Raw genomic sequence first — 123,079 nt, 5'->3', positions numbered from 1 at the left:
TTGTGGAGAATAAATACACAAACTACTTATACCATTTCTTTACATTCCTTCAATTCAGTTATTTGAGTACTTTTACAAAGATTTATAGTTCCCCCTTCAAACAAAAACATGACAGTGCCCTTTATTCCCTTATTATACTTTCACAGAAATCACCAAAATATCCAATGGTCCTTAATGAATGTTACGATTACTAGGTCAGTACATTAAATCCGAGGTCAAAATCATTAAGTAAGAAACTGAAATAGAATATTTTTTTTTCTGAAGAATCCCACTTAGAAAATAGGTCACGTGACATAATGAGCTCACCAATCGGTTACAAGTTGTAAGTACAATTAAAGTACTTCAATGAATGATGCATTTACTTTAGCAATTATCGATGCACACCTTTTTTGCTCACATCATTGAATTTTAAGATGAGTTAAGGAAACTGTTTGCAAGTTTTGTATGAAAAGTTTCCCTGCTTGATGATGGTGGTGGAGAAAACAAAAGCAAGTGTTTTATCTTTGTATGTGTGTGTGTGTGTGTGTGTGTGTGTGAGTGCGTGCGCGTGTGTCTTGATAAACTGTGATAACAAGAAATACATCAGATAAATCAGTGGTTTCTAACTTGTGTTACATGTACCTCCCAGGGGTATGCGGAAAACTTTCTGGGCATGCGCGAGAGCCTTTGGACAGCAATAAAAAAGAAAATAAACTCTGTATTCCACTAGCCAGCACTTACCGTGTGTGTGTTGTTGACTCAACCCCGAATTATTTCCTTTTATTTAACTTTTTGTTAATTCAAACCACTATTTAGTTGTTTTTTTAATATATATATATATATTCCTCAGAGGTACCTAGCTAACTGAAAGGACTGATTGGGAGAGGTGGGAAAAGGGTATAAAACATAAAAAGTTTGGAACCACTACATCAAAGTATTAGTAAAAAACTGGAAGTAAAATATTATGTAGCACTTTTATTGTTTTAACACCGACACGTTTCTGAAAAATTTAAGTAATTTCCCTTAAAAGTCAAAAACCAAGCGCAGACAAAATATTTGTTTTCACTGTAGTCGTGCAGATCGCATTGACTTGTCAGACATTCGGCGCCTTTAAATTTTTTGCTCTGTTAGGCGTTCAGAAAGTCCAAGGTGAATTTAATGTTTGTTTCTGCCTTACTTGTTATTTTTTAGAGTGTTCCAGCGAGACGTAATGCTCTGCTAGAACCCAGCTGTATCAAAATTTCCACGTGGTTGACAACTCTTTTCTTTTAGTTACAGTTCCGTCAGAAGATCTGTTTTGTACTTATAGATGCAAACACACGCTGTCTAAAGCGAGCCCTTGCAGTTGTACTTATTTATTTATTACATGCTGCGTTAAGAAGAACAACAAAAAATACCGGTTTCGAGAGTAGACTGACTCTTCAATGTAATGAAAGAAAAGAGCGTGACACTGACTCGACTCTCAACGTGTCACCAAATGCTGAACATTGGGAAGTTCAAACGTTGTCTGCTTAAAATCTAGATCCAGTACATGGTGTGAACAGGAATAACTTGTGTAGAGTTAAGCAAATATAACACAGTTTGGATATCTTATGTGTAAAATATATGTACTGGTCTGCCACTTAAGCATAAGATGTGGCCCATCTATTATCATGCTAAATGAAACTAGACAATATGTATGTGGATTAGTAATGTTGAAGTGTATGCGAGACAGGCGGATGTGATCGAGTATTCGCGTACGTGAGTATGAAATAAATTAAATGGTGCGAGGAAGGTACAAAATCTACACGATAAATATTCCCGACACCTAGTTACGCATTACTTTCTGTGCATAAGTCTATAGAATAATATCAAAAACTTGATAATACAATGGCTAAGAAGCGTTAAAATCAGAAAAACAAATAGCGTGATTGTATCAGTTTAGAAGAACTGTAGTATAGGCTGCATTGGTCGTGACACTTCTTTATCTAGTATCAACGCCTTTCAATGAACAAATTCCAGGGTGTCGGGCTTCCAGACTTTGACCTTAAAAGACGCATTTGCAGCCACTTTGAAGAGTGCGTGGAACTTTAGACAGCGAGTTTCCAAACGCTGTTAATTGGTCAAAATTTTGAAGTAACAATGCAAGACGAGTTGGACCAAAACAAGGCAGTTTCCGGTTGATGACATTGTGCACGTTCGTTTATGTACATCACCATTGCAAATAATAATATTGTATGTCTGTTCGTTTTTGGATTTTGCGCAAAGCTACACGGAGGCTATCTGCGCTAGCCGTCCCTAATTCAACAGTTTAGGATTACAGGGAAAGCAGATAGTCATCACCACCCACCGCTGACTCTTAAGCTACTCTTTTGTCAACGAATAGTGGGACTGACCACACATTATAACGAACCCATGGCTGAAAGGGCGAGCATGTTTAGTGCGACAGGAATTCGAACCCGCGACCCTCAGATTACCAGTTGAGCACCATAAGAACTTGGCTACGCCGGGCCAACGAATAAACCTTCTCCATATATATATATATATGTGTGTGTGTTTGTGAGTGTGTATGCGCACGTATGTTATTTATGTGCATGTGTGCGTGTATGCGATTTATATGCGTATGTGGGAGTTATAAATATATGTACATGTGCGTGCGTGTAAATTTATGTGGTTTGTATGTGGGTATGTGCGCGTACGTACGCGGGCATGTATTTGCGTTTATATGCCCAGGTATTTGTGTGTGGAAGTAGTGGTTGGATTGCGTGATAACATGTTCTGTGTAGGTTTAGGGACATGACTTATAACAGAGCTACTCTGAAGTGAAGTTACATTTGCCACCAGGTGCCACTGAGCTCCTTTGATCACTTATAAAGGGAACTTAAGTCCTTGAACCATTACAGTTTGAAGACATTTAGGTACTTTGATTTCGGTTTTAACGATAGCTTCACATGTTTCAGCAGGTCATAATCAAGTTATTAAAACAGCACGCATGACCGCTATCAATAGGATGAAGTTCTTCTGACTTAACTAAACCTATAACCTCTTATTTGTTACTTTTTATGAGTTTTTCTTTTACCTCTATATTTTTAAGAAGAGAGAGAAGACCTAAACAGATCAACTACTAATTAAAATTGTGATAATGAAGTATGCTGTAGATATTTTTTTATTTTTTTTTACAAAACACTCTGGGTTTATGTAGCCCCTGTTTCCTCGTTCCTGTTAATGGGACGTGGGAATTACCACACTCACCATATTACAAATATTAGCATTATTAACTGCTTCTGGTTACTATATAGATCACAACTAAAACGTAATTAATAAATTAACGGAGCCGATTGTGTGAAATAACGAACTGACTAGAAACACATAATGCTGCAAATCAATAACACACGTAACAGAAAATATACAAAAGCTATATAAATCAGTAATATGAGTACCCTCTCTGTTTATGATATTTTCATCCCCAGCCCAAATTTCTGAAGCTTGACCAGCTTAGAGTTTATTGGGCGTCGATCCATATACTAAGCTAACAATGCAAAATAATTTACATAACTGTAAACTCTAATATTATAATAATAATAACAGTAATATTCAAAATAACATTATTGAAATTGAGTTCAAAACTTCATGACAAAACAAGTAAAAATCAGCTGTATATTTTAAGATCCAAACACGTTAGAAATACGCGAAATCTGAATAACTTACAAATGTCCAATTAGTCCAATAATAATAACCGTATTTACAATGTACAAGTAGTCCAAAAACTGTAACTGTATTTGTAACATTCAAATAGTTCAACAACAATAACTGTATTTACAATGTTCAAGTATTCAAGCAACAATAACTGTATTTACAATGTTCAAGTATTCAAGTAACAATAGCTGTATTTACAATGTTAAGGTAGTCCAACGATAATAACTGTATTTATAATATTCTAGTCAACAAGAACCGTATTTACAATATTCAAGTAGTCAATCAATAATACCCGTATTTATAATATTCAATTAGTACAAAAATATTAGTTGAATTAACATTGATCAAATAATCAAACAACAATGACTGTATTTACATTGTTCGAGTAATCACACAACAATAACTGACCAATATGTTTTAAAAGGTTCTAACGTAGAGTGAAAATAAATGCAACATTAGTTGCAAAGCAAATAACATGTAATTATTATTGTAACATTTTAAGTCAAATAATGAATAAAAAAAGTTATTGAAAAGCGTATCAGTTAGATTTAAAATATTTCCAGTAATCTCTTGGATACTACAAATTAAATCATCACTTTTTGTTTTTAACAGTTAATTTTACATCCATAAAGTTTTATATAATACGTCACTCGTTTACGACCATGTACATAGATAAATAGATATGAACTGCTTGTTCTCGTACACAAATTGAACTGAATGAAACTAAATCTACTCGAGCAACACCTGTACCGGTTTGGTTTGAATTTCGCGCAAAGTTACAGGAGAGCTATCTGCGCTAGCCGTCCCTAATTTAGAAGTATAAGACTAGAGGGAAGGCAGCTAGTCATTACCACCCACCGCCAACTCTTGGACTACTCTTTTACCAAAGAATAGTGGGATTGTCCGTCACATTATAACGCCCCCACGGCTGAAAGGGCAAGCATATTTGGTGTGACGGGGATTCGAACCCGCGACCCTCAGATTACGAGTCGAGTGCCTTAACCACCCGGCCATGCCGGGCCGCCTATATGGGAACTTGTTTAAATAACTAATTTATTACAATTCTAAGCCGTGCCATAAAATAGTTTTTTATGTGTTTGTTTTTATAATTAATTTTGCATCAAAAAAAACCAGTTAAAAGCATATATAAAAGCTCAAAATGATTTTCTTGTCTTTTTACATATGTGAGGAATTTGAGAATATGCTAATTTGAATGGAAAGCCTGTAACTAAAACAAGATTGGGCATGTACATATACGTTAAGTTCGAATCCCCATCACACCAAATATGCTCGCCCTTTCAGCCGTGGGGCCTTTTATAATATGACAATCAATCCAACTATTCGTTGGCAAAAGAATATCTCAAGAGTTGACGGTGGGTGGTGATGAGTAACTGCCTTCCCTCTATCTTACACTGCTAAATTAGGGGCGTCTAGCGCAGATAGCCTTCGAGTAGTTTTGCGCAAAATTCAAAAACAAACAAACACATATATGTTAAATGCTCGGCTGAGCAGGCAAAGATTTATGGAATTTTTTACACGTAGTGCATTAGGTCACACCTGACAAGTAATATTGTGAATAGTGAATTCAATAGATGAACCAGTGTCCAGTAAAATTTATTTTTTAAATAAAAATCCTTTTTACTGATACCGTTGCAATAGTTTAAACTAAGACTTTGGTAGATAAAAAGGTTTCAGAACGACAAATAATATTCCCGCCGATGGCTTAGCGTAAAGTCTGAAGACTTATAGCTCTAAAGACGATACCCTCAGAGGGCAGAGCTTGGATAATCCATAGGGTAACAGCTCAGGCTTTTAAACCCTCATACTGAATTAAACTTAACACCAAATAATATCAAAGTATAAGAAAATATTATATAAACAAGCAAAAATCCATTCATCTGGATGTAACAAAGTTTAGGACGACCTATATCATTTCAATTTTGTTATTATAATTTCCGCTACATAGTTACGCTTTCGTTCAATCCCATGAAGTACGAAAAGGCCATCTTATTAGATTTATGCAGTTTGTAAAAGTTTATGCGTGTTTGAAGTGGTATATTCTTTTGGAGAAAGTAGCGTTCAATATGTCTTGATATTTTGTGTGTGTGTATTGTATTTCACAGTCCACGTTCAAATAAAAATGGTAAAATGCTCGACAACGCGTCTTCACGCAATATTCCCATTACATAAGAAAATCCAAAGTTCTTATACCCGAAATTACTGTTAAACAAAATAAAAGCTATTCCAGTTGTTTACTAGGTAGCTTTTGAGCTGATGTAACCAGCCAACTTCATTATATGTACGTATATAATCTTGGGAATGTTTATTTGCTTGTTCATAATCATTGTAATTCTGGGCGTTGAATATTGCTTTTCTTTACCAGTTACACTTCTGAATCTCTTTCTTAATAATGTGCCTCTCAGTCGTCTAAAGGTTTTCTTTTGAACTTGCCACAAAATAATTACGAACTGATTGTTCACAATGGTTAATCTTAAATGTAGATTATTATTTAAGAGCGTGACTGGCCTGTCAGAGCTTATGTAAATAATAACTTCAGTTAAGTTAATTACGACTCAGTTGACAGCTGGAACAGTACGTCTCTATATATATTTAACTTTAAAAAATATATACGCTCCATAAAAAAAAACTGAAGATTGAATCTTAATACTTGGAACAAAGAGAAGATGATAATGTACACAAAGTTGAAGAATACTGGAATTTTTTGAATAAGTTAAGATCAAATTGAGTTTAGTCATCTCAAGGCGTTATTCTTAAAAGCAAGAAACAAAGACAGCTCATGTTGCGACATCCAGAATGATTGTAATATGAGCATACGCAAGCTCAAGGTAACTACATCAGCTGAACCATAAATTTTTTATTATCTAGTCATTGGAACCCAAGGTCGTGATGAGAGGATGAATAGAAGTGGGCTATCATCTCATGGGTCTAGGTACCATATCGGCAATTCTAAGGTTGATGACCTTTACACTTAATTCTACTATGTGCTAAAACGTAAGATGAATCATATGTACACTGCTTTCTAAAACATCTCTTAAACAAATTCCAAGCTGCAGAACTCTAACCGTTTTTAGATCTTTTTTGCCACAATATGCAATATAATGACGAAAAACAACCAGAGCCAATATTTCTCAAAACATTAAGAAAACGTCACCAGTCGGAATAGAACATAAACAGTTTCTTGTTGTTTTTCTTTCACGCCCAAATTTTAAGGTTGAAAGACTTAAGAAACTGCATTGACTTGGTTACAAATTAATCTTCTTTTGACCTCTTTTAAAGTTTCTAGTTGATCTTCTCAAAACTAATCATTTCATTACCATAAGGGATGGACATGGCATAGTGAATAACGTGTATGGCTACGGATCTTTAGGTCCAAGGTTCGAGCTCGCTATCTACTGCTCAGCATGCTACGTACTTTCAGCTGTGTAAATGTTACAAAAGTAACAGTCATTCCTGCTATTCGGTTAAACCGTGTAGGAGGTTGGTGTTTCTAACTAGTTGTTTTTAATCAGCAGTTCTAAGTTATAAACTCTTGTGTCTGAATCTTGAAATGTCTGACCTAGCCATATGTCACACAAAATGTCATTAAGTTTGGTGAAGCGTTGATAAAATTTTGAAACCATATAAGTTTTCCCCTTTTCCTTTCGCTGAAAGTACTATATATTTGTAGCTATGCACCACATTTTAAAGCGTTCGTACTTAAATATTACAATATTTGTCCTTTTGTCGACGATAAGCACTCTCTAGTATACCAGAAATAAAACCAAATGATATTTTTCACGATTTAAACACACACAGAAAGAATATACTCTCAACGTTTCGGTTAAAATCCTCTTAGTCCAAAAGTGAGAAACTCTTTAACACATTATTAATATTTATCATTGCGACGATTTTATGTATAAAAAATATCCGAAATAATGGAGATCACAGACGACAAAATAAACTGATAAGTAGGTGAAGAGCTCAAGAGCCGACACTAGACAGTGATATGTCGCCCATCTGTCTAGACAACAGAGCGGACACACAGACTCAAACCTTTCCTCACTGAGATACCGACTAACGATAATACATTTCTTGTGTTGTTTCTTTCAAGAAATTGATGAGATCAAATACAATGAGTAAAACTGAAATACCGCGTCCCCAATTAATTGTTGCCTGAAGAAAATGATTGGTGGAGAAATCGGCTTTTGTCAAGCTCGTGAACAGTTATGATGATACACAAAAAAAGAGAGGAAATAAAACGAAGTCGAAACGAAACTTTGGTCTAAAAGATTAAAAACAATCTGCATATATATATGTGTAAAGGTTCCAGCTGGTGCAGCTCCTGTTACGAAAGAAATGACATCGGAATTCTAGTTTGCGCACATCTTGTCTATTCATGTAGGAAGAACATCTAAGGCATTGACATTGAAAAAATACATACATAAAACTTTTATTTCTGGTTTAGATTTTTTTTCTTATACTTTACACCCAACAGGAAAGGAGTGACAAAAAATAACAAAAACGTGAGACTGACAACTAAAAATTAAATACCATCTCTCAGGATGTTTGAATTGACAGTGGAGAAAAAAAAAAAAGCCCTTCAGTGGCACAGATGTATGTCTGCGAACTCAGACCGCTAAAAACTGGGTTTCGATACCCGTGGTGGGCAGAGCACAGATAGCCCATTGTGTAGCTTTGTGCTTAATTCTAAACAAACAAACAAACAGAAAAAATATGCACGAAATAAATTAGAACAGAAGAAACAATTAGTGGCATTTACAGCTCAAAATATACAATTAATTGAAACATATGTGCCGTATTAACTTTTTTACAACACAATAAGTAATCAAGTGAATGAAGGTGGAAAATTCTAGGAACTTCAAACTTCATAGGTTTGTGCGACGACACTAAAACAGGCATGTTTACATAAAAAAAACAACCAATTCTATTGTACAGTCGATTTCATATAGAATTAACTACGTGTCAATATATCATCAAAAATCAAGAAACTGTGAAAAAATATGTTAGGTTTAGGCTAAGCTAACTTTTTCAATCCATGACAGACTTTTTATGCACTCGAGAACATTATTTTATATTTTATAGTTCTTCAGTCTCACTGCTTATTTTTTATTCTTACTTGTTTAGACTACGCTTGTTTATTGATCAAAAACGATTTTAAAGATTTACAGCTTGTATGATTGCGTGTAATTAATCATTTCAAGAAAGGCCTGGCATGCCTTTAATATTGGACCTATTATTCTTTTTAATAGTATAATAGAAAGCAAGTGTTCAAAGAAACGGTGAATGAGAATTTCATAAAATTCCTAATATGGGAAATATACTTGGTTGTAATAGCAATATCCCTGATAAGGACGTTCCTTGTCAAAAGTGAGTGTGTGAAAAGATTTCTTAATGAGCTAGATGACACTGACACTAACCTTGTGCCATTACTTCATATTACGGTCAACGTCCAACATCAAGCGCATGAAATGTTGAACAAGTGAGATCAACAGCATTCATTTTTTAGTATGATTTTCTTGAGTCAGGTCGAAGGTGGATGAACATTGCTAAGTGACTCTAGATGTTACCGGCTTGACTTGTAATAACTGTTTGATTTGAAAAAAAACAGTTTAGCAGACAACTTTAAGTAGCTTAACCTTCCTTCGAGACAAAGTGGTTTGGCGTATGTTCAAATGGTGATATGAAAATGTGGCAATATCCAAACCGGATTAACTCCCTCTGGGAACTTTGGCATTTCGCGAAAACATTTTTTCAGGGATTCTCCGAAAGTGGATTCCAAATCTTCCATTGATTTAATTCAGAGCACGTGAATAAGTGGGCCACCTAATCACGTCCGTAACTGGGTGTAAAGAAATTATATTTGCATTATAGCGCCAATAAACATTAAACTAAAAAAGTACAAAATACTAGTTCATCCATTAAATTTGCATTATAGTGGTCCTGTAAATGTAGGCCATAGGCCTACAGGTTCGCTAGTACTGTAGTAAAATCAATTAATGACTAATGCTAACGTATAACATTCGATATCATTATTACAAACAATGTATATCGATGTTATTAAACATACCTTGGTTATTTAAACTTGAAATCAACCGTTTAGTTGGGTTTTTTGTCTGTTCGTTTTTACCTAATCACCAGATTTTGGATAAAATATACACATATATTTATTAGCCGAGGAAATGCAACCATGAAGAATTTGATAATCAGTCCTAAGCTCACGTGTGAAAAAAAAAAACCAAAAGAAACAAATGCAAAACAATAAAGAAGATGAAAACGGTCATTTCCTAGTCATGGTTACATGAATAAATAGTAAGAAGTACGACCGAGTTATTCATCAGTAAGAAAAGTTTCTTTTGATGTGTCTTGGCAGGAGATCAGATAAGAGTAATAATTACTAATTTTCAAAGGTCGTGACCAAGAAGGTCTCTCTAAAGGCCGACATAAAGCAAGCCTTTCTTTTCGAGATAAAGAAACAGAATGAAAGACCACGACTTTACACCTGAAGCCGTGTCAGTGACCGAGATTTTCTTTATAATTTAGTTTGAAGTTTCGACAATATCGTAAGTGTATTGCGACAAGTCTGAGAAATGAAGGTTTGCATCAGGCTATGAACAACTTTGGAATTTACTTTAAGAACATCATTATAAACGTAGTTCGTACTCATGATTTACAATAAATCCGGGTGAAAAACCTTAATTTAGCATTTAGCAAAAAAGTAGTTAAATCCGTTTGTGTTTCGGATATCTATAAGAAGGTCAAAAAGGGTAAGGAGCAAGAGTTTTGACACTGTTCGAACCTAGTCAAGGGATTTATTTATTTTAGCGCAAAGCTACACAGAATATACTATCTGCGCTCTGTCTACCAAGGGGCAACGAATCCCGGAATTTAGAGTCGTAAGTCCGTAAACTTGCCGCTAATTTACTGGGAATCATAATGGAATTCGTGGAGCACAGCCTAGCAGAAGTTAATTATGTTACGTCACAGTCAAATTGCATTCAGTATATATTGTTATCATTTATCTGTTTTATAATTTCAAAGTTTTAAAACCTTCTCTTCAGAAATAAAATTTGAACTACAGTCTTATCTTTCAGAGGAACAGCGATAAGTTTACGGAGTTACAATGCTAAAATCCAAGGTTCGATACCCCGCAGTCGACACAGCAGATATCCCAATGTGACTTTGCTCTAAAACAGAAACCCGAGATTACAAATACACTAATATAAGCCTAAATACATGAACAATACGAAATAAGGGAATTTTATACTTACCTCCGAATGTGTTAAGAATAAATCGCTTAAACTAAGAACAAATTTATTCAATTTTAATATTTACTACCTGGTGATTTAAATACACTAAACTGACTAATAATTACGAACCTGCTTAAAATAACTAAAATACAGTAATTAATATTCAAAACAAGGTTTTCTTCCCCTCTTTTCTTTTTTAATAGCATTTAAACGATTAAGAATTATCATTTGTTCTGTTATTATACCACTTATTTAGCCATAAACCGGTTTAGAAGAGTACGTTGAACAAAGGTTTGCACTTAAAGCTTTTACTCGCTCTATAAAACCATATCCAAGGGCATTGCGTATTGAATGCCAGAAAACCGCTTTTATTAAACAAATGTTTAGTTTTGAGGCAGAAATACACACAATGGGAGAAACTCGCTTTTATTAGAGACAATAAAAACCATAAGTAAAAGTTATGGATAAGTTTATGTTAACCTGAAGATGACCTAGGAAGATCGAAACGTTGTTCTCTGCTTATCAATAAAAGTGTTAATACCCATACTAGCCTTTCTGAGATACATTTTTTATTTCAAGCGGGTTTCTCGTCATCAAGAAACCATGTTTCATTTAATAACGCATTTCCAAGTATCTTTGTCTTGATTTTGTTCAAGCTACTCAATGGGCTGTTTACCCTCTGCCTATTGCAGGTAACGAATCCCGAATTTTAGGATTAAAGTATTTAATCTTACCTAAAGAATAAGATTATAAAACTGCTGTTTTTTTATATCAGAATAAAGAAACAAAATGACTATATTAAGAATTATCTTGCTCAACAACATTTTTCATCATTAGCATGAGTGTCAAATGATATATGGTGAAGAATTTTATTTAAATGGAGAATATTTAATGTTTTGTTAATAGCTAAGCATTAAGTATCCACAGAACTTCAGCAAATCAACAAATTAAAAGACTAACTAAATTACATCTCAAAATATATTTCTATCTAATCCCATACGTAAGGCTTGGCCAGGTGGTTAAGCACTCGACAAGTATTCCGAGGATCGCGGGTTCGAATCCCCGTCACACCAAATATGCTCGTCCTTTTAGCAGTGGGTATGTTGTAATGTGACGGTCAATCCCACTATTCGTTTGTAAAAGAGTTGCTCGAGAATTGGCGGTGGGTGATGATGACTGGGTGCCTTCCTTCCGGTCTTACACTGCCAAATTAAGGATAACTAGTGCAGATGGCCCTGCACGAAATTTAAAAACAAACAATCTAATCGTATAGATCTTTAACTTTTTTGAAAAAAAAGAAAATAAATTATACATGTTGACAATATGATCTGTAGTCCTTTAGATTATATACTAAAAATGTGTCAACTTTTTTGTCTGTTATTTTGTAATATCCATGCTTGAAACGTTTCTTCCATCAACTTGGGTTTCCGATTATTTTGTTCCAATGGTTCTCATTCTCGAGATTTTGTCTTGTCTTCCATGAAGTGTGTGGAGACGTTCTAAGAATGAAAGTGGCTTTATGAAGTGGCATGTGTTCCAATGATCTATGTGAATCATTACAGTTGGTGCTCTGAATACTGTTTTTATTGTAACCTTTCGCTGGTACTATCTAATGTAATTTTATATTGATGGATTATAATGTTCCTTCCCACCTTGCCTGTTTCGTCAATGCCTACCTTAAGCAAGACATTATGCCCAACATTTTATGTAGAGACGCCCTGTGACTAGCATCGTAGCTTAACCGACACAAATCATCTGAGAAATTACTTGGTGAGGAAATGGAAAAAAACATTTCCCAAAAACTCTACCTAAAAGACGTTCTATGACTGTGTTAGCTTCTTAGGGTGAGTATAACTGGTATCAAGACGGGCATGAACGTTCTCAAAATCTCTATATTGATATATCTGAACCTAAATCGCAATGTTGCTACAAGTGCTCCTAAAACAGGAGATTGATATGTTAGGGTGGGACTGTTGCAGCTTCAACCACAACATGCCGTTGCAATCACCCCAAATTAAGAGGTTATACATCAGGGGAATTTTACGACTAAAGACAAATTTTGCTACGGTTGCCCGCAAAATAAAAGTTTGGCATGCATGTCAGGGGCTGTTGTGGAGTATTTACACAGTTTAATATTTACTGCTTTGTATGTTATGAACCTTAGATTATGTTGTTCATTGTATATAACAATGCATGTATATCTACGTATTGACCTTACGAAATTGGATTTTTAATTTAAAAAAATAGGTCCAGACTGTAGTCTACTAGTACATGGTTTAAAAATTAGTATCTGGTAATCAGTTTTATATATATACAGTTTTATATAGAATTATTCTGACTACTTAGCAATCCGTTAAAAAAAAACAATAATTAATACTTTGAATGTACGTTTGTAGATTAAATACAGAATGAGTAGGTTTGGTTACTTTCTTTGTATCTGAGTACAAGCTATACCAGTGATGGCGAACCTATTGTTCGCGTACTCAAGGTGGCACGCAGCATGCAGTGCCGCCTCTTGATTCTTTAAACCCTAATGTTAATCCATAATAATTAAACATATATATATATATAATGATTATCATTTTTACCAAATGCAGCAGCGAATGATTTTTTTAACCCGAGAGCAGTGAGAAATATTCACAGAAGACGTCTCACGCCCTCTTAGCACCAGTTTCGCAGTTGCGGGAACATGTGACATCGAATGACACGTGTTGAATTCCTCACAGACCCAGTGCGCACATCAGTATTTGAGTAAGTAAACTGTTGGTATTGTCTCCGCTCTGCTTATATTTTTCTGCTTATTGATGGGTAGTATATTAAAGAATCATGGCTAGAATGTGCTCCTTTCCTTTATGATGGATTTTCAAAAATATATATATTCAGCGTATTAAGAAATTGCCAGTGAGTTGAAATACAGTAAAATATAAAGTATTAATGGAAACAAACATAGCAGAACAGCTAACAAAAGATATTGGTTCATGTAATTTTTTTTCCATTTGTCTTGATGAGAGCACTGGTGTTACATCATCAGCTAGGATAACCATTATTGCTCGATTTTGTAGTGGTGATGAAATCTGCGAAGAACTGATTAACTTGGTAACGTTACCTGAAATACGTAAGGCAGTAGTAAATGAATTATCCAATCGACAAGTTGACCTTTCAGAAATAGTTTCCGAGACAACTGATGGTGCACTATTCGTTCGTGAAAGAGTAGCCCAACAGTTGGCGGTGGGTGGTGATGACTAGCTGCCTTCCCTCTAGTCTTACACTGCTAAATTAGGGACGACTAGCACAGATAGCCCTGGACTAGCTTTGCGCGAAATTCAAAACAAACAAACAAACTTACTGTTAATAGTAAAACAATTAATATACGTAAATAACCAAAAGGACTCCTTTTTCGTTAAAAAAACGTCTATTGTTATTATTGCTAATTCATTAGTTTTATTTCTTGGGAATTACTATAGTTGTTATATGTAACTCCTAAAGCTGTTCCATTTAAAATAATTCAGAATAATAATAAATGATAATCTGATGCTAAAAATTACGCTAGGCACGCGAGAAAATTTTTAGATTACCCCCAATTTGGGCATACAGTCTCAAAAAGGATCGCTATCCCTGACCTATACACTGGATTATCTGCGCTATGTTTGCTTTGGGATCAATTCCCGATTTAGCATTATAAGCAGCCCCGTGAGTCACAGTTGTAATAGCTAGCATCCAACATTTGAAAATCTTAAATAATTCGTTATTTCAACTTTAAATTGTTTATTTTCTTGTAAAATATAAATACCTAAATGCCAATAAATTGTGGTGGGCGCAACAGAGATAGTACACTGCACAACTTTGTGCTTAAGAACAAACAAAGGAGTCACAGTCATGAAATATTAAATAAATTATACTTGTTGCGACTGATAAAATGTAATTTATTTTAAACACATCTAATTTAAAGTATAATAAACGTTAGACATTGGGTGTAATATGTTTAATTTAAAAAAATAGGCTCGGCATAGCCAGGTAGTTAAGGCGCTTGACTTGTAATCTAAGGGCCGCGGGTTAGAATCACCGTCACACAAAACATGCTCACCCTTTGAGCCGTGAAGGCGTTATAGTGTGAAGCTCAATCCCACTATTCGTTGGTAAAAGAGAAGCCCAAGAGATGACTGTGGGTTGTGATGACTAGCTGCCTTCCCTCTAGTCTTACACTACTAAATTAGGGACGGCTAATGTAGACAGCCCTCGAGTAGCTTTGCGCGAAATTAAAAAAAACAAACAATTAGAAAAGAATAATATATATGGACGCTGCCCTAAAAGATGGATTCACTAAATGTTTGTAAACTCTTTTACTGCGTAAAATTAAGAAGCTTTTCATGTTTATATTGTGGTTTAGGGCATATAATTTAAGACACAATTAATTTATCTTTTCTAATTTCATACGAGTGTGTTAAATTTTAAGGCTTTCTGGGTCAACTTTGTCTTTTGTTGTTGTTAAATGTTAATAGATACTATTGTTAAGATGATATAAATATGGCATTTTTTATATTCTATACAATTATCTTTTAATTGATTTGAACACGTGCTACATGTAAGTTAAAAAAGTCGTGAGATAAATAAAAGAAAATTCATGAGACAGATTTAAAAACAAACTCCATTAAAACAAGGGAAACTATGCCTTGAGTGCTCGATTTAATATCCTTTTCATATCCCGATATTTTAATACCCGTGGAACATGTATGGTTCATATTTAGTTTTAAGATAGAAACTGTGGCTACAGTAGGAGGTCTACTCACGTTTTTCGTGTAAAAATAACCGATGTTGAATTCAAAGCACTCTATTCAACAATAACTTATCCTTACTCGATCTCATGCATCAGTGGACATAAAAACGACCTCCAATAATTCTTGAATAAATCTAAGCAGCCCGCAAGCTACCGTGTGATCTAAACAGCTTTATTTAGGATGGATAGACACCAATACCTGAAATAAATATTGGAGATATTAATAGTTATCTGTTCCAGACTCAGAACAAATAACAGATCGTAAAAATTGAAAGAATTCAATAACAGAGGCGGTTTAAAATGGATTTTAGTGACGGTTGAAATACTTTACTCACTATATAGCTTGCAACACGGCAGTGGGGTTCTAAGATTAACAAAGGACGAAACAATGATTGATTGGAATTAAGCACAAAAGCTGAACAATGGGGTATCCGTGCTCTGCTCCCCACGGGTACCGAAACCTGGTTTCTAGCGATTGAGTCCATAGGCATCCCGCTGTGCCACTGGGGAGAAATGACGAAAGACAATGGTTGTTTTGCACAACAGTTTTGTGGAGCTTAGAAAAAAAATATCAATTAGAAAACATGTTTTCATTATATTTATTGGATAAATATGAAAATAGGCTATCTACACATGTATTTCCTTAGTGAGTTAATTATCAAATTTTAAAATAGGAAAGATAATTTGGGGCCACCCTGTATGATACCTTAAAAGCTATATTTTAAAGGCCGAAAACAGTCATATGATTTTTATTACAAATTTTAGGCTTATTGGTCTCTAATACTTCAACAGCTTTCAGCGTTTAAACCATAATTTTTACATAGGCATCTACACAAACACAGCAGCTGAGAATTGCTCTCAAATCCTTCGTAAGAATATTTCTTTCACGCTACTCATACATTTATCTGTGCCTATTAATAATGTGGGCACATTATCAACTATTATTTGTTCCTGTCCCTCTTAAAATGTTCTTATTACATATCAACTTAGTTATGACATTGAAACACATATAGATTGATAGTCTTACAAATCATTAGTGGCGAGATGTCTGTGAATTTTCTTCCCCCGAATTCTATACAATGTTTATAAGAAGTCGTAATATATTTAGGCTTACACATAAACAGGGTGGCCACACTGGCTGTGTCTTCTTGTTTTTCAACGCATGCGTTTCTCCAAGTAAAAGTAGCCAAGGCATGCAAAATGTGATTAAATACAACGCATCGACTTACACCTGGTTGTTTTCACACCACAAGTCAAGTCATCATACTAACAGTCAAACATAACATTTAAAAATAGAGCTAATAGTGTTTGTTATTCGTTTCTCGTGTATTTAAACACAGAGTGCTTCATACACTACACCAATATTATTTATCCAACTATCTTCAGCTTAAGAAGAGCTAACCTGTGTAAAAGCCAGAATATGTCAAGTCACGTCACGCTTGATTTCTCGAAATAGGAGGACTCATAGAAACCAAAATGCATTTATGCAGATAGAATTCGATTACTTCCTGGCCATTACGATTTTAGTGAAATGTGTGGAAAGGAGCCGTGAGAGGGGTGCCTTAATACCTTGTAAGTGTAGTGAGTGTCGGTATAATAAGACTAAAATAAAGACGTAGTGTGCTAACCTAGAGCCAAGTGCGTGAAATTTATCATGGAAGTGAAAACATCGATTCAATATTCAACTTAAATCGTTTTTGAATTAAACTATTTCGGGTTATATCATTGACATTTTAAATAATAAACAAATCTCTTTAATCAAAGGAGACTTTAAATTAAGAAATAAACAAATGTTTTTCTAGTATTGTTGTCTATACATTTCAGTTTAATTTTTCAGCACATAGACTAATAACAATATCAGATTGTACTTTTGTTGCTAAGCAACATGACATAAACGCCATTGTTGGAACGTGTTACCAAAACAAACTAGCTTTTCTAGCAATTAGTTGTTCATCAGATTCTTTTACCAGCTACGTCGCTGATTCATTATATGGGTGATCACAAATTTTACTGGGTCACAAAAGAGTGTGTGTTTTCTTACACCAAAGCCACATCGGGCTATCTGTTGAGTCCACCAAGGGGAATCAAACCCCTGATTTTAGCGTCGTAAATCCGCTGTACTAGCGAGGATTCTCACAAAGGAATTTACTGACGTTTGACCGTCTAAGCTGCACTTTTCTGCCTCTGTATTAGTCAAGCTTAATTTCGCAAAATTTATTTATTTCAGTTAGTCATGATTTGTCAGGTTAGGGTATACTATGCGGTTGGGCTGGCAGTAATTTCCTCGTAATTTTTGAAGGGCTGTATGTTAGTACTTACATATAGGTACACATTTGAAGAAAATATTTCTACCTGTCATTTGCAAACGTCTTAGATGCATTACTAAAAAGACATGACTCAGCAGACAACAGAATTTCAATCACATTAAGATTTTCAATATTAACTTTTATAATGATTTAAAAGGATCGTAACAAAAGATTTAAACGAGGGCGTGAATATAGATCGGCAACGAGGAAAGAAAAGGCGATTTGTAACTACGAAAAGAAGAGCGTGTGTGTGTGTTTTCTTATAGCAAAGCCACACCGGGCTATCTACTGAGCCCATTGAGTGGAATCGAACTCTTGCTTTCAGCCTTGTAAATCCGTAGACTTACAGCTGTGCTAGCGTAGGTCTACGAAAAGAAACCGTTGAGGAAAAACAAAACTTAATTCTACCTCACAAGTAGTTTAAAAAATAATTTGCCACTTTAGAGCACACTACTAGATACATATATTAATTTAAGATATGTCTGAAGTCACGCATGGTTTTTTTGCTGCACTCGTGTTAGATATTTAAGGTTAGCAAAAGAATAAATATTATGGACTATTTTATGTAGCGCTTCACTTTACACATATACATGCATGTATTTGGTCCTTTCACTGAGTATATGACGGTTTTAGACATTGTACTAACTTAATTGAGTCGTTTTTGTTTTCTTTAGGGGGAGTTTGTTTAGAGATTTATTATGTATTGTTACAGAAAATGAATGAAAGACGCATTTGTGTGTTTAAAAAAAAAGTCATTTCTCTTTGTAAAAATGAGTGCTCTCCTTAGATTATAGTTTAATTTATGACGCATGTGTGACCGCTGTTAAACTGTCGAAGTGAAAAGGGGCAAGATCACGTTTGGATTTTAGAACATCACTGCATTTCATACTGTTTTCACAAGGATTTCTGTTCGCTGATTTATTATAACACTTACAGCATATATTAGTTTTGATTTTCTTGTATATTTTTGCAACTGAATCAAGCGGTATTTTTTACGACGTTAAAGTAAATAGATAAGTAATTCCACGAATAAATATTTTGATATATTTAACGTACCATCCACTTTTGAAATAGAAAAATCAATAAATATAAATAAAGGTTTGTTTCTTTCTTTCTTTTTAATTTCACGCAAAGCTATTCAAGGGCTATCTGCGATAGCCGTCCCTAATTTAGCAGTGTAAGACTAGAGGGAAGATAGCCAGACATCACCACCCACCGCCAACTCTTAGACAACTGTTTTACTAACGAATAGTGGGATTGATCGTAACATTATAACGCCCCCACGGTTGGAAGAGCGATCATGTTTGGTGCAACAGGGATTCTAACCCGCGACCCTCAGATTACAAGTCAAACGTCTTAACCCACCTGGCTATGCCGGGCCTACGAAGAAAGGAGAAAGGATTGGTTTGTTTGTTTTGAATTTTGTGCAAAGCTACTCGAAGGTACCTGCGTTAGCCGTCCCTTATTTAGTAGATAGAGATAGACTATAGGGAAGGCAGCTAGTCAACATCACCCGTTGCCAACTGTTGGACTATTCTTATGCCAACGAATAGTGGGATTGATCGTTACATTACAACGTTCTCACTGCTGAAAGTGCGAGTACGTTCCGTGACTGACTCGAACCTGCAGATTGCGAGTCGATCTTTATTTATTTTTTTTTTACACAAAGCAAGAAATTAGGCTGTTTTCATTCTATACTCCGCAGGGAATAGAACTCCGGGTTTTAGCGTTGTAAATCCGTAAATATGCCGTTGACCCATGAAGAAATTATCAAGTTGTTAAAAAAAATAAAAGCTTTAAACTGCTACCAATAAGGTAGTTTGTACAATTCAGTAACTTCGAACAGCTACTTATATACTTCTTTGATTATTCTACTTATTCGCATTTTCGCGCATTATTTGTCACGCTAGCAAACATTGCCAACATGTGAAAAGTCCAATTACTTTAAAATTGTTGAATGGTCATCTTTATTTTTTGCACTCTTTTATGACAGTTGGAAATAGACAATTATATCAGAGCATCCACGAGGTAACAGGCAGATAACCAGTTTACTGAGAGGAAAATACATTCATAAAGAAATACGCTGATAGCAGTTTGTATTCAAACTATTTTTATTGCTTAAATATAATAAATACAACACAGAAGATAATGACATTAAATGTGATTTCTATTATATTATTATACTAGAAAGAATATTACGCGCTTTTTCATCAAAACAGCTAGAAATGGAGAACACTATTATATCTATATAGATGCGTAGTAGTTACACGGACATACAACAGACAAAACAATTATATTCATATAGATAAGTAGTTACATGGACATACAAGACACTGCTATTATACTTATATATACACCAGTATCAGTTACTTTATCACTTCTAGTAGTATTATGAAAACCAATGAGCCCAAAGTTTCTATGTATAGTAGTTAAGAGATGATTTAGGATCCTAATGATTGCCATTTTGGTATCAAGTATAAAACTGCCTTTAACCTATAACTGCGACTATTCTACGAAGGAAGTTGTTTTCCATATTATGACGTTGTGAGAGGAAATTTGTTTTTGTTTCTCTTGTTGTTATTTTAGAAAGTAGAGTCACTTGAAGACCGTTGAAGGACTATGGTTTCTCCTTTCTATTTATTACCCCAGGTGATCCTGGGCGTGTCCTACACGCGGAAGATCTGGGCTTTGGCTGAACCATTCTAAGACATTGATATTGTGGCTATGAAACGAGAAATTGATCGTGTTATTTGTGGGTCTGCCATAGCCCCTGAAATATGTTCATTTAAGACATATTGATATCCATGTACTACAAAACGTGCAAACAATTGTTAGGCATAATGAAATCAGTATAATAACAACGCTATCCTAACCATTCACAACAAAATGAAATCTGCCTGCAAATGCAGGAGTGGAACTACTTTCTTTAGTTCACATATTCCAAAGGTGTGAACCTTCACACTAAACGAAACGGTACCAAGTAATCTTGTAATTGGTGTACAATTTATGAAACCCAGCCTTTACAGAAAGAAAAGTAACTTAATAGCTAAGTACTTCATGCGCAGGTCTGCGAGTTATATATCGTATTTACTTACCCAGAGCTTTATTGGACACAATAAGATCTCATAAATTTGTTACAAAGGTTATATCTTTCTGTTTTAACATTACTTTCTGACTTACAAGGTTATCCACTCAATATATTGCATTTCAGCAAAAATAGTGAAATTCGTTTGCAGTCAATCGTTACAATTATTTCACGTATTGAATTTCCACTTACTTCTTGGTGTCTTAGCAGTTTACACAAAACTTAGCACTGATTATCTATGTGAGTGTGTGTGTGTGTGTGTTTTTAAACCAACTAGTTCAGGGCTGAATGTCGTAATGTCCAAGGGTCGAGATGCAAAATGTACCTATGTGAGTGTTTTAAAGCAACTGGTTTAGAGCTGCATATAATGAGGCCCTAGGTTCGAGATGCAATATGTCACTGAAGACTTTCCGCACTTTCATCTACGTGGTGTGACAGTCATAAGAATATTCGGTTAAAAGTAGCAGCGTAGGCAGAGAAAGTAGCTGAATTTTTGTCCTCTCTCTGATCAAAAGTTCAAAATTAAGCATGACTATGTCTGAACATTTAGGCTCTCTGAATCTGGTGGCAACTCATGTGTCGACTAAGGTGCCGTTCGGGTCTAAAATACCAGTAATGGTTTCTACTTTTGCAGAGCATCTTGATTCGCCATGTTATATATTTTAGACATAAGTCTCGACACTTTTGACAAAGTAATGTATATTTTCAAAGATCAAAACAGTAATTATGAGACACAGTTATAACTTATACAGATAATTTTCATAACGAAGCCTTTTGATTTGTCCCCCAGTGGCACAGTTGTATGTCTGCGAGCTTACAACATTAAAAACCGGATTTCGATACCCGTGGTGGCAGAGCACGGATAGCCTACTGTGTAACTTTGTGCTTAATTATATAACAATCAAACAGACTTCTATAAATAAGATGCGCATTTGAACCCGGCATGGTCAGGTGTTTATAGTGCGATTGACTCGCAATCTGAGCGTCGCTGGTTTGAATCCCAGTCCCACCAAACATGTTTGCGCTTTCAGCCGTGAGGCGGTTATAAGTGACAGTCAATCCCACTATTCGTTGGTAAAAGAGTTGGCGGTGAATGGTCTTCCCTCTACTATTTCACTGAAAAATTAGGTACAGTTAGCGCAGAAAGTCTTCATGTAGGTTTGCGCGAAATTCAAAACCCAAAGATTTAGATTTTAGCATTACGTACTTCGCAAAATAAACGTTGCCACGCTGCACGGGTGATATAAATGAACTCTATATGTGTACACATAAATAAAATTAATATGTTTCGTCATTACTGACGCTTCTCAAAAATCATATTTGTTTTTTACTCAAAGCTATATTACGGGTTATTTGCGCTCTGTCTACCGTGAAAATTTGAACCACGGATTTTAACGTCGTGAGTCCTAAAACTTACCACTGACACATCATCGTACATCACAAAATGCATAGATAAAAAGTTATTAAGTTAACTTCCAATAACTCGAAATGTTTGTTTATTTGCTTTTTGAATTTCGCGCAAAGCTACTTGAAGGCTATCTGCGCTAGCCGTCCCAAATTTAGCAGTTTAAGACTAGAGGGAAAGCAGCTAGTCATCACCACCCACCGCCAACTCGTGGGTTACTCTTTTACCCACGAATAGTGGGATTGACGGTCACCTAATAACGCCCAACGGCTAAAAGGACGAGCATATTGGTTTGACGGGAATTCAAACCCCCGACCCTCAGATTACGAGTCGAGTACCTTAACCACCTAGCCATGCCGGGCCCAACTCGAGGGTAAGGAGATATAAAGGGCATTATACCTTTAAACCATAAATAAAGAAGACCAGATTCGAATGTGTACAATACCGCAAAATATTACCCGAACTTTAAGCTGTGGGTACGTTATAAGATAAAGGTACGGATGGTGGAATGTCGTTGACCAAATTCAAAACCAAGGATAGTCTTAGTAATTATACCATTGGTGTAAGATACAAATACAACTGAAAACCTGTTGAAAAAATGAAAAAGATCAGTTCAGTTTACTGTCTATGTAATTCAGTAGAAACTTCAATATTGTTACTTTTCTTAACACAAAGCATTTTCCACCTCTATAAAATACACTTTTATCCAACCAATAAAACATGTAATAAAACTGCAAATAACTTTTCTCAAGTCACCATATTAATTAATTAATTAATTATATTTAAAAAATTACGGCAAAACAAGAATCTGGCCTCGTATCACTATATAATAACAGCTCCTTACAAGAATAGGGAAGTTAATTAGCCATTTTATCGTAATAATTGGAGGGTTTTTCTTTGTTCGACAAACCTTCTGAAGATAACTCCCTGTAAATAAGCATATCCTGTCCTGAGCACTTAGAGTCATATAAAATCAGATCACTAACGATAATTAAAGTCTTTGATATTTTGAAGGTTCATATGCTATGCATGTGCACACACATATTTATTAAACACAAGTGGTGGGGAACAAAGACAGTAAGATTAGACAGACAACTGTGTCTTTAATACTGACAATTTAATTTGTATATTGGCAGCATCTTTAACAAACTTTATTTTCAGACGATTTTTCCCTTTCTTTTTTATTCGTAGTTTTATTTCTCTAGGTATTTTTATTGTTTTTTGAATGATAAAAAATGCGAACTCAGTTTTTTTAAAGTAACAAAATAAAAAAGCAATACAACATAAGTTACATTTAACTTTATCCACACGACCCGACATGGCCAAGCGTGCGACTCGTAATCTGAAGGTCGCGGGTTCGCATCCCCGTCGCCCCAAACATGCTCGCCCTCCCAACCGTGGGGGTGTTATAATGTGACGGTCAATTCCACTATTCGTTGGTAAAAGAGTAGCCCAAGAGTTGGCAGTGGGTGGTGGTGACTAGCTGCATTTCCTATAGTCTTACACTAGTAAATTAGGGACGGCTAGCACAGATAGCCCTCGAGTAGCTTTGTGCGAAATTCAAAAACAAAACAAACAAACAAACAAACTTTATCCACAAAACCAACCATCCCTGATCCATAATAAACATGTGGAAGATTTAATCGATTAATTACTCTACATGTTTTGTGTCAGTTATGTTACTCAGGTGAGGTCAACCATACATACATTAAATTTATTTTTGATTGTATGAGTGAAAAAAGTTAACTGTCTTATAAAGTCTTTAGTTATAAAGTTCAAGTTCACCTGTGTCTTAAGTATCAACTTGTGAAGAAAAACGTTAGTATCTAAGATTTTATGCTTAAAATTTTACAAAGAGCTATTATCTGTGCACAGTCGTCATTAGTTGTTAACCAACAGACTACAGGAAATGAAACTAGCCAACAGCATGCGCTGTAAACCATTGACTGGCCTAATATTTATGGACTGTAAATACAAAAGTTCATTACTAACATCCTTTACGTTGGGGTCGTGGGTGCATTATAAGAGTGTCGGTCAAAATCTCTGTTGTTCGATTAAAGTAGCCCAGGAATTGATGGTGAAGTCGTTGCTGTTGTTGCCTTCCATATAGTTTGTCAAAGTTACTAGCGCAAATATATTATAACAAAAACAAAAAAAATGAAGGAAGACCTTGGAAGCGATTTGATTTCACAACATCCTCCTTAACGGAAATTGTGAGAAAAGTTTCGAATCAACTCAAGTTAGTTTCATGAAAAACTACGAGAAACATTTTAAATTGATCCAGTCACGCTTTTCTTGTCAATGAATCTTTATGTGAGTACTTTACGTTGAAACCCTCTTTCAGATTCATTAATAGAATAACAGTGACAACATTCTGTTTGTTTTCATTTTGTTTTTAACAGTATATATACATCAAGAATGATATATTGCAGCTGTGGAAGGAAGTTTCAGTAAGGTTTGTGGTATTATATTGGTAGACAATATCATCTTAGGAACCCAACTTACGTCGTAAGATAGAAATGTTGGTGTTTGACTTCAACTGGTATTATTGCTGTAAGTTGCATTTTGTAATATTCCAAGTTAAATATTTGTTGCTAGAGGGAATATGTCATGATATCTCCTAGATATTTCACGATTGTTAGGAACCTAGAAATTTCGTGTAGTAAGAGGAAAACGAATAGTGGCATAAATGGCAATTAGAGAGTTAACTAATTGGTGAGTCAATGAATAAATCGGTTCAATGCCAGTCAATTACTTACTCAGTTAGTAATTTAGAGTGTTTATTATCTATTGATTAACGATTAAGTTTGACCTACAGTGAAGATAGCCATTGGCAATAGTTAAAGAAGAAATAAACAAATTCATCATCGTTTACCCAAACCAGAATTGAAATTATTTTTTTAATAAATAAGCCAAAAAAATCAACTGAAAATAGAATACATTAATGTTAATACGTTATGAACCCTTGAATTATACCCTATGTCATCGGCTGATTGCACAAATCTACATTACGTTCAAGATTTCTTCCCGCTAGTTTCGTATTTGTAACTCTCATTTGCGTACTTCAGGTTAATAGTGAATATTAGTGTATTTCGTATTAATAATACGTTTTACCCAAGGAGCTAGTTAATTAACACAATTTAAAATGTTACAATGCTAAAATGTTAAAATCAATTTTGTGCAAAAAATAATTAGAAAGAGAAAATAAAATAAATTCGTTATTTTACAATGCAGGCAGACTATTGACATGGCATCTACTTATTAATTTTACGAGACAGCCTTTTTTATTTCAAGCGGGAACGTATCTTCGCACAAAACAAAAGCCATTCTAGTTGAAGAACCTCCTGGTAACAGCCCTCCAATGGTGTAACAACTTAAAAGTCACGCACAGCGAATTTTAAACACTTTAATATGGATTAAGCGACATTAATCTGTTACAATGTGCTTAATGTTTCAAACCAGAAAGGTGCCGGATCCCAGATAACGAGTGTGGGAGAGAGTTTTAGAAGATATTTAAACGTTATCTGTCGTGGAGTTGGAAGGAAGTAACGTAGTAGACTACTTCAAACAAATATCAATTTTCAATGGGACAGAGACAGCTTTAAACGTACTTACAGTATTTCCGCCTTTAGATAAACATAATATCCAAAACAGGTTTAGAATCTCTGGTTTCTAAAGATTCAGCAGAAATTTAACCTTGCTGTTGTGAGTAACGCTGTCTGTCGCAAATTTGCTGTTTGTAAATTAGAATTGATTTATAGGTATCACAAGTTGATCTATTTGTAGCTTACCATTTTACGCCTTTTGCACAGTGTTATCAAATGTATCAAAAGCGAGTCCATTAAAAATGTACCGAAACAAAACATGAAAAATTAAAATTAAGAAAATTATAACTTCTTTAGGTGTACCCCGATGTTCAATGGCAAGTCTATAGACTTATCACTGAAATAAACGTCAGATTTCAATACCCGAGGTAGGCAGAGTATATATGGTCCATTGTGTACCTTTGTACTTAACAGTAAATAAAAACAACCAATTTTCTAAAAAACAAATATTTACATTCGTACACATAATAAAGGTTTTCTCATTTTAAAGATCATGCTTTGACGTTCCAAGTAGCAAGCTTTGGATACATTCTCCTCATATAAATATTCAGTGTTTAAGCCAAATAACGGTCGATTTACGCAAAGTTTCATAAAAATAAACTTTTAAATCCACTGTAGGGAAATAATGGCAAATTTACGAAAGGTTTCATACAAAATAAACTTTTAAAAGTACTGTAGCCAAATAATGGTCGATTTACGTAATATTTTATACAATATAAACTTTTAAAAGTGATAAGCAAGCATTTTTATAGTAGAAAGTAATACTGACTTTAAAAACTGCAAAACTAAAAAGCACAGATGCACTTAACAATCGCATAAAACATTTAAATTGCTTTTTGATTACATTTAATGTGTCATCATAAATATTCTTAAATACGCTTAGTTTAGATTAAATACTTCTATACTGCTAATATTGCTTATAATACCGTACAGAAAATACATATCCTTCTAACTTTTATTCTGTGGTATTCCTAAACACACTTTTTAGGTAGATCTTACAGACTAGAGATCGTTCAGGAAGTAAATCTGAATTATAGCTTTAATGTAGTCTTAACAAGAAAGAAACCAAACACTGTGTAATAAAGTGAAAAACCAGTCTTTATTTTTTGTATCACAATCAAAGTTTGAATACATAGACAAAGAACGGTGCTTCACAAGAAAGTTGGATATCAGTCTAGTGGTTGATACATAAGTCCAAAATCTTTCTGTTCCATACTAAAAAAATATGGCATTATTTAGAAGGTTCTATAATGTCATCTCAGCATGCCACTAATGTCTATTCCAATAGAAAAATAAGGAAGATTATATATTTTCAGGTATCACTTGACCTTTCACTGGGAAAGATTGCTATCAGCCTCTGCATAATGTATTCTACTTTCCAGTAATCGTTCCCTTGAGAAGGTGTATACAATAGATTTAAAACTGGCACCTTTTCTTGCCAACTTACTTTTGTGTTTTCTTGATAAATAGTAGTTAAAGAATTGTCCTCATATATACCATATGTGGTATGCAAGACAAGTTCTGAAAATTCTAGATAGACTTAAAAGTTTTCACATTTGTAAATAAGAAAGGTACAAGACAAGATATATGTCTACATATCACACACCTACCATCTTGAACAATTTGTGTTAGGTTTGCTGTATTTTCCAAAAAACAAAGTTTGTGTTGATCATAAATAAAAGGCGACCCGACATGGCCAGGTGGTTAAGGCACTCGACATGTAATCCGCAGGTCGCGGGTTCGAATCCCCCATCACACCAAACATGTTCACCCTTTCAGCTGTAGGGACGTTATAATGTGACGGTCAATCCCACTATTCGTTGGTAAAAGAGTAGCCCAAGAGTTGGCGGTGGGTGATGATGACTAGCTGCCTTCCTTTTTGTTTTACACTGCTAAATTAAAGGTGCCTAGTGCAGATTTCCCTTGTGTAGCTGTGAGCGAAATTTAAAAAAAAAAACCATAAATGTAAGGCAATCGAGCATAAATACGCACACATAGAAACAATAGCAGATGGAACTGCTACATAGTACAATAAATTAATTTGACAAAAATTGGAGAAAAAAATGAACTAGTAAGCGAACTTGACAGGTACTGTATACATGAAGAGGTTAGACCAAAACGCCTTTCTCCAATGAATATATATTTTCTAAATTAATAAATAATAAAAAAGGCCACCTATAAACTAGACTCTACATTAGTTTAGGGATTAATTACTAAAGATTGAAAGGTTTTTTATGTAAATGCTTTGTAGTTAATACCTAACTAATGATAGTACAAATAATTATAGAACTATAAAGTGAAATGATTTATTTGCATGTGTATGTGTGGATAGTGCATGGATATTGCCCTGAAAGGGGCCTGAGTATTTTTGTTTGTTTTGAAATTTCGCACAAAGCTACTCGAGGGCTATCTGTGCTAGCCGTCCCTAATTTAGCAGTGTAAGACTAGAGGGAAGGCAGCTAGTCATCACCACCCACCGCCAACTCTTGGGCTACTCTTGTACCAACGAATAGTGGGATTGACCGTCACATTATAACGCCCCCACGGCTGGGAGGGCGAGCATGTTTAGCGCGACGCGGGCGCGAACCCGCGACCCTCGGATTACGAGTCGCACGCTTTACGCGCTCGGCCATGCCGGGCCTAGGGCCTGAGTAAGTGTGGGTTACTCTGGCCCTCGTGTACAATATTGCAAAACCAAAATTTAAAGGAAGGAGGAAGAGGTCGACGAAACCTGACCCTCCTGGGTATATAAACATCAATACCCAAATACCTAGAAGAGAGAGAGAGGGGGCAATCGAGCATGAAACTTTTTTAAAGTTATTAACAATTAAAAGAATATGTTGGTCAAAATAACAACCATTCAACTTCAAAAATGCCTTGTAATAACTGAACGTTAATACAAAAGAAAATTTTATTATTTCACGAAATATGTTCTTGATACAAAACATAAAGTGAAGTATTTTATGCTAACAACAAGATATTTTGTCTAATTTTAGTTTCGTCAAACAAAGAAACCCATTTTACAATTTGAAGGTGCATTAAAACAACTCTTACATATTTAATATTGTCAACATGTTTAAAAACACCGTTCAATGATGAATAACTTATTTTATTTAAATTTCAAGTTCAGCATCTATAATTTGAATGACAGAGTTAATTACAGTATTCTATGCTCTTGATAGAGGCGTAAAACAAAACCATTGAGAAAATAAAACAACTTGTAAGATTTTTTGGCGTTCATGTCGCTTTAATTATTTGTAATAACGCAGCTGTTTGTCTGAATGCTACGTTTTCAAATATAAAGTTTAGAATTAAAAAGAAAAGTGTAACTTAACTCATGAAAATTACCATTTTGAAATAATGCAGAGGTTGACAAGGTTAAAAAGACAGTTCATATCCGTTTTTTTTGTTTGGTTTTTACGAGAGAAGGAAGAGGCGTGTACTAACCGATAAATGGGACCATTAATTAACCGATTACCAAATATTGCTCTGCTTTAATGATTAGTTGTGTCCCGATTAGTATTTACGTCGCAACCTGGGAGGGTCAGGTGCAATTTATACCTGTTCCTCCTCTAATGAATAGACTAATAGTGTTACAATAGATATAAAACTTGCACCTTTTCTTGCCAACTTATTTTTGTGTTTTCTTGATAAATAGTAGTTAAAGAATTGTTCTCATATTTTCTCTCAAACAGATAAATTTATTAGAAAAACAACATTCCTGACAGACAAGCCTAGGCAAATAGACTGGGGTGAAACAAGCTATCAGACACCCATATAACAAGTTCTCAATTTTGTCTACTATTTGCTGTTTGATGAAACACCATTTGTTTGTTTTCTGATATAAAAAAATGTTCCTAAAAACAAAAAAGAAAAAACATCAAAGGTTACATCAGTAGCATTATCATATTTTACATATATCAAACGTTTTTCACCAAACTAAAGAACAAAAAATCTACTTTCATTAGTTGACTGGTGATAAATGAAACAAAGAAAATGAATATAAGTTATGACAACACTTTAAACACAAACAAAGGTGTAAGAATTTAGTTGGGATAACTCAGGCCTTCCCAAGATATGAATGTTGCATGTAACTTCCATCCACCATAAATATTAAACACTGAACTCTAAAACGGAGTCAAATTTTCATTCATTTTACTAGACTATCATGTCTGTTGTGTGTCAATGAATTGATCTTAAAGCAAAATATTAAGTTGTTACTCCAAAAACATACTCAGAATTTAAATGCTACTAAACAATACTTAAGTTTCATAACATTTTTTTTCCCTCTGTAAGTGCCCATTGAGTCTTTTTCTTCAGATCCTGAATCAAACCCTGCAAATGTTCCATTATTATTACTTCTTTTAAACAAATTACACAACTGAACATCATCATTTATTACCTTTTAACACTGAAGTTCAAGTAACTTTCCTTAAACAATTCGTTGGCAATATATAAAAAAACTTAAAATCAAGTCATTCCTTTATTTTATTCAAAACATTAGCCAGAGATACATCAGTAATTTATTCTACAAAGTACAATACGTTAACTTGACAAAGCGCCATGCATTCATACTATTAACATAGGCATACTTCTCTAAAACTTCTTATTTACAAAAAAATAATTAACAGCATAGGTGTTAATTTACATGAAAAATTAATTAATTTGTTACATGTCATAGTCTTACTCTGTTAAAAAAAAAAAAACATGACCTTGTCACCTGACAAACCTTGGTGGCAAACTCAGCTGCCTTGACCTTGTTCATGATTCAGACAAAAGCATTCTTTCCTAAAACAATGGATACACTGATTACTTCAGTTCTGGGAATAGATCACCAAGGCTATCCTAATAAGCTTCTTGCTACTAGTTTACAAAACAATAAAGTAATTTTTCTTAGATTTTTAAGTTTTCTTGGTATGTGATCATTTATGTTGTTGTTCAGAAAAACTACAGTGCTCTAAGAACTTTATTAAGAAGCCACTTATTTCAAAGGAAAATAAAAACCAGTTAAGAATTACAAGAAAGTACTTTATTAAAAGTTAGTTTAGTTTTAAGAATTATTTTTAATTCACTTGAAACCTTCTGTCTTAAGAAAAAGGTTAATAAAAAGAAATTTGTTTTTTACCTAATCCTTAGCATGCTAAAGCTATTGGTGATTTATAGAAGAAAAAAAACTATGCAGTCAGCTCTCTCTCCAGCAAAGCCCCAGTTGTTAAACTAATGAAACTTAAGTTTCAAGTAGTTACTATAAACCTTTTAATACAAAGTTAATGATATTTACATACATAATCTTCTCTAACTGTTCACTTTAATAGAAGCTAAACACCAAAAAGGAATTTACCAGTAAATAATATCACGAGGATACGAACCCGACAAGTAACACATTAATCCGAGCAAGAACATTAACATTCATTACTGACCATTGAAACAAGTCTCTTATACCATAAAGTGCTCCCCAGTGGCACAGCAGTATGTCTGCAGACTTACACTGCTAAAGACCAGGTTTCAATCCCCATGGCGGGCAGAACACAGGTAGTCCATTGTGTAACTTTCTGCTTAATTTTAAACAAACAAAGAAATACCATCAAGTAACGAGATCTTCTTGGATGCTGTTTTGTTTAGCAATAAAATTGTTTTTTTGTTGTTGGATCTCATTTTGTTTAGCATAGAGATGGAAGAAGGTATCAAATGTTGTGGCATTAGATATTATGTCACATTAGCAGATGATGTGAAGAAAGATTGCTTCATCTTTAGAATCTTAACTATATATGTAATTATCTGAGTATATGTTTAAGATTAGTTTTCAAAACTAAATATTGTTACTCATGATAAACTCATGGCTGCAATACAAAAACAAGGAACAACTGAAGTCATACAGTGAAGTATTATAACAAACTAAACAACATTAATTTTGTATTCTATGAAAGACTATTTTTAAAAGATATTGGTTAAATGAAATTATGTTGTTCATCTTTAACGTTATCTTTAATACTTCTTTTCATATAATATGCTATAAAACTCTCTATATTAAGTCTTGAAATATATGTATGTTTTACTGACAAAATCCATATGTAACTGTAAATTATATTCCCTTGTTTCTTCTCCATTTGAAATTTAATATGAATCAGTGTGTTATGACAAACTTACATGTTTATATTTCCTGATACTTTAGTTTTTATTCTTTGCAAATTATAAAAATAATTCTTTTACTTCATTAAACAAGTTTATTTACAATACTGTGCAAAAGTTTTTGGATAAAGTCAAAAATTAGATTTCGAGCCACTTTCAAAGAACAATGGAAGGTAAATCATGGGTAAATTTCGAGCCACTTTCAAAGAACAATGGAAGGTAAAACATGAACATTTTAACTGTTAGCTGAACTCAAGCACTTCCACTGCATTTCTGTTTTCCTAAATATTAAGGTTAATAAAATAGAGAACAATGTTTCAACTTTGTTTTAATAAGTTTTAATTCCCATACCAGCTGTCTTGAGATGCACTAATATTTTGTGTGTCCAATCCAACTTTTGCTTTAATAACTGCACAAAGTCTTTCTTACATTTCTGTAACATATTTAATCAAAGTGTCTTTTGTGGTGTTACTCCAAATGTCTCTAATACACTCCCATAAAGTTTCTTTGGAAATAACTCTTGATTAGTCAAGTTTTTGATCTATCAAATCCCAAATCTGCTCAATTGGTTTAAGATTAGGGTTCTGTAGGGACCTTTACATCATTTAAATGACTCCAGCAGCTTCTTTTGTAGCTAAGTAATTTTTGTATAGGTTGGATGAGTGTTTGGATCATTATTTTCTCAGTAGTAGAACCCTTTACCAACAATACACAAACCACTAGGTATACCATGATGGATCAGTATCTGATGGTACTTGTGCTGGTCCATTATTCCATCTATTTTGCAAATATCTCCTGTCATCTCAGCAGAAAAGCACCCCCCTAACCATCTTTCATCTTTTTTCTACCAGATGTATAACCTACACTCTGAACCAAATTTTTCAAAGTAAGACTCATCCCTCCATAACACCCTTTTCCAATCACCAACAGCCCAGTTTTTGTACTTTTTAGTAAATTTCAGTATCTAGACAATACTTAAAGATTTAACTAAACGTTTTTTAACTGTTATACAATCAAATATTCCATTCTTGTTAAGTCTCCTTCCTACTATAGATGTGGAAACCTTTCTGTCATTTGGTGCATGATCATTTATATCATGTTCTGAAGGCTGCATAAACAAATATACTTAATATCAGTATCATTGAGTTTAGATGTTCTGCCTCTTCCATTTCTATTTTCAAATTTACCTGTCTTGGTCTCACTATCTAGGATGTAATTGACAGCTTTTGAGCAACATTTCAAGTCTACAGCAATTTATCAAACAGTCCGACCAACATCACATCAAGCTTTTATGCAAACTTTCTGCTCTATTGACAATTCTCTAGGTTTTTTGGGCTGTGGCATGACAACAAAACTTAATATATAGTGTTAAACACTGTTTTAATAAAGGTTTATTTGCAAAGTGCTATTAAACTGATTTCTTGTAGCATATACCAGTAACATATGACAGCTCCTTGCTAGCTTCTTTCTATATAGTTAAGACACTGCATGAGGTACCATGACAGTTGTTTCAGACCCTAAATTTGATCAGTATGTCCATTCATACAGAACTCTTATGACATGTCCTTGGTAAAAGTATATGGGAATTCTAAAGAATAATAAGTATTCTCACCCTGGTTCATTCAGTTGTCAACAGGGATTAACAGAGCATTACCATAGTGTTAAAACTTACATTCTGTAATGACATGAAAGAATTAGCTCCATAAAATGGAAAGAATGATAAAATATTCTCTTGTCATAACACTTTTGCCCAACATTGTATAATGATAATTTTTCTTTCAACTATGCATTCTGTCACTTCACTACACCCATAAATACTGCCATAATTTGGAACACATTATACTTACTCATCTAAACTACTGATAAGCAATATTAAACTATACTTAGTACTTGTACAACATATATACTGTAAAATCACCTATTAATCCTTTTTCTACAATAGATCATTAGAAAAAGCCACACACAACATTTGAACACAAACTGAGTTTGATGATATTTACTAGATCTTACAGGGTCATGGTTCTCATCATTCCCACATTACTATATTTTCTCTGTAGAGCTTGTGACTAGAGAAGTAAAATGTGGAAATCCAGTGTCAAACCCTAAGCAACAAGTTAATATGCCATGTGAGATATTTAATGCAATTAATTCTGTCCCAGTATATATCAAATGTGTAAATGTAACTTGTTAAAACTGGACGATCACAATATTGTCACTAATGCTTTAAAAATACAATATAACACCTATTTAATTATAAACACAAAACTATTAAATTCAAATTTAAAAGTATAAAACTTCACAGAAGCACATTATTTATACTGCAGAAAACTTGAGATTATTTTCATTACCTAACATTAGAATATTCCTATACTATGCATATATTATGCTTGTAGGCAATTTAGTCAGTAAATCAACTGATAGGATTACAGTTAAATTTTAACATTTGGAAACACACAAGGGAAATATTAAATATAATTTTGACGAGAAGCACAATGAAACAATAAATGAGTTTTAAAAACAACTTTAGAAGACAGAACATGTTCTTTCTCCTAAAGTAACTATTGTATTTTCATTTAATATCCTTAATTAACATTGCTGTTTGTAAACCTGGTTTCCTGTTCACTGAAAAAATAATCTACATAACCAGTATTTATTTATTAAAGTTAGATGGAAAAGGTAATTTCAATTACAATTTGAGAAAAAATCATAGGAACTTATGGATGTCCAGGGTTAGAAAACATTAATAATTTCAAGGTATGTTTTGCTGTATACATTATCTATCCAAAATATTAAGGTTTATGAGCATTATATGTAATTTCCCAGTGGGATAATGGTAAGTTTAAAAAATTACAATGCTAAAATGTGGGATCTGATTCCACATTGTGGACAGAGTGCACATAGCCCACTGTGCATTTTTGTATAATCATAATATATATATTTAACATATTCATTATGCACTGATCAGGAAGCTAACTTGTTAAATTAATGACATACAGTTGTGCAACTTTCTAGAATGGTATATTAGCTTTATATCTCAAAATAATACTTACATGTCATTTCATACTAAGTGAAATTTTATACATTTGTTGGCTATATCTTACAGCAGTACACAAGTTATTTTTTGCTTTTTTCTGATTAAGAGGTACATGGGTTTTGTTTGCTTCATAATGTTTGTCCAAAGATAAATAAATGGCTGTAGACAGATACCTGTCATCGATTTTTAACTGGTAGACTATAGTGAATGCTGTTAGCCAAAAGCACCCATTGTAAACTCTTAGGTCACTTTTATATAACCAAATACTAGGATCTCATGGCCACTGGTACAGCACATATCTCAACCCTAAAGAGAAAACCGAGATTTTGTTTGTTTTTTAATTTCACACAAAACTATACGAGAGCTATCAGCATTAACCATCTCTAATTTAGCAGTGTAAGACTAGAGGGAGGGCAGAGTCATCACCACCAACTCTTGGGTTACATTTTTACTAACAAATAGTGAGATTGAATGTACATTATGACACCTTCACGGGTAAATTGATGATTATGCTTGATAGGACGGAGATTCAAACCCTTGCCCCTCAGACTGGAAGCTGAGTTCCTTAAATACCTGGCCATACCGGCCCAGCGAGATTTTGCAGCAACAACCTATCAGACCTTAAACCAGAAACTATTTACTATTTTGGCCTCTAATAGCTATGCTCTGCCTGGCCAAATATATGTGAATCCGTAATTTTAATAACGTATGAGAAGAAAAAAAAAAAAAGATTACAATTCATCAGTCACAATAATAGCCCTATGAACTAATTTCAACTACAGTTTTATTTTATTTTCATATTACTGAAAAGTTAAAGTTCTCAGATAAAGGTGCACTGCATGTTAACAACTGACTGAATTGTTTATTTAATATGTTGCTGTATTTTATCAACCAGTTTTATTTGCTGATTCATAAAAACATCTAACACGAAAGAAGCACCATAGTTTCTTGTTTCAAACTTCCTTCAGTGTAATCACTAATAATGGTTAAAATATTATTAGGCAAAAATACAGTTTTATTTCACACCTGATAAATTCGTGTAGGTATTTTAACAAATTCCATTCATCGGTCACCCTCGGTTTACATCTAATCTCATTAGTTTGTAATTAGTCGCATATGATATATGCATACAAAGCCACCTGTCAGTATCGTCTGACAATAGGGTACTTATGATTGGGGTAATGACGTAACTCATGATATTTAACTATTATCTGTCATCTACTTCTAGAACTCGGTAGTTCTTCGTGGCTGTTTCAAGGGTTATTAGGACAATAGAATTGTTTTTGAGTTTCGACAGCAGCTGACCCCAACGTTTCTTCACCAAACAAAATTCACTTATTCGATTTTCACCTTTACACCATCCTTCGAGTTTCTCTATCATCAGTCGTAACCTGTAACATTAGTCTATCAGTGAAGTCACGACCATTAAAAACACCTACCAACGTCAATGTTTGTTATCCTCGTAAAACAGAATTAAAAGAAACAAAAAGGCAATCACGAAAAGCCAACTTTTTGTTTGCTTTTATCTTTTTTTTAATTCAAATAAAATATACAGAACAAACGCAACTACCAGGTAACAGTTATGACGTTAAATATTCACGCGAATCACTACTGCGACACACCGGCGTTAATCACAAACTTGAAAATAATTTTAAAATTTTATCTGCATTACAAAATTTATAATAATTTTAATTTGGCACATGATATTTTTCTTGTTAATTTATATTTTGTAGAGAATTTCTCGACTAAAAACCCAAGATATTTACAAGCTTATATTCGTTAATTCAAATTTTGTGAGATAACATTAAATTGCTTAGAATTTTTTAAAATGGGAACACATGCTGAAAAAAAAATTCGGAAGAAAGACCTTCCTTTAATAGGAACGAATGCATAACGGATAAGAAGTATAAATGTTCGGTTTAGTAAAATATGTTAGACTTCAGTGACATCATGGTACCTATATAACTACATTTAAAATGATTGGTTTTGTTTGTTTTGAATTTAGTGCAAAGCTATTCTAGGGCTATCTGCGCTAGCCGTCCCTAATTTAGTAGTGTAAGACTAGAGGGAAGGCAGCTAGACATCAACACCTACCGCCAATTCTTGGGCTACTCTTTTACCAACGAATAGGGGGATTGACTATCAATTTTATAATGACCACACGGCTGAAAGTGCAAGCATGTTTGGTGCAACGGAGATCATTTAAAATGACTGAAAACAGCTTAAAAGTTTCAATTACTTTAATAGCCGTATCTTTCTTTATGTCTTCCCATCGATATTTACAAATGTATGGATAGTACATGAAGTGCTAAATCATTATTATTTTTTATATGAGCACATTATAAAACATTTTATAATTATCAAGGCCCAGCATGGTCAGGTGGGTTAAGGCGTGCGACTCCTAATCTGAGAATCGCTGGTCCGCATTCCCGTCGCGCCAAACATGCTCGCATTTTCAGCAGTGGTAGCGTTATAATGTAACGATCTGTCCCACTATTCGTTGGTAAAAGAGTATCCCAAAAGTTGGCGGTGGGTTGTGATGATTAGTTGCCTTCCCTCTAGTCTTACACTGCTAAATTAGGGACGGCTAGCGCAGATAGCCCTCGAGTAGCTTTGCGCGAAATTCAAAAACAAACAAAATAATTCTCAAATTAGTTTGTGTTTTCTTATAGAACAGTCACATCGTGTTATCTACTGTGTCTACCGAGTGGGATCGAACCCCTGATTTTAATGTAAATCCGATAATTTATTTCTGTCCCAGCGGTGGACATTCTCAAATGGTTCAGCTATCTGTAATACAGAGCTCCTAAACTTACTTTTAAATGCTGCTGCAAGTTCTAACCAAGATTCACTGTCAAAAATAACTGACAAACTTTAACAAATGTCATGCATAGATAGCTTATGCCAGTTTGTAATATCTAAGCTGTTTGGATTTATAGAAGCATTTCGCACAACAAAACAGTTAAAGAAACAAATACTGCAGTATTTTAACTTTGTATCTGTTAAATTGTGATAACTTTCTTAATTTCTAAACATTAATACCATGTTTTAAAGACCTTGAATACATGTGTATATTTCATGTACATTGCTGACCAAAATCTTAAGGCCAATGAACATAAAGAAAAAATATGCATTTTGCGTTGTTAGATTCAACTACTTATTTGAGTTGAGCTTTGAAAGATAAAAATAAGAAAATGGAAAATAAAATAAAAAACTTTTTAGCATTTAATAGGAAAAATGTGAACACTATGAAATTAGCCTAAATATAAGCTGGTCAAAAGTTTAAGACCGTACCAAAAAGAAGTCCTAAACAGGGTAGAAAATGGCCAACAAGAGGTCTCAGTAGTAAGTTACACGGCCGTCATTGCGAATAACTTCAAACATTCACGATATAAGCGTTTACAGAAGGCTGGCTGGAATGTTACTCCAAGTGGTGAAGATGGCTTCACGAAGATCATGCACTGTTTGGAATTGACATCCATTTCTTCTATAGACTTCCCTTGCCATTCACTCCTAAACATTTTCAGTGGGGTTCAGTTCGAGTGAACACGCTGGATGGTCAAAAAGAATCACGTTATTCGCCATGAAAAAATCCTTTGTCCTGCGAGCATTGTGGATTGCAGCGTTGTCATGTTGAAAGTCCCAGTCATTTCCATACAAGCGAGGGCCTTCAGTCAATAAGGATGCTCTCTCCAACATGCCACTGTAGCCAACTGCTGTTTGACGCCCCTGTATAACCTAAAGCTCCATTGTTCTATGGAAGGAGAAGGCACCCCAGATCATGATGGAACCTCCTCCAATGTGTCGTGTAGAAAATGGCTCCGGTGGGATATCCTTATCGAGCCAGTAACGTTGGAAGCCATCTGGACCATCCAGGTTAAATTTTTTCTCATCAGAGAACAAAACCTTCTTCCACTTTTCTACATTCCATGTTTGGTGCTTCTCAGCAAAGTTTAACCGAGTTGTTTTGTGGTGTGGAAGGAGGCGTGGCCTTTGAAGACGTTTACGGTTTTTAAAGCCTTTCTCTCGTACATGCCGTCTTATTGATTTTGAGCTGCATTCTGCGTCCGTAAGGGCCTTAATCTGGTTTGACGATTGGCTGGTGTCTCGCCGGAAAACCCGTCGAATCCTCCTGCTCAACGCCGGCGAAATTTTCTTGGGCCGACCACTTGAAACTCTCGTTCCGTATCCTTCAAGGTCTTTTAAGAAATTTGTAACAGCAGCTTTACTACGCCCAATCTCACCAGCGATGGCACGTTGAGAGAGACCTTGCTTTTGCAGCTTGACAATTCTGCCACATTAAACTCTGTCAATTGTTTAGCCTTTGCCATGTTTTTACCCAATGTAACACAGGAGATGTTGACAACGCTAATGCTTGAACACAAATGACTAAATTTCGTTACATGTTTACTGATTAATGCTTCGTTTCAGTATGGTCTTAAACTTTTGGCTAGCTAGTATTTAGGCTAATTTCATAGTGTTCGCATTTTCCGTATTAAATGCTAAAACAGTTTTTTATTTTTGTTTTTCCTTTTTTTATTTTCATCTTTCGAAGCTCCAATCAAATAAGTGGTTGAGTTTAACAACGCAAAATGCATATTTTTTCTTTATGTTCATTGGTCTTAAAATTTTGGCCAGCAGTGTACTTTTTATATATTGTTACATATCATGCATCATATTGTTATTGCAATAACTAAGATCCCAGTCTGCGGACATACACACTAAAAACTGGGTTTCGATACGCGTCGTGGGCAGAGCACAGATAGCCCATTATGTAGCTTTGTGCTTAATTCTAAACAAAGAAGCTAAGCCTCTCACAGGTTGCAGAGTAAAGTGAATGTTAGTAGTTACCTGACTCTAGCCTCGGTATGGTCAAGCGTGTGACTCGTAATCTGAGGGTCGCGGGTTCGCATCCCCATCGCGCCAAACATGCTCGCCCACCCAGCCGTGGGAACGTTATAATGTGACGGTCAATCCCACTATTCTTTGGTAAAAGAGTAGCCCAAGAGTTGGCGGTGGGTGGTGATGACTAGCTGCCTTCCCTCTAGTCTTACACTATTAAATTAGGGACGGCTAGCATAGATAGCCCTCGAGTAGCTTTGTGCGAAAAACAAACAAACAATAACTACTTAAAAATATATTTGTTGTATTATTCAACACTGTATTTGAGTATTAAAAGGTCCCCCGCTAGTACAGCGGTATGTCTCCGGATTTACAACGCTAAAATCAGGGGTTCGATTCCCCTCGGTGGACACAGCAGATAGCCAGATGTAGCTACGCTATAAGAAATCACGCACACACACACACACATTTAGCTAACATTGAACCTATGAAATCTACGCATTTTGAAACAAAAGTAACTTTTTATTGATACATCCTGAATCTTTCCTAGTTGATTAAACCAAATTGACAGGCCTAAATGTAAAAGCTTAGGAGAAGTTAGAGGACAAGCAGATTTCTTTCAAATTATACTATGATTTCTCGAGTATTAAGTAATTGCAAGTTGGATCTTAATCGATTCGTTAGATATAACACGGTCATAAAACATATCGAAACTTAACATTTCTAATGAGTTACTCGATAACAACTCGTTGAAAAAAATGAGATTACTACCTCCATCAAGAAATAGAAATATCTCGCAATGTGTTGTCGCTACAATGATAGGACGAAAGCAATGAAAATAATGTTATTTATGGTGGAAACCTTTTTCTTTATCTGAATATGACAAACTATTGTACAGGATGTCTAGATCGAATAGTTTATCAGTAGGTAGTAAAGTTTAAAAACAACTTGAATAGTGGTGAAGAAAATTCTATTACAGGTTTAACACAATACCATGTACAGTGTTTCGGAAAGGTTTTGTCGCCATCAGACACAAGTAGTTTACTGAGAAATGGTAATATACACACACACACACACACACACACACACACACACACACACACAAATGGTATAAGACAAAAATTACATAACTGGAGATTGCTCAATGCCAAACGACTTGGTAAAAATACCGCATGGTGGTGGTTTTTCAGTTGAGATGGCGTTTTTTATTTTTAATCTTGTTGGTGCGCGGTTCTTTGTTTAAAATTACAAATTTTAATAGGTATACTAATGGTTTTTGAATTACAATAGTTGTAAATATGGGAGAAGGACTTTTATTACTTTTATTACGTTCAGTGGACCTAATTTCCAATTTTATTCAAGTTTTATCGATGCAGAATTCTAAGCAGTGACCATACACCATTTTATAAACGACGTTTGCATAGTCTGATTCTATATCAGATTTACTTTAGGAAGATTTAAAGCGAGATTTTTAAGTAAATATTATATTTAACTGCAGGTTTTATCCAAGCTGGGATTATTTTGGATTCGAGTTCAGAGATAAACAATAAACACAGCTGCAATGTCATATTGTTGGTTGACTTGTTATTATCAATTTTGTTCATAAGCTGAGCTTTGAGGTTTTAGTTGTGATGGTTGAATAAGATTTGTTCAATAAATATCATTTATTTGGAGTGAATTATTGGTGTGAATGAATTCTTTAAAAGTTTGATTTCCTCATCATCATTTTTCATTAAAGCTGTGATTACGATGTATTTTTAAGGTATTGATTTTTCTATTTGTTCGCTTACAAAATTCTATCATCTAGACCAGTATGTGAATGTCCTTACAATAAACTTTAGTTGTGTGTGTGTGTTTTCTTATAGCAAAGCCACATTGTGCTATCTGCTGAGTCCACTGAAGGGAATCGAACCATTGTAAATCAGTAGACTTACCGCTGTACCAGCAGGGGACTGGTCCTAGCTAAAACGAGAAACTTGACAGATATGTAGTATCATAATATTTCGTCAAAGTCAATATGTTTAACATCCGTACAAACCTATTTCATAGTGAATCACCGCTTGATACCTTTTTATAAGAGAGATTTATAGGGCAGACAACAAACAATACTGCTATCTCTTACCTCTCAGTTATTCTTAACAAGATAGTGCTATTCATGACTGGTTTCTTTATTAGCGTCAAGAAGATAATTTTTCTTTCATTTAATGTTACTAATCAAAAGTGATATTCTTTTAAACAGTCTTAACTCACAGCTGTAGGTTAGAAACAAACAAACAACTAAACTAGTAATAGTGATATAGTATTTCAATATATTTTCATTCTTTACGATATCCTGTCAAAATACCACTATTCATTTGATTAATATATTGTGAAGGACTTAAAATTTACATTACTTCACATTATAAATGAAGATAACCTAAACAGAAAGGTTACATAAATACAATTACAATGTAATATAGCCAAACATTAATGGAATTAAACACGAATTGGTAAAATGTGACTTCAAGATGTTAGCTAATGGTGATTTGAAGTAGCACACTATACATGTGATTAACCATATTTCTAGAAATAATATGTGAGGGTTTTGGAATGATAACTTTACATGAACTCTTTTATGGTTGTAACTTATAAAACAGTAGATTTATATTGTTATTGTTACATGCAAATACACACACACACACACACACACACACCAATAAGGAAAACTTGTTGATCTTAAACATTCTTGTTGTTGTTGCAAGTTTCTGGTATGATTGTTACCTTGAAGGCATTTAACACCCTGTTCAGTTGTTATTGATACAATTTATTATTAAAAGAACACAATTGTGTTGGACCATTAATTATTGTAACTTCTTAGAATTTGCCTTTTTTTAAACAACAATGAATGAAACTTTGCACTCAACAAGATTAAATTCTTCAAATTTATCATCAATGCACTGGTAATCAGTGGGAAAAAAGATGGAAAATCTCAAGGAAAAGACCTGATACTTTAATAATTTAACACATATTAAAGTGGCATATTAAGCTCAGTATGTTTGGCTCAATACAATACAATAATGTTCATGTTTTTCAAGATTTATTTAAACCCATATGACTTTAAACTACATAAAAACTTTGTTTGAAGTGAAATGCTGTACTCATAAACTTGCAAGTGGCTTTAAGAAAATGTTCTTTTTCTGTGTATTACATTTAACAACAGAAGAAAAAAAAAACGAGTAATGTCTTTAATTCACCATGTACACTATATAAAATATCACACAAACAACACTTCTTAATAGTATCTTGGTTCTCCTTTGATAACAAAACTAATTTTCTAATATTTATAACAATTTATTTATTGATTACTCATGTTTTAACAACAGGGTAAAACTTTCTAAAGACTATAAATAAGTGGTGCACAAAGTCCGGCCCGCGACAAGTCACCGAGTGGCCCGCGATGTCTAACGGGAAAGTCAAACATAGAGAGTTCGCACCTGTGCGAAGATTAAGTGCTATAGAAGAATATGCATTAGATTAGATACTGGATGGTTACATACTTGTGTCGAGCAATAAAGAAAATTTAATAAACAAATCTCGTTAATGCATAGGCATTTAATCATTGGCGCAATGACGTAATATTTCCGTAATTACGAAATCTCACGCGTTCCAATTGTTCTTCGAGATTTACTTACGAGCCCTATTTTGATATTATTTCGTAACAAAAATGGCAGCTAATCGTAAAAGAAAAGTTGACGAAGAAAACCGGCAGTTTCATGATGATTGGACTGTGTAATACTGTTTTGTTTAACAACAGAAGAACGTGATTTGTTTGCTGTGTCTTACGACAGTAGCAGTGGCAAAGGTATCCAATATAAAGCGTCATTATGAGTCGAAGCATAAAGATTTCCACAACGTTGTCGGCGATGAACGAACAGATCGAATTGAATCTCTGAAGCGGTCGCTGAATCACCAGCAGAACGTTTTCTCAAAGCAGATTTAGGTGCAGCATGTGAGATCAGTTACGATATTTCGTTGATGATAGCGAAATCTGGACGACCGTTCACTGATGATGATTTCGTCAAGCATTGTATAATTACTTCATTAGAAAAGTTGTGTCCAGAAGCAGTTCACGAACTAAAGACGGTGGCTTTGAATCGTGTGACAGTTCAACGAAGAATTTCACACCTCTCAGCAGACGTGACAGCCTAAAGCAGCTAACTTTGTCTACTTCTCTTTGGCAGCAGACGAGTCGACTGACATCAGTTCAACAGCGCAGCTACAAGTTTTTGTTCATGGTGTGTCGTCATCGTTTGATATCACAAAGGAACTAATCGGCATGGGTTCCATGAAGGGTCAGACAACTGGGTCTGCTCTATTCGAGGAAACAGTACGACTGTGTAATAGTGTTTCATTGGATTTCACGAAACTGGTAAGTGTGACAACTGATGGAGCACCAGCCATGACCGAAGAAAGTAGCGGGCTGGTAGCACTGTTGATGAAGCATTGAGGTAAGCAGAACAGACAGTTGGTGAAATTGCACTGTATTATTCACCAACAGAACCTGTGCAGTAAAGAACTTGGTTTTCAGGCACTAATGGCATTAGTGACGAAAACCATTAATTTCATCAAATCACGAGGGCTCAATCACCGTCAGTTTCGAAGTCTTCTTAAAGAAATTGATTCAGATTATAGTGACCTTGTGTATCAATGTGAAGTACTCTAGTTGAGTCGAGGGAAGATGCTCAGAAGATTCTGGGAGTTGATTAATGAGGTGATAGAATTTCTCAGAAGCAAGAACAAAGACACAGAAGTGATTTCCCATGACTGATCCAGCATGGCAAGCTGATTTGACCTTTCTGGTCGACATGGCAGAACACCTGAATGATATGAATTTGAAGTTGCAAGGCAAAAATCAACTTGTCTGTCAGCTTGAAAATCACGTCTCAGCTTTCAGGACAAAGTTGCAGTTGTTCCGGCAGCAAGCAGCATCAGGCAACTTCGTACACTTTCCCACTTTTCAGTCACAACTACAGAAGAATCAGGACATTGATACACAAGCTTATGTTGGGAAGATAGATATCTTGATTCAATCCTTCAACTCACGGTTTCATGACTTTGACCAATGCAGGTTGTTGATGAAACTTTTTGCTGATCCGTTCAGTGTGTCAGTGGATGACTTGTCAGAGGAATATCAGCTCGAACTTACTGATCTCCAGGCATCTGATGAACTGCGTGCTATTTACCGAGAAAACAGTTTGCTTGACTTCTACAAAATGTTTGATACATTTGCTAATCTGAAATTGAACGCACTTGTCCACACCAGCATGTTTGGCAACACGTACTGCTGCGAACAGGCTTTCTCGCATATAAAACTGAACAAAAACAACACTCGCAATTAGCTGACTGATGATAATCTGGAAGCAATCTTGCGTCTTTCAACGTCAAACATCAAGCCGGATATTTCTAAGCTCGTAGATGACATGTAGCACCATCCATTGCACTGACTTTGTGATAGTTGACGTATCATAACATTTCTTAGAATAATGTGCAAACTCTTTGATGTAATCGTTATTTGTGTGTTTTTAAATGTGATGTCCATCTTGTGTGAAACAATTGTGGAACGATTTTAATATTCACTTTTTTGTGGCCCCCAACGGTTACGAGAAGTCTGTTTGTGGCTCCTGACTCAAAAAGTTTGTGCACCACTGCTATAAATGTTCATACACCTTGTAGCTATTAACGGATACTGAAAATACATACTAATTTCCATACACATAATTTATTAAGTAATTAAAGAAACACTGTACAGCTGTTACTATATTTTGCAATCATAATATTTAATTAATTTTAGTTAACTTCTTCAACAAAATATTACACTGTTATACAGGAGAAAAAAATGAATTTCAATAAATTTTTAGACAATGTGAAATTCACATAAACTCAACAGAGATACACCTCAAATACTGTGTTCAACACTGCAAATAAAGTAGATGTACAGCAGGCAACTTGAAATCAAGTCAATTCCAAGACTTAGACATGTCTGATTTATGCAAGAAATTGTTAGTCCTTGAAATATTCCATGAATACAGCATTTTAATAATAAAACCAGGGCTGCAAAGCTAAATGTCTCCATACAATGAGTAATGACCTTTGCCAACCATGTATAAATTACCCAGCATTTTCAGATTCTTTTTTTTTCATTTAGTTATTTAATCTCAACTTCATGTTTTATCCAACTACATTTATTCTAGACACTAAGCAGCTTTCACATTTTCTTATTCCAGAAAATAAGAGCAGGATCATGTCATGTACAAAATATGTTTAACCATTATAGCCATGGGTTGGATTTCTGAATGTAATTAATGTCTTGAATGTCGTTAGCTTACATTTCTAGGTGGATCCCTTCATGTCCTTGTAAGTGACAACTTGTTCTCTCATAAACCTGCTGCACTGACTACAGATTAATGTTGTTTAAATATTTTGTCAGTTATGCTGTGGAGTTCATGATTATTGTGCTTCTAGGGTCTAAATATTTTTTTTCACATATGAATAAGTACATTACACACAAAAATATACAAGGAATTCTATTTCGGAAACCATCAAATAGTTGATACTCACCATTTTCCAGGAGTTTTCTATAATAAAATAAAGTAAAAATAACTGAAGTCTCCTTTTTTGCACGCAGAAATGTAAAAATCTGTTAAATAGCAAACATTTATATCTTTTTTCTCTCATAATTCTGTGCAAAAACAAGTATACAAGGAGCAAGTGTAACCTTCCTTCAGTGTTACCATTGTAGATTTAGATGTAGATGTTTCTTTTTCTTACATAAAACTGAAAGAGTTCTATATTTAGCCGCTTAACTGTGTATGTACGGCTTTTTTTTAATCCTAAAATGTGATTGCACAACTAAAAATGGCTGAATTAAAGTATCAGTATAGAGATATGAAACACAACTATTATAACCCTCTCAATAGTGGTTCTTTTAAAGTTTTCACAATTAAGACCTTAGTATAAAAATTCATTGGTCAATGGCAAAAAAATAAAATAAAATAAGAATAATATAAAAAACAAAGAAGCTGCATTAAGGTGATACATGTGTCACTAAAAATAACTGCAGTTCTATTTCAATTTCAAAAGCTGTACAATAATATTTTATGTTAAAAATAACGATGTAGCATGGTGTCGTCGAGCCATAGGGGCTTATACCCACCACTTGTTGGGCCTTTTTCAAAACCTTGAATGAGTTTTAGAATATTGTCGATATTCTATCATAGGTTTTGTAGTATATGAGCTTTCATAAGTAAAGTTTTAATCCCGCATATAAACTGACTTCAGTAAAGTGCTGTTACAAACTTAGTTCTAAACCATGCTTTAACTGTAAAAAACTTTTAAGTTGACTTCACAATATATTTACTGAATGAAAGCATTCAAACTCACATATGAGCTCTTCATCAGTGAGACAATCTGAATAATTAATGTTATGGTAAACACAACATTGTAGATATCTTCACAATAATCAATCATGTGTACAGATATAATTATCTGGTTTATATAACCCACAATATGTTGTATATTTTTATGTCATTTGCTGAGCTTTCCGTTTTATTTTACATTGTGTTGTAACATCCATGTTTACACTTTTTCTCTCTCTCACCTGAAAGAACACTTGTGTAGTTTGTCCTAAAGTGATAAAAATTATTAATTTAATTACCATCACAACATTATAGATAACTAGTGTGAGTCTTTGTTCTTTCACACCCATAAGAAACATTCATTATAACTTGCAAAACAGTTAATCCAACAACTGGATTTTTCAACTACTCGAATATAGTTTTTTTATCTGGCTATTCAATTATATTTTTCATTACCAATACATTTCTGATTTTTCTCACTATGTTTAATTTTATTTTGTAATATTCTATATCGTTCTCCATTTTTTATTAAGTATACAAAAAATGTACATTCAATAATAACAACTAGAAAAGCTAACATTCACAAGCAAGTGTAGTGTCTTCCCTAATCCACCATATCCGATAAAGTCCTCAGAACACTGTTGATTTGAACAGAGAACAATATTCAAACCAGGAGAAGGAAGCATACAATATAACCTATGTATTTTATGGAGACAGCTGCTTAACACAGAATTAACTTAACTTCTTTTAGAAGAAAAAGTGTATTTAAACATACTAAGTTATGATTTTTAAATACATAAAACAGCTTATTTTTACATGAGTAAATTTATTCAAACTAAAAAAAACTTTACGGGTACGTTTTAGGCAAATAAGACCTAATATTTATCACAGTGTATGTAATTTCATGTACTGTGCGAACCAAAACAAATCAATGACAACCCCATGTAACATTTAAATATGCAAACATTGTCTCTGGATTCGTTACTTTTTTTTCTTTCTTTTTGTCGAAAGAAAGGAACAAGTGTCAAACATGTTTGTCGGTACTTTCGTACAAATTTTTGTGCACAGTTCCATCTACATTTTGGATAAACAAAAATGGCAGGCAAAAATCCCTAACTATGAGAAATATTTTCACCTTTGACCCTATCAAGAGTAGCATGAATCCCAAATCTTCTTGTTTCAGTCTGTGGGGACTGTCATAAGATATCTTTCTGCAAAGTCTCATTTACACTGATTTAAAAAAACAGCAAACCAAATGCCCTAATTTTACAAAACAGTTTTACCTTTAACTCCGGTAAAATTCCAAAATGGCACAGTTTGAAATAGCTTAAAGAACCTCTAGACAATGCAACCATGCTGTGTTGAAAAAGCTATACTTGATATCAAAACATAATGACAGGAATGGTCTTCCAGAAATTTTGTTTTGCTTGCTTAGACTGTAACATAACAAATTAAATCACAAAATCTATAATAACAGGTAGTCTATTTTTCAAGGCTCAGCATTACACTATTTGGGCTGTTTATAAGAACTTGTATGTATGCCCACAGAGCATGTAGGCTCATGGAGTCATTTGACACTCCACTTTGGAGAAAAACCATACGCTGTAGAAGGAAGATTGAAGAAGAAAATGAGAAGAAAAAAGAAAAATGGGAGAGGGAAAGAAAAGGAAAGAAAATACGAGAGGAAAAAGAAAAGAAAATTTTGGAAAATTTTGTGTGGAACTTCACCTTTGTCAACTTATCTTCAATCAGAAAAAATGGCTGTCTTTCTGGCGAGAAAATCTACTGATTCGACAATAAAAACCTTAAATCATTAGAAACAAAAGAAAAAATTTCGAAGCTATGGGACGAAGCTACAAATTTGATGAAAGACATAAGAAATAATTAAGGAAGAACAAGATATCAGTTTCAAAGGACTGACTATTCCTCACTGCCTAATACCGATAGAACATGCTTTAGAAACTGGATTTCCATCTACTACTGCATATTTTGATACTCCAACCTCTTATGACCCCATCTTCTTTCCCACTGTTCTAGCTTTTAAAAAGCGTATTCAATTTCGTTTAGATGAAAATGATCAAAACATTATTTTCAGTTTCTCTTCTGTCGTCGGGGCCGTTGAGAGGCAGGCCCCTTTTTGAAGTCTTCATATATTCATGGTGCATTCATGGGCATATGAAGAATTTTTCTGGTGGGCGGAAGCCAAATGTATTGAGAATTTACGTGTTTTTTTTTATAAAAAGGCATTTTTTAGGCAAAGTGATTTCCCACAGTATTGTGATTTTCCTTAAGTATATTATTAAAATAAGATTGCATTATTTTTTATCCCATGTTTCCAAGGGCCCATGAACTGTAGCCTCTCCTGACACCTCCCTTCGTCAGGCCTGTCTGTCATAATGCAACCAGAAAAAAAAGATGCCACAGATGATGTCTCATTACTTTGTGACTTTTATGGACTGAATGAGAATCAATTATCTTTAGAGACAAAGATTGTGGTTGGTCTTCTCGATCAAAAAAAAACAACATCCGCATTTGTCTTCGGGATATAATTTTTCAAAAGGGGATACATAAGAATGGCATCTCTCAACTCCTTCCAACTTATTTTCAGTTGGCACAAATATTCAGCACTGTTCCAGTCACATCCTGTTCTGCTGAAAGATCATTCTCTGTTTTATGTCGAATTAAAACTTAATTACATTCCACCATTGGAAAAGAAAGACTGTGTCATGTCGCCATTTTGAATATTGAACGGAAAGTAACAAATTTTGTGATAGAAAATAAAATGGAAGAGATAATCAATGCTTGTGCTCATCAAAAGAATCGTGAAAAATTATTGCTTATTGGAATTTTATTTGGCCTTATGTTATATGCGTTAGAAAAGTAAAAACACTAGCTGCAATGAAAAATTTATGTTAACGGTTTTTGATTCTTAATAACAAAGACATAGTGTTACATTTGCGGGGGGAGTCAGGGTACTGACTCCTCATTTGTAAAATCTGCTCTGCTGGTCTGCTTCTAACCCTGAGGTTTTATACTAAATGATTTTATCATCAGGAGTGTAATTAAGTCACACTATTAAATACATAAATAGTTGGCACTCTGTCCATTATCTTTTTCTTCTTTTACTGTCTTAATCACAATTTTGAGGCAGATAAACTTGGACAAATTCAAACGTTTTACCACTCCTTAAAAAAAAATTATTCATTTTCTTTCTTTCAGTAGTCCCCTAATAAAACTCTCTTCTTTTTACTTTTTTTACTTCATCCATCCAAAGCATTAAAATTATAACAAATTAAAATATGTATATTTTAGTATACATAATCATCACATATAAAAATATTAATGAAACACCTAGCAGTGAAAATGATGGAAGATCACAATTACAGTTTACAATAATAATATTAAAATTGAAGTCCACATCAAATCTAGAATTAATCAAATATAATTCCTTTTTACATATTTGTTCATTAATACAGTTACTAATGGCATGTCTTCTTTTAAATATGTACACGATCTTGTGTATTTAGACTTTAATTTCTTTTTGGTGCAAAATTAATTTCTTTCTAATTACAATGCGGTCCAAAAAAAAATACAGAGTAGTAGTGCAGGTAGTGGACAAAAAACGGAAATACTTAGATAAGTGAGGGACAACAAGCATATGCAATGCAGAGGCTACTACATAGGTATGGTTTATCCATTAATTAAGCAAATAATATCCCAGCATGCTTAAGATCGTGTATAAAAATTTTGGATTGGTCTGGTTGCCTATAATCATGACTAGCATGGCTGCAAGAGAAGACCTTAGTGACTTTGAAAGAGAAGTGATTTTGGGGACACATTTGACAGGGGCTTCAGTCACCAAGATAGCTCAACTTGCAAATGTTTCACGAGCAATTGTGTCTAAAGTGATATCAGTATCAAACTCCGGGGAAAAGACATCATCAACAAAGGGCAATAGTAGACAGAAGCACATATTCCAGGATCATGACGTCCGTGCATTAATTCGAATTGCAAGGCAAAAAATGTGAGCAACCAACTATTAGTTGATTACAAATTTCAACCAGGGAAGAGAGCAGCCAGTTTCATTAAAAATGGTCAGCCAAAAACTCCAAAAAATGGGATACCACAGTTGGAGTGCAGAGTCACAAACTATTTATCACATCTGGCCATGCACGGTTGCACATCCAGCGGTTCAAAGGGATATAGGCTATGGACTACTGAGCAGCAGAGAAATGTGATGGGGAAGATGAATCATCCTTCACCATGTTTTTGACAGATGCATGAGTGCAAATGTGGCGCCAACTTAAAGAACTCTATAGCTTGGCCCCAACAGCTTCACAGAACGAGATACCATAGGTGGATTGCAGCACATAAACCATTTATCACACTCAGCAATGCATAATTTCCTTCAACTCGATTGGTTAAATTATGAATAATAATTAATACAATTTTAAAGACAAACTAATTTTTCAATTACCTTATTCCTTGTTCTACTTTCTTTTACTGAAATAAGTATAAAAACAAGCAGGAAACCAATTGCATTAGCGCCGTCTAGAGAAAACGTAAAAACAAAGGGTCTTATTTTTATTAATATTTTGAAAAACAACTATTTTATTTAAGATACAAAATAGCATATACATACGATACTCTAATTATAATACTTTTGTTTTCATAACCATGAAATTTATTGCAAAGGCATCAATAAGCAAATAGGTATCTGTTTTATGAATTTCGTGAAAAATTACTCGAATAATCCTCAATTTAAAAGTGATAGACTAAGTAGAGAGAAGGCAGTTAGTCATAACCGTCAACTCTTGGGATGCTTCTTTGCCAAAGAAAATTGGGATTGACCATCACATTATAACAACTCACGGCTAAAATGGCGAGAATGTTAGGTGAGGGGATTCGAATTTGCATCTGCAGATTGCCAGTCGAGTGCCATAACCACCAGCCATGCCACAAATTTGTAAGTATTATTATAGGATACTGAAGTAAGCTTTCCTGTCGCTTGATTGTAATCCTTATCATTATTATTATCCGTAGTAATAGTAATAGAATTATTAATGATTAAAAATTGAGGATTTTACATTAAAACACACATATCGTTGTTACGTTGTTCTTTTGTTGTGATAAGTCTGAAGGCTTATAACGCTAAAAGCTGGCTTTTCATATCTGTAGTGGCCACAGCATAACTAGCCCATAATATACTTTCTTTGACAAATTATTGATGTTAGGTGTAGAACTTCCTAGGACTGCTTATATAAACTGGCATTACCTTACTTTCAGGCCTAGTATAGCCAAGTGGGTAGGGATTCGAATTCCCGTTAGATCGAACACACTTGTCCTTTCAGCCATGGGGGTGTTATATTGTACAATCTCTCACACTATTCGTTGGTAAAAGAGTATCCCAAGAATTGGCGGTGAATGGTGATGACTAGCTGCCTTCCCTCTAGTCTTACACTACTAAGTTAGGGGAGGCTAACGCAAATAGCTCTGGTGTAGATTTGTGCAAAATTCCAAACAAACAAACCTTACCTTCACGTTTCGCTTGTTTATAATTTTGCGCAAATCTACACAACGTCTTTTTGCACTAGCCATCCATAATTTAGCAGTGATAGACTAGAGGGAATACACTGTCCACCTCCAACCGTTGGGTTACCCTTTTATCAATGGATAGTGGGATTGACCATCACTTTATAATAGTCCCACGGTTGAAAAGGCGAGCATTATGATGTGACGGCTTTCGAATCCTCAAATTGCGAATCGAGCACTGTAACCACCAGACCATGCCAACCATAATGTCATGTACTGTCGACTTAACATCTAAATTAAATTACTGAAAATATAGCTCACACAACTATTACGGCTATCTACCACAATCTCTAATTTTGAAATAGTGACCAATAGACATATCCAGTCATCAATGACCTACCACTCACCACCTATGCTGAGGGAATGTCAATAACTCTTTAAATACACCTACAGCTTGATTGTTGGAAACAATTTGTCGCGTCTAATCGATCACAGCTCAGTAGCCCCGATTTTCAGAGTTCTACTGTGGTATTTACAAGTTAAATTATTTATTCAAATAACATTAGGAGGATCAGCAGAATATATTAAAATGTGATGTTAATTTTTTAAAATAACTGAGTTTTAAGTTAAGAAATAAAAAGACTACATACAGTGTGTAACACAAAACTAGAATTATTTCTATTAGGTCAAAGACACAAAACACGGTGTGCTTAGTTGCATTGGACTAGAAGGCAGTTTTTTACTGGACTAACGAAGTGGACAACATATTTTCTTTTGTCATTATATCTTCTCATCAACCAACTCACTTGAGATTCCGAGTAGAGTGTATAAATTGATTTTTCTTGATTGAAAATGTTGAATTTACAGTTAGTGATTCTACCCACTTGATATAGAGTAGGTCATTTCAGCCGTGGGGCGTTATAATGTGACGGTCAATCCCACTATTCATTGGTAAAAGAGTAGCCCAAGAGTTGGCAGTGGGTGGTGATGACTAGCTACCTTCCCTCTAGTCTTACACTGCTAAATTAGGGACGGCTAGCGCAGATAGCTCTCGAGTAGCTTTGCGCGAAATTCAAAAACAAAACAAACAAAGGCAGCAAAAAAGAAGTGGACAAGTCCGGAGCCCGCCGGCAGAAAAGAAGCAAGCCGCAGACCAACTCCGCGAAAATCAGTGAAACGTTCCGTGAACAGGGCCACGGAGTGGCTGAGATCTATGAATCCAAGTGCCTCAAAATTTGTTGTAGGGGGAAACGACAGTGCCCCGAGAAAACTCACTTTCACAGGACAGGCACCGTAAATTCTACCTGTTTTGTGACCGGAGCTGGGAAAAAAAAACAAAAAAAAAACATAAACATATATACACCTTATTTATAATTGTGTGTTTTATTGAATGACTTGTGACTGTTGAAATATGTTATATGGTGAGGTGTATTTTGTAGGAGCGCTGGCTAATTTGTATAGTGACGCAATTAGTTCATTTCTGTGTTCTGCTTTAAAGTAATATTTGTATTCTACTTCAGTTAGCCTATTCCTAAGGGTGGGTAGATTATTGACTTTGTGTACATAGTTGACAAGTATGTATGTTGGTAGTCAGTTTGCTGCTCTTAGTATTTTATTTTGGTGTATTTGGATCTTCTGTAGTGTGTTGTTAGAAATGTTGTATGTGACTTGACACCCATATTCTATTAACGGACAAATGTAAGCCTTGTATATTTAAATGATGGTTTCAGGTGAGCAGTTTGAGTGCTTGCTAGTTATGGTCAACAAATGTTAAATGCCTTTTTGGATTGATAAATGTGTGTTGTTGACATATTTTTCCATGTTAATCTGGTATCTAATGTGATGCCAAAGAATCCTGTACAGTTATATAGTCTTCTCATGTCGTCCTCTCCCTAATGGCACAGTGGTATGTATGTCTGCGGACTTATTCTGCCAGAAACCGGGTTTCCGTACCCGTGTAGCTTTGCGTTTAATACCAAACAACAACAATCAAGCAAACAACTCAATGTCTTGCACTCATCAGTATCCTTAACCCTTACTTTCTGATCCAACAAATGCACTAGAGATTCATCAATAACATTTCTTATATAGTTTGGTTTGTTAACGAGTTCAACATACATGTCACTTAACTTATACACATTGTATTTTGATGCATTGAGCTATTAAAGAAAAAAGATAGCGACCAGTCCATCAAAAATCAAGTAGGTTACTGCAGGTAGGTGTCAAAACTACATATAACAAGAGCCAAATGCTGTAGAATCTTTGGTAGTGGTAAAGTATCCGTTCTGATGCAAAACTATTACTGTTGATAAGGTTTTGTTCTAACTGCTTATACAAAAAATGTTATTTTTGTATTGTCTCCAGGATCCGTGCAGTCAATAAATGGAGAAGTAATCACTAGCTGGTAAAACAATCTGTAAATAATAAAATAACTTGTGTAATACTACTGAATATTGCTCAATAATAGTTTATCTAAGGCTTGAAAATTTTTCTATCATCCTGAACCGGTGATGATATTTCTTCAATGCCACTATCACCGGTTTCAGTATTCAGTGTAAAAGGGAAGTCTTGCCTGTGATTTGTTTATTTGTTTTTTGAATTTTGCACAAAGCTACACGAGGGCTATCTGCGCTAGCCGTCCCTAATTTAGCAGACTAGAGGGAAGGCAGTTAGTCATCACCATCCACCGCCAACCCTTTGGCTACAATTTTACCAACAAATAGTCGGATTGATCATTACATTATAATGCACCCACGGCTGAAAGACAAGCACGCTTGTCTGTAATAACCCACTACCGCACCTTTAACTAACCTTTCGTTTTAATGACTTAAATCATGGTTACAATCTTCATTCTCTCTCTATGAAATGCATAATAGACTTATTTCATAATAATGGTACTAGTTTAGAAAAATAGTCCCAAACATTTTTTACAATTCTCTAAAAAGTCTTAGCTATGGGCCAGTTTCTAATTGAAATATTTTTAGAGTATAACTAAGAAAATAGACTCGAATAAGCATAATTGCACATTTTCAGATTTAATTTTTAAGCTGGTTTTCTTGCGAAACACTGATTTCTGGTTCTCGATATCAATATACGCACCTGTGTGCGCCTTACCGATATGTGCACATGCACGCGCATATACCCTTATACGTACTTGCGTGATCATATAAACAATGGTAAACAAGCTGCTTAAATTTGCTGATGATATTATTATACTAATATCTCGGGTGCTGCTGCTTAAAAAAATATTTCGATCATTTAGTGAATTAGGCAAATAAATGGAAGATGGATTTTATTATAATAAATGAAAGATAATCATGAGGGTTATCATAATTTGAATTATAAGTATAATTTGGCACAAAATAACCTTTACTGTGTCATAAAAAAAAAGAGATCTTGATGTAATGATTGATTATGCAGTTTTTCAAGCCATTCAATCAGTGTGCTGTTGCGAGTTGTAGGGCAAATATGATTTTAAGCTGTATCTACAGAAATATCGAATACAAGTCTAAAGGAGTTATAATTTCATTATATAAGGCATCGGTTAGACCACATTGGGATTATCGTGTTCAGTCTTGGGTTTCTTGCCTTAGGAAGGACGTTGAATTGTTGGAAAGAGTTCACAGCAAGAATCATAAAATGGTGCCTGGGATGAAGGGGTTGTCATTAGTGGGGAGATTAAAATCTTTGTAATTATTTTTTTCTTGAAAAGAGAAGAGCTAGAAGGGATCTGATTGAGGTATTTAAGATTCTAAGGGTAACTGATAGTGTTGTTTCATCATCTTTTTTTTCATACTTAATGTCGATAATAGTAAAACTAGAGAACACAAATATACACTTAGGCAAGGTGAGAGTCATTTTCAACTAAAACAGGGCGGTTGACTACTAGAACTGGTTGCTTTCGGATGTTGTGGAGACAGTAAATTTAAGTGACTTTAAAAGAAAACTTGATAACTATATGAATGATAAGGGCTAAAGTTATGATTTTTATAATTTTATTTACTTAATAGTTTTAATTTAATTTAAAGTGTGTGTGTTTTCCTCGTAGCAAAACCACATCAGGCTATCTACTGAGTTCACCGAAAGGAATTGAACCCCCTGATTTTAGCGTTGTAAATCCATAGACTTGCCGCTGTACCAACGGGGAACTTAAAGAGTGGGACACCAGCGATGAACCATTACGTCAGTTTTTGTCCCTGCACATTATGCTGTATCATATTAGTGGAGCAGGTTTAGTGGCATATCACAGTTTGAACTTTATACCGTCTAATACGTAGCCATTTTAACCAAGTGATATGAAAATCTTAAAAGCAATAACCAAAATTCGGTCTTGTTATTATATTTTAATTTAAAAACAAACAATCATGATAATTTATATAATTAAACGATTATGTTATAGGTGCCGCTACCATATTTTATCGGTGTCTTTTCTAAAAATGGCAGCAACAAGGAGATTACAAAAGGTTAGTATATGATGCATGGTTTTCTTGGTATTTTTCTAATAACAAAATATAATTTGTATTATAAAGTGTTGTTATATAACACTTATAATGAAATTAAAGTTAGGTAGATTAAGTCATTGTGTATCACATGTGAGTAACGGTGAATCGTATTTACGCTAGGGATTGATGAGCAATGTAGTATGTAGGCCTAAATTAAAATCTTAGTGTATAGATATAATAAGCCATCTGTTAGCTTGAACAACATTTAAGAGAAAAGGCTATAGTATTTTTAAACTTAATGGTAGGTTGTGAGGAACTACGTTATCACTATTTTTTCATTCTAATTATGAAATATGGGGTTTGTTAATACATTTCTTGTTATTACGTATTTAATGATTTATTAAGTTACAAGTTACATTTAGTGACTTACGCACCTTCTAAGTTCTTCTAATAGTAACTCACAAGTTTCATATTTAAATTTTGTTAATTAGCTTGTTTAAACCTAAGCTACAAATACAATGGTTAATTTATTATTAACATCTCTAGAATTTATATATAAATACATATAACTCTTAGTAATTAATTCCGATCTGGTACTTGACTCCTCTCATGATATTAGCCATTTATGTGAGTGGAGTACCTATCAGAAATACATTTTCAGTGTAGGAAAATTATAATGTCTGGTGAAGGGCATGTGTCTAAAACAAAGCAAATAAATCTGTTATCATGATAGATATTTAAAGCTTTCCAGTATTTAAATGCATTACTAAGTTTTTGAATCTTTTCCTGCAGTGTACCATTCAAAAGGCTATAAGTATGACAGATAGGTATCTAGTTGTTTTCCTCATGTTCACAAGTATTCACCTTTCATACCACTAGTGGAGCTATGTTGTGTAATACCAAAAGCATTAGCTTTAACATTGTTCAATTCAAACCTGTAGTAATCATTTCTTTCTAATGTTTTTAAAGTGAAGAGAAATGCTTTATGGATTTGTTCTTTACCTACTGAAAGTAAAACCAAAAATAAATTTATTTTTATTCTTAAGCACATTTGTTCATCTCAAGTTTTGCATGCTTATTTCACTTTTCTGTTAAACCTGCAGAAGAGCAATTACTTAAAACATCATTGGATAAAATGTGTTTCCATTTCAGTGTTGTGTTTTTAAAGTGATTTTATTGTATTTATGTCCCACCTTTGGTTATGGTGCATGTGAGTTATCTGTAATGACTACTGTCCTGGAATATTTTAATTCAAAATCAATTCATGCAACTCTGTAGTAAAAAATGAAGCTTTCAGCATATTAAACCCTAGGTCTTATGGGAAATAAATATTATGGCAAAAGAAGGGAAAGTGCAATCCATATTTTTAAAATAATTGATATGAACTTTAAAAACTGAAAGTAACTTAATTGTTGATTTGGTATAAAACATAAAAATTGTCTATATTTTTTTATTATTAATAGTGGTGGACAATGCAGTATAATAGTATTTTTTTCTTTATTTAAATTATTTTCACTTGCCTTAATTATTCCTGGCAGTGTCACAACAAACAATTTTTCTTTTGTTTAGTGGGCATTATTTCTTTACTGAAATTCATGTTTTGATAAGATAAAGAAAGAAGTAAACAACCAGTTAGTAAAAATAATGATTTGATTGGATGTTTTGATAATTTGAATATATTTCTTGTTTTTGAGCATGTCTCACAGACAAAATGAAAATAAAAAATATAGGATCTTTCTACAAAATGCTATTTCAAAAACTTTATGTATGGTTAGATTATGTTCTGATCTTTGTATTTTAGAATTTAAAAAAAATATTTTAAGCACTAGAATAGAATATATCTCATAATTACTATAATTTACCTGTCTTTCCAACTAACTTATAAATAGGTTTAAACTATTCCATTTCTACTTGAAGCAGTATCTGTGGTGAAGTTCTCTAAGTTAACTATTGGCTTTGATTGGCAAAAAAATAACAAGAGTAAAAAAATCTATAATATAGAGCCAGAGTACTACTGTGTTATGTGATTCGAAGGTGCAGATTGACAGGGTATTTAAATATATCATGTTGAAATTGACATAGAAACTTAGATAAAATATAAATTATATGTGTTATATTTTGATGCCAGATTTATTAACATGCATTGATAATAAATTAAATTATTACATTTGAATGTAACTTTGTTAAAAATAGTTGTCACTTGCAAATTTTGCCTTTGACCCTACCTGTGTCCACAAAGTTAAAAATGTTGGGAAGTAATATTTGGGAATCTCTGGGAGATTTCATTAAATAATATTTAAGTTCTAGAGATGAAAAACCTTTTTACCTTGATAACCAGTGTTGTAGATTTTGGAGGACATAAGATGAAAAAGAAAAAGATTAGTAATAGCAAAAACAAGTTTGTTCTTTTACCTACAGTAGAAGCCTTTGCAGTGAAATGTTAGAACTGGAAACCTTGGTGAAAGCTAACATTTTCTATACAAGTGTTCTTAGTTGCCACTGTTAAATGATCATGATGTCTTTCACAGAGAACATATCAAATTTTTTGTTAGAAGTAATATCGGAGATTGATAAAATGTACAATGTATTTCAGTTAATTTTTTGAAAGAAAAGATACTGGTATTTTCTTTTAGGTTCAGGTTTTTGACATTTGTAGGAACATTTATAGGCAGCATAGTTAAGCTGTCAACAAAAACAGACTTGTTTATTATTTGGCGCTAATACTTGGGAAGTTGTTTATTTCAAAAGAAAAATATACCAGAATTTAAAACTTCTTTTAATATCTTAAACAACTTAAAACCAAATTTCATTATATTAGCTTGTCACTCTCTCTAGTGTGGTGATATACTTGTTTCAGTAAGAGAACCAGAATTTTACACTGTCTTCTTTATGTGGAACCCTACACAGCTCTTCTATAGAGATGTAAGTAGTGTTTCTGGAAGTAACATTTTCCTTATCTGTGAATATATTTTGGGTATGTATCTCATATCAGCGAACAACTCACTTTTTCTCTCCACTTAGTCTTGTTGTTGCTTCATCAAGAATGAATTTTTGATAAGCACAAAGTGCTAAAGAGGTGTGTACACTTGGAGGATGTGACATTCTTTTATTGGTGAAGGATTTATGGTCTAATAGTGAAAAATTTGGTGGATGTACAAAACATTTTTGACAGACATTTGCCATCTGTTTGATGAATAAGCAAATATCTATCTGAAATAAATTTTTACATGAAGAAAATTTTATTCTCGTAGAATTTTAAGCATTATTTGCATAGTAATTACACTGTATTAAAAAAGCAATAATTATAGATAAACAGACCAATTTTGGTGATAAATTACAGTAAAATATTACATTTTGTTTTTATATTCATTAACTTAGTTTATTGTTACTTTAAGATAGATAGAGAACATTTACAAACAACTGAGGATACTTGTAGCAGTTAAAATTAAAGGTAATAATTATGTAGCTCATACACATGTTACTCTGGTCCTTCCTCTTAATTTAATCAAATGACAGTATACAAGTATTTACTGACTATTTGGTACTTTAACACGAACGATGAAAAATAACATTTGCTAGTAAAAAGAATGATACTGTGAAGGTAAGTTTCCATTTATTTATAATTATTCAAATATTTTGTTACTTTTTTTTTTCTTCATGTAGGAACTCCAAGATATAAGAAAGTCATCCACAAAATCATTCCGAAACATACAAGTAGATGAAACCAACATATTGGCGTGGCAGGGACTAATATTACCTGTAAGTAGTGAACTTAAATTATTTGAATTGATACTTTTATTCTTTGTTTCATTTATCAAATGTTTGAACACATTGAGAAACTTTTTTTTTTCATATCATATATCATAAGTATAGATGGAGTTGTGTTTCTATCATTAATCATTTTAAGGTAAAGCAGAGGTGATATATCAATAAACAAAACAATCATTTCTATTTTAGTATGGTAATTATTTTACCTTTTCTACAGGATAATCCTCCATACAATAAAGGTGCTTTTCGTATAGAGATAAACTTTCCTGCAGAATACCCATTTAAGCCTCCAAAAATTACATTTCGTACAAAGATCTACCACCCTAATATTGATGAAAAAGGCCAGGTGTGTCTACCCATCATTAGTGCTGAACACTGGAAACCAGCAACAAAGACAGATCAAGGTAAAAGGATTAGCATAGGAATATTAATTTTTAATATATTTAATAGATTAAATAAACTTGTATGGGTCCAAATTTTTTAGTTCCTATGTTTTGTACATTCTCACCTTTCTCTTGTTAAATACCTTTGCTTGTCTGAAAATGGTCAAAAGTTGTATCCAGAGCTATAATACACATCCTAGGTGGTATTGATTGTTTGACTTTTGAAATCCTTTCCTGGAAATCATGTATATTCTGTAGCTTTGTAGCATATGAACATTCTTTAACCATACCCCACAGTCATAAATCAATGTTAAATCTGATGAATGGGCAGGCCATCTCAGAGGACCACCTCTCCTAATACATCTCCTGGGAAAAATCCTATATAGATTATCACAAACAGAAAATCCTGTATAAGTCTAAACACTTTTTGAATCACCCTGTATTTTATACTTGTGCAGCATATTAAAATATCAAATCAGTTTTGCAGGATTTATTTTAAGAAATTACTTTAAATATGAATTCTATACTATAATACCTGGTTTCAAAAAAATAGCTCTAAAAATCTAAACTTGCCCTATGAGGATCCCAAATTTTTAAAAACACACTGGGACATTCACGCATGTAGTACCTGAGCACATGTTCCACATTTTTAACAAGAGTATGAACACAATTTTAAACATGGTGTTCTGGTATCCCAAGGGTGCTTGGAACACAAAGTCAAATGTCAGAATTGTGTTGAACTTTCCAAATGGGTCACAGGTCAAAAACCATGTCATTACATTTGTTTATTCTCATTCAAAATGTTATTGAACTACTATTTTATAAATTTCTCTAATACGTTTTGTATCAGGCTGTAAGCTATAATCCAAATTTTAATATTATACATTATTCAGTTTCTTAATTTATAAATATTAGAAAAAAATCATAAATATTAATTTTTGAGTCACATGGTATGTTAAAGGCAACACTGGTTTAGATTAGATGTTTATGATGTCAAAATACAAAGTCTGTAGTTTCATATAACTTAGGAACTCAAATTACTGATATTGATAAGATAGAGTATAAAATAAGAACCTCCTATTTTTGCTATTTGCTGAGATATCGTTCATGTATGGAATCAAACACAGTGGCCCCACTCGTGTTTTTCCTTTTTGGAAAATTTCATACTTTTTTTAAGACTGAAATACAGCTTAGTGGCTTGATAAATTATATTGGTATTTTGTGGTATTAGTATAGAGGGTTAGGATTTTTAGTTATTCAACTGAATATATAAAACCTAAGAAAATATTTTATTTCAAATCCTCCACATGTGAAATTTTAAAAGGTTAAGCAACCTACAATAGGCAGCAACTGAGTACAAAGGTCATAACTAGAAGAGATAATTCTTTGCTTCTTTATTTACTGTTTTATGTGTTAAGAAAAGTAAGTTTCAGAACTTAATTATAAATAGTAATATCATACATACATACATACATACATAGTGTATGAGAATTGAAATGACTGTATATTACTAAAATACTAATAAACTAAAGCACAGTCAAAATGGATCATTTTGTAGGGATGAAAGGTCTGTTTTATATTGTTGGATGTAGTAATATGAGTGCATAAGCACTACATCATTGTAACTTCTGTAATGTTAGTCAGGCTGCTGAAAGGTCAGTATAATAAATATATATGAATGTATAATGTTATGAGATTTAAGCTATTTAATCTAAACATTTATGTTTTCATGTTATAATTTGTACTCATTCTAGAAAGAAAAGGGTATAATTTATATTTATTTCTTAATTTTTTATGGTAGTTAAGAGATCTGTCAAATAGACTGAACCCATGCAGAGAATATTTAGTGAAAATAACAGATGAGATATAGTTTTTTTTGTTGTTTTTTAAAGAAATGTTTGATAACTGTCTGAGTATTATAAAGATATTGCATGTGAAGTTTGAAGATTTTTCTGATCCATAAAAGTATTTTCAATTTTAAAATGAAATTTACTTTGCATTTTGGATAGGTAATGTGAACATATAAATATGCGTGATAAAAACATTGCTTAACAAACCTTAAGACTTAATAAAAAAAATGAAAGTATTATAATGTTTACTGATAATCTGCAAACTTTTGTGAACATGCACTTACTAACAAGCACAGAATGGTTACAAGGTCAGTTCCAGACACAGCCTGTGTTGAAAGAATTAAAACCTATTCTCAGACTCCCATTATGCCTGGACAACCTTACAGACATTTTAGCCTTTCTTAGTACTAAACAGGAGCTACATCATTTAGATAAGGATATTTCTGAGACACCCCAACTTCATTTGCTAATTCTAGGACTTTGGGATTAGTTATATGAACATAAATATATAGAAAACTACCAGCTGAATTAATATAGGGTCTTTTGTTAATATTCATTTTCATGTGATAAAATATTGCTTTTAAACAAAGGTACACACCAAAATTGTATCTGGGTCTGAATGTTGAAAGTAATACTTGCACTTCAATGTGCTTTAAATACTTCAGAATTTCTTAAAACTTGCATAACTGTACAATGAGTTATAATTGCTTTCATTGACTCTGTTTTCAGATATATACTGAGATATTACAGTAGATTTTGATATATAGTTTATTTTAATGTTCTCTCTTTTCTGGCTTTAGTAATTCAAGCACTGGTAGCTCTAGTCAATGATCCAGAACCTGAACATCCTTTAAGAGCAGATCTAGCAGAAGAATATACCAAGGACAAGAAAAAGTTCTTGAAGAATGCTGAGGAATTTACAAAAAAGTTTTCTGAGAAAAGGCCAGCTGATTAAGCCAATACTTCTATTCAGGCATCACATAAAGAACACAAACCCATTATACTGAATCAACAAAATTGTGCTCAACATTACGTGGTAATGGATTCCAAAATGACTGCCAATCAATCAGCAACTGAGAAAGAAGTTTACTTGCCATTTTGAGAAAACTTGTACCATTTATGAATTTTTTACTGGTTTGGAAACCTGAATTAGTTGTTGTGATAATATTAAGTAGAAATTTCTGATAATTTTACCTTATTATGGTTGATACATTTACAATATAGATTTGTTTGTTAATATTAATATAAGTTCTGTTACAGAGCACATTTGTAACATTGGTAAATCAGTTACTTGCATGCTGATAGCTGGTACATTGTGGAATCCAGTGGATATTCATAAATAAAGGTTTTAACTTAATAATGTTCATGTTAAAGTTTTATTTTCTCCATCCTGAAAGTAACTTGGAAATTAAAGGGCAACTTTAATATTTACCTTTTTTGTATCTTTTTCTGTAATGAAGTGTAGATCTTTTCTTCTCGTGTCTACAAAATGCTTGTAACTTAGTAATACCAAACATTTAGGAATCTATTTATGTAGGCAGACAGTAGGAGAAGTAAGGTGTAATTAAATTACAGTGGTACTGTTTACACTTGCAAATAGGTGAAGAGAAGCTTGGGATGGTATTAGTATTGCTACAGGACCTTTCATGACAAATGTAATCTCAGTTTTTGTACCATTATTACTTTAGTTCAGGACAATATATTAATTTAAGATTTTTTGTTTTAAGGTTTCATCAAATTGATGATGTCTTTGATATGTAAATGTAAAATCCAGTTTTGTTATGGCTATTCTAACATAATTTTGGCTGAGTAAGTTTTCTGATTAAAGTGAAAGTTAACATAGATTGTGCAAAGGTTTAAAACTTTATTGCGAAGTCATAGGTAACCAGAAATTGTGTACATGTGAATACATTGATTAAACACTTTAAAAGAAAGATTTTTCCAAAAAGAAATATTCACATGCCCTATTTATTATACTCCATTCAGTTTAGGGATTGGAAACTTACTAAAGTTTCCAGTGACCCTCCTTGTTAATGTATATTTCAGTAGCTTTGATACTTAATTAGGCCCCTTCCACGTGGTTACTCATGTGCAAGACAAGACCACTCTGTAGTTCTGGGTAAAAAAAAAACTTGTAGAGCAGAGAGACTGGTAATTAATACAAATACAGCAATTAAAGTAAGTGCTGAACAGTCTGAATAGATACTGGCATAGTTCACAGCAAGTACTTGGCAAAGTTTGGCTCCTTATGACCTTGAAGTTTTACCTTCATTTTTTTACAAATCATTATGTAATGCTTTTACTCCAGGAGTATTTAGCTTTCATTTGGTATTCATTGCTATCTCTGGAGGACTTGGTGGCATTCAGAACTTTAAAACAGTCTTAAATTATTTGTGGGGAACCAGTTTGTGCAGGTTATCAGTCAATTGAGATATAATTGATATAATGTGGTGTGTCAGTGTTTCACACAGAAAATGTTTTGCATAATATATGCTTTGTATTAACATAACCTCTGAATTATGCCTTGTTTGCATTTTAACACAAGCAAACATACTTAAGAAAATTATTCTCTACTGTCGAATATTAAGAAGGAAATTACATATGTGGTGAAAATGTGATTGTACTATTAATATGATATGCGAGTAACTAAATATGAGAAACTTGTATTGCAGTAAATATATCTAAATTATGGTACTTAATTTTATTTTAGAATGAATTTTAATGTGAGCATTAGTTTCATTACACTGGTCGTAATTAGTGATTTGTGTAAATTTAAGTGTGCATATGTTAATAAAAAGAAATGGTGATTATCAGAGACTTCTGATCAAAACAAGTTATCTACAGATTAGTACTAAAAATTAACCCAATGCTTAATGTAGCTAATTTAATATACTTCCTTAATTGGGAATATGCAGTAAACTGATAAGGATTAGAATGTACTGGTTCATAACTTGGGATCTCTCAGTGTTATTAATAACCTACAACAGTAGAAAGAAAGTATATTTATGATGATGAATCTATTAAAAGTTTACCACAGAATAATATGAGATGTGTCTATATATATAAAGTAGTATTTATTACATTTGTTTTTTGTGAAGAGCTTTGATATTTCTTTAGTTTCTAGGTAGAGTATGTAGATGCTACATAAGAAAAAATTAAATAATCTTTATTGGCTCAGATTTCTATAATTCTCTGTAATTGTTGAGAAGAAAGTAAAGATAGTTTAAATAGCCTCAGACTTTTGTTAATCTTTTTTTTTTACATTTTCAAATGTTATCATATTTCATTGATAAATACTCACTTTTTAAAGTGCTATACTTTTTCTGTCATTATTAATGCAGTTATATAAAAAAGTATAAGAATATTGTAGTCTTAAAATGGTTTAACCTCCTATCACCTACTGCTGTCTTGATCCTGGACTGCCCTATAAGCATTGCTAAACGTTTTTCACTAACAGTGCACCAGTCTTTTATGCTCCATCACTTTCAAACCATTTCAGAACCTGTGAGGATCATACTGCACCCCATCATTACTAGTGCAGTTAGCTTTCTCTTCTGTTCTAGAGTAATCCTCACTTTTTTCATTGGTATTCTATGGTACAAACATGTTTTAAATCACTCTTCATATGACTAGAAAGGCTTGATTGTGCTTGATCTCAAGTTTATATCAGTTTTAGCTCCAAGTTTTGTACTTCTTGTATTCAGTTTCAATTGTTTGTTTTAGAACTATATGTTTCTACATTCTGATGTATTATTGTGAATTCTAGATTTAATGTGGTGGATGACATACTTCCTGTGATGGTATACAATGGTTCTGACATGAATCCCCTGGTTTTATGGTTGACAAGGTTTGCTAGGAAAGCACAGACTTTGGTTTGTGGGAAGTGTGGGTCTTACATTCAGCTGACAATTTCTTCCTATCACATTACAATTTTTATAGAGAAAGATATAATTACTGAGTGAAATTTCTTTTTATGGCACTTTCCACTTATTACTGCACCTCTGTATAATCTCCTGGGTGTGGTATTATTCTCCAAGGTGATTTGTGGTAAGTTTTTACTATACATGTATTCCTAACTTCCAGTAAGTATACCAACATTTAGTGAGCTTGTATGGATTGATCTAATATCCACAAGTGGTAATTTAGGTTTTTCATGCTTTCTTTGCTCAGTATTTGGGAACTTTGATTTTGATAATTCCTTGGGGTAGGTTTTACTTTTGTACCTTACTTATTTTCTGAATGGACTTGTAAATAACTTCTACATTTCCTTGTCTTTTTTACTCTGGGTGTTTCTTACTGATTTATGTTTTAAGTCAAATTTCATAGTTCTGCAAATTCATTATTTTTATGTACTCTTTAGACTACAGATTTCTATATCTTGTTAGTTTGTTACACATGAAAACAAGGTGTTCTGTCTGAAGGTTTCTGCCTTCATTTCTGCTTCTCCACTTCCAATATCCCCCCCCATACTGCTTCCAGTTATTTTGTCTAGTCTGTTCAAGACCTCCTTCACAAGGGGCCTGTCAGTTGGGTGCTTCCTGCTCAGCCTGGTTTTTACTCACATCTTATTGTTATCCCTTAAGAGAAAGGAGATTGGGGACCCATCACAGACCTGTCCCAGTTGTACTCTTCTCTGGGGCCACCTCACTTCATTGTGAAATCCTACCTCTCACTACACCAACTCCTAAGAACTCTGGATGACCAAGCCTTTGTTTGGGCAGTTTCAGTAGCCCTACCTTCTCCTTTACTCACTGCCTATGGAGTTCTCTCTCTGTTTTGGGGATATAGGCTTCCTTAGAAGTGCTTATTCACTTCAGCTGACATTTCTCTACCGATTGAATTTTTTCCACAATCCCTTGGACCATCCCATTACTTCCCCCACCTGGGATCAGGACAAACCTTGCTTGGTAGCTCATAGAACTGACTACTGTGCAAGTTCCTGTTATTCCACTATATCTGGAGTTTCATCTATTTACCAATAATTTCTTGGTAGGTTAGGGGCTTACCTTGATTCCAAAGAAATTTTCAATCAATGGTCTGTCAAAGAGATAGATTACTTGCTCATTTCACCTTCGTAGAACTTTTGGCATTTTTTTAGCTCTATATCATTTTCACCCACTCCTTAGGGGACTGTTGTTGATTCATTCCACTATCTTGTCACCAAGCAGGGAACAGAGCCATTACAGCCCCTAGAGCAGCAAGTATTAAGCCCCCCCCTTCCCACACGAACACACACACAAAGTGCACATTTTATTTTTAAAAAATTATAAGAGCAAAAAAATATAGTCAAATTTAGAGCAATGGAGCCTTGCGTTCTTTAGTCTTAGCAAACATGTCTATAATTGTTTCAAAATCCACTCTCCTCGCCAGATGAGCTTCCGCAGTTAGTGTTCCAAGACTTGAGTCTATTCTGGCACATAGTAGAATGCATGGCATTTTTCACTCGAGAAAGTGTGCTGAAAGAATGCTCAGCCTGTGTAACTGTGATGGGCAAGGTACAAAAGATTTTCAGCAGGACCATGATGTTTGGAAACAATGCCTCCAGTTTCAAGGTGTGAAGCTAATTCAGCAACTCAAGAGGTGGCAGGGCATTTTGACCAAGTTTCGTTGGATAAACTGCTCTTAGATGTTCCAACTCCTGTACTAGGCCTGCTGATACATTGGCTTGATATTTCATATGCAGTGTTTGTGCAAGGTCGTGAACAACTTCGGATTTTAGATGTGGATACTTCCACAAGACACCAAATATTGACTCCAGTTTTATTGCTGCATCATATTTTATCATCATATTCCCAAGCATACAATCAAGAAGAACATAGAACACTTCATGTTTGAATTTGTCTTCTGGATCACAGTCTATAGTGTCTTCTTTTGTCTCATCTGCAAACGACTTCCTCTTCTTCCGTCGTTTTTCTGTGAATGATAGGGAATTTTTGGTGCCATAGTTTTTGGCAACTAGCTTGAACTCGTCCAAAATGGCATTCCAGTTATCCCTCAAGCACTTCAGATCTTCGATGACACTTTTGATATTCTCAACCTCTATGTCTAGTTTTGTGTCTCTTGCTTGTAGGACTTTATTCCTGTAGTCAATTGCTGATAGGATTTTAAGCCAAACAAAGGCCATAACAACACTTTTAAATGATTCAAAATAGATAAATATACCATTTAGGTCTGCTCGCGTTTATGAAGTTAGGTTCATTTCGAGTTCGTTTTGAACAGTTGTCTTCATTCCCCCTATGTGAGCCGCAAAATTCCGGCCACTATCAACCCGTGCAGACCAACGTGTCTGTGTCATACTGTCTAGAGAGCAACCGCTGTTCTGTTTCAAAATTTCTCACTGCTGTGGATTGGAACTGAAGATTTTATACAGTTTGTGAATTATTCTGAATAATGTTATCACCTTTGGGCAGCTTTCTGCTGCATGAATGCTACACAAATTCAAGCTGTGACACGCACAGAGAGGGAAAGTGGCAAGGGGACACTGTTTTAAAATATGAGCTTTTGCACCTTAATACTGACCACTCGTATTACTTCCATTGTCATAACCTTGCCAACGATAATCTGTTATTGAAATTTGATGCTTTTTCAGAGTTTCAAGGATAAGTCTTGCGATTTCTTCACCTGTTTTGTTGTTACTGTCCACAAATTCGAGAAGTCATTCTTGCACTTTGTACCAATTTGTATCACTTTCCAAGTGGACATATCGCAATATGAACACAGTTTGCTCAACATGAGCAGAGTCAAGAGTTGCATCAACAATAATGCAATAGTATTTTCATTTGGCTTTCTGGGGACAAATAATGCACTTCAGACGGCGTTGCTCCTTTTGTGGTTCTTTCACCTTTGAAAGATGTTCTGCAAGGAGCGGATCATAATGGCTAATCAGTTCAAGAATCCCGAAAAAATTGCCATTCCTAGGATTTCCGATAAGATTGTTGTTTCCTCTAAAGGCTAAACCACGTTCACCTAGGAGCAACGTAACATCAAAAATTCGGTGAAGTACCTGTTTCCAAACCAACTGTTCATTCTGAATACTCTGTAAAAGTAGACTATCCACGGCAGGGTTGGATGAAAGACGTAATTCCATGGTCCGCTATTCAACGTAACTTGTTCTGTGGCTAGCACTATTTTCGTGCTCTTGTATTTTATCACGCAATTTTTTCCGATATTTTTCAGAGGGAAAGCCCCAGTACATATTAAGGTACGATCGAGCTGGTGCTGGCAGCTTGCTGAATAGCCAACAGGGAAAACGAGATAACGCATGTTTCTTGTTATTCCAGACTATTCAATCACGTAACACTTTCTCACCGTTTGGCGAAGTTGTCTTAAGTACAGAAAGTGGAAAGGCACGTCCAGATGCATCAGTAGGATAATAGTTTGTAAGGCTTTCTGGCTCTCAATGAACGACCTACCTAAGAGCGTAAAGGAGTTTTAGTTTCTATCATTCCAATGTCAAATTTTCTTAGTTGCTCTCCTACAGTACCTTCGTTTATTGTTGGCTCTGTGTTTCTGTACTTTCCTTAGACTCAAACTTGTCATTATTAGTGTCAGTGTGTGAATTACTGTCAGTTTCTGTATGACTGTATTAAGAGACCGCATGGTCTGCATCTTGATTGAGTTGACTATGGTCAGAGATAGTGTTATTGCTGCATGAAGGCCTGCTACCATCACGAAACAAATTGTTGTTTGTATCACTGTTACCAAAGAATCCAAGATTGTCTTTGGGTTGCACGCTTTTCTTTTCTCTTCTGCGCTCCTAACTTGTGTTGATAAGCTATGATTTCTCGACGGATTATTTCATGAAGCAATGCTGTGTCACTGTACGCTAGCCTATAATCAGTTGTGATTTTAAGACCGTGACGTGAAAACGAATGAAAAAAACACGATATATTGTTATTGAAACTGATAGTTGAAACGTAGCTGTAACATTATAGGTTATTTATAGTAATTACTGGCTGCTTTAGTACACGTGTATCCGTAGTTGTCCCAGGTACCTTGTAGTGGGGAGATGCACAAGTGACTAAATGACGTCAGAATTTTTTCACAATATACTGTGGCGACCTCTTCTGGGTGGTATGAAATGGATGTCACTATTCGATATAATAAGACCTATGCATGTGTTACGTGTGAAACTAACAAATTTAAATCGTGAATGCCACACTAAACGGAAAAACCTTTCAGAAAGAATAAAGTAACACCATGTAGTTGTTAAAAATATAAAGTTATCCTAATATAAATAAATAAATAATACACAGTTCACACTATAGAAGTAGTATTTTTTTGAGGAATGCAATCTTCACTAGCTGAACGACCTACTGAAATAATATATATATATATTAAAGATAATATAGTTGCTAAAATTGATGTACTCCATCTAGAAAGACTTGTCTCAAAACAGGTTCTAAAATAAGCATACCTACTTCTGGAAAACTATACTCCGGGGACTCCCCTACCACCAGTCAAAAATTATGAACTGTAAATTACCAATTAACTGTTGACAATTAAATACCAATGTTATCAGTTGTTTTTGGATTTCGCACAAAGCTACACGAGGGCTATCTGCCCTAGCTGTCCCTAATTTAGCAGTGTAAGACTAGAGGAACGGCAGCTAGTTATCACCACCCACCGCCAATTCTTGAGTTACTCTTTTACCAACAAATATTTGGATTGATCGAAACATTATAACGCCCCCACGGCTGAAATGGCAAGCATGTTTGGTGCGACGGGGATTCGAACTAGAATAGTGTTATCAAATAAGGAATAGAAAATCAAGTTATAGATATCAAAGTCAATATCTAATCATTAAAATTCATAAAATGTTTACAATACAAGATTTGTCAAGAAAATTACATTCACAGATATATATAGTTATAGTATAAAAATATGACTAGAAATTTGTATTCTTTTGAATAAAGATTAAATAGTTTTTGCCCACACTTGACAAAGGGTTACATATGGCAAACTGACATACTTGTCAGTTGGCTAAAAATTTGCAAAAGCAACTCTGTAAACTGATTAACAATGGTAACCACCCTGCCAGTCCAGTTATATCACGCTGCGTTTGGTAGTGAAAACCCCATACATTTCTTAATGCTTTAAGGCAAGAAATACTTATATAACTGAGTGACCCGATTTTCATTCAAACACCAGGTAAATGAAAGGGTAAAAAGTAACCAAAAAGCACAAAATATATTTCATAGTTATGAGCAAGTGTGTAGATCTATAAATTTTTAAGTAATATTTTAATGGCCTTAACGGTTTAATCGGTTCCCTTTCCTTTTAAAGTTGTATAAATCTTTTTAAATATATTGCTGTATCATTTATATCGGTAGTTTAAATAACTAAAAATTGAAACATGTTAACTGCGGAGAGCATTTGATTAATATGCGAACTATTTACAACAAACATGTTGACCAATATCATCAGAGTAATATCCTTAAAATTATCACAACATAGTCATAGACATGTGTGAGTGACATGTCTGCAGCTAACGTTGTACAGACCACATATTTTTTTTATATTTTATAACCTAATATAAATTTATGAGTAATTATATGAATTATTTCTTGTTCTTGGATTTATTCACAAATTTCTAGGCCTACATGTGCGCATTTAGGGAGGGCCTTTCGAGTGTCACACGTCTGAAAATACTACAGACTGCACAGTATGAAAGATGAGTTTGCGACGCCATTTCACTCCACCCAAGAGAAGGCGCAACTGCATGACCTATTTACATTTTTGACGTCAAGCTGCGCATCTCCCCACTACAAGATTTCTGGTAAACCCTACATACTAGTTCTACCAAGTCGATTGATGTAACTAGATGACAAATTTATCGTTGTTATGATCCCGAGGTCATTCCCCCTGCGAGAAGTGAGAACAGTTAAATCCGGACCTGGGTAGTGTGCATTGTACATGCATGTAGCTGTGAACAAATAAACATCACAATTTTTAATGATTTATTGAGTTTTCACTATTTTTTTTTTTGCTCTCCTCCCGGTCCCTTGCGCCTCCACCTCTTGTCGGGCCTAGCAGGGAGGGACCAGATCTGTGTTTTCAAGAGCTAGATCTTCTTTACTGGTAATCTTGGTGTGTCATGTTGTGAGCATCATCAATTCATTGGCGCACAGCTTATCTCTACCCAACCAGGTTTTTCCCACAAATATTTTGGCAAGTGTGTTCTCAACAGGAAACACTGAGTATGTATATGTTTGACAATCATTGGACCACCAAAATGGTTTCTTTTTGGTCTCCAGACACACGTTTAGCTCTGGAAATAGATACGTTTAATAAGGTTTGGAAAGGTCTTCACTTGCATCTCTACTCTTCAATCAGACTCCTCTTCAGATTTTTCCCTTTTCCAGAATATTCCTTATCATGTTCTGTTCAGACATAGTTTCATGTACTCCACCCCTTCAGAAAGCAACATCCTCTGTCCAAGTCTCTCCTTCAACAACCGCAGTCTGAAATGGTTCATTCCAGTGTCACCAAACTCGATTTGTATGTGTGGCTTTTGTCCGGCCCCTTGCCTCAACTAAGGGACTCTCCCTTAGTGTAGCATCTTTTCATCTTTCTCCTTGTTTATGTATCGTATCAAAAGTATTGGTCTTCCTTCTGACTTTGGTCCCTTCACTGTAGATACCTCTCTTCCAATCCTTCTTTTTCTGATCTGTTCCAGTTCTTCATCTGGTTGTTTGATAAGGATTTGTCTGTTACAGCTGTTGCTCATTGGTTCATTGGCCATTCAGTTCTCCCATTTGTGGAATTCCTTCTCCTTGATTATTTCCATTCCTTTCCTCTCCTAGATTGGGAACTTACTGTTGTCCTTCATACCTATTTCCTCCTTCTCCAGGCATGGAGTTGTCATCATTCCATTATTTCTGCCAGTAATCTTTCCCACATCCTTTATAATTTCTCATGTGTTATCCTCTATCTGAATTTGGCCTTTCTTCCCAAAACATTGGCTGTACCAGGAAGGTCGTGTTGCCTGTTGTCTTATTTCCTCATCTTCCACTTCCCACCTGTACTCTTGTGTGTTCTGTAGATGTGAATCCCGCAATATTAATTTTTTCAATCACATTAACTTTATACATCCCAACATTAACTTCACATGTGAACAGGAAGAAATTAATCAAATATCATTTCTTAACCTCAAAATTACAAGAACCGATACACAATTCAAAACAGAAATCCACTGAAAAATCACCCATACTGGGTTATACATTCCTTGGGACTCAGCACATGAACCAAAACAAAAACTCAACATACTAAGAAACCAAATAAACACAGCCATAAAACAATGCTAACCAGATAAAATTAACGACGAATTAGACAAAATAAAACAATACTTCACCAACATCAATAAGTTTCCTCTACAAACCGTAGAAAACATTATATGCACACACCAAGACAAAAAGCAAAATCAACTAACAAAAGTAAATATATCCCATGATTTAAAAAATCACGAAACCATATACTATTGCATACCATATATTCTCGACATCAGCAGAAAAATAACAAACATTTGGCAAAAACTAGTAACAAAATATGACATTCCAGTTAATCCAAATTTATTCAAAAATCAGGCACAAAACTAAGGTCAATACGATGTAAAAACTACACTGACAAACACCACACCAACATTATTTATAAAACACAATGTGATAACTGCCACGACTTCTATATTGGAGAAACAAGTAGAAAAATGGAAACCAGATTCAAAGAACACAAAAAGTTACCTTCACACGTTTTCGAACACTGTAAATCAAATAAACATAACATAACCATAAAAAACACCCAAATACTAAATAAAGAAACAAACGCAAAATTAAAGAAGCCTTACTTGTACAACAACTCAAGCCCAAAATAAACCAATACAAAGGAACACCTTTATGCCAAAATAAATAAATATAATCAAATATCTAAGCACACCCTCTACATTCCTACACTCAATTACCCAACCCCCTTCAAACATATGGTCAGTTACCTCTTTCTTTCTTTATGAATCTGACGACAACCGAAGAAGGTTAAAACGTTTGTTTCTCTACATGCCCCCCGCAAGCAGAGCGGTATATCTACGGATTTACAACGCTAAAATCAGGGGTTCAATATCCCTCGATGGGCTCAGCAGATAGCCCGATGTGGCTTTGCTATAAGAAAAACACAAACACACACACGCTTTTCTACTTTAAAAAAATTCTCAACCCATACCAGCTGTTTTTACATATATACTTTCTCCAGTTCATTCTCTGCTATGTGGCTCACACGACCCTCATTAATTGTATTTGTTCCATAGAATTCTTCCGTTTCCAGTAATCTATTATTCTCACTGGTTGGGTTTGTCACCTCATATGGTTGATGTATTCTGACTTGTCCATAATATTTACATAATGTTTCTTCACATCATATTTGTCACCTACGTCTTTAGTTGCATAAAACCATCTTCTTGGATGGGTATCATCTTTCTCCTGTGGATGCTCTGCATGTCTGTTTGCCATTGACTGCATTTAAGTCACCTTTTTTTTTTTCAAATCTTATTTAGTTGATCTACATCATATTTCAGAATTCCATCCGTCAGTGGGTGTTGCCTGGTCAAGTATGTTTAATATTATTTTAACACAAACCTGTATATTTCTATAAAACCACTTGCTACTTATTCAGTGGTGTATGTGTATAAATACATACACATATATAAACAAACCCATTGTATTAAATAAGCAAAACTGTAATGGATTCCAAAATGACTGCCAATCAACCAGCACCTGAGAAAGTAAGTTACTTCCTACTTTGAGGAAAATTATATCATTTCTGAATGTTTTACTGGTTTGAGAGCCTCAATAAGCTGTTGTAATGATATTAAGTGTAAATTTCTGGTGCATCTTTCTTATGGTTGATGCATTTTCACATTTTTTTGTTGTTAATGTAAGTTGTATTACAGAGCGCATTTGTAATGTAGGCAAGTCAGTTACTTGCATGCTGATAGCTGATACATTGTGGAATCCAGTGGTATTCATAAATAAAGGTTTTAACTTAATATTCATGTTAAAGTTTTATTTTCCCCACCTGGAAAGTAACTAAGTCTAACCCTTTAATGTTTACCTTTTCCTTTGTATCTTTTACTTCTATTTCATTTGTAAAATATAACTATTTGTTACTCTTTTATACATACAGGACCATCACTCATGGACTTCATGAGTAAAGCAGGTGGGGATTTCTGCCCATCCCTACTGACCTACGATTCTTCCAGTCGTGGTTTGTCTACTTTTAAAAATAGGGAACAACAAACACCTATTGCACCATCTTTGGTGTATTGTTGCACACTTGTTCTTTCAGTGCAATCACTTTCTGCTCAATTACATATTGATGCTCTTTCTCTAGTCCCTCTAGCTTTGGGTGAGGGTCACATTGTTTCACAAGTTAAATTTTCTTGTACTGAAATGTATTTTAGATAGGTACTTCTTCCCACCTTTCCTCCTCCCCACTTATATGCCAGTATTTCTGGTTTGTATCTGCCAATTCTGCAATAGTACATGGAGCTAGCCGCACTAGTATAGAGAGCACAGTATGATTTGAAGAGGGTAGTCACATGTTCTGAATTAGCACAAAACTGATGGGGTATAAAAGATTGGTGCTCTGATAGCAAGCAGTTTTAGGAATGCTTACATGGCATTTCAGGATTGAGACAACTGTGAATGATGAGAGTTAGTACCTATTGTAAATTAATTTTCATTTTAAGAAAGTGTTAATTTTCTAAAGCCCCATGTAATTTATGTTTTACTGAAATAAACCATAAATGTACTACATTTTTGAGAAAAAATTTTTTATGTCCATATACTAATATTTTTCACTAACAGGAAACATTAAGAATCAAGTTTCCAGCATGATTTTTTTTTCCTAATAATTTTCAGTCATAACTGAAATTAATGATTTCATTCATACACCTTGGGAGTGGAAGCTTGTTGGGAAAGAGACTTTAAATGACTTCCTTGTTTCACTCACACAAAAGAATATGTACAAAAAGTTGCATAAATTGCACAGCTTTTAAAATCATTAAAGAGTTAAGCACATATATTTAAATTGGTTTTTATTTGCCATAAGACAATCTTAGACCTATTAAAATTTTAAACACTTCATTTTTAATCCAGTCCCACAAGGATTTTCAAAAATTAGATGAGTGTATAATAATAATTTGTCAAACATTTCACTCAATTCAAATATAACTGTAATCAGAATTTTCTGTCACCACATTCACGATCTCTATAGTTATACTGTATTCATGACAGTATAAGATCACCCATTTTGTTATAAAAACAAAGTTTGGTTCAATGCATCTGCAAAAAATATTAAAACTGGATCCAAGAACAGTAAAAGCACAACAACATCATTTACATTAATTCTGATGTTTACTCACACCATACTTCAGTTGCCGACAATGTTGCACTAAATACATTTCAAATCTGACTCTCCAAACATAACCCATCAAACCTATCAACATCACAGATGCTTATTTGTCAGTACTAATATGTTGAGCTGAAGTAGATTATCTTGACATCTAATGTTCTTCTAAAAACTAAATCCATTGCTAAAACAGCAAAGAATCAAATCTGAAATGTAGTTTTGGTCTTTTGATAGTATGCAGTACATATGGAACAGTACATGGAATAGTTTTAACACTCAAGCTATATAATATGATGTCATTTTGTTGTTTTTTTCAGTATTTTGCTTTTACAAGCAATTTTCATATTATATTAAATATTTGCCTCTATTTTTTGACACAAGTAAAGAGCTTGGATGATATTGTTTATGATGCAAATAAAATGTGATCAGTTTTATGTAGGAGGTTTAGTATTCAACTGCTTCTCCTTTAGACTGATGGATGTATCTACGTAATACATTTCCTTGTACATAATCTAACCAATTAGACCTGTGTCACTGAATAAGGTATTGTACTGTTATTGTTTATTGGAAAGAATGACAAGAAAATTTACAAAACTTAATAGCTACAATATGAAATTGTATGTATTTTAAAATAAGCATTTAAAAATTTAAAGTGAAGTCAAATAACATTACATAACCCAAAAATCAACTCATATTTAACAGTTTCTCTCATTTTACAACACTGTTTAATTGTAAAATTTCTTCACAGTTAAAGAATCATGATTTGTTAAGAAATTTCAGTGAAACTTTCTGGCTAAAATAATTAACCCATATTTAAAAAAACATCTTGGAATTATGTTAAACATAGCATTAGTATCATAAAAAGCTCTATGGTGTAAAAGTACAGAAACCAAGGCTCATATGAAGATACAGTACATTATTTATAAAAAGTCAAACCTACAACAGTGGCATTTGGCTGTAAATAGGATAATTTACACTTTTATTTCTGATAGTTTAAAATTATAAATCTTGCAACACTCCTACCTGTAGTAGTTAGAAAATAAAAATATTCTCTCAAAACTTAATTATAGAATAGAAAATCTATTGATCTAAAAGATCCAGTAACATTTCAAGATTGCAATAATAGATAATTAGAAAAAAGTCGTATTCTGTGTGCTATATCTGGTCATTTGTCCTCAAGCTTCATTGTAATAATTTATAACAAAAAAGTAAAAAGCTTTTTATTTGTGAACTTCAAGTATTATTTATAATTATGCATTGATAATGATTCTATTTCATACTCATATTCTTGTCAATAAAATATATTTTTCAATGACACTTTACATTACTAGAAAAAAAGAAACTTAAACAAATACCAAATAGTTTTTCCAGAGAATGAAAAAATTATAATAGGCATCCAAATTATCTCTGAAATAAGCAGAAAAAGTATTTTGTGTTTTTTTAAATGTACTATGTACAGTGTACCAAAAATTTGAGTGTTTTATGTCTTATCACATCACGAAAAAAATATACTTATACATTACTGAATTCATCCAAATGATAGCCTAAATGATGCAAAAAATAAGAAATGTTTATACACTGACCATTTCTTTTCAAAAACAAAGAGCGTGTTTACCTGGCATCCCTTTTTTTAAATAAAAATGTGTAACTTAGAGGCACCATTAACTGTCTTTTGAAAAAAAATTTGCAAAACTACTTAATTATACAACTGCTCTTTCTTTCTGTTGAAAAGTTATGCAAGTTTAAATTAAAACTCGTTCCTTGTGATTCTTACAAATACAGAAAAACACCAACATGTACTAATCACCTGCTTCTGAATATAAAACATTTAGTTTCACACAAACATTTCCAATAGTCTTGTTTAAATTCCTCCTGTCGTCAACAAGTTTCTTGTGAAGTGAAGAATTTCAAATCCCACCTGCCGAAAGAAACAACTCTGTAGATTTCTTAGTAGCTTAATTTAATCAAATATACAACTACATTTCTATTTTGACTAAAAACAAAACATTCTAAAAATTACATCGTTTTCTTAACCGACAATAAAGCAGATCCGAACTTATATCAATAGTTATAAACTGTTTTTTTTTCCACAACAAAATGTATAAAGATTAACAATTCCCAACATTCACAGGATATCAGTGCTTTAGAAACAAGACGGAACCCTCAACGGCTGTGACACTTGAAATATTTTTATGAAGGATTAGAACAAATCTATGAGACCTTTTTCACTAGCTATATTTCTGTGCACTAACAATACCAAGCATAAGACACTCATATACCTACCCAATTTGATTTTATTACTCATTAGGATCTCTACCAACCTACCCTCAAATTGAAATTTTTTTGGGCAGGATCAGAGTAAATTAATCTACGAGATCTTGGATGTGATCCAACACATCAATCAAAAAGGTCTGACCTCCTCAGTCCAAAACTGTAATTAGATCTCAAGTCAGTCAAGACAAAGAGCTATGAGCTAAAAGTTTATACTTGAAAAACTCGGTCATTCTATGAGCCTCTATTCCACAGCAAAAATTAAAGAAAATTTTACACAATTAGTGATATAAATTAATATCAACATAATTTTCATACTTATAATTACACACAAATGAAGGTTATATAAAGAGTATGCATAATAAAATCACCAAGTAAACCATGTTTTCCATTCAATAAGATGATGATGAATTTAAAAAAATGTATCACAAAGATTACTATTAAAGCTATACCTACATTATTACAATAAAAAACATCACAAAGCAACCATGGCATGTTAACATTCCATACAAATAAAAAATTTGATAAAAATAAAAAAAATGAAAATGTTTCAGTAATAACAAGAAGAATTATGACACTTTGTCAGTAAAAAAATTATTTATTTGATGATTTTTCAAGCTAATTTCCTTCATGTTTGATCCATCATGTAATAAATAGTTTTATTGGTAATAACTCATCTTCTTCATTTATGTGAAGTAGTTAACTATACCTCCACCATGATAAGTGCTATGATCATGAGCTCCAATCGAACGTGATGTCGATCATTAAGATGTCCACTTAATAACTCCATTAATTCACAGCAGTGGTTTATCTTCTCATTGAGGACCTTGGCATTACAAGAATTATCAAATCTCAGAAAAAATAGATGATCCAATTAACTTATAAAAATACGAGCTTACAGCAAACCATTTTGTACGATCATGGAAGCAAAATTTAGCCATAAATAAATAGTGGGGGTACTTTTCAATTTGTTCACAGTGAAATTACATTAGAATTAGGAAATTTACTCTCGCATAAAGTACCAGTCATAAAATTTAAAACAGAACCCAACAGCTTCCAAGGCCTTTAGGCAAGTCTTGGATCTTGGCCTAAATGGTTGTACCTGTGATACATATTCTCCAGGCTTGCTTTATCAACCTTGAGTCATTTCACTTTTAATTCACCTTTGACATGTTAAATCAAAACTGACTAAACCCTAAAACTTAAGAATATACCTCAGCTACTGGCTAAAAGCTAACTAACTTCAATAACAATATTAACTCCAATCAAGTTGCTTTATGAAAAATCACATATTATAGCATATTAAATATGTAAATACAATAGTAATAAATACATAAACAGTTGATATTTATACATCAGCATCAGTTAAATCTGTTTCATTTCTGAACAATTTGTTTTGTTTAAGAAAAATATCACAAAAACTGCAAAATGAAACTTGAAGTATTAAAGATGTTTAACATAAGAAACTCCATCATTAATTCATCAGAAACTGAAACCACTTTTGACACTTGAACTTTTCAGAAGCAAGCAAGCTGCCATCTAGTGTCCATTTTTATACAGGTATCCTTTATAATAACTCTTCTGCTATACACACACATCTATCCTGAAATGCCAAGAAGCATGAAAGCTTGTATTTCTAAGCGTACCTATATTTTTGAAAATATATTTTGAGGTACCTCCATATAGATTAGGCCTAAAATTATTTGGTGGAAATGAGATTTACAAGAACATCAACATAAGTGAGGAATTGACTGGTAACAAGAAAAAGAAACAAAATCTACTGTGTCAGTAAACAGAGGTTAGGAAATGCCGACCCCAGACAACATGAAATCAAGGTGAAGACACAGGATCCTCTCAAGTTGAAGCACCACTGAAGTCTCTATGTGAGAAGAGACCAACATAGAAACTGTAAATGTTGGTGTAGACTATACAAGAAGACTTAGTATATGAACTGAAAAAAGTCTTTGTATATAGTGAAAAAAATATTGTAAATACTCTTCTAGAAAAGGGGCTTACTGTCAGATATAAAAGACTGTTTAGTACACGTTGTATTGTTAATTTATTTTGTTTGTAATTCAATGATATCGAGGCTATAGAGATATCCAAGAGGCCTAAGTGATAGATGCATAAACAGCTGCAAACAAACAAGTGCAAACAGAAACAGAGAGAAAGTAAAAGTAAAATCATGTGAAAGAGAAGTTTAGTGAAATAAAAATTAAAAAAAAACAAAGTTAACAATCAGTAGAATTGAAAAGCCTAATGGTTGATATATTAGAGTGAGATTAATAGTTTGATAGAGATAAGGAGAATAATCTCTCTGTCAAAGGTTGTTCTAAGTTAATTGAACCCACATATGTAGACTTTGACAAAAAAGCAGCAATTATTTGGAAACATGAAAAAGCAGATGATTACTGGAAGTACAGAAAACAACTGCAGTAGCTCATGTGACTCATGGATGCTATACCAATAAAAATAGAGTAAAAATAGTAAAGCTTGTCAACTGAATTCTAAAGCAATTCAATAGGTCTAAGTTGACTTTTGACAAGACAACGAAAACTGCATAGTGTTTAAGGTACAGCTATGATCATCCCAAAGTAAAGAATTTTGTACATACATAACTTGTTTTAAATGTATGTATTATTTTAAAAAAAGTGGACTGCATGCTGTTCATTTCTTATCAAATTTCTCACCATGTCACTGTAGAATAATCTGTAGCCCAATATACCCATATACTTACATTATTACATACTACCAAAACAGTTAATTCTTGACAAAGCTCAACATTAATATATTTAAAAAAAAACAACAAGTATGCTGCATGCTGTTCATTTATTGTAAAATTTATTGCCAACATATCAAAAACACCTACTGTAGAAAAATCCTTAGTCCAACATACTCATATACTTACATTATTACTACTAAAACAATTAGTTCCTGACAAAGCTCTAACATTAATCTTTTTAGTTGGGCTACACTGAAGATTAAAATAGCAACAAAGGTTTTTAAATATTTACTGATACAAGATTTGGTTGAAGAGAAGCATTTTGTTTTTAAACCTTAGATAAACTACAATCATAAAAACAAAGATTTAGTAAAGGATTACACATAAATCTTTCAAGTTACCTTGGTTCTTTTGGTTATAATCAGGTAGTTACAAGTTTTACGATATAATGCCTCCAAGTTCTGTTTGTCCCAGTAAAAGTCAGGAGTATCCAGAAGATCTGAGCACAGGTTTATTAGATGCCTGAAATAAAATAAACTTGCCAATGTATGAAAGTCCAGAATATTAATGATTATGTACTAAGACTAATAATACTTCATAAGAAACATTGTTTCAAGTACTATCAGCCAGTTCAGAATATTAATGATTATGTACTGAGATTAACAAAATTCCACATGAAACATTGTTTCAAATACTATCAGCCTTTGAAAGTTTTACTGTTATCTTGAGTTCAAGCTGACAGCCATGTTTACATACTATTACCTAACAGCGCAATTTATATATATTATATATTGCAACAAACTTCTGTTAAAGACTGTAAAATCAGTATTAGGCCATAATCATGACAACTTTCATAGACTATCATTACATATATTGTCAACTTCTAAAACCATGTTAAAGCATGCAAAAAACAGGAATGTTCACTGGAGTTGCATTAAAGGACTTGATATGACAGATGGTTGAATAGGAGGTGTTATGATTTCAGTTTCTTTAGTCTTTGTTTCTCATGAAAACAACTACTCATTTATAGATATAATTGGAAACTAATGAAACTTCATCTTAAAACCCTTGTTTGTGTTTTTTAATAGCACTAGAATATACAGCCACCTGAGGTTAATTGTACTCTAAGAAACATTTTTTCAGGTCCTGCCTACAAGTCATGACTACACACTGAAATTAATAACCTATATAGACAATTTAAAATTACTCTGTTTCTTTGCCCACCACATTCACTGTGCAGGTCACACTTCCCTCAGGTGAAGGTGCACAAAAAAATTTTTTTTTTCATTGATGTACACATCTACTAGCTGAACCAGTAAGTTTATTCTTAAATTATATATTACACAAATAAATTCTCTGCAGCCCTAACATTTTTTTTGGTACATTTGAGTTAAAATTTGATTTAAAATATAGAATTTAGGCCTATTTAGTTATAGATCATTAACTATATATATCTACTAATGCATCATATATTTAACCTCACACACAAATGTATAAAGTAGAATATCATGTATAATAAAGCATACCACAGACATAGACTATAAAATAAAATTATGCCATATCCAATAAAATAGGCCACGTTAAAACAGTAATGCTTAAGTTATAATACTTATTGTGTAAAATAAGATTAAAGTCAGCATAACTAATTAAGTGCTTGCATGAGGAGGAAGATGGGTTAAACATGGAAATTTATTTTTATTACTATGAGAAAAGGCTATAACATAAAATTATGCCATCTGCCATTAAATAGACCACATGAGAAAGTAAGACTTACATTATAATACTTATTGTGTAGAATCAGATTACAGTCAAGACAGCAAATGAATGTATTTTATTCTACTTTTTTCTCAAGATGGTTCAATACCTGGAAGTGAATTTTGTGTTTTGTGCTTTTGCTACATTACAAGTACAATATTGTACTATATTGCAGTATATTGCAAACATCAATGTCATAACGTGAATATGGTATCAACATTCATAAAAAATATATTAAATTTATGTTAAACAAATTCAACATAATATTAAATAGATATTTACATTTGAAATTTTAATATCTGAGGATGGTTTGTTTCTTTGTTTGTTTTGAATTTTACACAAAGTTACACGAGGGCTATCTGCGCTAGTCGTCCCTAACATAGCAAACTAGAGGGAAGGCAGCCAGTCATCACCACACACAGCCAACTCTTGTGCTACTCTTTTATCAATGAATAATGGAATTGAGCATCACATTATAACACCCACACAGTTTAAAGGGTTAGCATATTTGGTGCGTGAGGGATTCAAACCCACAACCCTCAGATTACAAGCTGAATGCCTTAACTCACCTGGCCATGCCGGGCCATCTGAGGATGGTGATAAAAGATGGGGAGAATACAACTAGGCTTATTCTGTTATCCTGAATAGATACTCATATTTATCCTTGCCAATGAAGGAAAAACAAAATCCATCATTCATAAGGAAGTCCTGATTTAAAATAGATTTGTAGTTTATTTTCAAAATCAAACCTATGGTTGTTTTTTTTCGTAAGTTCACAAAATATGAGACAGAGAGAGCAGGGTTTTGTGTTTATTTTTTTAAACCTGAGCAACCCCAGGTAAAACTACTAGCATTCTGTAAGAGGCAAAATGTTTTTAAGCTGGAGGGTTCTCTTTGATCATTTTATCTTTCATTTTACAGGTGAAAACACAGTCAACTACAGGACATGGTTTTTGATGCCAGTGTTATCATGAACAAGTTGTTTTATAACTAAAGAACCACATCACAGACACATTATGTTCTTCGATTCTAAATTGTTAAACTGTTTTATTACGACTATTTCTCTATCAAATGTTTTGTTTTTCTTTTATCCTTCAACAATACCACTTAAGTCAGTATTGCTATGTTTAAATAAAACAGAGTATCTTACTTCACATATATGAAGTTCAAAGAACTCACAATAATATTTTCTCTTTAACTACCTCAACACAGGCTTGGTCAATCTGACTGTTCACATGACCTCTTTTTACTTGGCTAAAGTGTCTTTACAGATATAATACTTCAAACTGTCATCAAAATGTACACCTTCACAAGATCTGTCAGCCTTTCAGTTAACATTATAAGCCTTTCACATATAAAAAAAACCAATTTATTTTTAGTGAAGTATTTTTAATACACTAAAATAAATAATTGCCCATGAATATACTGAGTATTTGTTTTGAATAAACCTGTGTGCAAAGTAATTTTCTTGTTAAGGCTAAAAATACATTTCTTCATCTAAAAATTTTCAGTTTCATTTGTGTTATCCCTAGAACCTCAAAGATACATTTAAAATGTTTGTTTTCAGTAAAACTATATTTTATCTGTTATTTTCTCTACCCTATCTCAAAATGAGGTAAGTAAATTTGAACAACCTTGTAATCATAAAAAAAACAAGAGAAACAATCTAAATTATCCTTCTTTTCATTTTGGAATAACTTCAAATTGTAACATAAAACTACATTAATTCATTTTAAGTAGCTTTAAGCTTGTACTGGTATACATATATTTAGAATTAAATTTTATTTTTTTATTGCCCTTTGAACAATATCAAACTACTATCTGTACTATTATAAATCATTCTAAGCACATGCAACTCATGCTATGCTATCAAATTACATTATCCATGAGCTACTCCAAGTTGCTCGTATGTGTGACTTGTAAAATATTTTTATTATTATTTTACCTAATCTAATCTTAACTACTCAAAAATAACCCTTATTTTTACATTTTAATTACTTTTATAATAATAAATAAAGAATAAACAAGAAATAATTACCCACACTTTTTTCTTGCTGTAGGATTTGATGAAACTTAAGATTATTTTTGAACTAATGATAGTAATGCACAAAATAATTATTTAATTAAATAATGTGCTAAAGAACATAAACTAATAACATGCACAAAACAAAAATTTCCTTTAACAATCATAATTTTTTCTGACTTTCTAACCATGCAATAAAAGCTGTTATAAATTCATCTGAATTAGCCATTGTAATAACCACAGGAACCAAAGTTGTATTATAAATGAAACTGATGCTTCTCTATTTAGAACACAATGTAATACAATGTCATTTGATAAATTAAAACCTAGACTTTCTATTAATTATAGATAATATATAATTAAACATAAGAAGAGTGAACTGTTAAAACATCCTGAAAGAGAGGATGTGACAGGAGGATTTTTTCTATTTTATAGTTCTCTTATCAAACAAAAGTGAAAGCTATAAAATTATGACTTGTCTGAGTAATGATACTTTTATAGCGAGTAATTTACATTTAATTTCATACTTTTTGAGGGATGGTGGATAAAACACAGATCATAAGATGCCTAAAGAAAATGTGTCACAGGTATCAGAAAAGGGGAAATTTGGGTTGGTTGGTTGGTTGATTTAATTATTTACAGCACAAAGCAGCTAGGCTGTCTGCACCAAACGTCCAGTAAAAATGTAAAAGGAAATTCAGTAAAATTCATAAAAGGAAATTAAGGTAAAACAAAACAAAGTTAAAAAATAAATAAATAGCATAAAACGTCAAGAGAAAACCTACAGTAATTCAAGTTGTAAATGACTTTCAGTAGCATGACTTTAATAATCATAACTCACCAGGAAGACTAACAGGTAAGTACAAAATCCACTGTCAGACATCCAAAGTTGGCCTTTCCAGTACTGGTTTTGAGTTACTTAATGTTACAGTCAGTTTCTAATTTCAAATTGAACTAGATGAACTGTGATTTTTAAAAGGGAGCCACATTAAAAGGTGTAAAGTATATATTAAAAAACTTAAATGGCATTAAAAAGATTAATGGTCTTTAAAAGTGATGGTTGAGAGGATACAGAGGATGTTCAGTGCTCTTGTACATTAGACCCAAAGCTGCATGATGTGTGGTATAAAGGTTAGCTTACGGTCAAAGATAAGCCCCAAGAACTCAGTCTCAGAGACCACAGGCAGCACAACTTCACCGATACGGAGTTCAGGATCAGGGTGAATACCCCATTGGCAGCAAAAATGCATGCAAACTGTTTTAGATAGAGAGAGGAAAAAGCCATTTGCTCTGGTCCACTTCAGTAACCAATTTAGGGCATTCTGTAGCTGCTGCTCAATATACCTCATGTTCAACGACTGACATGAGATGTGAAAGTCGTCGACATAGAGCCTGTTTGCCACAGTGAGAGGGAGTTGTTCAGTGCTGGCATTAATTTTTATACTGAAAAGTGTGACACTCAGAACACAACCCTGAGGGACTCCAAGTTCCTGTACCAAAGAACGGGAAAGTGTCGAACCCACACGAACTCGGAATCTCCTGTCCATTAAAAAATTTTAAATAAAAATGGACAAATGGCCACGTAATACATATGGAGGTCTCACAAAATGCCATACCTCCATGTTATATCATAAGCCTTCCCAATGTCAAAGAATATTGATACAGGATGTTGTTGTTTGAGAAAGGCTTCTCTGATTGACGTTTCAAGTCGAATCAGGTAGTCCATGGTGGAGCACTGTCGTCGGAACCCACACTGGGTGGGCAAGAGAAGGTTGTTTGATTTGAGGAACCAAACAAGATGAGCATTAACCATCCTCTCTAAGATCTTACAGAGACAGCTCACCAAAGCAACTGGACGGTTGTTTGAAGGAATCTTGGGATCCTTCTCAGGCTGGAGAAAGACAGGACAATAGCCTGGAGCCAGGCATCAGGAAAAAGATTCTCCTGCCCGATCCAGTTAAAAACAACCAGAAGGATAGCAAGAGAAGCAGGAAATAGATGGCACAGCATCTCATAGTGTATATCATCAGGTCCAACTGATGTACTGCCAGACCGATGAACGTCCAGTTTGAGTTCCACCAGTGAAAAGAGACGATTATAGTCATAGAGACAATCAGCTCGTAAGGTTGATTGATTGATTGATTTAGTGTTTTATGGCACAAAGTAGCTAAGCTATCTGCACCAAACGTCTGGTAAGAAGATAAAAATAAATTAAATGTAGTAAAATACAGAAAAGGAAATGAAGGTAAAACAAAACATCAGTGAAAAACAGAAAAAACATAAAACCAATGTTGACACCTAGTTTACAATGGTAAGAGAGAAAGCAGAGTAAAAGAAGTTGTAAAGTACTTATTCTAGCAAAATGGTAATGATCATAACCCACCAGGAAGACTAACAGGTAAGTTCAAGAACCACCGTCAGTCACCTGAAGTTGGTCTTTCCAGTCCTGGTTCCGGGTTATGTGTCATAGCAACCAGTATCAAAATGTAAAATAATAGAAGTTTTAAAAGACACATAGCAAAATCATAATAATGAATAGCCAAATGTCCAGTAAAAAGGTAAAAGTAAAGTAAATGTAGAAAAATTTGTAAAAGTAAACGAAGGTAAAAACAAAACAGCAATTAAAAACAGAAAATTGCATAAAACTGATGTTGACATCCAGTCTATAAAGTTGTAAAGGATTTCCTGTAGCAGAATGGTAATGATCATAACCCACCAGGAAGACTAACAGGCAAGTACCAGAACCACCGTCATTCACCTGAAGTTGGTCTTTCCAGTCCTGGTTCTGGGTTATGTCATTATGGACAATACCAAAGGGTAAAGTGATAAAAGTTTAAAAGACATGCAGCAAAATTGGAATAACAACTCGCCAGGGCGACTAACAAGTAGTTCAAATGGATAGTTCAAACAGCAGCGTTAGTCACCTGAAGTTGACCTTTCCAGTCCTGGTGTCGAGTTATTTAATGTTCTGGCCATTTTTCAATGTCAAATTGAACTGGAGAGATTGAAACTGTGAAAAGGGAACCACATTTAAAAAAGTGTAATGAATAAATATCCAACACTTAAATGAGATTAAAAAGATTAATGGCCATTAAAAAACTAAAAACTTTATCAAGGTGGACAGAGTCACCATCACCAATGACTCTGTCTAATGTTACAGACTGACCCTGGGAAAAAATGTTTAAAATATTGCTGTCGTTGAGAATTGAAACAATGGCAAGAGAGTAAAACGTGGCTGATAGTGATTTGAGTGTTACACGAACAACACACTGGTGCATCAGTTCCAGATAAAAGAAAACGATGAGTTAAAAAACTGTAACCAATGTGTTGTCTAGTTAGAACAACTTCCTCCTTCCGAACCTTACGGAAGCTAGATGGTCAAAGCCCAATATAGGGTTTTATTTGAAAAAGCTTGTTGTCGCGTTGCTCACTCCAAGTGGACTGCCAGCTGAAACGGAGCCAAGCCTTGAATACAAGACCATAGCCCATGTACGAAACAGGCACAGTGGTGATAGTGCCGGAGCAGATAGATTTAGCTGCCATGTCTGCAAGCTCGTTCCTGCGAATACCAACATGGCCTGGTATCTAGAAAAACTGGATAGAAGTAGCAGTTAATGAGAAATGGGCCAGTTGGTTTTGAATATCAGCGAGAACAGGGTGTGAGCTAACGTGTAGCAATTTCAGGGCCAGTATAGAACTAAGCGAGTCAGTATAAATAGTGCAGTTGGAGTACTGCTCAGCTTCAATATGATCCAGGGCAAGAGATATGGCATACAGTTCAGCAGTGAACACAGAAGCTGTAGAGGGGATTCTGCATGCAACCACCGAACCGCAGCAAACCATAGCAGAGCCCACTGAATTATCTGATTTGGTACCATCTGTATAAATGGGAATGGAATGATTGTTTGAAAGATGTTCATTAAATAAATGACGGTACTTCCAATCTGGAGTATCTGCCTTTTTCAGATGACTGAAAGAAAGATCACATTTGGGGGCTGTAATAAGCCATGGTGGGATGGGCTGACCTGTGGAATCTGCAATGTTATCCAAGGACAGACCCAAGTCATCCAATTGCACCTGGATGCAAAGGCCAAATGAAGCAATGGCAGATCGTCTGTTCTTAAAAAGTACAGCCCACCGAGGAAGGAAAACACATCCCCAGGTAAGATGCTTTGGTAAGGAACGAAGTTTCGAAGAATATAGTAAAAATAGTTGCAAATGGCAAAGGTGCAGAGAAGGTTCATAAGATTCAACGTACAAGCTTTGAACTGGAAAGGTGCGGAAAGCCCCAGTACAGAGTCGAAGTCCTTGGTGATCAATGGGGTCTAGCATCTTTAAGGCCGAGGGTCTGGTAGAGCCAGAGACCATTGATCCATAGTCGAGTTTTGATCGAATAAGAGCACGATATACCTTTAACATAGAACATCGATCTGCTTCCCAACTGGTAGTAGAGAGAACATGGAGAATGTTCAGTACTCTTGTGCATTTGACCCGTAGCTGCTTTAAGTGTGGTATAAAGGTCAGCTTACGGTCAAAGATAAGCTCCAAGAACTTGGTCTCAGGGACTACTGGCAGCGAAACTTCACTGATATGAAGTTCAGGATCAGGGTGAATACCCTGTTGGTGGCAAAAGTGCATGCAAACGGTTTTAGAGAGAGAGAGAGAAATTAAAACCGTTCGCCATAGTCCACTTCAGTACATGATTGACGGCAGTTTGTAGTTGCCGCTCAATATATCTCATGTTCGACGACTGACATGAGATGTCAAAGTTGTCAACATACAGTCTATTCGCAATCGTGAGAGGGAGTTGTTCAGTGATGGCATTTATCTTTATACTGAAAAGTGTGACACTCAAAACACAGCCCTGAGGGACTCCAAGTTCCTGTACAAAAGAATGGAAAAGTGTTGAACCCACACCAACTTGGAATCTCCTGTATATTAAAACATTTTTAATAAACATGGGTAAATGGCCACGTAACCCATATGTATGGAGGTCTCGCAAAACGCCATACCTCCATGTTGTATCACAAGCCTTCTCAATGTCAAAGAATATTGATACAAGATATTGGCGTTTGAGAAAGGTTTCTCTAATTGACGTTTCAAGTCGAATTAGGTGGTCTGTGATAGAGTGTTGTCGTCGGAAACCACACTGGGTGGGCGAGAGGAGGTTGTTTGATTCGAGGAAACAAACAAGACGAGCATTAACCATCCTTTCTAAGGTCTTACAGAGACAGCACATCAAAGCAATTGAACGGTAGTTTGAAGGAATCTTGGGATCTTTCCCTGGCTTAGAGAAAGGTAAAATAATAGCCTGGCACCAGATATCAGGAAAAACATTCTCCTGCCAGATCCAGTTAAAGACAATTAGAAGAACATCAAGAGAAGTAGGAGATAGATGGTGCAGCATGTCATAGTGTACATCATCAGGTCCAACAGATGTACTGTCAGACCGATGAAGGGCCATTTTCAGTTCTACCAGTGTAAAGGGATAATTATAGTCAAAGAGACAGTCAGTTCGGAAGGAAAGAGGTGAACGCTCTGCCCGAGTCTTGATGGCCAAGAAGGTGGAGGAACAAGCAGAAGTGCTGGATATCTGGCAAAAGCTTTCACCTAGAGTATTAGCGATGCTCCAGACATCAGCCACCTCCTGACCATCAGAGAGTAAGATCGAGAGGGAGACAGAATTGTTGTGCCCACTGACAATTCAAATCCTGTCCTATATGACCTTGGAACTGGTGGTAGAAGATATGCTAGTTGTGAACTTAATCCAAGATTCCTTCTGGCTTTGACGTCTTACCCACCTAGCATGTGCACAGGCCTGTTGGAAAGCGACGCGGTTCGAAAGTGTGGGATATCTACGAAAAGTATCCCACGCCAGTTTTTGAGCCTTCCGTACTAAGTGGCAAGCAGGATTCCACCACAGACGAGGATATCGTGGAAAACGTGTTGAGGTTTTAGGAATACACTGAGCAGCTGCTTGTATAATACAGCCAGTTACTGCTGCCACACAGTCGTCTATTGATGGCTGATTCACGATGGCAGGATCAAGTTCTGTGGGAGCAGTGAAAGTGGACCAGTCTGCCTGATCCAGCTTCCACCGGGGCACGTGGGTAGGGTGGCATCGACCACGGCCAGTCTCTCTCAAAATCATAGGAAAATGATCACTGCCTAGTGGATTATTGTCAACCCTCCATGAAAAATGGGAGGATAATGAAGGGAAGCAAACTGAGAGATCAATAGTGGTAAAGTACTGACTAGGTGCATGAAAATAAGTGGAAGAACCAGTATAGAAAACAAAAGTTGTGATCAGAGAGCATACGCTCTACAGAGCGACCCCTCCCATCAATAACAGCACTTCCCCAGAGGGGATGATGTCCATTAAAGTCCCCCAGGAGTAGAAAGGAAGATGGCAACTGTTCAACGAGAGCATCAAGGTCTGATTGATCATATGTCTCTCCAGGGGACAGGTAGAGAGAACAAACAGAGATGGTATGACCCAAGGAAATACGGATGGCTACGGCCTCCAAGGGTGTGTTGAGTGACAAAGACAGATCAACCAATAGTGCCACCCCTCCATGTACTTGTCCATCACACAGCCTGTCATTTCTGTACAGAGAAAACTGCCGAATGGTAACTGTGTCAGCAGGTTTTAGAAATGTTTCTTGTAAGGAAAGACACACAGGATGGCAGGAAGCAATCAGTGTTTTGATGTCATCCAGATTAGAATGTAAACTTCGACAGTTCCATTGTATCAAGGTGGTCATTTTTAATGACGGGTAGGCGAAGTGTCTGGAGAATCCTTCTGTTTACAACAACGTCTTTTTTCCTTACTGTCCTTAGTCAGAGGTGATCTATCAACCTCCATGGATCCTGCCCTGGGTTGATTGGGCAGGTCTTTGTTATTGGAAGAGGATTCCAGTGACTGAGGATGCAAACAAATGATTGTTTTGCCTCTTGGGGTGGGAGAAAAAGATGTATCAGAAGAAATGCCTGTATTTGAAACTGAAGGATGTGGATCTTGAGGTTTGTTGGAATGTATGAGAGGAACAGAGATGGGTGTGGAAGTCAATTCATCAACCTTTTTAACCATGGAGGTCAAAAGGCTTTTCATTTGTTTTGAAAACGATTCTCTTGGAGGCACAGAGAGATCTGTCTGCACTCCCACTGTAGTTGTGGAACAAATTGCAGCAGCATGTGTCTGAGATAGAGTGGCGGGCAGCAATTTCCGAGCCTCAGGATAACTAATGTTGTGAGTCGTTTTCAAACGCTGCACCTCTTTTTCCTCCAACCATTTTGGGCAAGCACGAAAGTAGGAAGGGTGAGAACTATTGCAGTTGACGCAATGTGGGTCCATGTCACATTCATAGGCATCGTGGTCCTTGCCATCTCAACGAGCACATGTCAGGGAACCACGACATGATGTCTTTGAGTGGCCGAACCTCTGACATTGGAAACATTGGAGAGGGTTTGGAATTTATGGCCGTACCCTGCAAATTAGATAACCCACCGTGATGGAGGCAGGTGCACGTGATGATGTAAATGTCAAAACAAGGGTATTTGTTGGCAGTGTAACTCCATCTTTGCGAGTGGAGATGCGCCTCACTGCAGAAACTCCTTGAGTAGAGAGACAAGCAAGAATCTCTGACTCGGGGACGTTCTACAAATCCCTCTCAACAATAATTCCTCGTGATGAATTCAAGGTAGCATGAGGGGTAACCTCAATAGGTATATCCCCAATTGCCGTTGAATTCAAGAGGAGTTCACTGTGGTGGGTTGTGGATGTTTCAACTAATATGTCTCCAGATCGAAGCTTCTTAACTGACTTTGGAGAGCCAGCAAGACCCTCTAGTCCCTTCTGGATAAAAAAGGGGGACAATTGCCCTAAAGGTTTTTCTGAAAGAGAATGTAATATAAGAAAATGAGGTACGTGTGTTACAGATGTTGAAGATTGCTGCCCAGAGTCTTCAAGACGTGGTCGCTTACCTGTTGACTGTTTTTTCACTATTTAATTTGAATTTTTTGAAGGAGGATCCATGGGAAAAAAGAAAAATTTCGATACCCACTGACTCCACCCACCATGGAACCCAACGAGGGGACGCACTACAATGTCATGCAAGGACAATGCAGCAACGCCAGGGTTTCGTGAGCACTATACCCAAACACCAGCATCAGGCACAATGTCCACAACACCCTTTGAGAACTTCCAACACTGGTACTTGGTTGACTCTAGCTGAAGTGAACCAGCCAATTGACCCAAGAGGGGCCACCCAAAGGCCGCCCGTCTGCAGGAATTCAAGGCCAAAGTGGTGTGTTAGGGTTGGACCCCTCAACCACCAGGATCCTCTCCTCCCCTTCACGGGTTGCCACGCACGGCAAACACATGGGTGGATGTTTAGATCCCAGAGAAGGTAACCAGACAGAACAGAACCTTCCCTGGGATGTCCCCTCACCACGTACAGGAATGCACACCGAGGAACAGCTCATAAGGAAAGAGGTGATTGCTCTGCCCGAGTTTTGATGGCAAAGAAAGTGGAAGAAGAAGCAGAAGTGCTAGGTAACTGGCAAAAACTTTCACCTAGAGTATCGGCGATGCTCCGGGTATTAGCTACTTCCTGGCCACAAGAAGGGATCAAAGTTATATTGCCCACTGACCTTTCGAATCTTGTCCCAAATGACTTTGGAACTGGTGGTAGAAGATATGCTGGTTGTAAACTTAATCCAAAATTCCTTCTGGCTTTGACATCTTACCCATCGAGCATGTGCACGGGGGTTGCTGGAAAGTGAATGGGTTCGAGAGTGTGGCATATCTACAGAATATATCCAAGGCTCGTCTTTGAGCCTTCTATGCCATGTGGCAGGCAGGATTCCACCATGGACAAGGATACAGTGGAAAATGTGTCAAGGTTTTAGGAATACATTGAGCAGCTGCTTGTATAATACAATCAGTTACTGCTGCTACACAGTTGTCTATTGATGGCTTACAGACAATGGCAGGATCAAGTTCTGCGAGAGCAGTGAAATGGGGCCAGTTTGCCTGATCCAGCTTCCACCGGGGCACGCAGGTCGGGTGGCATTGACATCGGCCAGTCTTTCTCAAGATTACAGGAAAATGATCACTACCCCATGGATTATTGTTAACCCTCCATGAAAAGTGGAAAAATAGTGAAGGGGAGCAAATTGAGATATCAGTAGCAGAAAATAATATACTAGGTGCTTGAAAATAAGTAGAAGAACCAGTATTGAAAAGAGAAAAGTTGTGATCAGAGAGCATACACTCTACAGAGCAACCCCTCCTATCAATACCAGCACTTCCCCAGATGAGATGATGTCCATTAAAGTCTCTCAGGATAAAAAAGGGAGGCAGCAACTGTTCAATGAGAGCATCAAGGTTTAATTTATCATATGTCTCTCCAGGTGACAGAAAGAGAGAACAAACAGTGATGGTATGACCCAAGGAAGCACAGATGGCTACAGCTTCCAAGGGTGTGTTGAGTGGCAAAAACAGGGTGGGCACATACTGATCAACCAACAGTGCCACCCCTCCATGCACTCCTCCATCATACAGCCTGTCATTTCTGTATAAAGGAAACTGCCGAAAGGTAACTGTATTGGCAGGTTTCAGAAATGTTTCCTGTAAGGAGAGACAAACAGGATGGTAGGAAGCAATCAGTGTTTTGATGTCATCCAGATTAGAATGTAAACCTCGACAGTTCCATTGTATTAGGGTGGCCATTTTTATTTACGTGTAGGCGAATTGGGCAAAGAACCCTTCTGTTTATGACCACGTCTTTTTTCCTTACTTTCCTTATTCAATGGAGGTCTATTGACCTCCATGGATCCTGCCCTGGGTCGATTGGGCAGATCTTTGCAGTTGGAAGGGGATTCCAGAGACTGAGGACATGAACAAATGATTGTTTTGCATCTTAGGGTGAGAGAGGAAGATGGATCCGAGGAAATGCCTGTACCTGGAACCAAAGGATGTGGATGTTGGGGTTTGGTGGAATGTATATAAGGGACAGAGATAAGTGTCGAAGTTGATTCATCAACTTTTTTAACTATGGAGATCAAAAGACTTTTCATTTGTTTGGAGAATGATTCTTTAGGAGGCACAGAGAGATCTGTTTGCACTCTCACAGTAGCTGTGGAATGAAGTGCAGCAGCATACGTTCAAGATGAGGTGGTAGACAGCAATTTTCGAGCATCAGAATCGATAATGTTACGAATTGTTTTAAAACATTGCACCTCTTTTTCTTCCAACCATTTAGGGCAAGAACAAAAATAGGACGAGTGAGAGCCATTACAACTGATGCAATGAGGGTCCTTTTCACACTCATAGGTATCATGGTCCCTGCCACTGCAACAAGCACACGTCAAGGAGCCACGACATGACATCTTCGAGTGACTAAACCGTTGACACTGGAAACATCAGAGGGTTTGGAATGTATGGCTGTACTCTGCAATTAAGATAACCTGCCTTGATGGTGGCAGGCGGGGGTGGTGACGTAAATGTCAGAATAAGGACATTGGTCGGCACCATAATTCCATCTTTGCGAGTGGAAATAGGCCTCACTGCAGAAACTCCTTTGATGGAGAAACCAGTGAGAATCTCCGACTCTTGACATGTTCTTCAAATCCCTCTCAACAATAACTCCTCGTGATGAATTCAAAGTAGCATAAGGTGTAACCTCTATAGGTATATCTCCAATTGCCTTTGAATGCAACAGGAGTTTACTGTGTTGAGATATTGATGTTTCCTCCAATATGTCACCAGATTGAAGCTTTTTTACTGACTTTGGAGAGCAAGCAAGAGTCTTTAGTCCCTTCTGAATGAAAAAGGGAGATATTTGCCCTAAAGGTTTGTCTGAAAGTGAGTGCAATATAAGAAAATGAGGTACAACAGGTGGTACGGACAGTGAGGATTGCTGCTCAAAATCATCAAGACATGGTCGTTTTCCTCTAGACTGTTTTTTTCACTATTTTATTAAGGTTTGTAATTGGAGTATCCATAATAAATAAAGGGAAATTTCAGTGCCCACTGACTCCACCCACCATGGAGCCCTACGAGGGGACGCACTACAATGTCAAACAAGGACACTGCAGCAATGCCAGGGTTCCATGAGCACTATACCCAAATACCAGCATCAGATATAATCTCCACAACACCTGTTGAGAACATCCAACATTAGTACTTGGTTGACCCTAGCCCAAGTGGACCAGCCGATTGACCCAAGGGGGGCCACCCCAAGGTCGCCCGTCTACAGGAATTCAAGGCCAAAGTGATGTGTTAGGGTTGGATCCTCTCCTCCCCTTCATGGGTTGCCACGCATGGCAAACACGTGGGTGGATGTTTAGATCCTAGAGGAGGTAAACTGAAAGAACAGAACCTTCCCTGGGAGATCCACTCATCACATACAGGAATCCACACCAAGGGGAGAAATTTGGGATTTTTTAAAATTATTGCCTTGAAAATTAAGAATTTAAAACATATATTTTATTAAAGTATGGATTATTAGCTGAAACTTCATGTTATACTAATTGGCTAAACAAACAAAAAGTACTTTTATAAAATTTGAATGTGAGACACAAAAACTTTGTGTCATGCACAATAAAGGATACCTGGGGCAAGAGGGTTATAAAAGGAAAAAAGGATATTTGGTAAAGAATTAAATAAAAAATGTTTGAGATGTCCATAAATTATTGTAAACTTTTATCAAACTTAGCAAGCATACTGTTTCAGTAACTTATGCTCATATGAACATAAATTAAAAAAGGAACAAAACCAACAATATTTTATAGCAAACACAAATTTCAAATGACACTATTTGTTGAATTACATAGACTGGCAAAACAATTGCTAATAACAACAATCCATGGTTGCTTAATTAGGTCTTACACTGGGTAAAGCCAGCCTTTTTAATTTTCAACAATAGCATACACAACAACAAAAATTTGGGAAGCAGCTTTTAATTAATAGCTATCATTAATTAAATTTAAAATATCAAGTGACACATGAATTTCACACCTAGATGATGTTATGTATGTGTAACATATTATAAAAAAAAAAAGTTATATGGCAAAAATTACAGAATATGTCTCTTCTTATCAACACACACATTAAAGCCAAAATACAAGTTCTACATGAAGTTTTTTGTTTTTTAAATTTTGCACAAAGCTACACAAAGGCTATCTGCACTAGCTTTCCCTAATTTAGCAGTGTAAGACTATAGGAAAGGCAGCTAGTCATCATCACCTACCACCAACTCTTGGGCTACTCTTTCACCAACAAATATCAGAAATGACTGTCACATTATACGACCCCCACGGCTGAAAGGGCAAGCATGTTTGGTGTGATAGGAATTTGAACCCACAACCCTTGGATTACGAGTTGAGTGCCTTAACCATCTGGCCATGCCGGGCCTTATGAAAGTTAACAATTAGTTATTCTCATCAGTTTTACACTTAGTCTAGAAGAGATATCACTAGAAATCTTAAAAAATCTTCTACGACGAAAGTGAAAACAGTTAAAAGTTACATTTATTAAAACACAAATTCTAAGGTAATCCATTAGTTCATGATAGATATACCAATAAATTTTAAATTTTAAAACAAATTATTATATATAAAAATTTTCTTCAGTCAGATGGTAAAAGTTTAAAAAACTATAAGAGAAATTAACAAAGAGTAATGTTAGTAATAATCTGCAAAATATATCTACAATTACTCACCTCAAAGCAAAAATTTCTCCACTTTTTTGAAAAACTTGATCTCTTGTTATTGAAATCTTCTTGCCAATCTTCATTTCCTGTTCAAAAATATACATATTTATACATTATCAATGTTCATATGACAAATAAACAAGATTCCTCTGTAAGTATATGTTGGATGTACAAGACTGTTTAATGTTAGTTATTGGTTAGTTTATTTAATATTTAATCAATATTTAATTTTCATAACAAGAGTGTCAGTTAATCAGTGATGACAAGAAACCCACTTGTTGAGAAAATTTATATGCAAAAACGGCTCGTTTGGGCTGAGAAAACACTTTTACATAGAAGAGCGAACAACGTTTCGACCTTCTTCGGTCATCGTCAGGTCGAAACGTTGTTCGCTCTTCTATGTAAAAGTGTTTTCTCAGCCCAAACGAGCCGTTTTTGCATATAAAAGAGTGTCAGTTAATTATTTTTATAGTGCTTTCATGGGCCAGGCATCTGGAACATGGGATGATTGGCAATCCTTAATATGTAACATCATTCTGATACAAGCTAAGACCTTATTTTTAGCATTTTGAGATTTAACTAAAATTCCACACAAAGAGTTTTAAAAAATTCACAGATTTAGTAATGCTATCACAAGTTCTCAACTCCCATAGTACACAGTAATAAACTTATAGAAGATATGCATGCGATGTTGTGTTGTCGACTTACTCTCTCTCGGCCACTTGGTTAAGATTAAGCATAGCTTGTTGCGTGCTTGGCTATTTGTTTGCATTCTTGTTCTTTGTTTTCAGAGTTTATATGAAGGCCTGGACCTTAGCCACAGTGGAATAATTTTCATCTCCTTGATTAATGGTACTCTACTGCTTTCAGTGCAGCTTGCTTATAGTAATGTTTGACAGATTGTACTGCAGTTTGTAGCTATAACCAAGACTTTAATTAATGAAAGTGCAATCTAACTGCTTCAAAAGCTTGTTCTTTAATCTTCTTTCACTTCTTTTAATTTCATCAACTAACATAACAGTGCAAGTGTAACATATCTCTGAATATTTTTCTTTGACAAAGCTTGTTGTACATCGTTGGCAGATGAGAATAGTTTTGTATCATCTTAATCTCCTGAAAATAACATGGTGTATAGAATCCTTAATACAGTATGTGGTTATGCAGAATGCAAACAATTGACTGTTCCCGACAAGAAGACTGAAACTTGATTTGATGACTTCCATTGAGCTTCTTCATTTGCAAAGTTTGCTATGGATGCAATACCAAAGAACTACCTATTGAATATACATTACTACTATGCTCTGCTGGAGTACTACACCACCACCTTATTTTCACACTTGAGTTCTTGGATGATTTGCATTGTTTTGTCAGTGTCACAAAATCATCAAAAGTTTCATAGGACATTTCATCTTAATCACTCCCCAATGGAATAACATAATAAATCCTTACTTTTTTTTTCTTTTGTCATGTCTTTAATTTGCTCTGCAGCTGTTTCCCACCTGCTTTTCATGCCATTTTGACATCTGGGTCTAAACCATTGCATCCACACTGACATCAAGAGCATTTTCCCCAAGTAGAGAACTTAGTAATTACAAGCCATTTTTCTTATTTTCCTGTATTAACATTGTTTTATCAATACACCATCAGTAAACTTACTCACTGAATGTCAGTAGTATGTTTTGTAGCCAGTTGTGGATCCTCTTTTCACAGAACATGCAGCAATCACTTGCTTTTTTGTCCAAATAGGTTTTGATAAACATGTTTGTCAATACACAAATAATCTGGAATTACTTGAAAAATTAAGTTCTGCAAAATCTCAGGTACTTGTCCCATAGAAGCAGTGTTAAAAGTGATAGTTATAACAAATTTTGTAACATAACTCAGTGAGAGTTGTATATTGTGTGTGTAGTTCAACTGTCGTAATTTGACATCAAACTACTCAAACCTTCTGTATTTTCTCATTTCTTTGAGTAAGTATTCTTTCATCATGGCATCTCATAGTGTGTAGAATATTCTAGGCTTCAGTTGGGCAAAACACACACACACACACACACACACACACACACACACACATACATACATACACATATAGGCAACCAAGCAAATACAAGTTCAGTCACAAAAAAAAAGTTAGTGAAAAAAAACATCAAGTTGGATGACATGTTAGTGATTACCCTTGGCAAATGATTTACATAAAATTGGCTGGCATGTCAGTGATTACCCTTGGCAAATGATTTCTGTAGTTTCACAGCTGTATTGAAATAAAAGAAATAGGAAAAATAATTTGCTTTGTCAATTGGATTCTCAAGTAAGTGAACCAGCCTATGTGGACTTTTGAAAACAAGAGAATTATTTAAAACTCTGGATATTACTGTTGTAACCAAAAAAGCAGTAAATTAAGTTAGGAAAACTTAAATTAATGAAAGTGAAGTCAGATTGCATGACTGTTAGTCTAGCAGTAATGGGCAATATTTCAAAGTGAGTTTTACAGTTTAACAGAGATAAGGATAATAACACTATGTAACACAAATTTTGTTCCTGAATAGTATGTGTTATTTATTAAATGCTTATGTTGTAAAAGTACGGAAAATAGCCATTATTCCCTTCAAACTTTGCTTTTGTAACCTGGATAATGAAATTTAGAAATTAACCTATTTTCTATGTAAAAACGGGCAAATTTGCACATTTTCATTTACATAAGGTTTGAATAAAACAACATATGAATCAAGATTTACATGTATGTATATCCCCAAATATAGTCTCCCATCATGTTTTCGTTATACACTCCTTGGTAGCAGCGTTCAAAGTCCAGTATATTTTGGTGGAAGCACTCGCCTTGCTCCTCTGAGTATGCTCCCATGTTCTCCTTAAATTTATCAAGATGAGCATCAAGGTTATGGACATTCAGGGACATCCTACAGCCCATTTTGCCATAGTTCTTCACCAGAGCCTCATAATTTCTGGCCTTGTGATTGCCCAAGAAGTCCCAAACCACTGCGACAAAGCTGCCCCAAGCTTTTTTCCTTCCTACTGAGCTTTTTGGGGAATTTTATGCACTCCAGGATCTTCTTTATTTGTGGTCCAATGAAGACACCAGGTTTGACCTTTGCCTCAGACAGCTTAGGGAAGAAGTCTCAAAAGTACTTGAAGACTGCAAACTCCTTATCAAGAGCTGTGACAAATTATTTCACAAGACCCAATTTTATGTGCAATTGTGGGAACATCATCTTCTGTAAGTCCACTAGTGGCTCACACTTGACATTGTGCCTCCCCACAGAAAACTCGGTACGTTGTGACAAACTGGCCACATATACGGCAGAATGCATCTGTAGAATGATTTCAGCTTCTTGATGCCATCTCTAATAAAATCAGATAGGTCTATGTGTTCACTTAGGCAGCTAGAAATAAATTGAAGTGGTGAATGGTGAGCCCCTGTATATATATATTACTATGGAAAGTTCTAAAAAATTCTAAAAGGTTCTTGAAAATTCTTGTAAGTTCTACAACATTCTAGAAAGTTCTTGTAAGTTTAAGAAAATTCTCTATCAGCTAGTCAGCACTGAATCTACCTGGAATGTTCTGGAAAATGGGTAAATTTGAAAATTTCATTACCCAAGCCACTAAAGCAAAGTTTGAAGAGAAAAATACGTCTTTTCCATTTACTTTAGGCATAAGCAATTGGGAAATAACACTTTCTGCCCAGGAAAAAGAAGTAAAAATTTTGTTACATAGTTTAATTTGTCTTTTCAAAGGGTGTTTCAAAGTAGCTGATCCTCCCTATGTAGACTCTGACAAAAAAGAGAAAAAAGAGAGAGATTACTTAAAGTTCTAGACACAGTTGTTGTAACTTACAATGTGACATGTGTGAGTTTATTGCAGATTGTGTAGTTAAGAACACAGTATAGAAAAGTAATATGTCTGTAATTGGTTTATACAGTAAATGAACAAGATTGTATGAGCTTTGACAAGAAACAAAAACAGATATATTTCGTTTCAGATACAACTGTGATATCCTATTGTGCAAAGAAAGTTTGTAGATACATTATTCTTGTTTTGAATGTATTGTTTTAAAATAAGTGGATTGGGTGCTGTCCATTTATTGTTTAACTTTATTGTCAACAACTCACAGAATTTCAGCCATTACATACACAGAAATTTCACAATACATAATCCTTCAAGTTGATAGCACTCACGTATAAAGCAAGTGCTTACTTCTCTATATAATGCTAAAATTACACATTTATCAAAATTATGACTCCTTATTTTTATTCTCATAACAAACAATTTAAAAGACCACAAAATGGTATGGATTTTAAATTGTAAAACTGGTTATTCCTAATAACCACACAACTGAATTGTCACTTTTTTGCAAGGTTAAAAATTTACTTAATTATCTCACTGACAGGTCAGTGTTATTTCTTCCTTGCTTGCACATATATTATCTTCATTTGTGTTAAAAGTATCATTTATTATGGGGATGTACCAACATACTGCAAAAAAAATGGAAGAGATTTTCACAAAAAACTTTTACAGACAATTATAACATACAATAGAATTTAAAAACATAAATGGTATATCCAAAAGGAGAAGCTTTTCTTCTTTTATCTAAAAAACTACAAGCTTTGTAATGTAAATGGCACATTAATACTCAAATTTTGAACCCATCCAAGTCCAAATGTAAATTATAAGAATATAACAACTCTGAAATTTCTAAGAGTGGCACAAAAATATAGACTTGTAAAATGTATAAAATAAATATATTTCCTAACAGTAATCTCTATTCAGTTAATATACTGCAAAGAAACAAAATGTAATAGGTAATTTTGAAGAAATGTATTTCATATCATGAGAGGTACTATTGCCAACATTTCTGTACTGACTGAAAAAGACTACACATATAATGCATCTGAGTTTTGCTACATTTGTACCCTTTTGAAATACAACCAATAAATGAAAAAAAAAAACACTAAACTTTCAAAATTAAATCCTACCTTCTAATGTAATTTTATAAAAGTTTAGTCTATTTAGGTATATAAACATATTTTGACCTGCAGAGCAGCACCTACAAGACATAAGCCTGGTTTTTGACCTATAAATTTTAAAGCTTGTCCTCAATTGAAGTTACTTAGTAATAAGCATGCCTTCTTGCCCACTATTACTAACCTCAGTTATCCATTCAATACTGTCCACATACTTCTCCAACGAAGCTTCCCAGATTGCCAGCTTCACTGAAGTATGAAATATAAACAAGAAATCAAACTATGCTGCAATACTTCTATAGGCAACTCTAGAAATTTTGTTTTTTTATAAATTTACTGTATAACAAACACCATTAATGATAAAATAAGCTGATAACACTATCAAACATTCTTTAAATAAAAGATGAGATCTGCAAGAAACATGAATTAGAAGCAAATTTTCACATAAGTGCTAAATAATTTATACAATTATCAAATAAAATATGGGTCAATTTCTGTGTTATCCTAAACTTCAGTATAAAAATTAATCTTTCTTAAATAAATCATACAAACAATTCATAAAAGCCAACTTCTTTATACAAGTTTTGAGGGGAAAAAAAAGTTTAAAAGCATGACTAAATTCATACAGCTTAACTCAAAAAAGAGATAAACGATAAGAATTATAAGCAAATGATCAAGTACTTTACCAGATAATGCTATGCCATTTGAAAATGCATATTTTTCCAGGTCAGTCGAACCCTCAGAGTTCAGCATGATTTGGCCACTAATCAGACGAGTTTTATTGCTGGAATTTTTAAAACATCTCTACAACTGAACTGAATTTAAAGGTGAACTGTAAACATCTGAAAGATAAACCTGATCTAGAAAGACCAGAAATGAGTAACGTGTACCATATGTGCTATTTTTGTCAAAACACACACAGGCATGTATATATTTTTACTTTCGTAAATTAAGCTGAGGCAATGTATCAAATTAGTTCTTTGCAAACTGTATTTCAATCAGATATGTTTCACGCTACTTTCTAAAACAGTGCTTTATACCTATAAACCTCAGGTAAGAAGTAATTAAAATTATAGTTAAAACTATTCATGTTTCCATTAGCTACAAAGTTAATGAATTTGTTTTCTGATCAAATATTTTGTATAATATATCAACTTGATTGCAAGACCTTGTATACTTCTCATATTTTGCATCTGTGTATCAAAATGTTAAAACGCATAAACAGATTAACTAAAGCCTATGTGTTGCACTTGATTATTGGTATCTTTCTTCAATTTTGTGTTACAGAAAGTGTTGAAACCATAACAATGAATACTTTTCTTCTTTAAATTCAGCTAAAAACATTTAGTCAAACTGTAGAATGTCTTTCTACAAAAAAAAAATAAGTAAAAAATAGATATATATATTTAAAAAGAAAAATGAGTTTCTTTAAATATAAACATAACATATATAAACAGACCAGCACCACATTAAAACAGGTAAAGGATATCTTAGGTCACAACAGATAGCACATGATACACATTACAGATATTTTCTTTGTTCATGAAACAGAACTTGCATTTATGTAACAAAAATAAGTTCATTTTGTAATTCTCACCTTACCAACCTCAAAAAAAAAGAAATAAGGGGGTAGTATTCAGGGACTGTTCAATGATATAGCATAAATTTTTGTAGTTTCATAATGGTAAACTTGAAATTCCAATCTTTTGAAGCTTATAAATGATTTACAAAAATAACATCACATCACATTAGAAACAGGTAGTAATTCAGATGCAAGTTTATGAAGTAAAGTATTTTCTATAAAATATTGAACTTCTTTGAACACTACACCATTAGTGTCATGAACACATTGATTGTTATTGCTAATAAACACTTTATTTGATTAAGATAATCAGTATCTCGAATTTATTTAGTGATCGGAAAAGCAAACCATTTTATATTTCTGATTATATAATCATAAGAATAATGTTAACATTCATTATGTATTAACTATTTAACCAAACTGCTTATAATGCTTTAAGGTTTGTTGCTTATATCAAACTTTTTTTAGGAACTGATCTATCTTTTAGGATCCACTGTTTACTATATTTGTTGTTTTTCATCTCCAATATGAATGACTTGAAAGTAACATTTTGGCCATTTGCAAACACATGTTAGTTATTTTAAAAGTTTCTTGCAAAGGTACCAGTCACATTTGCACAATAGAACAATCCAAACAATTCATGAGATACACTCATAACAGATATAACGAAATGGATGAAGTCAATTTTCAAAAAGAGTTATATATTCAATTTAATGTTTTTTTAATTATTACAGATCTAAGTTTATAATAATAATATAAAATGTTTGTTTGTAGTTAAGCATAAAACTACACAATGGGCTATATGTGCTCTGCTCGTCACAGGCATCTAAATTCCAGTTTCTAGCATTGAAAGTCTGCAGACATACCAATTGCCACTGGAGGCAAAAAAAAAATTAAAATTAAAAATATACACTAAAAACAACACTTGAACAGTAGCTATTTTAAGCTTGGAAATCCCATTGAAATTATTCAAGAACAATGCACAACAAGCTACCAGAAAATACTAGGTGTTCTTTCTTAACAAATTGTTGTGCTTACAGGTAGTTTTCTTTTTTTTTTCCTTCAAATTTTGAATATTGTTTCCCAATGGTCAAAGTATTGAAAATTATACCAATATTAACAACTGGAAAAATGATGTCAGTGCATCTTGGTGAACACTGGATAAAAATCAAAACTCATTGGTGATTTTGCTAGTTGCTACTAATTTCAAGCCCTAATTTATATTATGATACTTAAGCCTAAATGAAACATAAGCTCCTTCATGCTTCAGATACTCTTTAATGTCACCCATTTCATAAAAAACTTAAATTATCATATTTTTCTCATATATGTCCAAACATCCGATAACTTACTAGAAAAGAATGTGCATCATGTTAAATAGAATATTCAAACCTATTAAACACACATAAGTACTGTACAATGAAAAAAACAAAAAACAAACAGAATGTCAAAATATGCATCTTGTAACAATATCAAGATGTTATGAAGATAAGGTGTTTGTTATCCTTCCGGAAACAAAATTTGTAAGTGCTAGTTTGATTTGTTAAACGTTAAAAGTATCTTCCTTATTATTAGAGCCATTTCACTATTTCTATTGCTTTACTGAGGAGTATAATTTGGTGTTAAAACTGTTTTATAACAGCATCTAATTAATCAGTTTAATTCTTTGTTTTTACATTTCTTCTTGAAACATGCAGCTGGAATGAGAAGTATACAGGAATTTGTTTTCACTAATTGCAACATTGACACAAAAAATGCTTCTAATTTGTCATACATTAAATATCTTAATCATTACACTCGTTTACTTGTTATGATGGGTAAGCACAGTGACATAACTTTGTTTTACAAAGTGTGGGGAAGGGACAGTTTACATAGCTGAGATATGCACGATAGTATTCTATTCTTCAAAAAGCTTATGTTCCTGCATTTCTTTGTAAAAATTAAGCCTGTGATATAAACTGTCATTTAAGTCAGATTACTCCATTACAGGCCTTCTCATATCCACTTTTATTATTAAAGCAAGTTGCATTCTAATACATACATGTACTTGTCTTATGGTAAATAAATATGTATAAATAAGAATATGCATAACTTAATCCAAAGAACTAATGCCATACCTTTTCCTCAATTAACCAAAATCAATACTTACTAATCATGTGTTAATCAAACAAGATGTTCTGCTGTAAATCAACTTAGAAACTTCTTTTACAAATAATTGCAAAATTTTAAAACCTAAAATAATTAATAAGTTTGATTCACTAGAATTAAAAAAGTTGATTTTATATTTGTGGCTGTAAATACTTATCAATAATGATGTTTTCATACCATCTTTGCAAATTGCACAGGATGAATTTGAAGGTAAGCAAAATTTATTATTTAATTAAAAACCTCAGTTAATCACACTGAATAATAATAAAAAGTAACAGGCTGGTTGAAATCTACAAATAATTATTTCAATCCTTTAAATTGTAATGCTTTTAAATTGATATCCTCAAGAAATTGGTATTCATGGTTACAAGTATTTCAGAGGAATTGTTACTTTACAATCATATCATACATCTTGACTTTCTTCTTTTAACAAAGACATACTTGTGTTAAATGAAAGTTTTAGAGTTGATAGTCTTAAGTTCATAAAAGCAAAAATAAACTTCTAAAAGATAACAATCTTTAATATTTCAGCATACCATTTGAAATAACCACCATAAGTGTCAAAATTGTTATATTATAAACTAATATTCTTTAACTATGAAAAACTGTCCTATAAAACCAGATTATAGTTTTAAGGTTGTAAAAGTATAAATATAAAAAACTAGGAAAGGTTTCACATTACAGTTAAATAATGTTTAACATGCAGGATTATGTAAGAAAATCATGACATCATACCTATCACAAGGATTAGGGAAAAATATTAGTATTCAAATTTGACAGCTTCAAACAACCAAAATGCACTTAGAAAACAAACACATGAAACATGTAGCTTGTACAAACATTTATTAGACACCAGCCAATGTCAGTGAACTTGCCTTCCTCTGGTGGACTTCCTGATGGGAGATGATAAAGAACAGCCTTCTAAATCAAATTAAATGAACTCATAACATCTATTACAATAAGTGTTGCAAAAGAAATAGTACCCACCACCTACAATATTAAAAAGAGTATATACATTTAGACTAACACCAATTATATATTTCTAAATTAATGTATTAATAACATGCAGAATTTTAAACTAATGAAAACGTACAACTGATATGTGTTACAGAAAGACAAAAAATGCTACCAGTGCATATAAAAATAAAATTGGCAAATATTACTTAAGTATTAACAGAAAAATGAAAAACTAATTTTTCCCAGTGTGTGATTTATAAAAAAAAAATGTTACCAGTCTATTAATGAAAAACAAGGAAAAATGTTACAAATGTGGGTACTGGTGGTAAAAAAAAATAATAATAATAATAAAAAAAATAGAAACTACTTATCAATGTATATGTAACAAACATTCACAGGGTTAATCCAATGGCCTAACCCTCATTCTGGTAAAGGAATGTTGACTATAATTCCAAATTCACTGTGTTTATTTATGTAAAATATGGCAAGTGTTTAACCAAATTTACAAGTCTGTTGTACATGTAAAATAATTTATTACAAAAGTATTTTGAATTAAGATATGTCTGTGAATTACCAATGCCACTCTGACAAATTAAAGTGCAAGGTAATGTTCACACACAGAATAAACACATTTTTGTCCATCACACAGTTTGAATATTGCATTTAACTAACTTCTAGGACCTCCAAAATGTACTTTTACAGTTAAGTTTTAATATTCCTGTAAACTGTATCTGGTATTTACCCTTCTTTACCACAAGTTTTCATTACATCAGCAAAGTGGGAAGAAGTGAATAGTTGATAACTTTGACATCACATACACAGTACCATGTTAAATGGTGCTCTGTGAAAGGTGTATGTTTAGTGCACCCTGAACACTACCCAAGAACACAGGGTTAACAGAAAAATATGAGATATTGTTTTAATGTGTACTTCACTGGAAAAAAATGAACAAAAATTAATTACATGCATAAATGAAATCTGAGAAGATTTATCAGTCTGCATATTAATGAAAAAAAATAAATAAATGTTCACACTATGTGTGTATGTTAAAGAGATAAGGAGAGAAATGTTACCATTCTTTGTATTAACATGAAAAAAATTAAATATCCAACAACTGTTTACATTAAAAAAGATGAAAAAATTATTATGAATATATTTTAAAACAAAAAGTGAAATAAAAAAAAACAGTTCAAGTGCATGTTTTAAATGAAAAGGAATAAAAATGTTAAAAGCATGCCTGTTGAAAACTTAATGTAAACCAAGAAATTAACAGAGTGCTGTAACTCACCATTCATACTTATATGATAATTTTCTTCAACATTCATATTGGGTTAAAATGTTTTAATTTTCATGCAGGCCTAACAATTGTCATTCAACACCACAGGCCAAATATAATTTCCAAAATCCCACAGTTACTTAAGGGTTTAATAATTTTACATTACAATTGCATAAAACTGCATCAGATCAGTTTAGTTTGTATAAACCAAGATACGTACAAAATACGCATTTTAAAAAAATATATAGATTGCAACTTTCAAAGTTTAAAACAAGAACAAATAAAACAATAATACAGTTAATAAGACAGCAATAATAATAATAATAAGACAGCAAGGAAAAATATATAGTATATGAACTGGAACTCAGATATTTAGTTACTTACAAATAATGAGTTATAAGTATGTTTTTAAGCTAACATTTTACATTTACCTGTATTATAAAAACATGTAAGAAAAGAAGCTAACAGAACTGTGTTCATGGGTTTAATAAATCAACAAATCAGCAATTTTACAATTCAAATATACAATGTATATTTATCTATTATTACAAATCATAAACTGAAAGTAATGCAGTCTGTATGTATGAAAAAATTAAGCTAAAGAAATCACAAAATTGGTATTTTAATATTCTAGCTCTTATACTTTGAGTATTATTCAATTGTATTTTTATGGTGAATTGTGTTAAGATTTTGAAGCATCCAAATTATTAATGTCAAGAGGTAAGTCTACATTTTTCTTTTAACTACCTCCATTAAAAATTAATAGTAGATTTAATAGAATATGATAAGGAAAAGGCCTTGTAAAATATGATGTAAATAATAAAATCATTTTTGGTTAAACTGACAAACAGTAGCTGCTGTACAATCTTAAAGAAAATACCTTTTGCAATGTTATGATACAGAATAACTTCCATACATATCAGTATATCAAAAGGAGAAAAGCAGTTAAACTATTATTAAGTACATTAAAAGTATATAACTTAAAGTTCTATTCATATAAACATGTAAGGGCTATAACAAATTATCAAACTCAAAAATTAAGTCCTACTTAAAATGTGATTCTTATCAATTCAGTTGCTTCCACTTATAAATATGTACTTACATCTACTCTTCCATAACAAAATATACTTCAAAATTTATTTACATTCAATACTTTCTAAACCCAATGTTCCAGAAAATTACTTTATCATACAATATTAAAATTTCATAGCCAAACAGATTATGAATCACACAATCACAGTAGCACAGGATTCATTTACCATTCACGTTTGAACTTAACAAGTCCACAAAATAGGCCAGCATTGTGCAATTTAGCAGCACTTGTCTTATTTTACCATAACTCTTAATTCTTAAGAACAAAGATTCAAAATGATTTACTGTTTTGTGTTGAGAAATTAATTTCTCCTGAAGTTAAATTTCATGCATTTTAAAATAAATTATTCTTATGCTAGAAAATTAAGAATAACAAAAAGAACAGAAAAAAATAAACTTACTCTGTATACAAGTATTCCATTACCTCCTTTTCTTCAGAAACAATACTTTCATCATATGAGTTTGTTTCATAGTCCTTTAAAAATTTCAGCACTGCTTGTTGCTGAAAATATTCAACTTTGCCATGAAAATATTTCTGAAATGCTGATGAGCCACATAATGGGAAATTCACTACAATTTGTATAAAATCAAATGTGAAAAACAAACACCACAGAAATACATTTTCAGAAAACCTTTGTCAGTTTTTGAATGTACCAATTTTTTTAACAGTTTATCTTCAGATGATTTCAAGTCTGATATACTGGTTTCAATTCAGTTTGATAGGATCACACGATGAATGATATTAATAAAGTGTACCATAAAAATAGTCTAGATACTTGATAAGTTGCATGAAATAAAACAGTGCTCAATTAGTATATGTACATAAGATCCCTTACTGTTTTCTTCTTTCTCTTCACACTTTTTTTGCTATCGGCAGAATGATATTTACTAATGTAACGATCGTTATTCTCAGAATAGCTGGTATAGGTATCAGCACCTTTACTAATAAAGCAGAGAACAACATTTCAACCTTCCTTGGTCATTTTCAGATTTACCTGAAGATGGCTTAGGAAAGTCGAAATTTGTTCTCTGATAAAGATCAGTAAAAATGTTTATACCCCTATCATCCGTTCTGAGCCACAAATATTGACAGAGCACACAATTTTTTCAAACCACACAAATCTATCAAATTTCCCAAAGGTTTATATTACACTTTTATCTTAATGTTATGATACACAAAGGAGGTTTAAGACTGACAGAATTTGTAAGAAAATGCAAAATGTTTTTTCACATATTATTACTTCATGTTTTCTTAAACAATATTTTTAACAATGTTTAAGTAGAACAACAAAAACCGATAACTTTATTTTTTCAGAATTAACCTCAGCTCATATTTTACATATTCTATGGACAGATACACAAGCATACAATATATACATGTTCTCCATGTCCAGAATAACTAGGTCTGAGTTCGATATATAGTTACCTCTTAATACTTCATAAATTGAACAAACAATCTATCTGCAAACTCTACATACAACCAGAATTATGTTTTACCAAACATCTTTATTTTTATTGGCATTTAATTTTAACAAAATGTGGGAAATTTGTTTGTTTGGAATTAAGCACAAAGCAACACAATGGGCAATATGCACTCTGCCCACCACAGATATCAAAACCCAGCTCCTAGCAGTGTAAGTCTGCAGTCATATTGTTGTCCACTGGGAAGTAGTATAGAAATAATAAGATGAGTTAAAGAATGTAAGTTTGTAGATTAACACTTTTTTGTATTTCTCAAAAGTTTGTAATATAACAAAAAACTGATACCAATGAATTTCCAATGTGTATATTCAACACTGATTTTACAATTGAATTCTCTCTACAGTAATCCCTTGTAGTATCCTTATGTAACAAATTAAAATGTTAATTATAAAGCATAACTATCAGCAGGGAAGAACAGAATATGTGAACTCCCTTACTAACAGAAGACAGAGGCTATGTTTTCATTTGTTATTTTCTCAAAAAAGGCTAAATGGATGTAGAAAAATATTGACATATATTTCGACTATGACCCAACCTACAAGGGATTAGTTTTGAAGGGTTAAGGTCAAAGATCAAGGTCACATAAATTCACAAACACCTTCTCAATAAACATGGGGTCATATTTTTTACACTACATTTGCTCTATAGCTTAATCAAAATTAATCTGATTTTGATGAAACTTGTTGGACATGTGTAGAATGTTATTCCTTATTATTCTCCCCAAAACAGTCCATGTCTATTAATAATCAAAGAAATATAGACACACTTTCATTTTTTAGGGTCATACATGATCACTAATGTCACAGAGGTATGCACTCTATTAAGTGCCCCTCTAGTCTCTGAACGTTTCCACATGTAGATATTGTAGCAAGGTTTGAACATTTATAGTGACTGGAAGTATACTTCTGCCAAATGTGATGACATTAACTGCACTTGAAATATTTTCATATAATATTAATCAGATCAGGTACAATGGTGAAATGTATCCCCACGGTCAAACTGATTCACTCTTGGTGAAAGTAGTTCAAAGCTCAGTGTTACATTGATGGTCCACCATTTTCAAGAGAATGGTATGCAGACAACTGGAATTTCAAAAAATGGTCAAACTCAAAAATAAATTGACACAAAGGGAAAAAAAAAGCTTGGCAGTAAACCTATATATCTGAAGGTTAAGAAATGTGTATTTTAGGTTGGTTTCTGCAAAAAGGGGAAAAGGAAAAAGAAACTGCAGTGAGAAGAAGCACTCTCTGAATACCTTTATAGTATATACTGTTGTTTTTTTTCATGAATCACTGTTTGACAATATCAGATTTTTTCTACACAGCAATCAGCAAGTTAGTTAACAATGTACCTCTTTTAATAGAGGTTACTATTTTCAAAAATTCTTCCAAAATATCCCTAGTGGAAAATCTTTGTATTTACAATGCTAAAATCAAAGATTAGATTCCCATCAGTAGACACAGCAAATAGTCCAATGTGGCTTTGCCACAAATAAATACACATTCTCTTCCAAAACTTCAATAATAAAAAATATATGTTTTTAAGGTCTTAAATTTATAAAAAATGCAATTTTTCAAACATTTTCAAGGTTTTAAAGAATCTGTGTAAGATCTTTAAATACTGACTTAACTGTCTCTTTAGAAATTTACAGTGGAGAAATATAAGAAAATTATGTGATAGTATTTTACACAAACTTCCAAGGTCTGTCACTAAACTTTCACCAAAATACACAAAAGCTACAGTCAGCATAAAACAATGTTACATAAACAGCAATATTGTTGTACAAACAGAAATAATTTTACTTACTTCTATTTCAGGCACATTCCAGAAAACAACAGATCCTTCACTGAAAAGAAATACTTAGTTTTAGAGATAAAAAGTGAAATATACATACATTCATATTTAATATATATATAAAAAATTAAACAAGCAGAACAATTTAAAACCATTAATAGCATTTTCCCCTATTGTCATCTTCAACATAAAGTTAATTCTAATGAGCACGAGGGTGAATATTTATTCTGTACATGAAGTCTTTTATTTCTCTGTTACAGCAATTTTCATCAATTTTTCATACTTTCATATATAACAAACTTTTCTTATAAAAACAAAACAAAAACACTTAGTTGTCAAAACACTGTATTCCTGAGAACTTAAATGATTTCTTCAACACTTTTATCTAGTTTTATCTTACTATACAATTAAGGTATAACTACAATTTGAAAAATCAGTTTGATACTTCATTATAACTAAATTCAAATTAAATTATACACATTGTTTAAAGATAATTATGATACAATTAACTGGTGTTTACAAAAAATAACAAAAACCTTAAAATGTAGCACATGAAAGCATGTTATTTGAAGTTGAAAGAATTTCATTATTACAAATGTAACCAACAAAAATACAGATGTTGGTCAATACAAGTTTCAAGCATACCTAAAAAAATATACTTCTCGTGGTTCTCTGCCCACTTGATACTTTGCACACATATGCAACACATCATTCATATCTTCAGACACTGCTGATTGTTGATAAAGGCCTTGTCTATTCAAGCCATCTATAAGACCATTCAGATCATATTCTTCAGCTGTACTGTAAGCCACAACACTCCACCAGTCCTAGATCAGGTTACAAAATAAAATACATACACTTTTAACCTCTTAAATGTACAGCTTAAAAATGGCATGGTAAAAACACAAATTTAGGTTGGTTTATTTTAATTCAGAAATGGAAACTTGTTGATACTTTCTGAGCTAATATTTGAGTAAAGATACTAAAATTATATTTTATGTCAGATACAAAATATTTGTATGAGCTCTAAAAATGTCAAACCATGCCAATTTTAGTGCAGGTTTTGTTGAAATACAAGTCTTGTTGAATAGCTTTTAGCTTATCTTACAAGGGTGTGTGTGTGTGTGATGTTTGTAAACGATAATACTCTCTCAGTATATATATATTATATAATTTGCATATTTCACATCTTGATCTTTGTTAAGAACTAGATTAAGTGTTTAGTGAAACATGAATAGCATACTTAATTTTTGGTACTTATCACATAAAATAAAAATACTCTTGTGTGCTGTGGTTACTCATGTTCAACACAGACTAGATTTCATTAGTCTGGTATTGTTCATACCTTCTGTCACTGTATTATTTTACTGTTTAACAAAATCAGGTATGTAAAAGATATGGTTAATTTAAGATTATTTTTTACAAATACATAAGTAGTTACTCTAACAAACAATAAATAATTCACATACTTAATTTATGACTAAACCTTAAATTCATAAATTCTGCACTAATATAATATAATACTGTGTTATTGTATTTCTTTTATTTGTATGTTCTTTCTAAATCATCTGATGAAAATAACTCTTAAATGTGATCAACATAATAAGAAGGTATTAGTTATTTTATTCTTCACATCTTTACGATATTGAATAGTTATCCATCATAAACTGTTGTAGGCTTATATTACAAATTACTTCAAACCTTTCTAACAAGACTAGGATTAATGTAAAATTATGAACTTCCTCATACAACTTTACAGCTGTGATGAAAACATACCAACTAATTTACAAGCTGTCTTTAATAACTATACAATTTTAATGATACAACTCTCTGCCTTCTTAACTTGTTCTAGATATTTCTACAACTTCTTTAATCTTTAAATTGTCCACTCTCTAGCTAAATTAAACAAAATACATTATAGATATAGCTAATTATAATACTTTACAGTAATAGGTGTAATATTGAGCCAAATTCTTTTTCACTTTTGCCTACTTTTTTTTGACAACATTCTGAGGTGACAAAAGTATACATACATGTTTTTAAAATGTATATAAAAATATGCACCAGTTAATGTTATAAAAATGGTTGTAATGTGTTCTTTCATTGGCAGGTTCTTTTGGCTTACTTGGTGAAAATATTGTAAAGTCCAATCAACATAATGATAAAAAAAAAAATTATATCTTCGTTAATATGAGGTAATTGGATAAAAAAGCAGTTGGATGCAAGAAAGAGAAGGCTGGTATAAATGGAGTTCAGTCAAAATGGATTAATGTCACAAGTGGGAGTTCTTCAGAGCTCAGTCTTAGGACTTTTACATTTTTTTACTTATGTCAATGACACAGACGAAGAAATGGTCAATAAATTACTTAAATTTCCTGATGATATTAAAGTGTTGTGTGTTGGTGGCTGTGAATAGGATGCTGCTGTTTTTCAAAATGATTTAGATAATTTATTGAATCAGGCAAATAAATTGCAGATGGATTTTAATTATAATAAATGCAAGATAATACATACTGGTTACCATAATTTGGATGAGAAAAACCTTAACAGTGTCATGAACAAAAAGGATCTTGGTTTAATGGTTGATTAGGTTCTTAAGCCATTCAAGCAGTGTGCTGTTGCTTGTGGTAGAGCAAATAGGATTTTTGGTTGCATTTACAGAAATACTGAAAATAAAACTAGAGAGATTATAATTCATTTTTAAAAAGTATATACTTTAAGCAACATGGCCAGAAATTTGCTTGTGGTAGAGCAAATAGGATTTTTGGTTGCATTTACAGAAATACTGAAAATAAAACTAGAGAGATTATAATTCATTTTTAAAAAGTATATACTTTAAGCAACATGGCCAGAAATGTCAAATATTCTATCAGTAAAATTGTCCATTCTGATGTGAAACAATATTTTGTGATTATAGTGCTGAATCACCTGAATTTTAATCATTAATGCAAATAATAATCATTAAAAAAACATACAGTATAGAAACAGTGAAAATACCAACATGATATGTATCTTGACAAACATCCAGAAGAATAATTGAAAGGTTTGATATACAATTTTGCATTTGAATTAATTATCACTCTAATATACTGATTTTTCTTCACATCCCTTACTGAAAGTTCAGCATCTTTTCTTTATCAAACAAACCAAAATTCAATTTAATTCCACACTGAATTTACTTGTTTCACAAAAAGTACAAATAGTTTTGAAATCACAAAGAAATAACTTCTCAGGCCATTTTTATCTCTATGCAGATATAATTCAAAAGTATAATTTCAACTTTAAAAGCCTCTTAGTAGTCTTGCTTGTAAAATAAAATTATACTTTGATCTTATAAATTAAAACCTGAAGTACACACGACTTGACCAATAATAAATCTGATGATTAACTTTATTCTTTCACAATGTTTTACTGTAACTATTCTATCAGTAACAATTTTTCCGTGACAGTGATGAATGTTTAAAATATTGAGTGATAATTTAAAAAATCAAACAATATGTGAGTGAAACTTAAATATACTGATTCACAATGCTTGTAAGCCCAGCTATATTTTTACTGTTTTGTATATTTGGGATTATAAAAATATCAAATTTTACATAACAATTTTTCTAACAAAAATTAGAATGATCCTGACCATTGAAACTTCATATTACGAAACTGTATGTGTGTGCATGTGAATGTGCATATAGTAAATATACGAGGTCTGTTCAAAAAATACGCGGACTGACGTCATAAAACAAAATGTACTTTATTTAGAAGTTACAGGTCTGGGACCCCTTCAAAGTACTCTCCTCCCCAACGCACACACTTATCCCAACGGTGTTTCCACTTGTTAAAACAGTCCTGGTACGTTTCTTTTGTAATGTCCTCCAGCTCCTTCGTCGCATTTGCCTTAATCTCGGGAATTGTCTCAAATCTTCTTCCTTTCAAGGGTATTTTGAGTTTGGGGAACAAGAAAAAATCGCAAGAAGCAAGGTCAGGTGAGTAGGAGGGGTGGGGAAGAACAGTGATCGAGTGTTTGGCCAAAAACTCACGAGTTCTGAGGGCTGAATTTCGCAGCAATGCGGTGCATGTTCAATTTTTCGGTCAAAATCTCGTAACAAGATCCAACTGATATCCCACACTCTTCAGCAAGCTCCCTGACAGTCAGACGAAGATTTGCCCGCACCAGGGTGTTGATTTTGTCGACGTGTGGGTCGTCAGTTGACGTGGAAGGACGTCCAACGCTCATCATCTTCAATGGACTGTCGACCATCCTTAAAACGTTCATGCCACTTGAAACATGCCGTACGCTTCATAGCAACATCACCGTAAGCCGTGTTAAGCATAGCAAAAGTTTCAGTTGCAGATTTTCCAAGTTTAACACAAAATTTCACAGCAAGTCGTTGCTCCTTCAGGTCATTCATTCTGAAATCCGCCAAACGAAAAAATCTCACTTCACTTAAAACCGCGTAGCTAATCAGCTGATCTGTGCAAACCTAGCGACACCAAGCGGATTCCCCTGGAACCAACCGGAGCCGCGCAATTCGAACAGTCCGCGTATTTATTGAACAGCCCTCGTATATAAAAAAAAACATATATAACCTTTTTTGTACTTTTGCTCAGGTTTTATACAAATAGCCTGAAATCACTTTATTTCAGACCTTTCATTTTTTTTTAATATCATACAAGATTATTTGTTTTGTTTTTCTCAAATTTCTCCACACAAGATCTACTTTAATTCCTATTACATAACTTATTAAAGTATTAATAGTGCTTCCATATTAGTCTAACTGTTACTTCCATTCAGTAGTCGAAGTACATTTAAAGTGTTCAGAATGAATCAATGTTAGCTACAAGTCAGGAATAAGGGATATTGCATAACTTATTGCACTAGAAAAGATGTGAAGTTAACATGAATCAAGTAATCATTTTAAGTGTTTTTTGGTATTTTGAATAGATTTCCTTTATTTTTTTTCTTTCCTTGTACTGGGGTATCAATTGATTAAAACAGAAAATCAGAAACCCTAAATACATTTCTTATCACTTTCAAATACTCATACTATGTAGTTTAAATATAAGTAAAATAAGTACTGCATCAATATAAAACTAAGCAAGAATAGGTCATCATTATGTATATTTGAGAAATGTTTTTTTTGGTTTTTTTTTACACTTATGAACTACAGGAATTCCCCAAAACAAATTATATGGGATGAAAACATAAACAGTAAAAATCCATTATTTCACTTTACACTTTTTTTAAAATCACCAAATGAAGAGTTGTGGTAAGTTATGAAACATAAATAACAATATTTAGTTAATATAGGTTTATATTAAAAACATTTTGTTAGAAGTAAAATAACTACAGCAGTTAACACTATAGCCACACAATCACAAGTGCATACCAACTCAGTAGCTATAACCAGATAAACATTTCTATTGTAAGAACACCCAATTAAATTATGGTCTTGACTAATTTGTATCAAAGTTTATTGAACAGGTCTAATTTATGTATGATTCATAATAAAAATGAAGCTGTAGCAAAGAGAAATGAACAATGAAATGTATACCTTTACTATTAGAATCATTGTAGCCACATTAAGTCATTATAATGATGATATAAAAGAGTTAAAAATAATACAAATTTTGATCACTTAACTAAATCTTCATGAAAGAGAAAAAGTTCAGATTCACTAACAAATAGTTAAAAATAAGTATCTTAGTCAATGTTTTTATATTACATGTACTTTCATGTTACCTCAAAAAGCATGTCCAATTTATAATTTATATGTCTGTTCTGAAACTTACTTTAGTAAATCTTGCTTTTTTGACTAGAAAACATCTGACACAATTGTATTCCATATGAGAACATAAAACTCTTTTTACTACTACAACTGGTGTTATGTTACCTGAGTGGAGTCTTCCTCAGCTGCCATACTTGGTTTTTTTCTTGTGACTCTCCTTTTGGCCTGTAATGGTGAAACTTTGCTTTGTATATTACCTAAGGACATTACTCTGGAAAAAAGAAGATGGCTTGATCCAAGTTGATTGCCATGAAAACCACTAAGGCCTAATACAATTGAAGACCAATTTGTTTTAGATAAATTCCTGTACTGTCCATCTATTAGAATAAAATAGGTAATATTATCTCTTGTTTAAAATTTTAATATCCTGTTGTCAAACAAATACATAAACACCCAATATTCTTATGATGTAAAGTTTCATTTATATATTAACACGTTGGCTGCCATGTGCCCCACTGGTGGGTCACAACCTACTTTTGGTTATGGATGTCAGTGATGCTACACATCAGTGTATCACAAACAATTAAGTCTCAAAGCCAAATTTCTCTTGTGGCATACAAGTTTTGGATGCAATGACAGCTTCTTGACACCTTTTGAATGTTTGATTTTATCTGTACATAATTTATTATGTGGCAGCCAATGTGTTAAGGGTTTTTAGTTTACTTATAAATAACACCTGTTGATTATAAAACATTATACAACTCAACACAATATAATTAAAGCTATTACACAATTTTTAAAAGTCAAAAGACACAACTTAGAGTTGCAGAAAAACAGATTAGTGTAAATAATTTAGCAATTTATAGGATATTATTATTAAATATCTTTACTGCTAACAAAGGTAATGAACTACTTTGTAAAATAATATGTTGTCTATATTAATTACTATTTCATTTCTACTCTTAACTTTAATTTTATATTATTTCTATCTATGTTTAATTCTTACTATTTAAAAGAATATTTTTTAAAAAGAACCAAAGTGGAATGTTTATTTTTTTAAATTTTTACTGCAATTGCTTTTGTGTCTATCATTAGGTAACTGTCTCTAATTTGCAAAATACTGAGCAAGCAAGAGAGGATACTGAAACATTAGAAACATAATTCATTCTTTTTTCATTCAGAATATGAATGATTTTTTTTAGTCAATTCACAATTTTACATTAATATCCCCTTCCCCTCCCCATAGAAAAAATTCTTAAGAAGCCCATGGATATCAGTTCTTTTTTAACCTTAAAAGTAGACTATTCAATTGTCTTACATAATGTTTGTTTAGGTTTTAAAATATTTCTTTGAATTTGATTGAATCACTTATGCACTTTTTAAACATGTTTTCATAATCTTCTCTTTACATAATCATGGTTTTACCTCCTCTGTCATCTTTTACTATGATAATTTATGAATTATTCCACAATTCTTTTCAGGGTGATATTTGGCATTTCAGGAAATTTTGTAAGATTTTCACATTATGCAGTATATAACCTTCAATTCTACATAATATTTCATGAATAAAATCATTTAAGTTTTGATCGTCATTTGGTATTTTATGAAACCATATCCTGTTATTCTTGTCTTGAAATGTCTGTAATTTCACTGCCTGTGTTCTTAACTTAGTCTAATACTTATTATTTAATTTCAATAGATGAAGTGCTCTTCTTTGCTGTTCAGTGGTGTTTGTTTTTGTTAAGGTGTATTTGAAATGTTATAAAAAAGGTTAAATAAAAATAAACAATCTAATCAAAAGCTGCATCACTGTTTCTTTAAAGTGAATAATAGATTGCCTTTCCTCAAAACAATATTTCTTAATTAGAAACATTATTGTATTAAATACTGTTGTGATGGTATGGACTATTTGCATGTCCTTAGTTTTACATAACCAATAAGTCTAAAATATAAAATACTCGTGTCATTTGTTTATTGTGAAAAGAACTTGAATTGTTTTGAAAATAGTGAAAACTTTAGATATTTCATCTATGTTTTTCTAAAGGATGACGTTTCAATATGTCTAAATATGATCAATTTTTATAAAACTGGTACATTCTGTACGAAATATATTAAAAGTTGTTAAATGTCAGATCTGATTTCATGATGGAGACACATACTTACTAAAATGGCTATACCGTGCACATGCAACTGAAACTGAATGGTAATAAGTACGTGTAAAATGACTTGAGGAGTTCCTTGTTCCTTTCAGTTTTACGAAATTTTTCAACAAAAATGATTTCAATCTCCATCTTGACATTTTCCACGGACACTAAAGTTAAGATTAAAACTTATTGATGATTCCTAATAAAATAAAAATGAATTAAAACATTATTACTCAAGAAAACTCATCAAATCTTCAGCTTATACAATTCACTCAATTTCCAACCCAACTAAAATTACACTAATACACCAACGCCATAGAAGTATCAAAATAGTTCAAAATTATGCAGCCCCCTCTCCAAAGTGCAAATTAAAAGTCAAGAAAAAAAAAAGTCACCAGTGAGAATACACACTACAAGAATTATTGTGGATAAAACAATAAATACTTAATAACACAAATATAATACAATTTTAAAATCATAGTTTTTGTTGTTGTTTTTAATTGTGGCAGAGCGGCTAATACAATAGCACCAAGTTTTAGGGTTTTTT

General features: G+C 33.7%; 2 protein-coding genes and 1 long non-coding RNA gene across 14 annotated transcripts; 1 reads left to right on the top strand and 2 right to left on the bottom strand.

Moving 5' to 3' along the window:
* Window positions 1–28,958: 28,958 nt before the first annotated feature.
* LOC143223428 (uncharacterized) lies at window positions 28,959–36,879 on the bottom strand. Its single transcript, XR_013012912.1, has 2 exons — window positions 30,827–36,879; window positions 28,959–29,954 (listed from the first exon to the last, which is right to left on the bottom strand). It is a non-coding gene; the product is annotated as an uncharacterized LOC143223428 (long non-coding RNA).
* Window positions 36,880–57,351: 20,472 nt separating this feature from the next.
* LOC143223465 (ubiquitin-conjugating enzyme E2 L3) lies at window positions 57,352–66,707 on the top strand. 2 transcript variants are annotated; one of them, XM_076451494.1, is made up of 4 exons: window positions 57,352–57,491; window positions 61,134–61,229; window positions 61,456–61,642; window positions 64,272–66,707. In XM_076451494.1, exons 1-4 carry the CDS (start codon window positions 57,393–57,395, stop codon window positions 64,424–64,426), a joined length of 537 nt encoding a protein of 178 aa, XP_076307609.1. In that variant the 5' UTR covers window positions 57,352–57,392; the 3' UTR covers window positions 64,427–66,707. The 2 variants fall into 2 exon arrangements, with proteins under 2 accessions (XP_076307609.1, XP_076307617.1); XM_076451502.1 differs by lacking the exon at window positions 57,352–57,491 and adding an exon at window positions 57,749–57,771.
* Window positions 66,708–78,407: 11,700 nt separating this feature from the next.
* On the bottom strand, window positions 78,408–122,874 carry LOC143223429 (required for meiotic nuclear division protein 1 homolog). 11 transcript variants are annotated; one of them, XM_076451458.1, is made up of 12 exons: window positions 122,548–122,874; window positions 120,554–120,765; window positions 115,311–115,492; window positions 114,678–114,717; window positions 111,791–111,891; window positions 108,940–108,957; window positions 105,021–105,118; window positions 104,519–104,583; window positions 99,365–99,441; window positions 83,263–83,383; window positions 80,849–80,965; window positions 78,408–79,786 (listed from the first exon to the last, which is right to left on the bottom strand). In XM_076451458.1, the coding sequence occupies exons 2-12, from the start codon at window positions 120,653–120,655 to the stop codon at window positions 79,730–79,732; spliced, it is 978 nt and encodes a 325-aa protein (XP_076307573.1). In that variant the 5' UTR covers window positions 120,656–120,765; window positions 122,548–122,874; the 3' UTR covers window positions 78,408–79,729. The 11 variants fall into 11 exon arrangements, with proteins under 11 accessions (XP_076307573.1, XP_076307548.1, XP_076307531.1 ...); XM_076451433.1 differs by having other exon boundaries at window positions 120,554–120,659; XM_076451416.1 differs by having other exon boundaries at window positions 120,554–120,714; window positions 122,552–122,874.
* Between the last annotated feature and the right edge of the window lie 205 nt (window positions 122,875–123,079).

Source organism: Tachypleus tridentatus, chromosome 1, assembly GCF_004210375.1.
Source record: "Tachypleus tridentatus isolate NWPU-2018 chromosome 1, ASM421037v1, whole genome shotgun sequence".
Taxonomy (NCBI): Eukaryota; Metazoa; Arthropoda; class Merostomata; order Xiphosura; family Limulidae; genus Tachypleus; species Tachypleus tridentatus.
The sequence above is the reverse complement of the archived record's forward strand: the minus strand, read 5'-3'. Positions and strand labels throughout refer to the sequence as shown.

Excerpts from the sequence above, each read along its gene's own strand:
- LOC143223429 (XM_076451398.1), bottom strand. The coding sequence starts at position 122,687 with ATGTCAAGATGGAGATTGAAATCATTTTTGTTGAAAAATTTCGTAAAA. Across the intron at positions 111,892-114,677 it reads GGAATGTGCCTGAAATAGAA|CAACAAGCAGTGCTGAAATT; the intron begins GTAAGTAAAATT and ends GAATATTTTCAG. Across the intron at positions 79,787-80,848 it reads TAGCACTTATCATGGTGGAG|GTGGGATTTGAAATTCTTCA; the intron begins GTATAGTTAACT and ends TTCTTTCGGCAG.
- LOC143223465 (XM_076451494.1), top strand. The coding sequence starts at position 57,393 with ATGATAATTTATATAATTAAACGATTATGTTATAGGTGCCGCTACCAT. Across the intron at positions 57,492-61,133 it reads CAACAAGGAGATTACAAAAG|GAACTCCAAGATATAAGAAA; the intron begins GTTAGTATATGA and ends TTCTTCATGTAG. Across the intron at positions 61,643-64,271 it reads AGCAACAAAGACAGATCAAG|TAATTCAAGCACTGGTAGCT; the intron begins GTAAAAGGATTA and ends TTCTGGCTTTAG.